Source organism: Myotis nattereri (genome assembly GCF_964212035.1).
Source record: "Myotis nattereri genome assembly, chromosome: 15".
Lineage (NCBI taxonomy): Eukaryota > Metazoa > Chordata > Mammalia > Chiroptera > Vespertilionidae > Myotis > Myotis nattereri.
In genome coordinates, this window is record NC_138090.1 from 44,987,253 (window position 1) to 45,129,654 (window position 142,402).

Sequence of the window (142,402 nt, forward strand, 5' to 3'; positions counted from 1 at the left end):
GGGGTGGGGTGCAGGGGAGCGGGGTGCCGTGAGGGGTGGGGAAGGCAGGAGCTGTTTCTGTGAGATGGAGGCCCCAGGGACAGGCCAGGATCTGCTCCTTCGTCACTGAGCAGGCAGGTGCTCAGGAAATGCTTGCAGCGGAAGCGGATTTAAGGCGCGTGGCCCGGAGTCTGCAGGGAGGGAAAGGGACTGCGGGGCGGGGTGAAGCGAACTCGGGCAGAGGATTTAGTTTTATTCTACATTTCTAACATTTTTCAAGTTACACGGCCCCATTATCTTACACACACAGAAACAAACAAAGACTCAGCAGTGCCTCTCGGCGCTCACTGAAGAACAAGACATCGGGACAGTGGGGATCCCCAGGGTCCCTCCCTGACCCCCTCTCCTTGCCTCTCCTCTCCCCTGAGAAAACCTCTCCCCTAAACATGGATTTCTATTGCTACAGACCCACATGCTTTCAATGTTTTAAATCAAGTCTTTCCCCTTTTACTTTTCTCTCTCTCCCTCTTTTCTCCCCCATAGACTCTCCCAGGGACCCCCACCCCAGGAAAGCATGTTAACCTCCTATATCTCTTTCCGTTATTTCCCAAATTATCCCATGTAGCTGTGTAGATAAATCCATATAGATGTATTGATATCAATATATATGTCTACATATATGCATATGTCATGACTATATTATATATACATCTGCCATAGCTATAGCATGTGACATATTTGTGTCATGTCTCTGTCATATAGGTGGACAGGGTGTTTGAACCTCTAAAATATCAGCCACAGCTCTGTGCCTCTTGCTGTTCTCAGCAGCACCTCTGGGAATCCCCCAGGTCACTTGATTCCCCCCGAATGGCGGCAGGCGTGGCTCCCATGGCCTGGCCCGGCTGTGCCAGCACCTATTCCGTCAGGTCCGCTGCGGGGTTCACGTTGCTTCCTTCCTTCCCTCCGCTGTGAGCGAGTCAGCAGCAGGTGCCCTGATGACGCAGTGTTCATTGTTATGGGCTACGGGTCAGAGGTTTCTAAGAGACTCTAGAAGCGTGGAAGATAGGGCCCTTTCATACATTTAAAGGAAAGTCTAAAATGTATAATGAACTGCGATCAAAAGTGACACAGATATTAGAAGTGAGAAATGGTGAGCTGGCCTGGCCGGTGTGGCTCAGGGCGTCATCTGTGTCTGGGGAAAGTTGCCAGTTTGATTCCGGGTCAGGGCACATGCCTGGGTTTCGGGCTCCACCATCTCTGGTGGGAGGCATGCAGGAGGCCGCCCGCTCGCACATCATATTTCTCTCCCCCTCTCCCTCCGTCTCTCTCTCTTAAAAAAATAAATTTAAAAAGTTAAATAAAGAGCCAAAACCGGTTTGGCTCAATGGATAGAGCGTCAGCCTGTGGACTGAAAGGTCCCAGGTTCGATTCCGGTCAAGGGCATGTACCTGGTTGCGGGCACATCCCCAGTAGGGAGTGTGCAGGAGGCAGCTGATTGATGTTTCTCTCCCATTGATGTTTCTAACTCTCTATCCCTCTCCCTTCCTCTCTGTAAAAAATCAATAAAATATATTTAAAAAAAAAAGTTAAATAAAGAAAGAAATAGTGGCCAAAACCGGTTTGGCTCAGTGGATAGAGCGTCGGCCTGCGGACTGAAGGGTCCCGGGTTCGATTCCGGTCAAGGGCATGTGCCTGGGTTGCGGGCACATTCCCAGTAGGAGATGTGCAGGAGGCAGCTGATCGATGTTTCTCTCTCATCGATGTTTCTAACTCTCTATCTCTCTCCCTTCTTCTCTGTAAAAAATCAATAAAATATATTTTTTTAAAAAAAGAAAGAAATAGTGAGTCGGGGTTCAAGGACCGGCTTCCCCTACCTTCCCCCCGACTCTCGTCATCTTTACCCAGGCCAGGGTCTCTGGACATCCCTTCTCCCCTGCAGACCCCATGGAGAAGTCAGTGCAATTACTTCAGTCCTTAAACGTTGTCGGTGGGAGGATGCTGGGTTGAAGGAACCCAGTGTAGTTCATTCATTAAGAGGTAAGGCCAGATTGGCCTTCGGTTCTCCTCCTCCTTCTTTAAATATTTTTATTGATTTCAGAGAGGAAGGGAGAGGGAGAGAGAGAAACATCAATGATGAGAGAGAATCATTGATCGGCTGCCTCCTGCCTGCTCCCCACCCCACCACTGGGGATCAGCCCGCAACCCAGGCATGTGCCCTCACCAGGAATCAAACCGTGACCTCCTGGTTCGTAGGTTGACACTCAACCACTGAGCCACGCCAGCTGGGCGAGTGCTCCTTCCTGAGCCCGACCTCCGCGCCTCTGCATGGGGCACCTGTTCCTCTCTGCGGGCTGAGCCTGACCTCCCAGCCTCCCCCTCGGCCTCCTTCCTTCAGGAAACAGCCCGGTCCTGTCTCCCTGGCCCTTCGCAGACAACAGCTCAGGGTTCTGGCCAGGGCTGCACATATTTTTAGAATGCCTATTTTTTCTAGAATACTAAACTCGTTGAAAAAAAATTGAAAAATTATCTAAAGGATATATTAAAACTCATTATTTTGAGTTAAAATGTTTTATTTATATCAAACAGAATTATCATTTTATTTTGGCATAAGTTAATTAAAAAGTATTTAGCATCATCCTTTGGTCAAGCAGATTGTAAAGCCTGAAAATCCTCTCATTTAAAAATATGATTGACGAGTTTGTTTCCATCAAAACTAGGGGCACTGTTTCCCTTTGGTTTCGGACACCAACATGCCTGGGCATGGGACTGGGCCTTATTTAAAATTTTGAGATTTTGTTCATTCAAATATCATGGATTTTTGCATTAATTTTTATTTTTAAAAAAGTACTCCATTAACATATTATTTATTGAGCTTTTGGTCCCCTTTAATTTTGCACCCAGGGCAGTGTCTCATTTGTTGGCCCCAGTCCTGGCCCCTGTTCTAATCAAACAGTGTCGCTGGGTGTGGAAGGGTCCCCACCTCACGCCTGGCCCACCCTCACGGCACTCCTCAGCAGGCCTTTGGTTCTCTCCCAGGTACCAGGGGAATAAATCCTTCTAGAACTCGCTCCCTCATCACGCTGCCCCAGCCACACCAGCCACCATGACTCTCCCAGACACCAGGCTCGGTTCCGCTTCGGGGCCTTGGCACTTCCATGCTGTCCGCCTGGACTGCTCTCCCCCTGAGGGCCACGTGGCTTCCTTCCTTCCTTCATGCAGCTCGCTCTCAAATAGAATGTCACCTTCTCAGATGGCTCCTCCCAGAACATTCTATCAAAAGTAATACAACTCCCTCCCCCGAATCATTTGGCTGTTTAGTGGCCTAAAGCAATGATTTATTATTTCTCAAAAGTCTGTGGGTTGGTTGGGCTCCACTGGATGGTTCTTCTGCTCCCAGGTAGCGTTGGCTGGGATCACTCTTGTGGCTGCAGTCAGCTGGAGCGCCACTGGGGCTGGAATGTTCTCGATGGCTTCAGGCTCATCTCCCTGTGGCCCGCCTCTCCATGGGCTCTCTCCAGCAGGGTAGCAGGACCTCTACATGGTAGCTCGAGGCTCTGAGGAGGAGAAAGTAGAAGCTGCCACCTCTTAAGGCCTGGGCTTGGAAGTCCCAGGATGTTACATTCTGCTGATTAAAGCAGTCGCAAGGCCAGCTCAGATGCAAGGGGAGAGGACAGACTCCTCCTCTCGATGGGGAGAGTGGCCGGTGCCCACAGAGATGGGAGAAATTGTCAGCGGCCATACTTACAGGCAATCTACACCCCCCCCTCCCGACTCTTGCTTTCTTGTTTTTCATTTTTCTTATCATTACTTGACACTATCTTATTTTTGTGTATTATCTTTATCTTTCAAAAATATGAGCTCCACGAGGACAAGGGCCACCCGTGTCTTACTCACCACGGTGTCTGTGCCCAGCGCGCAGAAGGCAGCCGATACGTCTCTCAGTGAGTGAGTGAGTGAGTGAATCCTGGGTGGGAATGTGCGGTTTCCCCAGGATTGTGGCGAATGGAGAGAAGGTGGAGGTCATAATGTGTGCATGTTCCTAGGGAAGTGCTCTGGGGTTTTTAATAGACACTGACAGAAAGGGCAGGGAGGCCGGGAGGGCTGGGAGTGGACAGAGAAACGGGAGGACGAGGCGGCAGAGGACAGGGACTGTCTTGGTCCCAGTTACATCTCCAGCCTCAGCCAGCATCGGGCCCAGCACACAGCAGGTGATCAAACAGTGCACTGAATGAATGGACTTTCTCCAAAAAGCCTTTGATGACTCCCCCGCCCCCAGGCCGCCTCCTCCCACCGAGTCAGGCATCCCCTGGGTCACCGTCAGGGGGAGGGCAAGGACTCAGGGTCACTGCAGGTGGCGAACATCCAGCTACAGCCCTTGGCACACGGCGCGCACCTGCTGCCTCCGCTGCCTTCCTGGGGGAGTGCTGGCTCCGTCCCTGCTGCGCGCCCGCCTGGCAGACTCCGTGGCCACTCGGAAGCACTTGCCCACGTCCCAGCAAGGGTTCAAGTCAGGAGGGGTCACCGCTGAGGGTGCCTCGCTGTCAGCCCGGCGGTCATGGCGAGGGCCTGCCTGGATGCGGTGACAGCGGCTTTTCATCGCCCCGTGGCCGCTCCCGACGGCACAGAGGACGTGCAGGGCGGGGAGCACAGAGTCCAGGGGACTCCGCAGCCACACTGTGTGGCTTCAGGAACAGCGCGGCCAGCTTCGTATTTGACAGACGATAAAGATCTGTGTGTTCGAAGTCGACCCAGCGCTCTCCCAGGGAGTGTGAGTAGGAAACGCTGTGCCGTAGCTCTGTGGGCGGCATTGTTTTCCCGGGAGCGGGGCAGCCACCGGTGCCTCTGACGAGAACGGCCCCTCTGAGCTGGTTACATGGGAACCTGTGGGACAAGCATGTCAAACTCACGGCTGGCGGGCCGCAGGCGTTTATTTGCGAGTTTGACATGCTTGTGAGAAATGGATGAATGAACGTGTTCATCTCACTTGTCTCCGCCTTCCTCTCTACTCCTGGGTTGTCTGTCTGTCTTGGGATGACACGGGGAAGAGCAGAGCTGTGTCCCAGTTAAGTGAGACCCCCCACCCATCTGACGGGCTCAGGGCGCCTGGCGCACGTGCGATAAGCGGGCACGCTGCCTCGGCCGGTGGTTGTGCCCAGGCCTGTCAGATGAGGGGCAAGCAGGACTCACATCTCTGGACCCGGTCAGGGCTGGGCTCAGGCGAGGTCTGAACGAATGTTTCGGGAACGACCAAGTAACTGAGGAAATTATTGGGCAAACAAGAGCTCTCTCGACTCAGGGTCTGCACACAGGCGGGCCCGTGGGCCTGGGCAGCAACTCCCTAGCACAGCGGTTCTCAGCCTTCCTAATGCCGCAACCCTTTCATACAGTTCCTCGTGTTTTGGTGACCCCCCAACCATAAAATTATTTTCGTTGCTGCTTCATAGCTGTAATTTTGCTGCTGTTATGAATCGTAATGTAAATATCTGATAGGCAGGATGTATTTTCATGGTTACAAATTGAACATAATGAAAGCATAGTGATTAATCACAAAAACAATATGTAATTATATATGTGTTTTCCGATGGTCTTAGGCGACCCCTGTGAGAGGTCGTTCGACCCCCAAAGGGGTCTCGACCCACAGGTTGAGAACCACTGCCCCAGCAGGCCACGCGGCTCACTCCTACTCATCCTCCAGCTCTCAGCTCAGGTGCCCTCTCCTCCAAGAAGGGGGAGGAAGGTAGTGGGGCCATGACCTCCAGGCTGGGTCACCACGCGCCTCCTTTGTGCTCCCACAGTCCTCGGGGGCCCCCCACTCCAGTCCTGCCTGCTGTGTCCTCACTGTCTGGAGACGGATCCGACTCCCGCACTGGACTCTGAGTCCCTGGGGGCAGGGCCCGGGCTGTCTTGGTCATTGTGCATCCCCCGCAGCCAGCCCAGGACTCGGCCTGGGCAGGTGCCGAATGTCGATGATGAAGAGGATGGAGGCTTGGCAGACGGGCAAGGGTGCAGCCTCTCTCTGGGAGAAGTGGCCCAGGCCCCGGAGCAGAATGAGTACAGCCGTTTTCACAGGGCACAGTGCGTGCTGCCAGCGTGTAACTGAGTCTGGGCTGCAGGTCTGCCTCTGCGGGAATGTCTGTGGTTTATGAGGCTCGTGTGTCTGTGTGTTTGTCTGACTTTTGCGTTTCTGTCGTGAGTCTGTAGTGGAGGGTCTTCCCCCTTGGGCCAGGTGTGCACCTCTGCGAATTTGGGGGGGGAGCCTTGGCCCGTGTGTCTGGGATTGTCTGAGAAGATTTTCAATCTGGCCTCTTGCGTTTGAGTCTGTGAGTCCGGGCTGCGGGCCTGCATCTCTCTCGCCTGTGCTCTAAGAATTCTGGACCCCGTGCTCCGCAGACCGCCCTTCCCCACCCGGTGCGGCCTCGAGCTGCTCTGTTCTCTCCCTGGGCCCCGGCCTTCTCCTCTGTCGTTTTCAGAGGCTCCTTTGCTGAACCAAACTTTGGAGCCAGGAAAATCCTTTGACTGGCAGGTGCCTCTGACTCCATCCCAGGACGTGGGGGTAGGAGAGACCCCGGGGCACTGGCCTGGGCAGAGGAGGCCGGGGGGCGAGGGGGAGACAGTGTGGAGACAGCTACAATAGGACTGAGGGTCGGGGGGGGGGGGCCTCAGCAGCTGTACACACGGGGGCTGCAGTTGAGGGGAGCTGGTGTCCCCCCAGGGGCCTGGGGTCCCCGACTGTTGGTCTCTATACCTTCAGCTCCTTCCCTGTGCATGTCGGCCCCACCTCTTTCCCCGTCTCAGGCTCCGGATCTTTCCACTCTTCCTGTAACTGGTGCCTCTGATGCTGTTTTGCTTTGGTTCTTTCTGGCCTGGTCTCTCGTCCATTGTAACTTCCTGCCTGATTCTCCCTTGCTTTTTCCCTTGGGGAGTCTTTCTTCCCACCCCACTTCCCCCTTTCTGGGGGGGCTTTGCCTCCCTCTCTTTTCTTTCACATCTCTCCCTACTTCCATCTCCTTCTTTGTCTCACTGATGCCATTTAAAGTGTTGTGAGGAGGGAGAGAGCAGAGTGGGGAAAGGCATCCGGGAGAATCAGGGAGAATCAGGGCTGAGCTGGGACTTGAAGGACAGGCTGGGGTGGGGAGAGGTAGGAGAGGATGTGAAAACTCAGGGAGGGAGGAGGCCAGCGTCGGGGAGCTGGATACCAGCTGCTGAACTGGGGTGTGGATGCTGCCCTGCTGACACCATGGGCCACGAGTCCTGGACAGGAACAGGCAGGGTTGCCGCAGGGACCACATGGGGGGGGGGTGTTTCTGAGCTGGCCTCTCCCCTGCACTTCCTGTCACCCCAGCAGTGCTGCTAAGCTAATCACTCCCTCCCCACAGGCGGGTGGGCGAATAGATGGTTCGGAGAAGGGAGAAGGAATGATTGTTTTGGGAACAGAGTCCCCAGATGGAGGAGAGACAGGGCGGGGTGCTGAGCAGGGCCAGGCCCTCAGACACTGGGACTTTGTCCTGGGCAGGATGGAGACCACGGACAGGTCTTGAAGAAATCTTGGTGTTAGAAAGACCTCTCTCTGGGTCCCCTATGGGGGACAGGGCCCAGTGTGACTGACCGTTGGCCCCATGCGTAGCTGGGGGGTGGGGTCCCTGCCCCATGTGGGACCCCACCCCCTGACATCACTGTCACATTATTGCACACGGGCTGGTTGACCAATAAGCTGCTGCTTGCTATTGTGGGTCCTAGCAACGGGGGCTGACCTGGGGCTGACAGGGGAGGAGACCCCGCCAGTGGGGAGAGTGAGAGGGGAGAAGGAGAGCCTCAGGGCAGGTGAGATCCCGGGCGGTTCTCCTACTGGGGCCTGTGGGTGCCGCTTCCCCTCCCAACTCCAACTCCCTGGGCCCCAGCGCCACCCCGGGGGCCTTGGGTCTGTCTGCCTCTGGCTGCTGGCTGTCCCAGGCTCCACACCCTGAGATGGGGGAGGGGGCAGGACGAGGGAAGAAGTGAACCTGGGGGTGGGGGTCAGACCTGGCAGGGACAATGCAGTAAGGACACGTGTCTGGGGTCGGGGGATGGCGGTGGGGACAGGGGCAGCCAGGGAGACAAGGGGGAGGCAAAGACGGCTGCCGGAGGCAGAGCTGCTCTTCAGAGGGGCAAGGAGCAGGGACCTGGTGTGAGTCCCGGTGGTGGCTTGAGCAGAGACATCGCTTGTCTGGCCTGAGCCTCGGTCCCTCTCCGTCTGATGGGGACAGTGACCGGAATGTGGTTGTCTCTCCCAAGGTTCTCTGAAGAGTCTTAGTCAGTGAGGAAGTGTATCTTAGAGGCGATGGACCCGAAGACAGTGTGACTGGGAAGAGGGAGGGCCAGGGAAGCTCCCAGGTGAGGAGGACGGGATCTGAGGCCACGTGAGGCTCCAGGGCGCGGGGGGACGTGGCCCGGCAAGGCCAGCCACACAGGGCTGGGCGTCCAATGAGGAGGGTCCCGGCGTCTGGGCTTCTTCCAGCAGCTGAACCCAAGGCTGTCCCCACAGTTAGCCTAGCCCAGGGGTCGGCAAACTCAGTCAGCAGAGCCAAATATCAACAGTACGACGCTCGAAATTTCTTTTGAGAGCCAAATTTTTTAAACTTAAACTATATAGGTAGGTTCGTTGTTATTAATTAGGGTACTCCTAAGGCTTCGGAAGAGCCACACTCAAGGGGCCAAAGAGCCGCATGTGGCTCGCGAGCCGCAGTTTGCCGACCGCAGGCCTAGAGATAGATGCCTAGGGCTCAGGAGCTGCACAGCAGCCCCGCGAGGCAGGCAGGGTCCCTTCGTTGGTGCAGATACAGCAGCTGAGGCTCAGAGCCACGCAGCTAGAAATATTAATAATGACGATAACACTGCTGCTGCTGCTAACACAGACCACCTGCTCTGTGCCAGGCGCCACTCTAAGTGCTTGGTATGACTGACTGGTGGAATTCTCAACCCCCCGAGGAGGTGGCGTCCTACAGATGAGGCAGAGGGTTACGTAACCTGCCCCAGGTCACTCAGGAGTCGGCGGCAGAGCCAGGATCCAATCCCGGGTGCGGGGTGCTTCGCCCTCACTCGGCGCCGCTTGCAGTGACGGCGGAGCCACTGTCTCTGTTTGGCACAGGAGCCGGGCTTAAGCCCTCTCCTTGGCAGGCCTGGCTACATAACTCACAGGCCCAGCATGAAAGAAAAATGCAGGGCTCCTAGTTCAAACAGGATTAAGACTTTCAATCAGCGCCAGCAGATCAGCATTCGGCCAAGAGCTGGGCCTCCTAAGTGCGGGGCTTATGTGACCGCACAGGTCACAGCTGCCCACGAAGCTGCCCCCTCCCTGGGTTACCCCCAGGACCCCTCAGCGCCTCAGGAGGCAGGCCAGCCATTGTGCCCGGGACCCCGAGAAGCCAACAGGGTCAGAGAGGTGCCTCATTTTGCCCCGGGGCGCACAGCAAGTTAGTGGCAGAGATGGGATGTGAACCTGGGCCTGCCGGACTCCAAGGGCCCTGATTCCTTTCCAAAATGTGCCCCGGGGAGTTTGGGAAGGAAAGGGCCATGGAGGGCCCCAGAGACGTCCTTCACATGCTCCGTCTCTCTCTCCCTGCCCCGCGCAAGGCCCAGAAGGCAAAAGGCTCCCTTCTCCCCCAGACGCCAACGACCTCTGGTCTGTGCCTGTCTCATCCCTGCGCCCTCTGAACTGGTCACCATGGCTACTTCCAAGTGCCCCGGGGAGGAGGAGACCACCATCCTCATGGCCAAAGAAGAGCTGGAGGCCCTGCGCACCGCCTTCGAGTCCGGCGACATCCCCCAGGCCGCCTCCCGCCTCCGGGAGCTGCTGGCCTCCTCGGAGAGCACCCGCCTGGAGGTGGGGGTCACAGGCGAGTCGGGCGCTGGCAAGTCGTCCCTCATCAACGCCCTCCGTGGCCTGGGGGCCGAGGACCCCGGCGCAGCGCTCACGGGCGTCGTGGAGACCACGATGCAGCCCTCATCCTACCCGCACCCGCAGTTTCCTGACGTGACCCTGTGGGACCTGCCCGGGGCCGGCTGTCCAGGCTGCCCCGCCGACAAGTACCTGAAGCAGGTGGACTTCGGCCGCTACGACTTCTTCCTGCTGGTCTCCCCCCGCCGCTGCGGGGCCGTGGAGGCCCGCCTGGCCTCCGAGATCCTGCGCCAGGGCAAGAAGTTCTACTTCGTGCGCACCAAGGTGGACGAGGACCTGGCGGCCACCCGCAGCCAGCGGCCCTCGGGCTTCAGCGAGTCCATGGTCCTCCAGGAGATCCGCGACCACTGCACCGAGCGGCTGCGCGCCGCGGGGGTGACCGACCCCCGCATCTTCCTCGTGTCCAACCTCTGGCCCGTCCGCTACGACTTCCCGCTGCTCCTGTCCACCTGGGAGCACGACCTGCCCGCCCACCGGCGCCACGCCGGCCTGCTGTCGCTGCCCGACATCTCGCTGGAGGCCCTGCAGAGGAAGAAGGACATGCTCCAGGAGCAGGTGCTCAAGACGGCCCTGGTGTCGGGCGTCATCCAGGCCCTGCCCGTGCCGGGGCTGGCGGCCGCCTACGACGACGCCCTGCTCATCCGCTCGCTGCGTGGCTACCACCGCAGCTTTGGCCTGGACGAAGACTCGCTGGCCAAGCTGGCCGAGCAGGTGGGCAAACAGGCCGGCGACCTGCGCTCGGTCATCCGCTCGCCGCTGGCCAACGAGGTCTCACCGGAGACCGTCCTGCGGCTCTACTCGCAGTCGTCCGACGGCGCCATGCGGGTGGCCCGGGCCTTTGAGAGGGGCATCCCCGTGTTCGGGACGCTGGTGGCCGGCGGCATCAGCTTTGGCACCGTCTACACCATGCTCCAGGGCTGCCTCAACGAGATGGCCGAGGACGCCCAGCGGGTGCGCATCAAGGCCCTGGAGGAGGAGGAGGAGTCGCAGCCCGAGGTCAGCTTGGACGCGGCCGGCGACAATGGCGTGGAGAAGTGCGGGGTCGGGGAGGCAGGAGGTGAGGAAGCCCCGCTGTCCACCCGCCGGAAGCTGGGCCTCCTCCTCAAGTACATTCTAGACAGCTGGAAGAAGCGTGACTTGGAAGAGAAGTGAACGTGCAGCCCCCGACCCCCGCCTCGCCCACAAACCCAACCTTAACAAAGCCAACCAACCAAACGCAAAGGCCAGTGTGGTGACTGGGGCTGCGCTGCTGGCGGGGGTGGGGCCGGCTCGGAGGGAGGCACAGGGCCGGCCATCTTGGTGGGGCAGGGTAAGACGGAAGCAGGGGGGCCCCGAGTGGAAGAGGGATTCACTCAACTGGGACAGGAATTGATCCTGCGGGGAGAGAAGTTCGAGGTATGGGTGGTGGGCCAAGGGCTCCTTGGTGGTCTCTCTCCCCGGTCCCGAACTGGCCAAGGGGGATTGGTGGGGTGACAGGGCAGCCCAGCCTGGGTGCAAGACAAAGCCAGCTGTCGACCTACGTGGGTGGCTGAGCGGGGATCAGTGCCCACTAAGGCACTTATTTTAGTTGCAATGCCATCTCCCTTTCTGAGAACCCCAGTGTCCTAAAGGCCCCCTCCGGAGGGGGGAGGGGCAGCCAATCCGAGCCCAGGATTGGCACAATGGTGCCTAGCAACCGGGTTAAGCAGAGGTGGGCAGATGGACAGCCTGGGCCTGTGAGTGATGGTGGGCCGGGTGGCCAGCAGAGGGCGCCACATGGCCCCTGGGCTGGCCTTGGTGCAGAGGTGGTGAGAGCGGGGCAGGCGGTTTCTCTGAGCATCAAAGGAGAGAGAATGGTCGTTCCAGAAAGATGGCGTGTGTCTGAGTGTGACTGTGTTGATAAGCATGCTGGTGTGCTGACTGGGAGGAATCCTGACGAGTCCCCATGATATGGATGCCATGTGTCTAAGGTAGAGAGTAGTTTGCTGAGACTGGGGGGTTGCCTGTCTGCATGGTGTGTGTGTGTGTGTGTGTGTGTGTGTGTGTGTGTGTGTGTGTGTGAATACTGGGATTGTGCTGAAAGGCTGTGGTCTGAATGACGGTGACTGTGTTGGGATCTGAAAGCTGCATGTGGCTGTGAGTGACAGAAAACGTGCACACACGTGGGTGAGCATCTCTTGCGTCTGGACCAGGCACCCAGTGAAACCAAACTCTTTGGCTGATTCAAGGATCACGATTAAAACTCAGGAACTCGCAGGCTGGGGTTGTGGATGGGTGGCTTGCCCGGGGCTTCTGTGGGCTTAGACCAGGGTCAGGTTTAGATGCAGAAACTCACAGGGGGCTCTGAGGCTGGGTGCAGGGAGCTGGCTCACTCCCAGGTGCTCACAAATACTCCCTGTAGATTTCCCAGGAGCTGGTGATGGTTCTTGCCTCCTTTGGGGGCCTCAAATGACCCCTAACCCTAGGAAACAGCTCCTGACTCAGAGGGTCCACTTTGACCTGGACGATTAAAGGGGGTGCTGATGCTCTTGGCTGAAGAGTGCTCTGCTTTGCAAATGGGTTCCTCTTTTCCCAGAGGCCTCCCATTCATTGGCTTTGCCGGGACTACTGGGGTTCACATGGGTCTTGCTGCACCAAAAAGGGTGTGTGGGATCACGGTAGGGAAATCCCAGATCCCAGATGTGTAAGACAGATACTCCTTTCCAAATCCATTCTCAGCGCACAGCCCACAGCTTATACCTGGGGCCCTTAGACACCACCCTAAACAGGACTCACTGGCCCCAGTGGCGGGGATGGAAAGGTGGGCATGAGTAGTGAGTGCTCTCTCCACATTGGGCCTAAGATTGAGATCGAAAGGGTCACTTTTGTCTCCAACTAGTCACCATGTCCCGGCCCTTCTGCCTTCATCTCTCCATTCCCCATCTCCCATCTAACCCCCTTAGGCCCTGTTCCAGCTCAGGTCTCACCTCTCCACCCAGTTCCTGCCCCAGCCCCTGCCTTGCCTCATCTCCCAGGCTCTAGACTCAGTCCCCATAGGCCACGGGACTCTAATGTCCACAGCAGACTTCCCTCTCCACTGCTCAAGCCCTTCCCATGGCTACCCACAGATAAAGATCAAGCTCAGCCTGACGTTCCAAGCCCCTCCCAAGCTGGCCCCTGCCTGAACCTCGGCAGCAGTAAGACCCCGGGCCTTCCTGAAACAGCCGAGCTGGGAGGCTCTGAGGAGTCATCTCTCCATTCCACAGGTGAGGAAGCTGACACCCACCCTCGCAGGTGTAGGAAATAAAGGCAGCGGAGGGGGCATGACTTGCTGAGTGTCACCTGACAAGTCCCTGGCGTGGCAGCGTCTAGACCAGTGATGGCGAACCTATGACACGCGAACTCATTTTTTTGGTTGATTTTTCTTTGTTAAATGGCATTTAAATATATAAAATAAATATCAAAAATATAAAGTCTTTGTTTTACTATGGTTGCAAATATCAAAAAATTTCTATATGTGACACGGCACCAGAGTTAAGTTAGGGTTTTTCAAAATGCTGACACGCCGAGCTCAAAAGGTTCGCCATCACTGGTCTAGACGCAGTCATGCAATTCCACGTCAGCGTGGGCAGCCCCTGTCCATCCCAGAGTGAGGACTCCAAGCCGAGAGGCAGATCCGGGTGTGCCTAAGGGCACTGTGGCTCCTGAGCAGATGAGCACTTAGAAGCCAGGCCGTGAGGCGGGCAATGTTTCCACAAATGCACCAGATCCCTTGGGTCTCTTTTCCTGGTGTTGGAACTGCAGCACCCGAAGAGGTCCTGGCACACAGGGGGTGCTGAATCACGGGGAAACACATAAGGGGAAAAAGCGCCAGTGGCGTGTCCCATGTCCTGGCTCTGGTATAAGCTGTAAGGCATTTTGCAAGGGACTTCTACCTCCCTGAGCGTGTTTCCTCCTCTGTAAAATGCGGACTTCATGAAATGAGGCCTATGGTTAGGACAGTGGCTGGACCAGAGTGAACATTAAATACACTATTAGCGATGATGAGGGTTCCAGCTCTTAATCACTGACGTATACTGAGCGCAGGGCCTGGTGCCCGGTTATTTAAGAACTGGAATTCTAGGACCAGAAGACCCAAGTCCCATTCCCACCCCGACACACTGGCTGGAGGCCTTGGGCAAGTGTGCTCTCCTCTCACTGCTGAATGTGGATCGTAAGGGGGTTGATCTCCTTTTTTTGGCTCTTGAGTAGTTTATGAAACCCTGCAGCAGGGCAGTGATGAATAAAGCACTTAGCACTGGGCCTATTAGCACCACGTCACACTCAGTACTATTACTGGGGGTGCCGCCAATGTCTTGGGCTTGCTGAGGGCTGGAGAGAAGAGAGGGCAACTCAGGGTGAACACACTCCCTTACCTGTCCTGCCAAAGGTCATCAAGTCCCAAAGACGTGGAACTGGGGGTCAGGCAGCCCATGGCAAACCAAATCTTCCAGTTCAACATCTCGGAGCTGTCAAAGGACACCGGGGCTCTGAAGGAGACCTTCGAGGCGGGGAACCTGCCAGCAGTGGCCGCCAAGTTGCAGGCCACACTCCACTCGCTGGAGGACGTCAGGCTGGACATCGGCGTTACAGGGGCAATAGGCTCAGGCAAGTCGACCTTTGTCAACGCCATCCGGGGGCTGGGAGATGAGGACCCCAAGTCGGCCGGCACGGGTGTGGTAGAAATGACCGTGGAGCCCACGCCATACCCGCACCCCAAGTACTTCAACATCATCATCTGGGACCTGCCAGGCATAGACGCGCCCACTTTCCAGGCTGACGAATACCTCCAGCGGGTGCTGGTGGACCGTTACGACTTCTTCATCATCATCACCCCAGACAGCTTCACCGCCCGCCACGCCCAGCTGGCCCGCGGGCTCCTGCAGCAGGGCAAGGGCTTCTACTTCGTCCGCTCCAAGGTGGACGTGGACCTCGCAGCCTCGCGCAGCCGCCGCCCCAGCACCTTCTCCGAGCCGAGGGTGCTCAGGCAGATCCGGGAGGACTGCTGGCAGCGGCTGGAAGGTGAGGTGCCCTCTCTGGGGGGCCCGGGGGTGGATGGATCCTTGGGGGATTGCCCCCCTCTTCCCCTTCATTTTCCAGCTGAGATTCAGTGGGAAACAGGTCACCTAAGGTCACACTTGGAGGCTGAACAAGGGCTCACAGTGCAATGCTGCCAGCTGTGCCGTGTGCTGGTCTCAGCCCACCAATACCCAACAAGGGGACGGACAAGCCCTCCCGGTTCTTGCGAAGGCGGATGCTTGCCCTTCAGCAACAGCCATCGGGAACATTGGAAGGGCACAGGTCTACTACTCACAGGGCTGGGAATCACACAGCAGACCTGGGACCGCACAGCGGGGTCGCAGAGGAACAAAGGCCTGGGTGCTGCTTTTACTGGGGTTGAGGGCAGGGGCCTAGGGTTCTGGTGTTACTCTACTGGTGAATTTAAACTGTAAGAGCAGGAATTTAAAGCTCAGGAAGAGAAAACAAGTAGCCCAAGTGGGGAGATATTGAAATCCACCAAGTTCTCTAACACAAAGGGGGCGGGGGGGCAGCTTGGTTCCTGGGGCTGGCCAGCCTGTTTATTCCAGACAGCCCTCTTTGAAATGGATGCCTCCTCAATCAAAGCTTAAGTCAGGCACTTACACTCCATTTCCTGAGTTGGCACTTCTCAGTCACAGGTGACAGAGACCCCATCACGTGCATTAAGGAAGAAAATAACATGTATTGGCTTGTGTGCTAGCTATCAAGCACGCAGTGCCAACGCCATGCACCCGTGCAGATGCTGGCACCTAACGTTCACTGCGGGCTCAGCACAGGCCACACACCATTTTCATGAACTCAGTTCACTACCTTAGGAAGTAGGTAAAATGATCACCTTATTTTACAGACCAGAGAGGTTTGGTAACTTGCTCAAGGCCACACAGGTAGCAAGGCTCCTATCTGAACTCAGGCAGCCTGGCTCCAGGGCCCACACTCCTAAGCCACAGGCTGTGCAGACTCCTGGCAAGTGCTTGAGCCCAGGTAGCGGTCAGGGCACCACGGCTGCTCTGGTGTGGAGAACACTGAACGGCGCTCTTGCCTCCTGCAGCGGAGGGCCTGCAGGACCCCAAGGTCTTCCTGCTGTCCATGTTTGAGCTGGGCAAGTACGACTTCGGCCTGCTGGAGGAATCGATGGTGACGGGAGTGGAGAGCCACAAGCAGCACGCACTCCTGGTGGCCCTGCCCAACCTCTCCGAGGCCATCCTAGAGAAGAAGGCGTCCTCGCTGCGGCAGCACATCTGGTTGGTGGCCACAGTGGCCTGTGGCATCAACTCAAGTCCTGTGCCAGGAGTACAGGATGTGGCGTGTGACCTCTACCGGCTCATCCACGCCCTAGAAGGCTACTACCACAGCTTCGGCCTGGACGAGGACTCCCTCGTGAGGCTGGCTGCGCAGACGGGCCAGCCCCTGCACAGATTACTGGAGGCGATACAGGGCCCGAAGGCCCCGGTCACCAAGGAGCTGGTGGTGGACATGCTGGGTCAGGCCTCCAGGGATGCCTCTGCTTTCACCCAGGAGCTCCTCAATGTGCCTGTCCTGGGCGCCCTGGCCACCTGCGGCATCTCCTTTGCCACTGTCTACCAGATGCTCCGCTTGTCCCTGGACGTGGCGGTCGAGGATGCCCACATGCTGATACAGACCTTCCGACACATCACTGAGAACAGGCTCTCAGAGAATTCCAACCAATAATCCCAGCCCCCAGCCCAGGCCAGCTGGAGGTGGAAGAAAGGGCTGGGAGGCACAGGCTCTGTCTGTCTCCAGGCTGGGTGGTGTGGGAAGAAAATCAAGGTCCGACTCTCCTGACTCAGTCCGTGTGCTGTCTTGTGTTCTTGTGCCCTGGGTCTTATGCCCTCTCGGGCCATTGCCCCCTCCCCGCTTCCCCACTCTGCAACCCCCATCAACCAGCAGTCCCCCTAGGAAGCAGGGGGAGGGGAGGGGCCATGGGACAAGAGCCCAGTTGTCTACCTGGAGAAGGCCGCTAGGAGTGCCTGTGCGGGTTGGGGTGGTGGGCAAAGGATGCAAACGCATTTCTGTAAGAGGGAGAGAATGTCATGGCTCTGACGGGCCCTAGGGAGCAGTAAGGGAGATCAGCAAGCGGCAAGGCCAGAGCCTGCTCTGGCTTCACACCTCCCAGACTTCAGCCCTCCCTTGAGGGCTGCAGAGTCCCCACTTCTGGCCAGACCTTGCCTGGCCTGAGTGCCTTCTTCACTGCCCCACACCCTTCGGCTGTGCTTTTTCTTGACTCCGGATTCCCACGACATGGACATCAGGACTCTCTGGGTCCGCCCGAGGGTAGGGGAAGGGAAGCCAGGGAGGCAAAGAAGTGGCCTGGGGCAGTGGGAGACATTTTAATAACAGGAACAAACCTGAGGGACCATTTTTTAAAGCGTAGATGAGGTTTATAGGGAAAGGAAACCACCATATTTAACCAACAGTAGGCATCACGTGCCAGGGTCAGGTCTGAGTATTTGAACGAGGGCAGAACTGGCTAACCCACGAGGAAGTGCTATATTTAACCAACTGCACCTACTGAGGCACATGCTCTGTTGTTAACCATGTGTTAAGCCAGGCATTGTACGCAGGCATTTCACCAAAGGCAGGCACTGCCTTCAAGTGGGAGCAGAAGACACAAGGGCAGCCAGTGAATTTTCCGCAACAGAGACGAGGCCTGATGGCGCCCAGGAAACAACCCTGCATCTAGGGGCTCCCCCTTAACTGAAACTGGTCTTCACCTACTCCCAGCAAGTCTGTGACCGATACTGAATGAGTCGCAGTAGGAAGTTCATTCAGGCCACAGTGGGTGACCGAGGATAATCTGCCCGCAGGGGCTGGGACCCAAACGTGCCCTGCTCCAGGCCAGCGTGCTGGGGAGAAAGGAGGAGCACCAGCATAAGCTTGCATGACTGTTTTTATTCACACCACCAGATCTGCTCCAGTAAAGAGCTCCCAAGACTGGGCCTCGCCTACAGGAAAGGGCTGGGAGTCCGGGAAGAGGGACCTGTTGCTCCTGTCCCTGCAGGGGGTCACGATGGAGCCCATGCTCCTTGGTGACCATTCAGCCTCCTCCCACCACCTATCCCTGTGGGGGACTAAGGGGGGGCTGCCTGTCCCAGGTTGCAGGCAGGATCTCAGTCATCCCTGAACAATGCTCCATCGAGGGCAAGGGGCCTGGCCCTGAACACCTCACGTCTCCGGGCGAGGAAGTCACGGCTCCTCATCCACTAGGCCTACCGGCCCTCTCCACCTTGCCAGAGGGTCAAGGACGTACATGCTCCGTTGCCATCCACTGAGGCCCAGAAAGGGGTTCCTGCATGACACCGCTCCCCTCGGTCTCAGGCCAGCAGACGGCTGTACTCTGCCAGGGCAGAGGACTTTTTCACCCCATCCCAGATCCGGGCAGCATAGTGGAACCTGTGAGAGGAGGCCAGCAGTCAGAGTAGCCCTGGCCGGGGCCCCACCCAGCCTTGGGCCCACATGTGACCTGTGATGTGGGCCGCCTCAACTGGGCTACAGGGAAGATGCCAACCCTGATTCCCTCACTGCCATGGTAAGCGAAGCTGCAGATGCGGGACCTGGACTAAAACCTCAGCCCCACCTCCGTGTCCAATCTTCCCTCCATCCTACTCAGGGCTGGCCTTTGTGGGAGCGGCTCTATCTCTGCCTCCCTCCAGGGCCTTGTGATGACCAGCTGCCTAACCCTTCTACCCCAAATTCTCCCTCCCGCCGGGCCCTGGTTCAGACCAATGGGAGGAGCAGAGCTCCGGCCCACCTCGTCCTGCCCCTTCCCACAGCCAAAGGCAAACAGACCCAGGGAACCACGACAGAGCTGCACCAAGCCAAACTATTGCTTTTTCTGGTTTGTTTCTCTTAGAAATTAGAGGAGGCAGACCTGCTGTGGGCTCTGGATATAAAAAGTCACATAAACTTGGGGCTGGGGAGGGGTGCAGGGTTCTGTGAAACCGGTGGCAGAGGAGGGAGAAAAAAGGGGGGTGGGGGACAATGAGATGGCATCTGGGGAAAGCTGGAAAATGCAGGCCTGTGGTTCCTGACGGCTTTCTAGTTTCTTCTCCTGTGAGGCTACTTTCTGCACTCAGGGCCTTAGAATGAATCTTCTTTAAGCTTACTGTCCTACTCTTCACATCAAATGACACCTAACCACAGGTGTGTGACCTTGCTATGTGACATTTCTCTTGAGCCTAAATTTCCCCACTAGTAAAATCGGTGATGAAACGTATACTCCAATGGTTAATTAGGAGGATATGAAATCACACGAAATAATCCTATCCTATATAATAAAAGGCTAATATGCAAATTGACCGAACAGCAGAATGACTGGTCGCTATGACACGCACTGACCACCAGGTGGCAGATGCTCAACGCAGGAGCTGCCCCCTGGTGGTCAGTGTGCTGCTCAGCCAGAAGCCAGGCTCATGGCTGGCAAGTGCAGTGGCGGTGGCAGAAGCCTCTCCCACCTCCACGGCAGCGCTAAGGATGTCCAACTGATGGCTTAGGCCCACTCCCTGGGAGTGGGCCTAAGTCATCAGTCGGACATCCCCCGCGGGCTCCCAGACTGCAAGAGGGTGCAGGCCAGACTGAGAACCCACCCCCCGCCGAGTGCACAAATCTCGTGCACTGGGCCTCGAGTGTGGAACATAAAATTTAAAGCAACAAATGAACAAACAAAACAAACCCACAGACACAGACAACAGTATGGGAGTGACCAGTGGGAAAGGGATGTGGTGGAAGATGGAGAAGGTAAAGGGGTCAAAATATCTGGTGACAGGAGACTAGACTTTGGGTGGTGAGCACACAATGCAAGATACAGTTGGTCAGAGTTAATCATAAGTGTATCATAAAATTGTCACTTAAAAACTTATATAATGCTATTAACCAATGTCACCCCATTAAGTTTAATAAAAAAAATAAACCTAACCCTAACACTCTTAACCTAATACTAACCATTTAACACTGACCTCAATCATTTAACTCTAAACCTAACATTAACCCTAACAGCCTAACCCTAATACTTACTCTAATCCTAAACCCTAAACTTTAAGCCTTAACCCTACACATAACCCCAAACCTAAACCCTAAATCAAGCATGTCAAACTCGAGGCCCAGGGCCCACATGTGGCCCACAATGAATATTTTTGCGGCCTAGCCAATGTAACAGTATGTAAGAAACGTGTGTTTTTTCTTAATATTTTTTATTGATTTTTTACAGAGAGGAAGGGAGAGGGATAGTTAGAAACATCGATGAGAGAGAAACATCGACCAGCTGCCTTCTGCACACCTCCTACTGGGGATGTGCCTGCAACCAAGGTACATGCCCTTGACCGGAATCGAACCTGGGACCTTTCAGTCCGCAGGCCGACGCTCTATCCACTGAGCCAAACCGGTTTGGCAAGAAACGTTTTAATAAAAAATTTTAACTTAATTTTTACAATATTCTGTTGTACATAATTATTAATACCTAACTACAACTTTCGCTAATGACTGGTTACTATAATCATGTTGCATTCATTTCCCTTATACGCCTTACGTGCAGGCGCACCATTTCTCTCCACCAACACTAGTAGCGAATATTTTAGCAGCCGATTGCCACGTCATTAGCCTTGGACTGACTTGTTTGGTGTGCACAACAGGAAATATTTTGCTTTTGGAGAACAAGAAAAATAGGTTTATTTGCGTTACGCTTATTTATTTGTGCAGTGATTCAGTGTCTGGTAAGTTAATGTTCAAGAAAAAATATTTTTATTAAGATGTTCTATTATTTTATGTTAACGATGACTCATTTATTTCAGCCCTTTGTATTCAGCATGTCTCTATCAAAATAAACCTATGTTTCTACGAAAATTGAAGCTTTTGTTTTTTTGCACCACATAAACTTACACCTTGTTTATTTGGCCCATGTTAGCCTTTGAGTTTGACATGCTTGCCCTAAATCCTCAACAATAACCCTACTGCTACTTCTAAACCTAACTCTAACCAAATCGCTAAACCTAATCTTAAACTCTGCCCTAAACCCTAACCCTGACCCTAACTTTAATTTTAACCATATAATTTTTTAAATAAAAATCACCACATGAAACAGCACATTGCCTGGCATGAAGAGGTGCCTATAAGATGGAAGTAATTATCAATGTTCCAGAAAAGGACACAACATGGAAAGAACTCTGAGAACATCCTCTGGGTGGGGGGCAATGGGGAGGGGAGGCGGTTCGGGCACCTCACACTGACCCCCGCCTCTGCCAAGAGCTCTTACCAGTTCTTCTCGGTGAGGATTGTGTGCGACAGCTGCGGCCGGGCCATGGACATCACTTGGCTCCGGAGTTTGCTCACCAAGGACTGGAAGCTGGGGTGGCCACGGTACCCCGGGAGTAGGGAGAAGAGTGGGCTGGAGCTGGGTCCTGCTAAGTGGAGGTAGAAGATAAGGGGCCAGTCAACCAGCATCCTGGGCTTCCAGGAGCTCCTGAGCTCAGCCCCAGCCCAGCTCTTCCTATTCGCCCCCCACTCTGAAACACGCTCCTGAAAAAGGGTCCAAGCACCACAGGGACAGGCCAGAGCCTCCACTCACACCAGGATGGGTTCCTGTCACCCCCAGGCCAGGGCAGACCGTGTCTCCCCCTAACCAAGGTAGACCCATGTCAGCCTCCAGACTAAGGAAGCACCGTCTCCCATGGCCGATTCCCTCGAGGGGGAACCGTACCCGCTCTTGGTGGGTTTTCACTCTCCGCTTCGCTGTCCATGAAGGGCATCAGGAACAAATTGACCTCAGAGTCCAGGAAGTCAGGGGGGAGCCCAGGGAAGACGTTGCACTGTAACATGGACAGAGTACCTGGAGGAGAGAACTTATGAGCCTGCAGGTCCCATGATGCCGGGGGGGCGGGGGGGGGGGGGCGGGGAGGAACATGTAAGATGGTCAGAGTCTGGGGATCTGGGCTGAGGCTGGACCAGGAGTTAGGAGCCACCTGCCAGGATGGGAGTGGCGGGGGACCTCACCCTTGTAGCGCAAGTGGGAGTGAGCCATGAGCTGGTCGATCATCAGGTGCATCTGCCGCAGCTTTCGCGGACAGAAGTCCTCTCGGCGAGCTTTGTTCTGTAGGAACACTGCGGGTGAAGGGGAGATGGGGCCCGTGAGGCTCGGCCACGTGCACTCCCCTTCCCAGCCCAAAGACCTGCCCTGACCCCCAAGGTCACTTGTAAATATTTATGTGAATGTCACTTCACTTTAGCACCAGGCCCTGGGCGATGCTGGGGACCCGAGGATGAGTCAGATGTGGTTTCTGCCAGCAGATGGAAAAGACAGAGAGGAGGATGGCCGCATGATTAGGAGTATTTCGGAAAGTGCACGAGGGCTTGGCAAGGCCGGAGAAGCAGGCAGACCCTGCCTGGGTGTCCTAAGTGGACGGGGTCTGCAGACAAGCAGGGCATCCACAGAGCAGAGCGAGGACCGCGCGCGGGCGGGGGAGCATGTGGGAGGCAGGCAGGGCCAGGGGGGGGCGGGGCCAGGGGCACTGGGGTCGCTCCGCACTCACTGCGCCCGTTTGTGTAGATGCCGGAGACCCAGAAACAGGCAGACGGGTCCTGTCCCCCAGGGTCTCCGTTCTGATCAAGGAGCCAGACCCAGACTCAGGGTCCTGCCCTCAGTGGCCAGGGTGGGACTGTGGCAGTGGGACCCTCAGAAAAACAAGTGGCTAATTCTTTCTTACGTCCCTCCTCCCAGCTCCCCCTTTCCCCCATGTCCCTGGTTTTGCCCCCTCTTTCTCCCCTGTACCCGCTCCTCTGGCCCCAGAAAGCTTCTCACCCAGGTGGGGGTAGTACTCAGTGCCTTCATCAGAGCCTGATGAGCTGCTGGACTCGTGGCTGGGGGACGGGGTGGAGGGCTTCACCATCTCCGCTGTCTGGAGGAACCTGGGGATTCGGGGTGAGAGGTTGGCTGAAGCTCCAGCACTGACACCCCATATCCCATGGCCTGGGGGATGTCGCATACACACCAGACTTCTCACACAATTTTACGGAATTCAGAAACAAACCCATGGATTTACATCAACTATACATTTCTTTAGTTTATGCTATTATATCTAAGAGCAGTTTAAGTTCACAGCAAAACTGTGCCCAGTCCCCAGCCTCCTTGCTATCAACATTTCCGTGAACCGACACCGACACGCCATCACCCCCCCAAGGCCACGGTTCGCATCAGGGATCACGCCCGGTGCGGTTTGCTCTTCGCCATCTAGCCACTGTGATCACAGAGTTCTTTTGCTGCCCCAGCCGTGCTCTGTGCTCCACCCAGTCATCTCTCCTTCCCCTCAGCCCCGACCCATGGATCTTTTCACCGTCTCCGTAGTTCTGCCTTTTGCAGAACGCCAATTAGTTGGGATCATACTGAATGGCACCTTCAGACTGGCTTCCTTTACTTACTAATACGCATTAGAAATTCCTCCGTCTTTTCACGGCCTGACAACTCATTTCTTTTTAGCCCTGAGTAATATTCCCCTGTCAGCATGTACCAGTTTACCTATCCACTCACCCATGGAAGGACATCTTGGTTGCCTCTAAAGTTGGACAGTTATGAATAAAACGGCTATAAATATCTGTGTGCAGGTTTTTGTGTGGACTTAAGTTTTCAGTTTATGCTACTTTTAGGTGTTTCCAAACATGTAAAAGTAAACACCATTAAGCTGTTATGAGGTAAGGAATGATGGGATATGATAAAATGATGGCCATTTTCCTCACACAGACACACACAAACACCATGGTCTCCACAATTTTAAGGGGTTCACCTACTCTGAGGCCACTGGTAAACTCCGGCTTAAACACAAGGCTTCCTACCTGCCAGCGCCTGAGCCCACAGTCCCACCAGAAAGTAAACTCCACAGGGCAGTCTGTTTAATGTTTTGTTCACACCTGATCCCCGGTGCCAAGAAGAGCGAATGGCATACGTAAATGCTCAATGTTATTTGTCATGTGAATGAATTCCAATCAACAACGGCGGTAGGAGCAGAGGTTTCATAATTAGGTTACTTAGATCTGGCCATAAAGCTGGCTCCCCAGCAAATCGTTTCTTACTTCTGACCAGACCCAAAGCTCCCCCAGCACCCAGGGTTACTACCACAAACAGAAAGCTCCCATTTAGCCCCAGCCGGGTTGCTCAGTCAGTTAGAAAGTTGTCCTGTCATGCCAGGGTTGTGGGTTCTACCCCGGGTCAGGGTATATACAAGAATCAATCAATGAACACATAAGAAAGCGGAAAAACAAATCCTTGTTTCTCTGTCTGTCTCTCTAAAATCAGTACATAAATTTAAAAAAACACACCGATTGCTCACTATGTACCAGGCACTATGCTGAATGCTTTAAATTCTTTTAACCCAGTCTGCATAAAAGCCTTGGCTATGGGGAGCTGTGGGAAAAGAAGCCACTTCCAATGGGAGCTGGGAGTCAAACCCCGGGCTGCCTGATTCTGGAGACATCTGCTTCCTTTAGCTCAGCTCTCCCTTCCCCAAAGCTCCCCTGCCTTCCTCTGCCCAGGCTCTGTGCCCAAGGCTGTTTGCCTCCCCTCAGCTACCTGCCGGGGGCCCAAGGCCAAGAAGAACCCTTGTGGCCCGAGGTTCTGAGCCAGCTTGGGGGGGGGGGGGCGGGGGGCGTTCCTGGAACTTCCAGCTGCTTGAGGCAGGACTCCTGTCAGGTCCTGACTCCCTCCCTTTTCCTGCCTGCAGGGTACCAGCAGATGGTACATATGCCTGCAGGAGATGGACAAGACTCTAAGGACCAGACAAGCCAGCTCCTTCTGCTATTTATTCAACAAATTTGTATTAAATATCTACCCTGTGCCAGGCACTGAGTGAGGCACTGGGGATTCTGTCCTAGGCATCCCTCCCTCCTCCTGACCCCTGTCAACCATGGAGCTTCCATTCTAACGGGAGAGACAGACCATGAAGAGATCTACAGTATCCTGTCGGGTGGAAAGGGCAATGGGGGGAGGGGCAGAGTGCTAAGTGAGGAGGTCAGGGAAGGCTGGAGGTTGACCTGAAGGCCATGAGACAGGGGTTCTTTTTTTTTCTTTCTTTATTGATTAAGGTGTTACATGTGTGTCCTTATCCCGCCATTGTCCCCCCCCCCAACTCCCCCCCCCCCACCGACGTCGTGCCCTCGCCCCGCTGGTGTCTGTGTCCACTGGTTAGGCCTATATGCATGCACACAAGTCCTTTGGTTGATCTCTCCCCCTTATCCTCACCCTCCCCTCCCCTCCCTTCCCTCTGAAGTTTGACAGTCTCATCAATGCTTCTCTAAGATCTGAGGGCAGAATGTTTCTGGCTGAGAGATGAGGAGTGAAGAGACTAAGATGCATGGCTGTAATGTAGGGGGAGAGGGAGGGAAAGTGGTGAGAGAGCCATTGAGGTGTCAGGAGCGTTAGGTGGTAGGGACCCACTCCAACTCCATTTACATTCTGAAAGGGTCCCTGCGGCTGCGGAGTGGAGCTTGGGAGACCTGGGCAGGTGGCTGGGACTCTGTGCCCTGTCTCATGGCCAGTCCCCACTCCTACCAGCCTCTCACCTGTATAGACTGAGGTCCGTGAACCAGTCCTGGACGACAATCACCACGTGGCAGACCGTGAAAAGGAAGGCAGCAATCTGGAGTGACTGAGGGAGGGTGGGAAGAGACAATAGAGTTGAAGGTCTCCTCTGCCCAGAGAGGGGACCCTGATCCCAGACTCAGCTGAGGGGCAGCAGGGTGTCTCAGAGCCTTTAGGCACCCACTGTGCGCCCAGACTGTGCTGGCACCTCTCTCATGGGCCATCCCTAAATTGGACAAAGTTGGAACAATCACCCCCATTTTCAGAGGAAGATAGTGAGGCTGAGGGGGAGGGGCAGGCAGTGACTCTTCTGAGGGGTAGCACCAGATCTGACTCTCAGTGTTGTCCTCTTCCTGCAGCTGGAGCTGGGGCTCTGATGAAGCAGAAATAAGGACAACCCATACGCAGTGCCCCCATCACAGATCTTGCAAGGAAGGGTGGGGCCTCATCCCTGGCCTAGCTTGGCCTCTCACCTGCATCTCAACATAGGTGTGGGGCAGGTTGTACTCTGGAGGCAGCTTGCGGTCGTTGTTGATGAGATGGTCCAAGATGGAGGGGCTCAGGATGGGCTGCAAGGGAGAGAAAAATGGGTCAGGGCAGGGACTGTGGGTCGGATCCTAAGGGTCATGGCTTCCTAAGTCCCACACGCTAAAGGCAGATCCATCGCCTTGCCTCTCTCAGGACAAAATAAGGTCAGAAACATAAGCGGGCAGCTTCTAAGCAGTACAGTGCTCGTCAGCAAGAGGCAAAAGGGAAGCTTCTGAGCAGGCTCTTTCCCCAACTCTTACAAATCACCACTGCTCTCAAGTGCCTCCCTCCCAAACAGGAGCGAAGTCCTGGTGCTAACAAATTTAACATCTACTTGAATGAGTCATGCTGCCCCAGGACCCTTTGTTGTTGTTTCAAATACTTTCAAAACTTTGTTAAATAATTCCTTAGGAAAAAAATTGTTAGTGTAGCCCTGGCTGGGTGGCTTAGTTGGCTGGAGCATCATCATCCTGTAGACCAAAAGGTTGCGGGTTTGATTCCTAGTCAAGGTACAGGAGGCAACCAACCGATGTTTCTCTCACATTGATGCTTCTCTCTTTTTCTCTTACTCTCTCTCTAAAAAAATCAATAAAACATATCCTTGGGTGAGGATTATAAAAAAACTTAGTGCGAGGATTTAAAAATTGTATCCGTGAGTATAAAAGAATTGGCGGTGCACACATGAAACTTTTCGTAAAGGAATATTTCATTAAAAAACTTTTAAGAGCTAAATTAGCTTGATAATCGATTGCCTTCTTCTTGCAGTGAATGGAATTAAGAAACAGGCTTTTCCAACTGCCCACTTTCTAAAACTCCCAGCACTGCAGTGTTCTGTTCTGTCTTATTTGTCCAACTTCCGTTCTGCCCCTGACCCAGCTTGCATACAGTTCCGTTCACTTCTGGGGCCCGATGGTCCTTGCATAGAGCCTGGCACACAGGTCTCAGGCCACACTGGTAGGTTTTCCACTCTCCATGTCACCACTGCCCAAAGTGAGCACCACCTATGGGACAGGGCTCCTCCCAGAAGCGCTCCAGGCAGGTGGGGAGGGGAACAGTACACAAGAACCAAACTGATCATTGCCCTATGAACCAGGAGATCAGTTTGATTCCCGGTCAGAGCACATGCTCGGGTTGCAGGCTTGATCCCCAGCGGGGGGTGTGCAGAAGGCAGCCGATCAATGATTCTTTCATCACTGATGTTTCTATCTCTCTCCCTCCTCTTCCTTACTCTCTGAAATCAATAAAAAATGAGTGGTTTTAAAAAAGGACCAAACTGATAAATCACATGCTGCGATTGGAGGAGTAATAGGCACTGGTGGGCTCTCCAAGGAGGGGAAGACTTCTGAGAGCAGGTAACATCCCAGTAAAATATTCAGGGAGGAGGCATTAGCCAAGCAAAATGGGGAGAGCAGGAAGAGTGCTCTAATGACAAAGGCAGTGAGGGTAAGAGCACCGAGTACCTACTTCATGTCAGGTGCACTTTACTTGTGTTAACTCACTGAAATCTCACAAAAACCCTGAGAGGTAGGCAATATTATGTTTCCCACAAAGGAAAAGAAAGCCTACAGGGTCTCTCCAAACTCCAAACACGGCAGTGTTCACAGACCATGGTGAGGCCTGTGGTGTGCGTGGCAGGGTTGGTGACTACGCCACAGAGGGAAGGCTAGAGGGTCTGGAGGAGGCAAGTCACATAGGCCCTGAATGCCAGGCTAAGGAACAGGGACTTGCTTAAGAGCAAGGGAGAAGGTAAGGAAAGCTGCCAGTTAAATGCATGACAGGTCGCTACTGAGGGTATTGATGAGCCTGGATGCTCGGCATGCGGCAGTTCCTGTGCCACACTCTGTGCCTGGATGGTTCCCCTGAATCCTTGCTACAGTCCTGAGGCTGAGCCTGCGTAGCATCCCTGCTTACAGATGAAGATGCTGATTGGGAGTGGGGAGAGGGGGTTGGTTACTTAAAGTCACCCAGCTGGGAAGACTTCAAGGCAGAATCTGGACAACTGATTCTAGGACCACACTTTTCACTGGTATGCTAGAAGAGTTTTCAGGCTACTCTGTACACATAAAGGGGAGAAGAGGGGGGCAAAACTGACAAGAGACTAAGGGCCAAAGAGACATAACTTGCCAAACACACAGAGCATGTCTTTGGCCTGGCTGGAACCACATGCAATCCAAACAGGGTGCTGGCTTAACATTACTCTGGGATGGAGCTGAAGGTGGCATGCAGCAGGGTGGGGCAAGTGGAGGTTGGCACCTGAGTGTCCAGGAAAACAATCCGCTCTTGGGTAATAAAGAAGTCGATTCCACTGGTCTGGTTGCCCCCGCGTTCCTTCATTTCAGCGCTCTGGGCCCGAAAAACATACGCCCTGTGGAGGAGCAGGTGGGGAGCACTGGAGTCTGGTTCTCAGCCTTTGACACTCCAGTGAAATCAGCATGTGGGACGTGGTTCCCTGCCTGCCCACAAAGCCTTCCACCCACCGCCCCTGCAGCCTGGGGGATGGAGGAGGGCTGTATTTTACACCACAAGACTCCACCCCCTCCCATAAGTAGATTTGTTCATTCATTCAACAAAGTTAATAGACTGTGGTGTTGAAGAGCAGGGACTAGGCCTGACTGCTTGGATTCAAATCCCAGCTCTGCCTTCCTTGGCTGTGTGGCTTTTCTTGGTTTCCTCATCTGTAAAATGGGGATAAGTCTCAAACCTCTTGGTCACTGTGGGCCTAATATAGTGCTAACAATATTAGCCTCACATACATTTGATACCCTGCCTCTCACAGGGTAACTGCCACCTCCCTGAGATGCTTAGTATGTCCTCTGACACAGAGCAGGTATCCTCCCACTTAACACTGGACTGCAGACCTCCTATGTGCCAGACACCAGGATGTAGCAGTGAACAAGAAAGACAAAGTCCCTGCTTCCGTGGAGCTTCTGGTCTAGCTCAGGATCAGCAGAGGTCAGGAACTGCAGGTGTTAGGAAGAAGAGGTGTGTACTGCTCCAAGTGGGAGTAAGTCTGTCTATGGAGGAAGGAAGGATTGCCCTAAGAGGCAAATGATGCTGCTGAGGGTACGAGAGGAAGCTATTTAAGCAACTTAATTAACTTAAAGGGGGAAGTGGATGGAGGATGGAAGACCAGTCCAGGCTGAAGGCATGGTCTGTGTAAGGATCAGAGCGGTGCGGTGAGGGCTCAGAGGACAACAGGGGTTGGGAGTGAGAAGAGGTACACAGGCCCTGGGGGGGCACGGAGGGGATCTGGGGCTTTGGCCCATGAACCTGGGGAAGCCCTGAAGAGATGTAGGTGGAGGGGTGACAGGGCTGGATTTGGGTTTTGGAAAGCGTCCCTTGCTGCTGTGTGGCGAGGGCTGCAGGGTGGGAAGAGCGGAAAACGACTGACAAGCCCGCACTCCGGGGCCTCCCTGTCTTTAACCTGATGTCCAACCCCCCTTCTTGTTCACCCTGCTCCAGCTGCGGGGCCTCCATGCCATGCTGCACACACGCCAGGCCCGCTCCCGCCCCAGAGGTTCGCGCTGCCATTCCTCCGGCTGGAATGCTTTCCCTCCTCCCAGTTTGCTTTTTCTCAAATGCCCCTTAGCGAAGCCTTCCCTGACCACCCGACGTAAGGCTGTAGCGTAGCCCTAGCACTGCCTCCCTGTGTCCTTTCCCACTTTGTCATCATCTTCTCCCATGCCCAATAATGTATTTATTTAGTGAGCTTACTATCTCCTCCACTACAGATGTAAGTCCCGCAAGGACAAACACATTAGTCAGTTCTGTTTACTCTGACATCCCCAGGACCCAGAACAGTGCCGGACACACAGTAAGCACTCCATAAATGCTCGCTGAATTGAACTAAAGCAGGGACACCAGTTAGGAAACGTCTTGGCACCCTCCAGGGGAGAGGTCAGTAGCTTGAACTAGGTAGGTGGGAGTGGAGGAGAAGCAGATGAATCCTAAAGGTCATTAGGAGGTCAAACTTATGAGACCTGATGACAAAAGTTGGTACCAAAGTCCACCTTGCCACAGGCTGACAGCGGTGGCCAACAGAATTCTGGCTCAGGAGTCTGAAATGAGAGTCACCAGGACACTGTTAGGTGGGGTTGAAGGCTGAGGTAGAGAGACTGTGAGAGCTGGAGCTGTTCCAGAGCAGAGCCCAGCTGAGCTGAAGTCATGAGTGAGTAGAGGGGATGGGGCGGTTGGGAGGCAGGGGAACCTCACAACTCTGGCTCTAGTGGGTATGTGCTCTCACAGCGATGGTCCTTAACCTCTTCTGGGTCTGCATCAGCCCCCCACCCAGATCCGGTAGAAACTATGGATCCTTTCCTGGGTGAAACCCCTGGCTGCAGATGGTGTAAAATTCTGCATTTGTTGTTAGGGTGTTTCTCATGGATCCCCTGATACCCATCTGTGGAGTGCAGGGTGATATCACCTGCTTTATTAAAAAAACAAAACTATTGTTTTGAGATAACCCAAGTGGCTACCACCCCTTCTCTTCCCCCATTTTGAGTCTTCCTACTCTTTAATCCCTGCCTTTCTCCCTTTCCTTCTCTGCCCTCAGTTTTGGACCCTAGTTCTTAAGCTCCTCCTCCACCGAGTCCTCTCCTGGGACTTCATCCTTTATCTTCACGATCACACCCCATCCTTACTCAAGAATGTAGGACTGAGGCTGGTCTAGAACCCATGCCTTCCATCCAGATCTCTCTCACATTCTACTTCCCAGGCCGAATCAGGCACATCTGTGAGCATTTGCTCTGTGCCAGGCTCTCGTTAGTGTTGGCCTTCCTGATCTTACTTCAAAAACCCACTTTACAGATGAGGAAGTGACATATGGGAGGTGAAGTGACCTGCCCAATAAGTTGGTGAGTAGCAGGGCTGAGACTGAGGTGGCCTCAATCCAAAGACAAATGAGTACACCATCCCAGTTCCTGCCTGGGCTCTGACCATTTTCCGGGGGCAGTTTAGGAAGGGAGGACCAGGATTGGTTACCTTGGAACTACACAAAAATTTAGTCTCGTCCCTCTTAGTCCTCATCTGATGAAGACATTGAGGCTAAGAGAGGGAAAGCAACTCTCAAAGATCTTGGTAACACCACTAGGAACACCCAGGCCTGCCCTCCCCGCTCAGGTGGGTGCCCACTCCCCTCCTGGCCCCCCCACACTCCTACCTGATGTCCCCTCACCTCTGGTCCTCCTCAGGAGTGTTGGCTGACAACAATGACATGACCATGGACTTGCCTGTCCCCTGGAGGCCCAGGACACCAACCACCAACACATCAGTCTGATCCAGCAGGTACTGTGGAAGATGCAGGAATACAGCCCTTATGAATCTGTCAGCTGCTAGAGTGGGAATGAGATGAAGGAGCCCCAGACTTCCATGGCTTGCCCACCTGTCTTATCAGGTATGAAGAAAAAGATTCTTGCCTCAATTGGGCAAAGGGCCTCTGTGTCTGCTGACTTTCACCACCAGGGGGCACAAGAGACATTACTCAAGGAAAAGGAATAAAATAGAGCAGGTCCTTAATGAGAAAGAAAAAAATAATTTCTCAGCAAGGGTCACTATCTGTGTGGAGTTTGTATGTTTTCTGCATGTCTGCATGGTTTTCTATGAGGACTCCGGTTTCCTCCCACACTCCAGGGGTGTGTACATTAGGTGAACTGGCATGTGAATGTGAGTGTGGGTGTGAGTGGCCCTTCTATGGCAGGGCTCCTGTCCGGGGTGGGTTCTCACCTTGAGCCTGAGCTGCAGGAATAGGCTCACCTGTGACCTTGAACTGGATGGAATAAGTGGGTTGGAAAATAAATATCTGACTTGTTTTTATTAATCTTTGGGTTCCTTAAGATTAATAAAAGCATTTATTTCAATGTTTAATATTAGAAGTGTTTTGGGTCTTTATTTAGAAATTTGGTGATGTTTCTGTGACCAGAAATATGCCATAGGAACTTAACTCTTGTTCATATCAAGTAGGCCGTGGTCGGCAAACTGTGGCTCGCAAGCCACATGCGGCTCTTTGGCCCCTTGAGTGTGGCTCTTCTTAAGCCTTAGGAGTACCCTAATTAAGTTAATAACAATGTACCTACCTATATAGTTTAAGTTTAAAAAATTTGGCTCTCAAAAGAAATTTCAATCGTTGTACTGTTGATATTTGGCTCTGTTGACTACTGAGTTTGCCGACCACTGGCCTAGGGTAAAATCGGTTTCATCATACGTCATTATGCTTAAAGTCGCAGTTTCCAAGACCCTATCAAGGATATTAAGTGAGGATTCACTGTATGTCCTCAACTGTGGCTGCTGCTCCTTAGAATTACCTGGAGAGCTTTTTTTTTTAAAGGCAGCTAATCCTCGGCCTAACTCTGAACACATGAAAGCAGCACATCTAGGGCTAGCCCTGTTCACTGACTACATGTGGCTATTTAAATTTAAATTAAACAAAATTTAAAAATCCAATTCCACAGCTGTACTAGCCACAAATTGTGACATGTGGATAAGTGCTCAATAGTCACATACAAGGATAATGGCTACCACACAAGATAACACAAATACAGAACATATTTACAATGCTAAAGAATAGGGCCTGGCCTGGCCGGTTTGGCTCAGTGGATAGAGCGTCGGCCTGCGGACTCAAAGGTCCCGGGTTCGATTCCAGCCAAGGGCATGTACCTTGGTTGCGGGCACATCCCCAGTGGGGAGTGTGCGGGAGGCAGCTGATTGATGTTTCTCTCTCATCGATGTTTCTGGCTCCCTATCCCTCTCCCTTCCTCTCTGTAGAAAATCAATAAAAAAATATATTTTAAAATAATCAATAAAATATATTAAAAAAAAAAAAAGAATAGGGCCTGAACATGGCTCCTTTTAATTTTTTTAGAGTGGAAGGGAGGAAGAGAGATAGAGAGAAACACTGATGTGAGAGAGACACATCGATTGGTTGCTTCCACATGACCCCCAATCAGGGCCGGGGATCGAGCCTGCAACTGAGGTATGTGCCCTTGACTGGAATTGAACCCAGGACCCTTCAGTCTGCAGGCCGACACTCTGTCCACTGAGCAAACCAGCTAGGACTGCCTCCTTAAACAAAACAGAACAAAACAAAAAAACACCAAACACTCCCCAGTTGATATCAGTGTGAGAGAGGACATGCAGACGCAGCGGAGCCAGGTAACAGGTGGGCCTGGCATGTTGTCCCAATAAGTCCAAGCTGCTGGGAAAGGTGGGGGCACACCAGGGTGAATTTGACTAGGAGCCTGATCTGACAGGTCTGGGATGGGGGGAGAGCAGCACAAGAGGCGAAATGAAGACTTGGAGACTGGAGGTAGGTAGGTCAGTCCAGGAATGGGAGGTCTGAACTAGAGCAGGGGCGATGAGATGGAGGGGGAACCTCTGGGGAGTGATACTCAAACCAGTTCACACTGGTACAACAAGTGCTTCCACCAGTTAGGAGGGAGACTGAAGCAGGGTCCAGGAAGCCATCCTGCTGTGGGAGGGCGCAGGAGACCCCAGGCATCTGGGTGGCAGTGGGAGCACCTCTTAGCCAACCAGTATGAAAGTAGTTCAGTACTTTACCAACAGTACAGCTGAGCTAGTGAAGCTACTGAAATTCAGCCCTGGCCAGTGAGAGCTTTCGGATCCATTTCCTCTCATGGCTGCAACTGCCTGAAAGCTTGTCTGGGGTAGCCCACCAAGAGGCTGGAGGTATGGGGTGACGGAGGCGAGGCTGTGGGACCTGGGAAAGCTCAAGCACGGAGAGACCCATTCCCCCAGTACCTCAATGGCACTGTCGCACCAATTCATCTGGTCATCCACCAACTTGATGCTGTGCTTCATGCGCTCTGGAGGCAGCAGTTTGGCCTGGCCCACGACGGCTGGAAACAAAGCAGGAGACAGAGGATGCAGTGAGGGTCTGTGTGAGGGGGTGCCAGCTCCCAACCAGATTCTCTTCAGTCCCAACTCACGGTCCATAACGGCTGGCGCGGCAGTGCCCATGCCCCGGTTCTGGATCTGGTACACAGGCTGTGTGGGTCTCTGCCCCTCCTTCTCCCCCTTGGGTAGCACGGGGGCTGCAGGGGGTGGTGGGGTGGTGCCCTCGGGGGCTGAGGCATTTGTTGCAGCCGCAGGCCCTTTGCCCTCCTCCCGTGGTTTCATGAGGACGATGGGCTTCTCAAGAGGGGCTGGGGCAGGTGGGGCAGCTGGGGCCGCTGGAGGCGGTGGCTGCTTTGACTATGAGTGAGGAGGTTCCAGTCAGTGGGAGAGATCCTTGACCCAATTACTCCCAGCCTCCCCCTCCCAAGGTTCTTCCCTGCTCACCCGCTCTGCTGGAGGTTTGGAGAGGATGATGGGGGTTTTCTGCATGATGGAGGCACTTGTCTCTTCGCTGCCATCCTGTGGTGAGGGAGGGCAGTTACTCCACTGGCTCTCCTAGATACTACTCTGAAAGCCTTTATGTGCCAGGTACTATTCTAAATGCTTTCATACATTAACTCCCTGAATCCTACCAACAATCCTGTGAGATACATACTATTATTTTTTTTAAATATTTAATTGATTTCAGAGAGGAAAGGAGAGGAAGAGACAGAAACATCAATGATGAGAATCATTGATCGGCTGCCTCCTGCACGCCCCACACTAGGGATTCCCGGCTTGTGCCCTGGCTGGGAATCAAACTTCCTGGTTTGTAGGCGAATGCTCAACCACTGAGCCACGCTGGTCTGGCAGATACATACTATTATTATCTCCACTTTACAAATAAGCAATTGAGGCAGACAGGTTAACTGGCTAGTCACACAGCCTTATAAGCAATGAAGGCAAAATTGAATCCAGGCAGTCTGACTCCAGAACCCATGCTGCCAACAGCTCTGTGCAGCTACCTCTGCTAGACGAGCCCCGGGATTAGGAGCAAGGACTCTGGAGTAGACAGATCTTGGTTCAAACCTAGCCCTGCCACTTGTGAGTTGTATGAAGAACCACCCTCACTGAGGCCTGTTTCCTCCTGGTGAGTCTATTATATAAGAGTCTGAAAGAAGACAGAATTCAACTGTCCATGTGGCACCTGACACATGGCAGGTGCTCACCACCTGAGAGTTGCTGTAGCACCTGCTATTCTGACCCTCTTCTCCTCAGCCCTACTCTTGTGCTGGCCAAGCCCATGGACTGATTCCCACATCTTGCCCTCTCTGTCCCTATTCTGACTCACCCCAATCTGCTTGAGAAAAGGGAGATGTGAGTTTGAGTCCTATTCTTTCTCTGGTTTCTTGATTAAACTCGGGAGAATCTTGACCCCTCACTGGGTCTGTTTCTTCTCCCACATATTGGATTACTTAAACTCCTTCAATGCTCTCTTCACTGGCCACTTGTGAAGAAAAAAACAAAAGGATGATATGCAAGTGCTCTGGAAAGACAGTTGCAAAAGAACTGTTGGAGGAAAGGCTGTGGGCTTCCAGGAGGCCAGGGAGCGTGAAAGGTGAGAAGGTTCAGGAAGGAGTAGATGATACGTGGGACTGAGGCTGTGAGGGTGGAGAGAAGATGATGGATAGGAGATATATTCAGGAGGCACATGTGCAGCACTGGTGCCTGACTGGCGAAGGGTTGGGAGGCAGGTGTCCAGGATGAGGCCCAATGGGTTGTCATTGATACTAGGAGGAGAAATGGTAGAAGATGCTGAGATCAGCAGGGGACATGAAGGTTGTGAGGAGTCCATTGGCCAGTTAGGAGGCTGTCAGGGCTCAGTAGTCAAGTCAGAGACAAAGCAAAGATTTGCGAGTTGTTTGTTCAGGATGTGAAGGTATAGGAAGATGGCATCATTCCCCAGGAAGATGTGTGTAGAAGAAAGACTGTGTTAGACCCAAGGGAAGACACTAGCTCCCTGTGAATAAATTATTCTTTTTTTAAAAATATTTTGTATTGATTTCAGAGAGGAAGGGAGTGGGAGAGAAACACCAATGATGAGAATCATTGATTGGCTGCCTCCTACATGCCCCCAACTGGGGACTGAGCCTACAACCCAGGCATGTGCTTGACCGGAATCGAACCTAGGACCCTTCAGTCCGCAGGTCGATGCTCTATCCACTGAGTCAAACCAGCAGTCTTCATCTTTTCAGTCTTATGACTCAAAAACTGGTCCCAATTGTTACCTTCTTCCACCTCACCAAACAGCTTTCAGAGGTGGGCAGGGCACTAGAGGAAAAACCCAGAGGGTATATTCTGCAGTAAGTCATCTAAGCACCGGAGAAGAGCAAGGAAGGGCCTGGGCCACAACAAGGCCGATTCCCAGTCCAGGACACTCTGCAGCAGGCAGATGGTGCTCTGCTTAAGGCTCAGCTGGATTTGGGTTTGAGTCCTGGCCCTAGAGCTTACTGACTATGACTTAGGGCAAGCCCCTTCCCCTCTGAGGCTCATCTTCCTCCTTAGTGAAAATCGCATTTATGGGTAGCTGTAGAGTTCAGGAAGACCTGAAGGATGCAACGCACTTTGCAGAGTGTCAATACACTGCACACTGTCCAACAGACAGAAACAGTTGTGTTGCTGTCTCCAACTCTCCAATGCCCATTTCATTCAGTGAAATCCAAAGTTGTTTCCATGGCCTTCCAGGTCCTACATGATCTGGTCCCAGTTACCTCTCTGACCTCATCCTCCTACCATCTTCCCTCCTTCATCCACCGCAGCCACACTGGCCTCCTGGCTTGAACACACCAGATATAGGCCTCAGGGTCTTTGATGCTCTTTCTATCTAGAATGCTCTTCACTCAGATGTGTTTTTTTTAAAAATATATATTTTTATTGATTTCAGAGAGGAAGAGAGAGATAGAAACATCAATAATGAGAGAAAATCACTGATCGACTGCCTCCTTCACGCCCCCTACTGGAGATCGAGCCTGCAACCCAGGCATGTGCCCTTGACCGGAACTGAACCTGGGACTCTTCAGTCTGTAGGCTGTGGCTCTATCCACTGAGCCAAACCGGTCAGGGCTTCACTCAGGTTTTTGTCAGTGCTTGTTTGGGTCTCTGCTCTTCAGAGAGGCCTTCTCTGACCACCTCATCTAAGACGGCTCCCTTTTCCACCTTCTACCTTTTTACTCCCTGAGGGCAGCAGGTTTTGTTCACAATATCCCCAGCATCTAGATTAGTGCCTGGCACATGGCAGGTGCTCCATAAACATCTGTGGAATGAGTGGATACAGAAATGCTGTCCTTGGGACTAGAAACTCACCCGTCTCTCTCTTTCCCATGGTGCAATGTAATCCCTCTCCCGACCACCAGGCCCAGAGAGATTCTGGGGGCCGCCGGGGACAGGCTCCTTCCACCGCCGCCGCCTCTCTATACCATAGGGCCCGGGCTGACTGTGCCCAGACTCAGACATGGTCGCCTACAGAGAAAAAGAGGTTGATTCCAAGGTGAGCCACTCCATTTGGTTCACCCTGGACCACAAGAAGACATTTCCTTTCCAGAGAGCTCTGTAACTGTGGCAGCGGTGCCAACTGGCTCCCAATATCACTTTTTCAAAAAAAAATAAAACCCTCGGTTCTGAGTGGGGTACATGACTATCCAGAACACACTGCTCAGCATAGTTCGTAGGTGTGTCCATGTGACTAAGTTCTTTCTGGTCAATGATAGGACAATGGAAGTGTGATGGCAGCTTTCAGAGACTTCCCTTCAGAGACACTGGGCCAGGCCTTTTGTGCCTTCCTCCTGCCGGCTGGAAGGCATGTGGAGGTGGAGGTGGAGGGGGTGGGGATGGGGGGAGTGGGGGGGCTCATACAGGCATCTTGGACTGTGAGGCAACTTAATGGAAGGAAGGCTGGTAGAACAAGATATAAGGTTCAGGGGTTCCATATTAACCTTGAATTGCCTACCTCAAGATTCAGTAAGAAAACAAATACACTTCTACTTGTAACCAAAACCATTCCCAACTATTAATCGCTTTGCCCCAACACATATATAATTCATAGAGGCGGGTCATATAAAAATGCTGTAAGGCATTTCCTCACAAATCAGCAGCATGACCCTCAGTGAGACAACTCCTCCTCCGATTAACCCTTATTGGCGTTTGGGGGGGAGGGGGGCTCCAACATTCAAGGCCTCTCTTCATCGGGTGTCCCTCAACATTTCAGTGTCGGGTACCTGCCATTCCTGGTGGCTCACCATCCATTACACTGCAAGGTCTCACCAGTGTTCATGTTATAAAATGTATGTAATCTGTGTGACCCACTCCCCACTTAAGTGTCTGTCTACACTACCTCGTCAATTCCCAGGTGTCTACACATCATTCTAGGGAAGTCTCTGAGCACTTGTCTGTGCGGTTACAGGGCTGTAAGACCAACTGCTATTGCTCATGGGTCAAGTTGGCAAACTGCAACCTAAGGACCAAATCGGCTCTGCCTTCTGTTTTTGTAAATAAAGCTTTATCGGAACACAGCCATCAGTTTACAAACTGTCTATGGCTGCCTTCTTGATTCAATGCCAGAGACAGAGAAAGTATGGCATGCACGTCTAAAGGAATTCCTCCCCAGCCCTTTACAGAAAAAGCTTGCTGACTCTTGCTTAGCGAGCTCTCAAGTGCCTGTGAAATCGTTCAGTGAGCGCCCTCCAATCCTGTCCCAGTGCAAGGGGACATTAACAGGTCCACGTGAGCCACTTTAAGCATCTGTTGACAGGATGCAGTACTTTTGCTCGCCAAGTAGGGACTTGCCTACCTACTCCCACTGTTCTGTGACCCCTTTCCCAGCCACAAACTGGACCGAAGACAGGAGGACAGGGCCTGCTTACAAATGTTTATGGAAATGATTCATTCAGGCATAAATGACTGTTTACAATGTCAGTGCGAGATTCCCTGCAGAACTTGGGACTCCCTCCTCCCGCCCTGGCAATTAGGCGTCTGCTCACTCATTATTCTGGCAACCTTCGCAGCGCTTAAGTGTCTGTGTTCAGCCTCCCTGGGGATTCTGTCCCTCACAGTGTTTACGTACCTACAGGCCCCTTCCCATGCAAAGAGGTGTCCATTTGCCTGTTATTCTGGAAACCTTCACAATATTTGAGTCTATTTAACAGCCCCCGTGGACAGTTACCCAGAATAAGGGTCCACCTACATGCAACTTGGAGACCTTCAATGTTGTTTCCAAACTCCTTTGGGGGATTCCCCCAAAATGTATAAAGCCCATCTATATATATTCTAGAGGCCTGGTGCACAAAAATTTGTGCAGGGGTGGGAATCCCTCAGCCCGGCCTGTGCCTTCTTGCAGTCTGGGACCCCTTGGGGGATGACCACCTGCTGGCTTAGGCCCGCTCCCTGGGGGATTGGGCCTAAGCTGGCAGTCAGACATCCCTCTGGCAGTCTGGGGAGCCCTCAGGGGATGTCCACTTGCCAGCGGCAAGCAGGCCTAAGCTGCAGTCGGTCATCCTTAGCGCTGCTGAGGAGGCAGGAGAGGCTCCCGCCACCACTGCTGTGCTGGCAGCCATCAGCCTGGCTTGTGGCTGAGCAGAGCTCCCCCTGTGGGAGCGCACTGACCACCAGGGGGCAGCTCCTGCATTGAGCATCTGCCCCCTGGTGGTCAGTGTGTGTCATAGTGACCAGTCATTCCCAGTCCTTCTGCTGTTAGAGTCAATTTGCATATTACCCTTTTATTATATAGGAGGATTATTATATAGGATATAAAAGCCCCCCTGGTGGTCAGTAGCTCCCACAGCCAACCTCCCCCGGTTCCTCCCTGTGGCCAGCTGCCCCAATTGCCCCCATCCCTCCCCCGACCAGCTGGGCCCGATCGCCCCCATCGCAGGCCAGGCCTAGGGACCCCACTTGTGCACGAATTCGTGCACCAGGCCTGTAGTCTTTAAGTGTCTATTGACAGGATTCCACTGTAACCTCCCAGAAACGGAGTCTAATTGCACATTTCTCCCGAGGGGGTCTCCTCAGTACCTATCCATCTCTGCCCACACCCCTTTTGGGGATCTCCCAGAATCGAAGTGTCTCCTTGAAAATTACTTGGGGAGACCCCCAGTTCCTCACTCCTTACCTATGCCCACCCTAAGGAAGCACTCGAGTCCACACACTTCTCCAGGGACACTCTCTGGCACATAAATATCTTTACAGGCCCCTGGGCAGGGGGCCGCCCCTAGAAGGGATGGGTCTTTATGCGGGAGCCTTCCCGCGTGCAGGCATGTTTACAGGCCTCCCGGGAGGAACCGGTGACGTGGACACAGTATCCGAAGGGATCCGGAGTGGCCTCCTGGTCCTCAGGGGTCTGTCTGCAGGGCCCCCCCGAACCCCACGCAACTTCACTTCCTCTTGGCACGTGACCGCTGGGGCCTTCGCGCGCTTTATCGCCAGCTTACAGGCCCTCTGGACTAGCATCGCCCGGAACCGAAGTTCCCAGTTACAGGTTAATGCCCGCCCCCGACCCACCCCACCTCGCCAGGCCGGAACCTAGTGTGCTGCTCGCGCTCAGTCCTCTAACCCGCAAAACCCGCGGGCGTCCGAGCGACAGTTTAACGGTCAGGAAGGGGGCGGGCCCTGCGGCGCCCCCCGCCGGGGCGCTGGCCTCGCGCGGGCGCGCAGGCCCCTTACCTAAGGCGGCTGCTGATTGGCTCGCAGGACGCGGCGCGCCCTCTCCGTGACCCGGGTGGGAGGGGAGGTTCCACCAGTAGCCACCCGCCTGTAAATGGCGTCTGAGGGGCCAGGAGCGTGGGCGAGGGAGTCAGAAAGCAGGCACCGGTTACTCCGGAACCGGCGTGAGCATCCCGGAAGCGGCACCCAAGGAAGACCGGCCTGAAGGAGGGAGAGGAGGAGGAGTTATCGCGAGGCCAATCTGAACTCAGGTCCCGCGAGCGCGCGCCCAGCGGAGCATGCGCTGTGGGAAGTGGTTGGCCTCAGCGCGCCTGCGGATTCCGGGAGGGCCGGCGGGAGGCGCGGCGGCTCCGTCTCCGTGCGCATGCGCATCGGTGGGGGCCGGAGTGGGTGCGCAGAAAAGAGGAAGAGAGGGCGGCTCCGGAGATTGAGGTTCGAGTCCCGCCTCCTCGGTGGTTTTGGCGGGATGCGGTGGGTGGGGCGGCCGGGAGGAATTTCAGTCCCCTGGGCGAAAAGTATGTGCTGAGACAGAAATGAGTCCGATCTGGCGTGTGCGCCGCAAGAGTGTGCTCCCATTCTGTGCAGGGAGACAGCTAGAGATTCACGGCACTTAGGCAAGGGTGCAGGACCGGTTGGACCTTGAAGGGAGGGCAAGGGCGTAAGGAACCCTGGGAGAAAGGCCCAGGCTGGCTTAGGCACGGAGTTCCCCCGAGATGGGAGGTGAGGCGACAGGGATGGGCAGGTCGGAACCGTAAGGGGATCCAGAGAGATGCGGAGTGCTGGGGACAGGACCCCTTATTAAATCCCACGGTGTCCTCGGATGTCAGAGGGATCCAGTAAGGGTTGAGAATTCAAAAGCCTAGCCCTGGCCGGTTTGGCTCAGTGGCTAGAGCGTCGGCCTGGGGACTGGAGGGTCCCGGGTTCGATTCCAGTCAAGGGCATGTATCTTGGTTGCGGGCACATCCCCAGTAGGGGGTGTGCAGGAGGCAGCTGATCGATGTGTCTCTCTCATGGATGTTTCTAACTCTCTATCCCTCTCCCTTCCTCTCTGTAAAAAATCAATAAAATACATTTAAAAGAAAAGGATGCCCTGGCCGGTTTGGCTCAGTGGATAGAGCATCGGCCTGCAGACTGAAAGGTCCCAGGTTCAACTCCGGTCGGGGGCATGTATCTTGGTTGCGGGCACATCCCCAGTGCAGGAGACAGCTGATCGATGTTTCTACCTCTCTATCCCTCTCCCTTCCTCTCTGGAAAAAAAAAAAAATCAATAAAATATAATTTAAAAGAAAAGGAAAATTCAGAAGCTGCAGGCAGAGCCCTGTGCGTGTGGAGAGCGCATGCCCAGTCCAAATTGGCCAGGGTGGTTGGTTCCCCAAGGGAATGAAAGGTTGTTCAAGAGAAGAAAGTGTGTATGGTATATTCATATTTAACATATATGATAGGTGAATGGGAGGAGATACCGTTTTTCATTTGAAATCTTACTTTTAAGAAACTTAAAATTATTCTTGAACGGGGAACACGTACATTCTGACAAAATCCAAGCAGCCAGTGGGGTACACAATAAAAGCAAGTCTTCTGCTCTGGTATTCCATTCCTAAAGCACGGTTCCCAGTTTCCATCAGGAGCTGTCGTTAGAGCAAAGCACTGTAGTTAAGAGCTTGAGCCTGGGTTCCCACATAAGGCTGCTGACCTTAGCCAAATCCCTGAACCTTCTCTGCCTTCTGTGTCCCCATCTCTAAAATGGAGGTGACAGCAGCTCGTACAATGTAATTGGCAGAGTTAAATGGGTGAAGGTGCCCCAAACAGTGCCTGGGGCATAGTTACACTACTACTGTATGCTTTCCTTATTTTGTGAAATATGATAATGGTAGTGATTGATTCTGAGTCAGCCTCTCCCCTCTGAGCCTCAGCCCTGCTGCCATTTTCTCAGCATTGGTGTCTGCTGGCACAGGCTGCCTGAAAACACCCGTCACCCAGACTGAGTTGAGAGTCCTGTTGTCTATGGATTCCTCAGGAGGCTGTGGGTGTTTAGGGGAGACACACATGACAGGCCACCTTCGTATTCTTTCTGTCAGTGTCCCCTTTTAGCATCCTCATCCAGTCATATCTGTTTTTCTTATCTGAATGTCTCAACCCCAGCTCACCCTCCATGCCACTTTCACACCTGGCAACCCTCAGAGGGGGATGTGACTTGAGGGAAATAAGGAGCCTGGCACTGACCATGGGCCCACTGTGTCCCAGGCTCTGTCTTATACACTAGTATATCACTACAACCTTTCCCCTCTCCCTTATTTAATAGATGCAGAAAATGGGTCTGAAAGAGAAGAAGGCCTTACTGAAGGACCAAAGCCAGGAAGCAGCAAGCTCGTCTTACGCTGGGCAAACCCAAGGTTTTCTTTCCCTGGCACTGGGCAGGCTGCCTAGTGGTGAGTCAGTCAAGTACCCAGAGAGTGCTTGTATTCCGAACTTTTGATCTTACAAACGTTTGCTCTAATTTATGTCCTTGTATATCTGATCACATGTACGTGATAAGTATTATCAGGAGAATATCTTTTGTTTGAAGTAGAATTGCTGGGTCAAAGGACAGGTGTTTGGGGAATTTTGAGAGTCATTGCCAAATTACCTGTTCACTTCTTAATTTCTCTGTTCATTTTATTCATTCATATATCGAATGAATTATGGGACTCTAGTCATCTGCTGGACATGGCTGTAGTTTGGAAATCCTATAGTGAATCGGACAGAGCACCTGACCTTTGGGAGCAGATAGTCTAGTGGGGTAGGTGATGTCAGGTAACAGATGCTTGGGAGAAAAGAAAACCAGGGTAAGGGAACTGAGATTGACAGGTGGTCAGGGAAGGCTGCTCCGAGGAGTGACTTTGGAGCAGAAGGTAAGGGAATGAGGCATATAAAGATGCTGAAGAGCAGGAAGTGGAAAGACCCGAGGAGGTGGAGTGGGCCTGGCTGTTTAAGGGTTGTCAGGGTGACCAGAGTGACGAGCAGAGCAAGGGGAAGATGGGTAGGATTGTTTAGGGATGGGGGTACAGAGAGAAACTGGATTACATAGAACCTTGCAGACCACTATCAGGGCTTTGGAATTAACTTCCAAGTGTACCAGAAAGCCAATGGAGGGCTGTGACAAGGACCAGTGTGTCGTGTATGTTTTGTAAAGATTTCTCTAGCAAACACTGAACATTAATAATGGTGGTTGCCTGTGGAGGTGAGGGTTACAGACAGATGTGGATCAAGGGCTATGAGGAAGACTTGTGAAGACTTTTATGTTCTTGAACCACGTGATTATTATCTATTTTTTAAAAGTTAAATAAAAATGCTGGTTGCTTTGAGGAGAATGGCCTACAGCTGGGCAGGGGTGGAAACAGGAGATGAGGAAGCTGATGTCCCTGCCTGGGCAAGAGATGATGGTGACTCAGGAAGAGGGTTGTGTGAGAGGAAGCATGAATCAGGGCTGACTTATAAGTTATCCTAAAGGTTTTGGAACTGGATGAAAAGTGATGCTTTTTATCAAGATGGGAAGTAGTCTTGATGGGAAATCGACAGCCTTTGAACTTCTTAACTTTGAGATGCACATTGGACAACAAATAAGTGGTCACAGTTTGGGAGAGAAACCAGGGTTTGTAGATTCAGAATTTTTGCTGACTTTTTAAGAACACACACAAAGGTATTATGATAAAGAACACCCACATACCCATCACTGAGTATTGACAGTCATCGACATTTTACTTGTCTTTTTTCTTCCATTTCCCCCTCCCACATAAAACCAAACTCTTTCCTGTAGTTTTTCTTTTAAAGCTCTTTATATAGAGATGATATTTAAAGCCCTGAGTTTTCCTGAAGCCATCGAGATTGAGGGGATAGAGAGACCAGGTCATCGGGCCTCCCACATTTGGGACAGGGAAAGGACCAGCATCCTAGAGAGGAAGCGGGAACATCAAAAGAGGTGATCGCCTGGTGTCAGGGGGACAGCGGGTTCCAAAGAGAAGGTGCTCCACTAGAGAGCAGAGATACAGGGCAGTAGCTGCAGGTGGATGTGGGTTCTACAATGAAAAAAAAACACAGCTTTTTATCCTTCCATCTAACTATGTTATGGAAACATCTCCATAGCGTAATACAGATTCTAGAAGACGTTTATAAGTACTTACTTTTCTTTTACTTTTTTTCAGTGAGGTGTAACTTAAATGTAAAGTGCATAAAGGCACAGACTTTAAGGGTATATAGGTCATTGAATTTTTTTATAAATATATGTACTCATTTAACCACTAACCTTTCCAAATACCCAGAAATTGCCCTGTGTGCATTTCCCTGCCCATTCCTCACTCCAGAAGCAACCACTGAGCTGATGCCAGTCACTCCAGATGAGTTGTGTCTGCTCTTGAACTTCATAGAAATGAAATCTTACAGCAGGTCTTCTGTGCGTCTGGCTTCTTTAGCTCTTTATGGCTGTGAAAGTCTTCCATGATGCATGTAATAGGATTTTGCTCCACCAGAACTGATTTCCTACTGATTTTCACGCTGGTTATTTTACAATATCTAAAGTAAAGACTGAATTTCAAATCCAGATGTTTTGCAGTTTGGTGAATACCTAGTGAACTTTAAGGATAATGGAGGCTCTAAAGTGCTTAAAGCTATAGTGGGATGCTTTTAAGGTGGGAGAAATCATGGCTTGTTCGGATGCTGATGGGAGTGATAGAGAAGAGACTTAGGAACCGGCTCCTCAAAAAGGGGACGGGATGCAACAGGGTGGAGAGAGGGGCTGGAATTGCAGTAGGGCCAGCTCATTCTGGTAAAAGAAAGGAAAGTCTTACTCTTTGACATCCCCTCCAAATTGTAAAAACCACTCCCGTGGTTTTTATATATTGGCAGCTATTCCACACAGCATAAAAGCTCAAAACAGGTCTTTGGACTTTCAATCTGATGTTGATGTATCTGGATGTTTATGGATCTGAATAAAGAACTGGACAAATACTGGTGATGGTTGTTCTAAGTGGGTGGGGCAAGAGGGAGAGGAGAACATTCTTTGCTTTAACTGGTGGGCAGTTAAGGCAAAGAATGTTTGGGAAGCAAGAGGAGCCGCATGGCAGAAGCAGGTGTGATACTGTGACTTACAATAAATATGTATTTGGTCTTTCTCCTGTTTCCCCGCACAGAACCCTTCAGACCCTTGGCATTTTCCAAGATGAGAGTGATAAAGGTGCCTTGTTATGTTAATAAGGTGACTTTTGGAGAGCCCCTATGTAACCTAAGGAGGGGGGCTGGTTGCCAGGAGACCCAACCATATGATTACAGTCTTGGGATTTTTAGTTCCACAATCCCTCCACCCCATCTCCTGGGAGGGAAGAGGGGCTAGAGGTCGAATCAATTGCTAAATGGCCAATGACTTAATCAACTAAGTAATGAAGCCTGCATAAAAAATCAAAAGGCGGGGTTAAGAGAGCTTCCGGTAGGTTGCTACGTGGAGATGCCAGGATAGGTGCAAGCTCGGAGTATGGAAGCTCCAAGCCCTCTCCCCTTACCTTGCCCTTTGCCTCTCTTCCATCCGGCATTCCTAGTTTACATCCTTTTATAATAAGCTGATGTTCTAGTAAGTAAAATGTTCCTATAAGCCACTCCAGCAAATTAATGGAATCCAAGGGAGCAGGTTCTTGGAACCTCTGATCTATAGCCAGTCAGAAGCACAGGTGACAACCTGGACTTGAAATTGGTGGCTGAAGTGGGGCCGGGGGGGTAGTCTTGTGGGACTAAGCCCTTATCCTATGGAATCTGACTCTATCTCCAAGTAGATAGTATCAGAATCCTATATAATAAAGAGCTAATATGCAAATGGTCATCACACCCTCACATAGTCATGCTGTAAAGGCTCAGACACTTGACACTGGGGAGAGAGGATTGGGACCAGCCAGGCACAAATGAGCTCACGAGAGAGGAATGGGGACCAGCCAGGCTGCAGCCTGGGAGAGGGACAAGCCACCTGGCCCACGGTCCTGGGCACCTGTGGCTGCAGCCAGCCCGGACAAAGCCAACCCAGGTCCTGGGTGCCTGCGGCCTGCCAGAGGGAGGGAAGCCCAGGTCCCGGGTGCAGGGCGAGGCAGAGGCAGTTAGGGGCAATCAGGCAGGCAGGCAGGCGAGTGGTTAGGAGCCAGTGGTTGGACATCCCCTGAGGGGTCCCGGATTGGAAAGTGTGCAGGCCGGGCTGAGGGATGCCCCCCCCCTCACCCCGTGCATGAATTTCATGCACTGGGCCTTTAGTAGTTTCATTTTGTCAATGTAAGAAATGTCCAGATCTGTGGAGAATGGGTGTGAGTTTATTTGAGCCAAACTGACCATAATTGCTGGGAAACAAAATCTCAATGGATTGAGAAAATGCTCCTGAGAATGGCAGTTTTGCAGTATATTTTATACAGTATAATCAAAGGAGGAGATGAAAGAAGGGTTACATGAAATTCATTGGTGGTAGATTAGGGAGGTGGGAAAAAGGAAGCAAAGCAAGGGGAAATTTCTGAGATTGGGTAAAGAGTAACCTGGAGAGACAAACACTTCCTTTGCAGGGGTGGGTACAAGATAGTTAACAGTTAACATTTACAGCTCGTAGAGAGGGCATTCAGGGAACGCATTGCATGAAGGGTTTCTGGCGCTCGTGGGTGTGTGTGTCCTGAGGGGTCTAGAAAAAGAGGGGTGATTTTGACATCCCAGAGGGATGTTATTGTAGATGCAAAAAGACAATAGACAGGCTCAGTTAAGGTAAAAATTGACCTTTGTCAAGGAAAATACTGGCTTGGGATATGACTGCCCTCCATGACTCACTTTTAGTTAGGAAGTTCTTATTTCAACCATCCTATGTGGTTATTTTTGGATGCCATGCAGGCCTCCTCAGAGCTTGTCTGGTTTAGGATATGACCCCTTTTCATCCACACTATTCAACAAAATCTCACTATGTTATTTATTCTTGTAAGACTCCCAGCTGGTGTCTGAGAATTGCTTGATGTGAGGAAACACCGTAAGTGGGAACTGGTTGCATAATAGTTAGCAGCCAGGAAGGGGGGATCTGAAGTGGGGGGCAGCATCTAAAGGGCCGCCCAGGCGAGGCCCGTGGATGTATTAACACAATGGAACACTATTCTGTAGTGCAAAAGAATGAGTGTACTGGGTGCATCTCACAGCCACTGGAGAACCCAAGAAGTAAATACCGACGGTGGAGGAAGGTGTTGGCTGGGACAGGAGAGCTTTTAAGGGGCTGGAAACTCCTAGCTTAATCTGAGTAATGGCTACTCTGGTGAGTGCATTTGTAAAAATTCATTGAGACTGCATTTAAAATGTGTGTAGTTTATGTAAAATGGATCTTAATAAAAGGAAAAGTGAGCTAGGCTTAGGAGCTTGAGCAAGAGAGGGCAGGGGGGAGCCATGGAAGGTTTTTGAGCAAGGGCAGGGCCCAGTCAGGTCTGGGTATTATTAGGAAGGTCTTCAGGGGTGAGGATGGGTCCATGGAAGGAGAGAGGCCAGAGCTTGGCCCCCACCTCAGCTCCTGACTGGTTCTCTGATCCTGGTAAGCGTCCACTCCTCTCTGGACCCTCTTTTTCCACCCAGTCCTCTCGTGGGAGTACAGGCAGAACAGAAGTAGGAGAGGGAAGTAGCCAAAAATTACCGAGACTGAGCCCCTCAAGGACAGAGCCTTCTGACTCATGTCGGCAGCCCCACCCGGTCAGGGCCTCCAGGAAGTGCTGGTTCTGTGAGAGGAGGGCAAGATCTGCCAGAAAGGGGGGGGGGGGGGGGTCAGGACCTGTACCCACAGAGGAGAATGGGAGTAGGTAGGTGGGGGAAGATCCCAGATAATGCAGAACTGGGATCTCTCAACTGTTCTTAAGTTTCTTAGTCATAAAGCCCCTTCTAAACCAGTCCCTCCCTCGCCTCAGTGGAAGCCAGCATGTGGTAGAAGGTGAGGGGCTTTGGGCCACATTAGAGATTTACTGTGCATATGAGGCCCTGCACGTGGCCTTGAAGGCACAATAGTGAACAAAAATGGAAACAGGGTGTGATGATCTGCATAGACCAGTTGGCTAAGCACTGGGGCTCTGGGGCCACGCTGCCGGGGTCAAATCCCAGCTCACCCCCCTCTTTGCTGTGGTTTTGAGCAGGTTCCTTCATCTCCGTTTTCTCATCTGTAAAACGGGACCAGCAGTACCCACTCTGCCTCCTTTTGTAGAGATTTGTAAGATGGGTTATACACAGGGCTTAACGTGGTGCTTGGTCCAATAAATATTGTGAACAGGTTCAGGAGGGCTTTCTGGAGGCGGGGACATCTAAGCCAAGGCCTAAAGGAGGAGTAGGAAGGAGTCTGCCAGCTGAAGGGGGCCGCGTAGGGGGATGAAGAAAGAGTGGTCCCAGACTAATGAGTTTGGCAGGTTACCAGGCGACACGGTAAGTAGGGCTTCCTGAGGGGAGGCTGCTGGAAGTGTCTTCAGAGGTTCCATCTAGTTCCTGTCTCCTTTGCCCCCCAGGCGGGTCGGTGGCGAGGACGGGCAGTGGGTGGTGCAGGCCCCAGTTTAGCAGGGCCGAGGGGTGAGGCTGGCTGCGGACTTGGAGGGAAATCCAAAGATAGCTCAGCAGAGGAGGATGACTCGCAGCCCCCACTTCCCCGCAACGCCAGGGAAGTGAGGATGAATCAGCCTCTCAAAGGGGAATGAAGCCACTGTAGGAAGTGAGACCTGGGTTCGAGGCCCGAGGCCACTCTGCCTCTGACTCATCTCCGCAGGGCACAGAGGGACAGGCTGCGTGTGAATCTGGACCCTGCAGCCCTGGTCTCAGCTTCAGGACTGGCCCCACTGAAACCTGTTTCTGTGTCTGTACAGTGGGGTGGGGTGGGATGGGGCAGTGGTCTTGGTGATTTATAAAAGGGGAGCACAGAGCTGGGCGCACAGTGGGATCTCCGGCAGTGCCAGCCCCCTCCCTTTTCCTGTCTGAGTCCTAGCAGATATGAAATGAGTGTAGGGGGGTGGGTTAGGGTTCCTGCTAGTCTCTGATGGGTGAGTTGTCATCTAGGTTCTAGTGAGGGGGAAAGGGCAGAAGAGAGAAAAGGGGCAGCCAAGCATTGTGTCTGAAAATCAACAGCAATAATAAAAGGACTGAATATCCCCTGTATTTGGTTCTCACGGAATTCCTGACCCTCTGTGCCATTCTGTTTGAACCACAGCTCCATGGGGGGTGGCCCCATTTACACGTGAGGTAAAATGTTCAGAGAGGTGGAACCATTTGCCCCCAGACACACAGCCAGTGGGTGGTGGCGCCAGGATCTGCCTGAATCCAAAGCCCTTGTCCTTAGTCTCAGATCTGGGTGGGGAGGTTGTTGAGGACCCCGCAGCCTACAGACCTGGGAGGGCACCTAGGAAAGGCCTGTTTTATAGATGGGGAAACTGAGGTTCAGGCAGGGCAGGGTAAGGGCCTTCCATTGGCTGAGCTGCCTGTGTGAAGTGTGGATATGTTTAGAAAGAAACAACAACGTCTGTCTTTGTTTAAAATTTATTACAAAGTATAAGAACAGAGACTGGTGAGCCCCTTCACCCCCTCCACCTCCGCTCCCACCGTATTCTCTGCAACTCTAGAAAAATAGTGTCCTCCTGCTCTCCCACCAGGGGGCGCCACCTCCCGCCTTGTCCCAGCTTCAGGCCTGGCTCCTTCAGCTCTGCCGACCAGCGGTCACTGAGGCTCCCCAGGATCCTGGACTCTGGGCCGCAGCCGTCCCCGCTCCCAGGCACCTCCACTGCTACAGAAGCTGGGGGTCAGCTGTAGCAGCACAGTGAGGATGTTTTGGTGGAGGGTACGTGGGGTAGTGGTGACCAATTTCCCATCTGGGGCCTCAGGGATGGGCCGCGGCCTCCCTCCTACAGCCAGTGTCGCCTCCAGCAGCTTCAGTGAGTCAACCCACCCCAAGGTGGGGCCCCTTGGGTCCTTGCACTTGAGGTGTTTTAGTCAGAGGGCTGGGTCAGGAGGGGAAGAGGGCATGTCCTTGACCCCAGTCCTGGGGAAAGTAGCCTGGCTCTTCCTCCGTGGGTCCTGGGGAGACAAAGGGAGACGGATGGACAGGCAGACCAGACACCAGAGGGGGAGCAAGAGCGGGGACACGGAGGTGGAGACGGACAGAAACCAGTGGGCAAAGAGGAAATAAGAGGGTGGGTGTACCCGGCACCACGAGATGAGGAGCTGCCGGCATTTGGACAGAGCCCGAGCACGTGCCCAGGGACAGGCACAGAGAGAGACAGACAGATTCCAAGCAGTAAAGGGGAGGGTATGGAGGGTCAGCACAGGGGAGAAGAAATGTCTCCTTCCTCCACTGCCATCCAGTCCCAAACTTGGCGTCCTTTCTTCCCAGCACAGCCAGTGGAAGGGAAAGGATGGCCTTGTCTCAGGCCATCCCCTGCCCCCTTCACCATCTGGGGTGCAGACCACAGACACCTTTCCTCCAGAATGCTCTCCTGCCCGCGCCCCAGCCTCCTTACCAGCTATGTGGCCTCCTGGCTGGGTTCCGGGAGCTGCTTCAGGGCAGTGCTAAGCAGCTCCGTCAGGGTGTCCAGCTTCCCTGCCAGGGTGTCGATGCGCTTTTCCAGGGCCTGATGTGAGCTGCTCAGACCCAGCTGCAGGTCACACAGGATCATGTGCATCTGGGCAGAGAGAGGGTCGGAGGTATCAGAGGGCTGAGGTGCAGCCTCCCTGTCCGGTGGGGAAGGCAGTGGAACCAACATGTGGTTACGGGCCCTCAACGTTTATCCTCAGTTGTAACAGGTTCAAAGTATTGACCTCTTCCACACCCCCGCTACTTGGCAAGATCCTACAAGTCACAGGGAGTGAGAATCCTGTCCCATATTTACAGCTGAGGAAACAGGCCTGGAGCAGTTCATTGACAGGCCCAAAGCAGCCCCTACAATAGGGCCTAGGATGTCGGAGGTACTCACTAATACTACTTGTGGGACTGATGAACGCCTGTCTTCAAAATCGCCCTTTCCCTGCCTTCTCAAACCAGGATTCACAGCTTCATCCTTAAGGGCATGTGAGCTTTCTATGAGAATTCTTTAACTCTGTGTCTTATGGCTCGATAACCTTAGGAAATTAGCGCCTGTCAGTTCTGGCAGATCTAGGCCACCACCTCCTCCCTGAGCCATGCAGCGTAGAGGCCTGTACCTGTGGCTGTGTTTACCATGGCAGGGGTGCCGAGGACCACTGTTTGAACTGTCACGGACTAATGAGGAAAAGCAAAGGCCACCGGATAAGCAAAAGACGCTGTGAGTCCAGCCAAGGGGTGTGACGTGCCCGCCCCGAGGTGGCGAGCTGAGCGGCTTGGCCAGGCAGGGGAGGCACCCCGGGTCCTGGCCCCCTCTTCACAGGAGCAGCAGAGATTGAGTTTCACTGAGACAGTCACCCTTCCCCACGCCCGTGTTGTGCGTTTGCATTTTATTGGTTTTGCCATGTGTGTTTGGGCTTGGTTTGTAAATTTGCTTTGGTTTTATTATTGTGTAAGAGTCAGAATTTGAAGGAATTTTATATCCGTTCACATGTAAGTAAGTTGACAATAAAAATAATTTAAAACCAAACACTGGAGTCCTTTGTGCCATTTTTTTTTTTTTAGGTTTAAAAGGGATCTCTCTGTATAATGCATGACTTTTAGAAACTCGGTGTTACATCATTCATTCATCCAACCACAAACCTTTATTGAGTGCCTGTGGGTGCCAGGCCCTGGCCAGGGTTCCTTCCCTATTCCGGGGCCAGATTTCTCTGCCCGTGGCCCCAGCCTCCCTCTCCGCTCCCACAGGATCCCGGTACCTTGGAGATGTCCACCATGGAGTTCACTTGTTCCCGGAGTTTTCGGTGTTTCAGCCGCACCTGGCGGAACCTGTGGGAAGAAGTAGGGGGTCAGTTTTCCCATCAGCCTGGTCCCCAGATGTGGCCCCAGCGCAGGGGAGGGATGAGGGGAGGAGACCCACGCATAATCAGTACAAAGAGGAAAAGTTGCTAGAGAGCTGAAGTGGGGGTCTGCACCCATGAGTCCACCTCCCTGGGAGAGACCCAGGTATGCAGATCCACAGACACCCCGAGATATGCAAAATCAGCCACCACAGACTCACAGAGTCACTATGAGGTCCAGGCTGATATCTGTTCCATCACACATGGGTGCATGCGGTTGTACACACACACACACACACACACACACACACACCAATCCCCTCCCCACATGTGGGTGAACATGGGTGGGGGCACACACACACACATACACAGACACACACAGCAGCCCTCACGTGTTGATAGCAGCCAGCAGCTTGCGCTGATGCCTGCGGGCAGCTCCAGAGTCCTTCCTGCGTGTATGTTTGTAGAACATCCAGGCCTCTTGTAGCACTCGGGCAGCTGACTCCTTCATCTGGGGGAGGGTGGCACAGTGTCAGTGCAGACAGACCCCTTGGCTCTGGGAAGAGGGGCTGGGAGCCTGGGTCTGAGGGAGGAGGGGCTGGAGCTTGGACTCCTGGGTCTGAGAGAGGAGAGGCTGGGGGCCTGGACGCCTGGGTCTGAGGGAGGAGGGGCTGGGGGCCTGGACTCCTGGGTCTGAGGGAGGAGGGGCTGGAGCCTGGACTCCTGGGTCTGAGGGAGGAGGGCTGGGGGCCTGGACTCCTGGGTCTGAGGAAGGAGGGGCTGGAGCCTGGGCTCCTGGGTCTGAGGGAGGAGGGGCTGGGGGCCTGGACTCCTGGGTCTGAGGGAGGAGGGGCTGGGGGCCTGGACTCCTGGGTCTGAGGGAGGAGGGGCTGGGGGCCTGGACTCCTGGGTCTGAGGGAGGAGGGGCTGGGGGCCTGGACTCCTGGGTCTGAGGGAGGAGGGCTGGGGGCCTGGACTCCTGGGTCTGAGGGAGGAGGGGCTGGAGCCTGGGCTCCTGGGTCTGAGGGAGGAGGGGCTGGGGGCCTGGACGCCTGGGTCTGAGGGAGGAGGGGCTGGGGGCCTGGGCTCCTGGGTCTGAGGGAGAAGGGGCTGGGGGCCTGGACGCCTGGGTCTGAGGGAGGAGGGGCTGGGGGCCTGGACTCCTGGGTCTGAGGGAGGAGGGGCTGGAGCCTGGACTCCTGGGTCTGAGGGAGGAGGGGCTGGGGGCCTGGACGCCTGGGTCTGAGGGAGGAGGGGCTGGGGGCCTGGACGCCTGGGTCTGAGGGAGGAGGGGCTGGAGCCTGGACTCCTGGGTCTGAGGGAGGAGGGAGGTGGGGTTGGGCCTCCTGTGTAGCCCGCCCTCACCTCTTTGGCGTACTGGATGTCCATCATGAAGTTGTGCACATGCTTCTCTGCCTTATTAAACTCCAGCTTCCGAGCCACCACCGCCACCAGCAGGGCTGTGCAGCAGACCCCCTGTGGGCACAGCAGGCACTGTGACACAGGGCTGTGGAGCTCTGTAGGCCAGCCCTGTTCCACCAGCTCTCCTTGCCCACCTCCGCGCCCCCCTCTCCCCCCCCCCCCCCCGCAACAACCACAGAAGGCAGGCCCGACCACCCCTAGTTGACAGACAAGCAAACAGCTACAAGGGGGGAGCGAGGATTAGAAATCACGGGTCTGAGATGAACTCCAGTATGTATTTACACCATCAAAATATTCTCTTTGGTGAAGGGTATGAATGGAGGAGGAGAGGAGAGCTGGGCTGGGCAAGGGGCAGACCTCAGGCTCCTGCGGGAACCATTCCTCCCTGCTGCTCACACCCAGTTGGCCATCAGGTCACTGGGGTGTCCCTCACCCTCCTCCCTGGGGATTCAACATGTCCTTCCTGGGACAGCATCAGGGCTGGGGACTGGCGGCTTGAGTCCCTGAGGAAAGGGGAGCCCGGTCTCTTGGGGAGGTGAAGGCCAAGGCATTGGGTGCTGGGTCCAGCGGGGTGGGGTGGGGGGATAAGGGTTGCATGGGGGGAACTGGATGCCTGGGTCTGTGAAGGGAAAGGGTGAATGTCTGGGTTCGGGCGTCATGGGGTGAGAGCCTCTGCCTCATCCTTGAGGGACTGGCGCTGGGGGTGGTGGCAGATGCCCGGGGCCATTATAACAGCCCCCCCTGCCCCTCCTTCCAGAGCATTTCCTATGTGCTGGGCACTGTTTGAGATCCTTTACATGTTTCAATTCATTTACTCTCCTCAGGAACCCGAGGAGTTCACTGGTGTAAGTGTCCTATTTATAGGCGAGGAGACCGAGGCCTGGAAGGGACTAGCTTATGGCTTACTTCCAGCTAGGAAGTGGCAGGAGCAGGATTTGGCCCCAGGCAGCCCGGCCCCCCAGGCATACTCTCCATGATTAGACTCTGTGGCCTCGATGGAGGCTGGGAGCTTGGATTCCTCTCCCAGAGCTGGGAAATGGGGCCTGAGTCCTAGATGACGAGGGGGCCACGGGGTGGGGCAGGATGCAGAGCCTTGATGGGGCTCAGGGCTGGATTCCTGGATTCTGGAAGGACATGGGGCTGGGAAGTTAGGGGCCTTGTGTTCCTGAGGAGGATGAGGGCTGGGATCTTAGGTTTCTGAGAGAGCAAGGGTTTGGGGGATGGATTCCTGTGTTTTAAAAGGAAATGGGGCTGGGGGTCTGTGTCCCAGAGAGGGACTGGGGCTGTTGGGGCCCAGACGCCCAGTTTCTTGAGGGTGGCCCTGACTGCCTGCGTTGGCTCCATGACTTCCTGGAGCCAGGGGATGAACAGTGTGGAATAGGGGAGGGTCCCTGAGAAGCCTGTACTCACCATGACTCCAGTGCAGAGGCAAACAATCTTGCCCCACATGGTGCCGGGCACCACGTCCCCATAGCCGATGGTCAGGAATGTGATGGGGATCAGCCACAGAGTGTCCGAAAGGTGGCCGGTGGCGTTAACAGCCTGCCTATGGAGAAGGATGGGTTAGTTCTGAAATTGCTCCCATGGTGTTTGACACCCTCCTTCCTAACACATACCCACAGTCCCAAGAAGCACCCAGAAAAAAAAGCCAGTCAGTTCTGGGCTTTGGAGAGCCTGGCCTTCTCGCTGCTGTGTGTGCGCTGGGCTGGATGCTCAACCTCTCTGGTCTCTGGGACTTGAACCTGGGTGCAGCCAATTCCAAAGCCTGCTTGGTGTCAGTGAGGCTACCAGGGCTGCTGCATTCGGAGTGTGTGGTTAAGGGGTTGAGCGGGGGCGGAAACCCAGCCCGAAGTCCACTTGTCAGACCCCGGCAGGGAGCTGCATCCACCCAGAGGAATGGGAGCCTAATTTCTACAGGATGCTGTCTGGCCTGGAGGCGGCCCTTTCGGGACTAAAAAGGTAGGTGGGACTCTACAGAGTCTTGGTGGGACTCTGCATTTCCCCCTCACTTCCTAGAAGGGGACATTTCTGTCCAGCTGTGGAAGGGATTTGAAAATCAGGACTTGGCCAACCCTGGCCCACAGGCACCTCCTGCATCAGGTCAGTAGGGAACGACATCTCAGACCCAGTGAACTAGTGCAGCCAAGTGCAGTCAAGCTGGAGGACCTCTGCCTTAGGACTTAGAAATGTGACTCCCTCCCCATCGTCCCGTATTTCAGATAAGAAACATGGTGGGAGGACCATTCCTTGACCCTGATCATGACCGATTCCCCAGCTGGGGAAACGGAGGTGAGGTCCTGCAAGGTGAAGTTTAAAATTACAAAGGATTAGAATTGCCAGGGAGACTTTAAAGAAGGTGCAATTTGTCAAAGGGGCCCATTTTACAGATGAGAAAACAAGCTCGGAAAGGAGAGATCTAAAGCCAGGTCTCCCACTCCCCAGCCCCCCTCAAGAATCCTGTGCCAGGTGGGCTTGAAACCAGAGGCTCTCAAACTTGAGCGGGCATCACAATCACTTGTTAAGACAAACTGCTTGGCCCCTCCTGTCAGAGGGTTTTAAATCTGGTTGGTCTGGATGGGGCCTGAGGATCTGGGTTTGCAACAAGTTCCCAGGTGATGCTGCTGGCCCTGGAACCACACTTTGAGAACCATGGTCTAAGGTTACCCCCAATGTGTGTGAGAGAGAGAGAGAGAGAGAGAGAAGGGGGGAGGGGAGAGAGAGACAGACTGAGGTCCTGAAAGGGCCCACGCTGTCCAGCAGGCAGCCTGGAATCGGGTACCAGTTCCCTCAGGGAATTCTCTTCCAGAGCAGCCCCCAGATAACCCACGTGGGCATCACGGGGGGCACCTACAGTGCATCTGTGCCAGTTGCTCCTAGGCAGACCAAGGCTTGGCCAGGCCCCAGCGCCTGGGCTTTGAGGGAACAGATGCCTGGAACCCGAGGCAGGAGAGGCTGGGAAGCAGGAAGGGAAGGGCTTCCTAGGGTCTGTGTGTGCCCGGGGAGACCGGAGGCCGCAGGTGGAGGCAGGGCTAGGGCTGGCCTGGACACATGCGGACAATAGCCTTCCGCGCTGCCTGGCCCCCGGGGACCCAACCTGCACCAGCGACAGGGCGCTGCTGCTGGAAGCGGCGTCTCCAGGGGCTCCTGGCACCGCCCCCTCCCCCACCCCCTCCCTCCACCCCCCGGCCCCCAGCACCCTCACCTCTCGGCCACCGACAGCACCCAGGCGGTGGTGAGCCAGAGGCCAAGCGTGAGGCAGAGCAGCAGGCGGCCGGGGTGCGTGTTCATGTAGAGCTTGGCCACGAACCAGTGGCGGAAGCGGACCTGGTTGAGGGCGCCGATGCTGCGGTAGGACGCGTTGAGCAGGACGCCGCTGCGCAGGAGCACGGCGCGGGGCACCAGGTAGAGGCGCAGCAGCATGGCCAGCGACAGCAGCGCCTCCCCCTGGCTCAGGAAGCCCGGCCAGGGCTGCGTCGCGCTGGGCAGCGGGCACGGCGGGCCCCGCACCGGCGCCGGGTGCAGCCCGCACACCGCCAGCTCCACCAGGATCTGCGCCGCCTGCCGCCCGGTGAGCGCCACGCGCCAGTCCCGGAGGCTGTTGTCCGTCATGAACAGCTGCGGGGAGGGTGCGAGCCGGGAAGGAGGGGGGGGGGGGGGGTCACATGAAGGTCAGGCGGCCGGACGCCAGCCTGGGCCTGGAGATAAGGGGGCCACGCCCGCCGGGCCGGGGAACCAGGCAGATAGCGCCGGGGCGTGGGGCTGCGGAGGGTGGGCGCGGAGCAGGGCCGCACTCGAGGAGGACTTGTCTCCCACTTCTCCCCTCCCTCCTAGGTCAGCCCCCTTCCAGAACGTTCGGCCAGGAACACCTAGTGGGGCTCCCAGGTGCCTGAGATTGTTCTGTGTATTGATGGGAACAACAGACAGACACCCTCCGCATCCGCGGAGCCGCCTCCTAGTCCTGTTTCTGGGACATGTGTATGGTGATCGTGGTGGGCATACCGTTAGCCACGACCACAGCTAACACCGAGGGGGCATTTGGACGTGCAGGTCACTGCGTACATGTTGTGACTCAGTGAACGCTCCCAGCACATGGGGTTGGAAGCGTTATTACCCTCATTTTATAGGTGTGGGAGCTGAGCCCCACGTCCCCCAGGTCGGCAGTGGCACCGCCAGGCTACAAACCCAGGGCACTTCACTGCTCAAATGACTGCTATGAGCGAGAACGTGTACTTTTTACCAAGCACCGTTTACACACCAGCCCTGCGAGGGACATTACCGCACATGGCCAGTAACCCCATTTCACATGGGGGAAGGGAGGAGGGAACAGGATCTGGGGGTGGGGATGCATCTGAGGGGGCCAGGGGTGGAGAGACATGACACTGGAGGGAGAGAGGGGTGGGAAGGGCTCCTGAGTCAGGGGGACATTGGCACAGAGGGGAGCTCTGGAGTGGGGAAGGGCCTGTGGGCACACACCCGGGGTCTCGGGTTGCTTGGGATTGGAATAGGTGGGGACTCAGGGGTGGAGGACGGCAATCTGAGAGGCTGGGCCTGGAGTGAGGCCGCCTGGGGGCAGAGTGGATAGAGGCCTGGGGGCAGGAGCTCAGCATCCATGAGTGGGGGGGGGGGGGGGGAACAGGGCTGCAGGTGGAGGAAGGGACGGGGCTGCTCCAGGAGGCCCTGTTGGTCTGTCTACGGTTCATCCCATCCCAGTGGGTGAGGGTGTGGACGCATCTCAGGGCAGAGGAACCTCATTACTCAGCCCAGGAGGAGGAGGAGGAGGATGGAAAGTGTGAGCTGACAGGGCGTGGTGGGGGCTGGCGGCAAAAGGAAGGGGTTGGGGCGGGGCCCACCCTACCTGGACCTCTTTGGCATGGAAGGCCAAGATGAAACAAAGGAGCAAGAAGGTGGAGATGCTGATGGTGCACTTAACCAGGAACAGGTAGAACGCCCACTGTTGGGAGAGAGAGAGAAAGGGGTGAGATCCCAGGTCTCTGCCCATCAGTCTCCTCTCCCTTCCTCCCAAACAGCCTTTTCTTCTCAATTCCCAATTTCCTAACAGTGGTCCGCAAACTGCGGCTCACGAGCCACATGAGGCTCTTTGGCCCCTTGAGTGTGGCTCTTCCACAAAATACCGACTTCTGCACATGGGCCACGAAGTTTCAATCGCACTGTACATGCACGCCTGCACGTGGTATTTTGTGGAAGAGCCACACTCAAGGGGCCAAAGAGCCGCATGTGGCTCGCGAGGTGCAGTTTGCCGACCACTGAATAGACAAAACAAGTACAGTGGGGCCTTGACTTACGAGTGTCCCGACTAACGAGTTTTTTGAAATACCAGCTGTCTCTCAGCCGATTTTTTGCATTGAGTTGATAGAGTAATTTGAGTTAATGAGCTCCTTAACTAGCTCGGTCTCCGAACGAATTAAACTCGTAAGTCAAGGCCCCACTGTATACAAGATGAGTGTGGAGGGGAGAGTTGGAAGGGGTCGACCTCAGCGAACGTACCTCAATCAGATTGAGGATGTTTTTAGCAAAGGCCAGCTTAGGAGTACCCTAATTATGTTAATAAAAATGTACCTACCTATATAGTTTAAGTTTAAAAAATCTGGCTCTCAAAAGAAATTTCAATCATTGTACTGTTGATATTTGGCTCTGTTGACTAATGAGTTTGCCGACCACTGTCCTAGACTCCTTTCCCCACAAGCCACAACCCAGTGCCTCCCGACATCTCAGTTCTGGGAAGTCTCAGAACCATCACCTGGTCCCCGTCCTTTCCAATTGGACAGCCCTGGCCGGTGCCTCCTCCTCAGCTCTTCTCCTAGGGCCCACATCCCTTAGGGGAGAACTTGAAATTCACATTCCTTCTTCATTCCCATCCACTTCCCCATCAAAAATAGTTCCTCAGCCTGGCCATGGTAACTCAGTGGCTGAGCATCCACCTATGATCCAGGAAGTCATGGTTCAATGCCTGGTCAGGGCACATGCCCGGGTTGTGGGCTTGATCCCCAGTAGGGGGTGTGCAGGAGGCAGCCAATCAATGATTCTCATTGATGTTTCTCTCTCTCCCTCTCCCTTCCTCTCCGGAAGGTGCAGAGTGGACAGAGGCCTGGGGGCAGGAACCCAGCACCCATGAGTGTGCAGGGGAGATGGGGCTGCAGGTGGAGGAAGGGATGGGGCTGCTCCAGGAGGCTCTGTTGGTCTGTGTTCCTCAGTGGTTGTGTGTATGTGGGGTGTGTGCCTGTGCAGCCCCAAATCACTAGAGAGCTGCTTGCCTCCCTCACCCCCAAAACCCAGAAGCAGACATTTGGCCTCTAAAGAATGCCCCCTCCCCTCCCCTCCCCTCCCCTTCCCGTTCCACCCAGCTGGTCTTGCCCTAGAAAGCAACTTCAAGTCCCACCCCGAGGCCCCATTCTCAAGGAGCCTAGAAACTATCACTCAATCCCCCAGGAATGAAGGACACCCTCCCCTGCCCTCACACGGGGGGCTGAGTCCCCGAGAGACTCGGAGAAAGACCCCCCCCCCCCGTGCCCTGTGTCCTGCATCTCCTCTCCCTGACCTAACGCCCTCTCTCCTGGCTCTACGCCCAGGGCAGATCTGGCCGGAAGCACATGGCCCCCAGAAACCACGGAGAAGGCTTTTCCCTCTTTGTGTGGCAATACCTTGGAGGAATCTAGAATTTCTGAGGGAAGGATTGAGAGGGGACTGGGACTGCTAGATTCCCTAGGAGGGGCTGGGGGGGGGTGACTTGTTTGGGGGGTGTTGTCAGGGGAATGAGACCACCTGGGCTCCCCCTGTTTTTACTGAGACACCTGTTTCTCCTAAGACACCTGTTTCTCCTAAGATGCTGCCAGCTCCCCTGGAGGGGGCAGGGCCCCCCTCTGTGCAGGGGAAGAGAGCCAGTTTCCTGCTCCTGGGGGCCTGCCCTCCCCCCCTCCCCCCAGCCTGAACAATGGTGCTGTTGTCTACAGCCCTCCCCCACCCCTTCATCCTTCTCTGGAACCTCATTCCCTGTCGCTTTCCTTAGTTTGTCCCAAACGCTGCCCAACTAGACGCAACCCCCCTCCCCACACCGCAGCTGCACTTCTGCGAGGTCCTGTCTACTCTTCCAATTCCCGGACACTCCCCTGCCCGCTCTGGGATCTCTGTCTTGCTGGCCTTCATTCTGGACCTGGGCCCCTGCCTCTCCGCCAGCCCCGCGCCCCTGGGGAGCAGGTGTCTGGGTCCCTGTGCAGTAGGGATTGAGCTGGAGGTGGGGAGGGGACATGGCCGCGCTGCAGGCAATCGGAGAAACGGGGCTGCGGACCCCGAGGATCACGGACTTCAACCCTCACCCCGCTTACAGATGGGAAAGAGGCTGAGGGAGCCTCACTGCTGGAGGCAGAAGCCTGGCAGGTGGAAAAGGAAAGGACGACATGAAAGAGAGGAGGTGGATGGAGGGGGTAGAAGTGACCCCCTTGTCCCTTCATATCTGCCAGGGTTCCCATGCCCTCACATCCCCTGCTGGGCGGGGTGCTGGAGCGGGGGAGCGGTGGGCCGGCCTGGCCATGCTTCCTGTTGGCATGGGCTTCAGCTGCCCCACCCCCTCTCTTCTTGGCCTCCTGGCCGGAGGAAACCAGTCTGCCCTGACCTTCCAGGGGGCTCCTGGTCACTGCAGAGCTGCCTGCCTCCCTCACCCCCAAATCCCAAGCTTGAGCCTCCATCCCCCAAGATTCCTCCTCAAATCAGTGCCCCCCCCCCGGACCAGCCCGATTCCACATCCCTTAATCCAGACTGGTCTCCAACCCCTCCTTTCCTGTTGGGCAAGTCTGTTCTGTCCTCAAGCCACTAATTCCGACCCGTGTCCTCCCTGTGCCCCTTCGCTGCCCCGCTGGCCACGGCTGGAATGTGCCGGGAGCCTGCTCAGACTTGTCGGGGCCCCACCTGTCCTTTCCCTTTCCATTCACTGTCCTCAGTCAGGTCCTTCCCCAAAAGATGCTCTCGGCCTCCTCCTTCAGACCGGGAGGCCAGGCCCTCCTCCCCTCCTCCCCTGGGACCCAGGAGGCCAGGCTACTAAACACCTACTTCTCCATTAGTTCTCAGATTAAACAGCATACAGATTCTGAGGAAGCTGGGCTTCTTAATGATAGAGAAGGGTTGGTGTGTGTGTGTGTGTGTGTGTGTGTGTGTGTGTGTGTGTGTGACCATTTCCCGCCCCCACCCCAGCCAGTTTCTTCTGGCTTCTACCCTGAGTGCTGAGGTTCTGGGTAAACGTTCAGGTTTAGATAAGGACCAAGGAGCCACCCGCCTATTGGGAGAAGCTAGTTTCTCTCCTCACCCTCCCTTCACCAAACCAAGGGTTACCGCTCCCCTAATCTGCTCGTGGGGGACTTGAGTATCTGATCAGCCCCTTCCCCCTGACTCCAGGGGTCCTGGACCTCCAGCTGTCTAATGGCAAGACCTTCAAAGACCGAGACACTGAGACCCACTTGTCCCTTCATTATGCAGAGAGGACCCCCAGTCGTTGCCTCCCTGGATCCCAAACTCCAGCCCCCAGTCCCCTCTGCCCTCAGACCAGGAGTCTCAGCCCCCAGCCCCTCCTCCCTCAGACCCAGGAGTCCAGGCCCCCAGCCCCTCCTCCCTCAGACCCAGGAGTCCAGGCCCCCAGCCCCTCCTCCCTCAGACCCAGAGTTCAGGCTCCAGCCCCTCCTCCCTCAGACCCAGGAGTCCAGGCCCCCAGCCCTCCTCCCTCAGACCCAGGAGTCCAGGCCCCCAGCCCCTCCTTTCTCAGACCCAGAGTTCAGGCTCCAGCCCCTCCTCCCTCTGACTCAGAGTCCAGGCCCCCCAACCCCTCCTCCCTCTGACCCCTCTGACCCAGGAGTTCCAGCCCCCAGGCCCCTCCTCCCTCTGACCAGGGAGTCTCGGCCCCCAGCCTCCGGTGGCCCAGAATGAGTTTCACTCACCGTGCACCCTCCGAACCACAGCATCTCCGCGTGTAGCACCATGAGCCCGATGCCAATTCCCGCCAGTGTCAGTGCCCAGCAGGCCAGCCACTTCTCCTGCTCCAGCAGGCGCTTTCTTCGCCGAAGGGCTCCCAGGCCAGGCACCAGCTCCCCGCCCATGGCCCCCTGGGTCTTGGGACTCAGCCAGCTTCCTGCCCAGGGTCCCCCACCTCGCAGCACACAAAGGGCAGCCACTGTGGCTTGCAGGTCTTCAGCCTGCTCCGCTCAGTTGCTCTGGGGCTCTCGCTTTGAGGCACAGGGAGCCGGTGCCCTCTGGGGGTGGTGTCTGCTGGGCAGGGCAGGGAGGGGCCGGGAGGCCCTTGGGCAGAGGGGAGGCTCCCCAACCCCGCTTCTCAGACTAAGGAGGGGCTGGAGTGTGTCTTGGGGCAGAGCAAGGAAGAATCGTGCATCCTCGTGGATGAAGGCACACTGACCCAATGGTCACACACAACGGCCTGCGCTGTGTAACACACACCTACGTCTGGCCACGCCCAGGCACCATGTGACACCAGCACACCCAGCGTGGTCAGAGACAGACCCGAACACACATGGCCACACAACACAACCTACACCAAGTGACTCACAACTCCCAACAAGTTCTGAAACCCACAGCCACACCCAGACACCACATACATGGTGTGACACACTCCGGCACTCAGCGAGGAGGCAGACAGCGCCCCATGGCACACACAGCCACCCAAATACTGTCTACACACCGGCACAAACACTACGATCAAAATGGGCACAACATTGCCTGACACTCCCAGCCACACCCAGGCACCACATACTGGATGCACACACATAAGCTACACAAGCACAACATAGAGCAAGTGTTCCACAAACACACAGATTGTGCTGACATAGCGGTGCCCAGACGCCACACACACATATCGGTGCTAACAGTGCACTCTCAGAGTCCCACGCGTGACATACCTGGGGAATGATATCCAACACGTGCAGACACACAGCACTTAGGGACACCCCATGGCGGTCCCCATCACCCAGCACGTGGAAAACTGCACACGGACACACGTCATGCACATGGCGACTCACACGGATGCTCGGAGGCTGGTTCGCAGCGCACACAGTGTGCCCCCGTACATGTGCCATTCTAGTGTGTAATCGGAGAGCAGTGTGAATGGACGCAGGCAGAGACCTACACTGTACAGCGACACACAGAATCCCTAACAGCACGAGCCCAAAGGAAGACATCGCAGAGGACACAACCCAGAATCGTGCCCCTGGGAAGGGGGCACAGGCTCCTGGCACCCCAGGGCCCAAATGCAATGTGGACAGAGGAAAACATGCACCACCGCCTCTGACGGACAAGCCACATCCAGGCACCGTGTACGGCAGCCACACACGGCCCTGCCCTCCATATACGGCACCACGCACGACCACACAAATGCAGCACGCACAGGGAAATGCGCAAAGACACAGCGACACTAAACACCTCCAACACCACACTGCCCCACACCACCTTCGACAAACACCACGTGTCCCATGACTCAGCAAAGGGGACCCACGGACACAGCTGATAGGCCTGCAACAACCCCGCACAGAACACCAGAGGACACCCTGCGGCACAATGCAATACACAGCCTCACAAACACAGCACACTCTGAGTGTGGGCACCCAGGCCGATACTGGCAGGGAAAGGAGAGGCCCCCAACAAGGACAGGCACCTCCACATAATACAAACGGTCACCTCACTGAATGGCCCCCGGCTTTACACATACAGCACCCAGAGAGACACACACCACACACTGACACACAGAATAATAGCACACACAGTGTAGGGTCTGACCACATCTGGGAGGCACAAATCAAAAGCCTCCTACAGCAACACACAGGGACACCCTGGCGCGGTGACACACTCACCTCGCACAGCGTCACACACTGATCTCCCGACACACCGGAGGCCCCAGGGACACCACGCTTGGGGGAGCACAGAGCCATAACCCCTCTCCTCCTTCGTGTCCTATGCCATGCGGAAACCTGGGCCCGCCAGCCACAGGGAAATGAGACATGCACAGACGTGCCTGGCAACACACTAACACAACCCACACAGACACACCCAGAGACACCAAACCACACACACAGACCCTCCCAGTGACAAAAACACAACCCGTGCCGGGGCCCTGCCCCGTGGCACACATGGCTTTCACTGGGTGAGACACACCCGGGCACACTCAGACGCCACACACACACACGTCTGCTCGGAGAAACCGCTGCCGCTGGGCACTCTGAGGGCTGAGCCTAAGTGCCCTGGCACCTGCCGCCCTTGGGCCTGGCACGGATCCCCGTGTGCCTCTCCCCTCCTGGTTCTCAGGGCCTCCCCTCCGACTCCTCTCTTCGTCTCTCCGGCTCTAGAAACCTCCGGGTTCATTTTTATTTCTGCCTCCTGTCTTCCTCTGTCTCTGTTTTTCTCTCCTTTTGTGCCTTTGTCTCTTTCTGCCTCTCTGTCCCTGCCTCCCTCAGCTCCGTGTCTCTGTGTGTCTCTTAGCATCTCTGTCACTGTCTGCATTTTCGTGTCCCTCTGCTTTCCTTTATTCGTGCTCCCTGTCACTGTCGCTCTGCCTCCACGTCCCTCTCTGTGTTTATCGGTGTCTGTGTCTGTGTTTGTCTGTTTCCATCTCTGTCTCCGCTCTTTTCGATCTCATTTTCTCTGTCTCTATCTCTTGCTGACTCTGGTCTCTCTGTCCATGTCCGTATCTCTGTTTCTCTCCCGGCCCTTTCCAGTTCCACCCCACGCCACTCAGGGGCCAAGGGCCAGAGACACAGAGACGGCCTGAGAGAGTCAGAGCCACGGACAGAGACCTCCGGCACCAGCCCCCCCACAGCTGTGCCTCAGGGCAGGCACCGGGGAAACTGGCACAGAGGGAGAGACACCCAGAGTCCTTAGTGGTGCAGCCAGGTGTGTGTGTGTGTGTGTGTGTGTGTGTGTGTGTGTGAGAGAGAGAGAGAGAGAGAGAGAGAGAGAGAGAGAGAGATTGAAAAGGAGGAGGGGAGGAGAAGAGGGAGAGAGAATGGATTACAAGCAAAGCAGAGATGGAGAGAGAAGAGACCCAGAGGTAAAGAGAAAGCAGAAACCAGAATCGAGACAGGAAGTTATTGCAGAGAGATTTTGTCTTCAAAGAGACCACGGCTGACACAAAAGGAGCCAAGGCTGGACGTGCCGGTGGGCAGCAATGGGCACACAGGGGGAAGGGCACCTGTCTCCAAATTGAAGTTCCAGGCTGTGGGGGTCAGTGCATAGGAAACGTGGCTTGAGCCGGCTCCCTCCAGTCCAGGGAGGGGCTGAGCTCGGCGGTGGGGGTGACTCAGGGCCCCAGAGCTTCCTGTGACTCAGCTTTGGTCTCAATCTGGAGGGGGTTGGAGGGGAGGAGGGGTCTCTGTAAAAGGGAGGAAGTAAGGAGCACCAGAGGGCCTCTGTGCCTAGGCTGGCCCCTAGGAGGGGACTGCGAGCTACTGCAGGGACTGAGGGGAGGAGCAGAGGGGGGGGTGTGGACTCTGGGGCCCAGACTCCTGAGTCTGAGAAAGGAGGGGGCTGGGGGCCCAGACTCCTGGTTCAGAGAAACCGGAATAACTGATTCCAAAGTCCCTGGGACTTTTTGCTGGCCTCGTCCCAGCAGCCCCACCTTCCTCCCAGCCCCATCTCCGGGTCTGGAACAGACCCAGGTGCCTTGGGGCCCAGCCGGAAGGGGCTCAGGACAAAGGGTTGTTTAACTGCTCAGGGAGTGAAGAAGAGGGTGTCTCAGGCGGAAAGGTCACTCGTCGCCCAGGGCTGGTGCAGGGAAAGGCGGGGCTGAGCCGGGGGTAAAACATCCTGAAAGTCAGGCCTGTGGCTGCAAATCCTCCAGGGCCGGCAGTCTTTTGGATTAAGGCAGTGGGTGGCTTCAGGGCATCGAGCTGCTGCCACCTAGTGGTGGACTTGGGAACTGCAGGAACTCTGCTGGTCTAGCCTAGTTTCCTGCCAACATACATTGAGCACCTACTGAGGCAGGTACTGCTCTAAGCATTGCGGGTAAGTAATAATAAAACAGACAAAATCCCTGCCCTCACGGAGCTCCCGAGCTAAGGAAGTCTGGTGGTTTTGTCAATCTCGCTCTCTTGCTCTGGCTTTCACTCTGGCTCTGTATTTGCTTCTTTTTCTCTGCGTATCTCCCTGGCCTTGCTTCTCAGTTTCTGGCTCTTGATCTTTGTCTGCAATGGCTTGTCTTTTCCTTCCTCCTTTTTTTCTTTCCCTCTGTTTTTTGTTTATTTTCTTCTTTGTATCTTTTTTTTGGTTAAATATATTTTATTGATTTTTTACAGAGAGGAAGGGAGAGGGATAGAGAGTTAGAAACATCGATGAAAGAGAAACATTGATCTACTGGGGATGTGCCCTCAACCCAGGTACATGCCCTTGACTGGAATCAAACCTGGGACCCTTCAGGTTGCAGGCTGACGCTCTATCCACTGAGCCAAACCAGTTAGGGCCTTTGTACCTTCTAAAAAATATATATTTTATTGATTTTTTACAGAGAGGAAGGTAGAGCAATAGAGAGTTAGAAACATTGATCAGCTGCCTCCTGCACATCTCCTACTGGGGATGTGCCTGCAACCCAGGTACATGCCCTTGACTGGAATTGAACCTGAGACCTTTCAGTCCGCAGGCCGATGCTCTATCCACTGAACAAAACCGGTTAGAGCTCTTCTTTGTATCTTTTTGTTCCCCACCAATTAACAATGATGTCTATTACTATGTTAAATTGGTTATCATAAGTATGTGTTAATATATAACTATGTATTAATTCTATATAATTATGTATTAATATATAACAATGTATTAACTATATATAATTATGTATTAATATATAATTATACATATATCAATCTGGGAGTCTAGAGACCTTGGTTCAAGCCTTGCTTGACATGGCCACCGACTTTCTTTTTCTGTGGGACATAATGCATATAATCCTGGTTTATTTCTTTATTTTTTAAAATATGTTTTTATTGACTTTGGAAAGAAAGAAAGGGAGACGGAAAGAGAGAGATAGAGATGAAGAGAGAGAGCGAAAAACATCAATGTGAGAGGGAAACATTGATCGGCTGCCTCCCACAGGCACCCCAACCAGGGGCTGAACCCACAACCTGGGCATATGCCCCAATCTGGAATCGAACCAGCAACTTTTAGGTGTAAGGGATAACACTAAACTAACCGAGCCATACTGGCCACAAACCTGAGCTCTGCTATTCCTAGCTGGGTGTCCTATGAGACCTCTAAAATGGGGGTGTTAATAGCAATGTCACAGGGTTGCTTGAGGATTAGGTGAGATGGACCATCTGAACCCTGGCCTATGTCGGGCACTCGTGGTACATTGCCTGCCCTCTCTGTTCTGGCGTGTGGCTTCTCTCACTGAGTGGTAGGCTCTCTGTCCTTTCTCCTTCAATCTGGCTGGCTTGTGACTTGCTCTCAGCCATAGAATATGGCAGAAATGATGCTGGGCTGGTTCCAGGTCCAGTTCTTAAGAGAACTCGATGCTGCTGCCTTTGTGCTCTTAGAACGCCAAGACTGCCATGCTGTGAGGAAGCCCAAGATAGTCACCTGGAGAGGCCGTGCAGAGAAGAATCGAGGCACCTGGCCAGAAGCCCCAGTCCAGCCCCAACTAAATGCTGCAGCTGCATGCGTGACCTCTCGAGAGACCAGCAAAAGTGCCCTTTAACCCTCAACATCATGAGAAATAATGAGAAAAAACACTTTTTATGTTAAGACACTGAATTTTGGGGTGGTTTGTTACACAATAACAATAAATGTTATACTCTTCTGCTCACTTTTATGTTTGGAGTTTTCCATAATAAAAGAATACATATGAATATATATACCCCCCAAAATGTATACACACTTCAACAGCTGATAGCTCAATTTTGAAAATGAAATGTATTTTAATAAACACTGCCTTTATAATTATTCAAAGTGTGCGTATACATTTTGGGGGAAACCCTATATAGGAATAGGTAATGGACTAGATCATAAAAACTGCCTTTATGAATTGCAGCTAGTTTCATTTGCATCTATCTTTTAAAAAAAAAAATATATATATATATATATATATATATATATATATATATATATACACACATATATATATACACACACACACTAGAGGCCCGGTGCATGAAATTTGTGCACTGGGGGTGAGGGTGTCCCTCAGCCCAGCCTGCACCCTCTCCAATCTGGGATCCCTCTCACAATCCGGGACTGCTGGCTCCCAACCGCTCGCCTGCCTGCCTGCCTAATTGCCCCTAACCGCTTCTGCCTGCCAGCCTGATCACCCCCTAACCACTCCCCTGCCGGCCTAATCGATGCTTAACTGCTCCCCTGCCGGCCCGATCGCTCCCAACTGCCCTCCCCTGCCGACCTGGTCACCCTTAACTTCCCTCCCCTGCTGGCCTGGTCACCCCTAACTTCCCTCCCCTGCAGGCCTGGTCACCCCTAACTGCCCTCCCCTGCTGGCCATCTTGTGACAGCCATCTTGTGACCACATGGGGGCGGCCATCTTATGTGAGGGTGTGACAGTCAATTTGCATCTTACCTCTTTATTATATAGGATTATATTTATTTCAGAGAGGAAGGGAGAGGTAGAGATAGAAACATCAATGATGAGAGAGAATCAATGATCGGCTGCCTCCTGCACACTCCACACTGGGGATCGAGCCTGTAACCTGGGCTTGTGCCCTCCTAGTTCGCAGCTGGACACTCAACCACTGAGCCACGCCGGCCGGGCTGCTTCTACCTTTTTGCTTCTGGGCCTTTCTTGACTCTTTCCACCACTGCTTGTTATTAACGCTTTCTCGCCTCCCTTTCCCGTTTTCTCGCAGTGTCTACTCCAACCCCCAGCAGCCACTTTCCCCTCCATTGATTTTGCTCCACGACATTGAGCTCCGTGCTGATCCTAAAATGTGCAGAGCTTTTTCCTGCCTCGGGGGCTTGTCGCCTGCTTTTCCCTCTGTCTGAGCACTTTTTGCCTCCAATCCAATCTCCTCATGGATCACCCCCACCCCCACCACACACACACACACACACACACACACACACACACACACTTCATCCAGCTCTCTGATCAAGATTGTCTCATCCTTGACCACCTCTTCACCGCTGGCGCCATAAATCGTCCTGTACCCTGTTTCATTTTTCCCGCTAGCCCGGCACTTCAGACAATCTAGACCAGCGGTTCTCAACCTGTGGGTCGCGACCCCTTTCGGGGGTCGAACGACCCTTTTACAGGGGTCGCCTAAGACCATCAGGAAACACATCTATAATTAGATATTGTTTTTGTGATTAATCACTATGCTTTAATTATGTTCAATTTGTACCAATGAAAATACATCCTGCATATGAGATATTTACATGACGATCCATAACAGTAGCAACATTACAGTTATGAAGCAGCAACGAAAATAATTTTATGGTTGGGGGTTACCACAACATGAGGAACTGTATGAAAGGGTCGCGGCATTAGGAAGGTTGAGAACCACTGATCTAGACGGTCCTGTTGGCTCATTTTCCTAGTTGGTTAGGACAGGGATCTTGCCTCCCAGCGTTCAGAGAACAGTGCTTGCACCTCAGAGACGCTTCATGAATGTTTGGTGAAGAAATGCTCTTGTTCAATGGCACTGACTGACTCTCCTTCGACGCTCCCCTCTCACCCTGTTCCACTCCGTCCTGGAGCGGGGAGGACGTCATTCCCGCCGCCCCCTGCCTTTTCTGCCCCTATTAACTGAGTTGCTGTCTGAGGTTCTGAGAGCAAATGCTACGGACCTGTCCTTGGTGCTGACCTGGGCTCCCACTTCCTTAAGCGGGGAGAGCAGAGGCACCTTGGGGAAGGGGCAAGGTGTTGTGTGATCCCAGTATATATCATCGGAATCACGGAGAGAAGGGAGACACCGGAATCCTGAAAGGAGGGAGCGCCTGGGTCACTGTTCAGCAGGTATTCGCTCTCTCTGTCTATCCTTTCTATTACAGAAACCTTCAAAATACAGGAGTGAACAGAGGCGTACAGCAAACCTCCACGCACCCCTGTAACAAGTACGAACATGCGGTTAATTGCATTTCATCTAGGCCCCACCCACTTCCTCACTTCCGCTACCATTTTAACGCAAACCCCAGACATGATATCATTTAATTACATGTTGCATTTTTAGGTTTGTTCCTTTCTGTTGAGATAGACTCACAAATTGTTACGTTCACAAATCTGAAGTGTGCACATCGACGCAGGCCTGCCTGTGCACGGAGCATCTCCACTCGCAGCAGGGTCTCTGGTGTCCTCTCCCAACTGATGACCCAGGTGGCCAGGAATCTGACCTCTAGCCCCAAAGATGAAACAGCCACACTACGGGGGCCCAAAGACCTGACCTCTGGCCTTGACTTTGCCTCTGGAATCTTTTCTTTTTGTATGTATGCGACATACCATTCATGCAGAAAGTGCATAAGATATCGAGGAACATTTTGGGCACATAATTATATAGTGAACCCCCATGAAATCACCACACTCACAGCCAGGGAGAATATTAGCACTGTATACACAGACCACGCCTTTGTGCAGAATCTTCCTGACCGCAAGCCCCTTCCCAACTTCCAGAGGATGCCCGAGGCCGGTCCATCCTTGCTGCTTGACACAGTGTCTGCATGGAAGAAACATCTGCACAGCATATGTTTCAAGGGACCTGGCGTATATGGCATACTGTTCTTAATATGTTTGCTCCCCTTCTTAGCGCTATGTGTTTTAACCAAGGTCACCTCTCCAAGAAAGGTTGTTTCCCCAGGTGGGGATGTTTCCCTGGAGTTAGGGATTAACAAGACTAAGGAAGGGAATAAATCAGTAAAACCCTTTAACTAAGTGCCAGGCGGGTAGTTAATCACTTTAACTACGAACAATCACGCTTAAGCTACATAATCTTTACTTAGGATAATCTCCTTCAGTTACTTCCTTGTAGCTTAACAGAACAATGGAGTAGTGATCTTGGAATGGAGATAACAAATGCCCTAACCTTTGGAATAGAATGGATAGGATTAAAATCAACTGGTATAAATACAGGTGTAACAAGACAACAGAACACAGAACCTGGCTAGAGAACCTGGCTAGGCTGCTGATCAACTGAACGCTGTCTCCGTGTCATTCCTTCTTCGCTGACTCCATCTACACCTTTGGGAACCCCTGGACCTGCTGGGGCAGGACCCCAACCAGAGGAAACCACTGTCCTCACTCACAAGGAACTCTACTCCTCCTAACCCACAGCGCGCCCCCCGCCCCACTCTGTGTGCTCAGTCCCTCCTTCTCCCCACAAGCCCTTCAACACTAAGTGGCCCCTGACCCTGGAGACCAAGAATGGGAGACCCCATCACCAACCTCTCGCTGGTCTCCCTGCCTCCCGTCTCACCCCCCCACCCCCCAGTCTGTCCCCTGCCTGGCCACAGGAGGAGCTGACCATCCCCTGGCTTTGAGCAGGCCTCTCCCCTGCCCTAAGCCCTGCCCTAGTCCCCCATTGGCTGCAGGGGAAAAGTCAGGAAATTCCATCTTCACCCCAGGGCCCTGCCACCCTCTGCACCCTCATCTTCCTTTCTCACACTTTACACACCGACCAAGCCTTGGTGCACACTGTCCTTCCTCCCTGGACTGCCCTTGCTCCTGCTCCTTTGCCGATTCCTACTTGTCATTTCGCTGTCTTTTCAGAGGTTCATTCCCATCGGCAGCCGTCCCTGGCCTTCCTCTTTGGAGCTCCCTTAGGCCCTCGGACTTCGTGCTTTGCCCGCCGTGAGTTTCCAGGTTTGTGACGTCTCTTTCTAGACCAGGACGCCAAGTTGGGTCTGACTCAGCACTGAGTCCCTGGCATCACCCCGCTCAGAAGGACAGGTTATACATGTTCGCTGGCGTCCCTCCCTGCGGCTCTGTCTCTTCCTGCCCCTGCTCTGTCCTGCTCTCTCTCTGCCATTTAACCAGGTTTCCTGAGACCTTGTCTTGGGCAGGCGCCTCTGCCTGGAATGCTGTTCTCCACTCTGTTAGCCTGGCGACCTCCTACTCATCCCTCAGGACCCAGAACCCATTTCATCCTCCATGAAGTCACCCCCGATGTCCCAATGCCCCAACCCTCCAGGCAGAGGTTTCTTCTCCACCTCCCAGCACGAGCACCCTCCTGTTTACGCCTGTTCTCTCTCAGGGCTGTGTCCGCCCGGGCTCCAGTCTCTGTCCCCATCAGACCTAGCATTCCTCACAGGTAGGGCTCTCCACATCACCCAGAGCAGAAGAATGAATTGCAAGTGTTTGCTGACTCTCTCGTGAGATGACTTCTGCCTCTGTCTCTCTATTTGCATGAGCTGGTCCCTCTGTCTGGAATGCCAGTCCCTTTTCTTTCCACATGATGTGCCTTAAGACCTGTCACTGGTTTCTCCTCCCTCTGGCCCCAGCCCCAATGTGTCCCTTCCCCAACACTAGTCCCTCTTGTCCCCGCACATCCCTCCACCGTAGGCCTGTGGCTGTCTGAGCAAGGACCTGCCTCTCCCATCAGACTGGGACTCACCTCCGTGGCCCCAGTGCCCGGGAACACAGGAGGCTCTCAGTGAAGGCTGGACACCAATGCGGATAAATCCACGTTTGGTCAGGCTGGTCCCCTACTACCCTCAGCTGCATTTCAGAGACCATGTCTGTAGCGGCCGCTGTGGGTAAATGGGAGCTTGGAGGTGAAGGGCTACCTCCCCAGGGCCGCAGTGGCTTCTCCTCCACTGTGTTGCACACAGCGTGACTTTTGACCAGGGAACCCATCACAAAGCGAATGAAGTGTGGCTGTGGGCTCATGCCATGGGTCTCACTGCTCTCACCTCCTAGCCCATTGCCTAGAAGGAGCTTGCCTGGTAAAACAGTGAACGACTCAGTTACTGTTGCCAATACCCTCAAAGGACGGGGTTCTGCCTCGCAGGATGTGGCATGTGCTCCAGGGGCTGGCTCCCCTGTCACCCGAACACATGGGTCTGGGTGTCCTGGGGTGGCAGGGCTCCCGTCACGATTCCACCTAAGCCCCCGTGCAGAATTTTTGCCTCCCAGCCCCTCGGCTTTGAGCTGCTGGCTGGGAGGTCCTGGTGCCCAAGGGAGGAGTGCGTCCACCAGAGGACACGGCAATGGTTCCCCTGAACTGGAAGGTGAGGCTGCCACCTGGCCATGTGGGCCCCGCACGCCACGGAGCCAGCAGGCAAGGAAGAGGGTTCCTCTCGTCGCTGAATGACTGACGCCAATTACCAAGGGGGCGATTGGGTCACCGCTGCACAGCGGGCAGGAAGGCCACGTCTGGGACCCAGTTTAAACAGAATCAGATTCAACATGTCTAATACCCCACTGTTTTTTAATGTTTTTATTGATTGAAAATGTTATTTTATTTTATTGATTTTTGAGAGAGAGAGAGGGAGAGAGAGAGAGAGATTGGCTGCCTCCTGCACACCCTTTACTGGAGACCAAGCCTAAAACCCAGGCATGTGCCCTGACCGGGGAATTGAATCAGTGACCTCTTGGTGCATGGGATGTTGCTCAACCCACTGAGCCACACGGGCCAGGGCCAACACCCCTCCCCTCCCCCACCCCCCGTTGTTTCTCACTCCTTTCCATCTGCTCTTCTCTTTGCTAAATAGCATCACTGGTTACCCTATTCCTCGGGCCAGAACCTTGGCGTTGTCTTATCTTTTCTTCCCCTCACACCCCTCCACCAATATATCAAGTTCTGTCAGTTCCACCAACAAATCTACCCCATTCCCACCCCTCTCACTACCCCTGTGGCCTCTTGCATCATCACATGCCTGGACTGGTACAGCAGCCACTCGTCGGTTTCTGCTTCTGTTCTTGCCATAGGGATCTCTTTACAATGTAAAGCATGTGCACAGGAGGACATGCTGAAGGACTCCATTCATATGAAGTACAAAAATGGGCAACCTTCGCCTATGACAGAAGTCAGAGCAATGGCTACCTGCGGGGTAGGAAAGTGCCAGGAGGGGCTAGGAGAGAGGGGCTAGGAGGGAGGCTTTGGGGGTGGGGACAGGAAATGTCCTATATCTTGATCCGGGTGGAGGTTACTCAGATGTATGCACACAGAAACATTGCACTTTATGTATTTACTGTGTTTTATTCCTTGATGAAAAAGTTATATGTAATTATAATATATAAATATTATATATACTGTATAATATCCATAATATAATATGTATTTACATTATGTATATGTAATATATACACATATTATATAGTTATATATAATCCTATATAATAAAAGCCTAATATGCAAATTGACCAAACGATCGAACAACTGGTGAAATGACTGGTCGCTATGATGTGCACTGACCACCAGGGGGCAGACGCTCAACACAGGAGCTGCCCCCAGCTTGAGCCAGAGCCCAGCAAGCAGGCAGTGCCAGGCCAGCCAAGGCAGGTGCCAGCAGGCCCCCCCCCCTCCCCGATCATCCCACAGATCAGCTCTGGTTGCCGGCCAGTCATAGGGAACCCTACCCATGCATGAATTTCGTGCATTGGGCCTCTAGTTATATATATTGTCATGGTGGTCCCCCGATATAGTAAATCCTCCAATGGATTCTGTATCAGTCTTGGATCAATCAGAAGAACAGAACTAGATGCAGATATATATATATATGTGTGTGTGTGTGTGTGTGTGTGTGTGTGTGTGTGTGTGTGTGTATGTGTATATCCTAGAGGCTTGATACATGAAATCCGTGCAAGAGTAGGCCTTCCTTCCCCTGGCTGCTGGCGCTGGCTTCCCTTGGGCACCTGGGACCCGGCTTCCCTCACAGAGGGAGGCCCCGCCTGCTGGGGTCCAACCCCAGCAGGTCCAGGGGTCCCCAAAGGTGTGGATGGAGTCGGCGAAGAAGGAATGACATGGAGACAGCGTTCAGTTGATCAGCAGCCTAGCCAGGATCTCCAGTCAAGTTCTGGTCTGGATCTCCAGCGAAGTTCTGGTTAGGATCTCAGCCAAGTTCTGTGTCCATGTTCTCTTGCTAGGTTCTCCAGCCAGGTTCAGTCACTAGGTTCTAGTGAGGTTCTCTTGCCATGTTCTATCCAGGTTCTGTAGCCAGGTTCTGTCTCTAGGATCTTCAGCCAGGTTCTCTCCCTAGGTTCTGTCTCTAGGTTCTGTGGCCAGTTTCTGTCCAGGATCTTTTGCCATGTTCTCTCCAGCGAAGTTCTTCTGTCTCTAGGTTCTGTGTAGGTTCTGTGTCTAGGTTCTGTGTCCTGTTGTCTTGTTACATCTGTATTTATACCGGTTGATTCCAATCCTATCAATCTCTATTCCAAAGGTTAGGGCATTTCTTAACTCCATTCCAGAGAGTAAAGATTATGTAGCTTAAGCATGACTGTTCATAGTTAAAGTGATTAATTACCCGCCTGGCACTTAGTTAAGGGGTTTTATTCCCTCCCTAACTTCAGGGGAAAATCCCTACCTGGGGAAACAACCCTTCTCAGAGAGGTGACCTTGGTTAAAACACATAGTGCCAAGAAGGTGAGCAAACATATTAAGAACAGTATGCCATATATGCCAGGTCCCTTGAAACAGCAAGGATGGACTGGCTCCCGGCACCCGCCCACCCACCAAAGCCTGCTGGTTGGTGGCCTGGGCCTCCCTGTGCAGGCCAATCATGGGGCGATGGCCGGGCCCCTGAACCAATCACATCGCACCCTCCTTGGCTGGCTTGGCGCCAGTGGGTGTCATAGCATGGTTCCGGATGGTCATTCTGCTGTTTGGCCGTTCGGTTGATTTGCATATTACGCTTTTATTATATAGGATATAATAAGATTTAATGCAAGGCACTGGCTTATGTGATTGTGGGGCTGGCCAGACAAGTTCAAAATTCATAGGGCAGGCCGTCTGGAAGGTAGGCTGGCATTCTCGGGCATGGGCTGAAGTTGCTGTCCGTAGGCAGATTTCTTTTCCAGGAAACCTTACGTCCTGTTACTGGACTGAATGAGGCCCAGCCAGATGATATAGGATAATCTCCCATATTCAAAGCCAACTGATCACAGACTTTAATCACATCTACAAAATGCCTTTGCAGCAACACTGAGATTAGCGTTTGGATGACTAGCAGACTGTCGCCTAGCCACGGTGACAATCAGACTGGCCTCCCCAGCTTCGAACCACACTTGCAATGACATCCAAGTCAGCTTCCCCATTAGAAAGGTCAGGTCCCTGACGGTCGGGACGTTTGCCCGTTTTGTTCAGTGCCGTATGCCCAGCAAACGGAACCGTGCCTGGCACACAGGAGGTGCTCAGTAAATGTGATGTTGGATGAGTAATGACACCAGCTTCCCCTTCTATGTCAGATGTGGAGACATCTGGAATCCTTCTCCTCTTGACCTCGCAGGAGTGTGGCAGTGTTTCTGAGATGCCCTTTGCCCCATAAGGCTGCCTCTTGAGGGACAGTGAGAAGGTGTGGGGATCCATCCTTGCTTCTGCCGCTTACACCGAAATCGCTGTGCCTTGGGCAACGTGTCTGCAAAATGGGGGTGCAACTCCCCTTCTTGTTTGCCTCACTGGGTCATCGGGAGGTTCAAGTGGGGGAAAGGATGTGAAAGGACCTTGAAAAGCACGAGCACAAGAGGATGAAGTTCCTGTGCTCGTGCGAGTGTCCTGCACACCCTGGGCTCCGTCCTGCCTGGATCTTTGTCCAGGCACCTAGAATGCCCTCCCTTCTATTCTTTTTGCCAACGCCTTTTATCCTGTAGGAGTTTGACTAAGTTTTACTTCCTCCAGGACATCCTCCCGATCTCCACCAGGTTGGATACTTTTGCCTAAAATTCAGCTTTGCCTCAAGTGTGTTTCTGTCAAATGAATCAACACCCATGTGCTTGGGAGGTGGGGTTGCCTAGTGGTTCATGAGGCCGGGAGTCACGCTCCTGACTGTGCACGAGCTACATGAGCGTAAGCAAGTGCTTCCACCTCATTTGCTCACCTGTCACGTGGGGCTTGCGACAATAGCCCACCTGTGCTGGCTGACAGTTGTATCCCAGGCACTCCACGCTCAGCTCGTTAAATGCCGACCACAACCATAACCTACTGTGAAGCAGGTTCTGTCATCATCGTAGGTTTTATTTTCACTTCTGTCTTACAGGTGAGGAAACACAGGTGCAGAGAGTAACTTGCCCAAATTCCCCACAGGCTAGGTAGAGCTGGGACTCGAACCCATTCGGCCTGGCTCCAGAGCCTGGGCTCCAGACTTTTATGATAACTGCCTCTCAAGTCTCTCATGATGATAATAAAGACATCATCATATCTGCCTTCTGGAGCGGCCCTAGGCTCCGGGCTGGGCAGGGGGGCGGTTGGGGAGAGCACAGTGAATGGGGTAATGGGGTGCTGGGCCTCGCTGGTGCTCAGCACATAATATCTATTGTCAGATTTGCTCTTCATGCAGTGCAGGATGTGGCTGTGTGTCCCCACCCTGGGATGCTGGGGACCTCACCCCATTTCTGCCAGGCCTGCTGAGCAGGTGAGGGTGGGGCAGCATAGGGAAGTGGGAGGGAGAGAGACAGGAATGAAACTATATATTTACGTCATTTCCCACATTACAGGGGCTGAAGCAGTGTGTGTGTGTGTGTGGGGGGGCATGCCCTGCCCCCAGCATCCTGCTCATGAAGAGGCCAGAGGGGCTGTCTATGGGGAGAGGCAGAGGGGTCCTCCCAGGGTGCCCACCAGCAGAGGAATTATGAGGAGCAGAGCCAGGAAGTGCGGTGCCAGGGGAGGCGCGGTGGCCGAAGCGATGGTGAAGGGCTGGGTCACGGAGCCCCCATTGCACAGGGGCCCCTCACAGCAGAAGCCCTGGAGGTCGATGTCTGTCCAGGGGCTGGTGGTGCCCAAGATGGTGCAGGAGGGCCGGTGGCAGGTTCTGATGTACACAGGGACTGAGAAATTGTCTGGGGGAGACGGGGGGGGGGGGGGGGGGCGGGGAAATGGCAGTGAGGAGGAGTCAGAACTGAGCCAGGGCCACAAGTGCGTCCACAAACTTATTCCCAGTCTCCCTCCTTAGACCGGGCCACGCCTCCCTCCTCAGACCAGGGCCACGCCTCCCTCCTCAGGCCAGGGCCACGCCTCCCTCCTCAGGCCAGGGCCACGCCTCCCTCCTCAGGCCAGGGCCACGCCTCCCTCCTTAGACCAGGGCCACGCCTCCCTCTTTAGGCCAGGGCCACGCCTCCCTCCTCAGGCCAGGGCCACGCCTCCCTCCTCAGGCCAGGGCCACGCCTCCCTCCTTAGGCCAGGGCCACGCCTCCCTCCTCAGACCGGGCCACGCCTCCCTCCTCAGACCAGGCCACGCCTCCCTCCTCAGACCGGGCCACGCCTCCCTCCTCAGACCGGGCCTCGCCTCCCTCCTTAGACCGGGCCACGCCTCCCTCCTCAGACCAGGGCCACGCCTCCCTCCTTAGACCGGGCCACGCCTCCCTCCACCAGGCGCCTTCTCCCTCCGAGGGGAGCCACAGCTCTTCCTTAGGGCCCTGTCTGCCCGTCTGGCTGCGGGAGCCTCTACCCTCCGGCCTGCCCTGCCTCCAGCGCCCTACCCGCCCAGCCTCTCACCAACGCTCATTTCGCCATTGCCCTGGAAGCAGACGCTCTGGTCCTGGTGGCACTGGACCCGTCGGGACTTCCTCGGGGTGCAGTCCTCCGGGCGGGTGCCCACGCAGGCGTAGCACTCGGTGCCGCTGAGCGTGGGCGGGTTGGGCGCTGGAAGAGAGCGTGCACACGCCCTTGGGTGATGGTTCCCCCGCGGTCGTGCGGGTCGCGCACCGCACCAGGGCGCCCGCCTCGCCAGATGTGGAGGCTGGAGAGCGAGGGAGCCTGCAGGAGGCGCCCGCGGGGCCCCGCCCCGCCCCGGCCCCGCCCCGCCCCCGCCCGTCCTCGCTCACCTGGGCTCAGGTTGGGGATGGTGTCGTGGCTCATGAGCTCAGCGTTGCACCAGTCGGTCTGGCAGCCGCGAATCACCGAGTAGTCGGGCGGCAGCGCGTCCTCGCTGGACTGCATCTCGCCCTCGGATGGGCCGGTCCAGCAGCCCTTCTGCACCAGGGTCACGGAGGAGCGGTACCCTGCGGGCGGGAGGGGTGGGCCCGGTGCGCCGCTTCTTCCCTGCCTTCCTCCCCTCTCCATCCTCTTCCTCTCCCTCCGCTTCCCACCTGTCCCCCTCCAGCCTCAAGTCTCCCCCTCCGCTCCTCCCTCTCACCTTCCTTCTCCTACCCTTCCATCCCCGCCTCCCTCCCGGTCAAACTCCACTTACCCGGCCGCCTCCTCCCCTAACCCTTCCCCTCTCCTGTCCTCACCAACCCTCTCCTCCCCGGGTCTGCTCTCCCTGCCCTCCGCTTCCTTCCCGTCCCTCTCCTCCCACCTCCTCCTTCTGGTTCCCTGTGGCCTCCTCCTCCTTCCCCCACCGACGCCCTCATCCAGGCTTCTCATCTCTTCCCTTTCCTCCACCTCCCACTCCTTCCTGATCTTGCCCCTTCCACACAATTCCTCCAACCCTTCGGCTCCTCCCCTCCCTCCCTAATCTCTCACCCTTGTCCTGGCCCCCCACCCACCTCTTTCTCTTCTGCACACCCTTCTTTTTTTTTGCCACTTCCTTGCCCCTCACCAGTGTCCAGCGACAAGACAGCCTCAGAGCATCCATAGGGACAGGAGACGTTGGCGAGTTTCATGGCACTGAGGTCAAAGGGCCCGAAGTAGACGTGTTGAAAGCTGTAGCATTGCAGGGCCTGGGACACTGAGGGGAGGAGCAGGGGTGGGTGAGAGGCGCAGGCCGGGGATGCCTGTCCCGGGCACTCGGGACTCCACCCTGCACCTGACCGCCACACCTCAGGCCGTTCTCTGAGGGGAGACAGGCTCTGCTGTCACCACTGGTCATGGCTGTTCTACCCAGAACCAGACTAAAGGCCTGAGACAGCACCTGCCAGTCCAGTTCTCACCCCCCACCCCCAGGCTGTTCCAGGTCTGGACTCTCCGGGGAACCTTGCTAAGACTTAAATAGGAGGAGATGATTCACTCCTGCTCTGCCTGTCCCTCTCCCAGCTGCACTCGTGATGTTCAGTTGCACGTAAAGGCCACGGATGGAGAGCAGATGCACCAGCCCAGCAGCAGGATGGGTGACCTTGAACGACACATCCACAGCCAGCCCCAGGATACGCACACAGAACCCTTAACCACTAACACAAACGCAAAGGAACAAGACTGACAGGCCCTTGCAAACCTCACCGACGGGCACAGAGTATCCTGAAGGCATCCATTCACCCGCAAAACAACAACCCAGGCCAAGGCATAACACCTCACACACGCAAAATCCTACTCACACACAGAAAGACGTGTGGCTATGGAACCAATAACCCCACACAGAAACCTGGGAGCACAGGAAGTCACACATAAGTAGAGACCACAATTACGTGGAGTCAGAGGTACATGAAAAAGATCCACGAAAATGTACACTTTAAAGTCATAGGTACAAGACACATGGAGTCATGAGACAGAGAGAGGTACACAGAGCGACACACACACGTACACAGAGAAAAAAATGCAGGCCTGCCGATCGCATAAATACAAAGAGAGACATGGATGCACAAAATTATACATTAAAAAGTGAAGTAAGAGATATACATACCGTAAATGCATTTGTTCAAACACCCAGGCATCAAACCCTGACGCAGAAGAACACACACAAGCACAGAGACCCACGGGACATGGCGACACACTGACACACACACTGCCTGCCGCCCGTGGACGGGCACACCCACATCAGCTGTGCAGACAGAGCCTCCTGCCCACCGCTCCAACTCCTTGTCTTTGTAGCCACTTCAGTCCCTGTTCTTACCCAAATTAGGGGAAGGGGTTGCCTGAGAATGAGGCCAAGGTTCCCTGACAGTTTTGTAAAGAGCACCCACGGCTCCCTGGAGTGCCCTGGAGTGGGGTCATGGGCAAGGAGGATGAGAAAGGCTGAAGTGGCAGGAAGACAGATGGAGAAAATGACTGAGAGGGGGAGAGAAATGAAGAGAACACAGTCTCCAGGCCTCTCCATGACCAAGACCCAGGAGTCCAGACCTCCAGCCCCCTCCTCCCTCAGACCCAGGAGTCCAGGCCCCAGCCCCTCCTCCCTCAGACCCAGGAGTCCAGACCGCAGCCCCTCCTCCCTCAGACCCAGGAGTCCAGACCCCAGCCCCTCCTCCCTCAGATCCAGGAGTCCAGGCCCCAGCCCCTTCCTCCTCCCTCAGACCCAGGAGTCCAGACCCCAGCCCCTCCTCCCTCAGACCCAGAAGTCCAGGAGCCCACCAGGCCCTTCTTGTCAGTGGACTCAGCAGTCTGGCTACCTGTCAGGCAGAGAACAGACCCATAGAGGCAGAGCAGGATGGCTCTGGGGGCTCCCATTGCCAGGTCGTGGAGCTCAGTGGAGACACCGTGGACAGCTCCTCCTGCTCTGATTTCTGCTGGGCTGGTTCTCCCTGCCTTGCTCCAGGCATCCCAGCTCCCCGGCCTGGCAGGATTCCTCCACCCCCGCCCTCCCTCTCTAGGGCTGGTCTCCTCCTAGACATTCATGGTGGGGCCACGATGACTCCTGGGCACTCTTTTCCTGGGGGTGTGGACTCTGGGGGATGTACAAATTGAAGGGGAGGGGGAGAGGAAGAGGGAGAGAGAGAGGGAGAAGGAGAGGGAGAGACCCAGAGTCACACATGGGATGTAGAAAGACAATGTGGACAGATGTAAAGGTAAACGAGGGATGACACCCTGACGAACAGGACATGCCCACAGAAGGCATTTAATAAATGTTTATTAGATTATTAAATGCATGAATTTTGAAAACTGGATGAGATAGAGACACAGGCAGACAACCAGAGGGACACTCTGTCCCCCAAGGACACAGACAGACCCATGTGACATCAGACATAGGGCCGATGGGGACATGCAGGTGGGTGTCCCTGCAGGCAGTTGGAGATGGGGCCCCTTCTCCCCGTTTGGAGGAGCTGCCTGCATGCTTCACATCCACTCTCTGTGCTGTGCAGGGCGGGCACCAGGCACGTGCAGAGACCTAGGGTCACTTGGCCCACGGATGGATGGGACAGAGCTGACATAATGGCGGTGACCAGGACAGCCTTACCCGTCCCCTGAGCTTGACTACATTTTACACAGGTTTCTTCCTATGTACAGGCCCCCGACCTTCCTTAGTGCATTTACTTCAGAAAACTTGTCATGTCAAATTCTTTGTCTGTCCCTTTGAAATGTAGGTAAATCTTCTCCCAGCTTCTTTTTTTCAAAATTTAAATTCTATATTATTTAAAGTATTACACAAGTCTCCTTTTTCCCCATTGACCTCATCTTGGCCACCCCCATCCCCAGCACACGCCCTTACCCCTCACCCCTCACCCCCACTGTGTCCATTGGTTATGCTCATATGCATGCATACAAGTCCTTTGGTTGATCTCTTACCTTCTCACCCCACCTTCCCCCGCCTTCCTTCATAGGTTGGACAATCTGTTCGATGCTTCTATGACTCTGGTTCTATTTTTGTTTATCAGTTTATGTTGTTCATTATATTCCACAAATGAGTGAGATCATGTGATATTTATCTTTCTCTAACTGGCTTATTTCACTTAGCATAATGCTCTCCAGGTCCATCCATGCTGTTGCAAATGGTAAGAGTTCCTTCTTTTTTATAGCGGCGTACTATTCTATTGTGTAGATGTACCACAGTTTTCTAATCCACTCATCTGCTGATGGGCACTTAGGCAGTTTCCAAATCTTAGCTATGGTGAATTGTGCTATGAACATAGGGGTGCATATATCCTTTCTGATTGGTGTTTCTATTTTCTTGGGATACATTCCTAGTTCTCCCAGCCTCTTGCCAGTTTTATACCCAGGAGTGCCTGTCTCAGGAACCTGGGAGCCACCCCTTTGAAATGTCCTCATCAAGGAAGATAGCAGCCCTGTCTCCCAGCTCCATGGGAGGGCAGGAGCTGAACGTGAATAAGTGACAATTAGCAAGCACAGGTGCCTAATGACAGAGACAAACATCTGACTCAGGAATGATGCAGCGTGCTGGACACGTCCCATGGACCAAGCTCCCTCTGCTCATCCTCTAGCAACTTCCCTTCCAGGACTGGAAACCCTTCCCACCTTTTGTTTCCATGGATTGAGCTCAGTCTCTCACCCTGATTGCCATGTCTTAAATAAAGTCTCCTGGGCCTGTTTAACTTTGTTTGGGGAAAGTTTTCTTTGACAGGGGACCCCAGGAATTATGGACACTCACCAGGGCTCTGGATGCTCACAGGCATAGCCTCCCGCACTCCCATCTTGCCAAAACCCCACCCCTCCCATTAGGCACCACTTCCCCCAAACTGTTTTGCATCCAAATTATTATTCCTGTTTCTCCTGTCCCTGCCCCAGGCTCTCTGTCCGGGGCTGGCCACACCGGTGCGGATGGAGCCAAGGCCCCTGGGAGTGGAGGCTGCCCCAGGAAGGAGGCTGGGTTCTCAGAAGCCCTAGTGGAGCTTTGGAGGTGTCCACAGTGGTTCCTGATCCACAGGTTGAGGCTGGAAGGGTCGGCAGAGCAGCTCATTCTTGGGTGTGAGTGTGTGTGTGTGTGTGTGTGTGTGTGAGTGAGTGAGTGTGTGTGTGTGTGTGTGTGTGTATGTGTCCGTGTGTGTGGCTGGGCATGTGTGATCTTCAATCTGGTAACCTCCAGATGTTTCAGAGGCTGTGAGATGTCAGGTAGAAAGCTCCCCATGGCAGGTAATCAAATGGAGACCCAGTGATCTAGTCTAAGATGTGCAGGGTCCTGGCATCGACAGAGGGCCATACAACAGTAGCTCCCAGCTCCCTATGAACCCAGAGTTGTTGCTGGTTTTTTTGGTAGACACTTTTTAGTAATTAAACTTTTTTTAAAAATATATTTTATTGATTTTTTACAGAGAGAAAGGGAGAGGGATAGAGAGCTAGAAACATCGATGAGAGAGAAACATGGATCAGCTGCCTCCTGCACACTCCCCACTGGGGATGTGCCCGCAACCAAGATACATGCCCTTGACTGGAATCGAACCTGGGACCGTTCAGTCTGCAGGCCGACGCTCTATCCACTGAGCCAAACCGGTCAGGGCAGTAATTAAACTTTAAAAAAATATATTTTTTATTGATTTCAGAGAGGAAGGGAGAGATAGGAACACCAGTGATGAGAGAGAACCATTGATTGGCTGCTTCACAACCCACATGGGGAACTGAGCCTGCAACCCAGGCATGTGCCCTGACCGGGAATCGAACCGTGACCTCCAGGTTCTTAGGTTGATGCTCAGCCACTGACCCACGCTAAACTTTAGAAATTAATGAAGAGATTGGGGGAAAGTGAGGATGTTTTGTCATAGCCATTAAGGTGCTTTTTAAAAGGCTTTTTACTGTAGCTACGTTCAAGCACACAGAAACACACAGGAAATAGCATACTTCCACGTGGACTCATCTTGTGTTATTCTGTCCCCCTTTGGCGCTCATGAGGGCACTGAATTGGGTTCCTGCATTATTTTGCTCAAAATATTACTTTCACTTAAAACATCATTTAAAAGTAGGAGATTTTCACCTTGGCTGGGTAGCCCAGATAGTGTCGTCCCATATGCCAAGGTCGCGGGCTTGATCCCGTCAGGGCACATACAAGAATCAACCAATTACCGAAACCAGTTTGGATCAGTGGCTAGAGCGTCGGCCTGCGGACTGAAGGGTCCCAGGTTCGATTCCGGTCAAGGGCATGTACCTGGGTTGTGGGCACTTCCCCAGTGGGGGATGTGCAGGAGGCAGCTGATCGATGTTTCTCTCTCATCGATGTTTCTAACTCTCTCTCTCCCTTCTCTCTGTAAAAAATCAATAAAATATATTTTTTAAAAAGAATCAACCAATTATGCATAAATATGGAACAAATCTCTCTCTCTCTCCCTCTCTCTCTCTCTCCCTCTCTCTCTCTCTCTCTCTCTCTCAATAAATGAAAAAATTTTAAGAAGTAGATGATTTTTCAAAGTGTAAATTTGGCTTATGTTCTAAGATGCAAATCTTTACGAATGCCATGAACAGTTTCTTAAAGGGTGTTGCTGCAACCTCAAATGAATTCTTAGCTAACTTTCTCTTTGCACATTGAACAGTTTCAACTTTATTTTTGAAAGATGTCTTTTCAGTATATTCCAACATTTATTAGGAGCTGAAGAGTAGGTGCAGAGCTTGAATGATATGCAAACATTGAGTGGCATGGAAAGAAATTTTGGCCGCATTCATCATTATCCAGTTTAACGAGCGTGCAGACCAAGGGTTTGCTCCTCCAGGAAGAGTGAAGGAAGCAAGTTAGGAGGTTTTGCCTGGAGTCTCATCCCCAGAACCAACCGCCTATTGGAGCAGGTCTGGCTGTCCTCAACTGCCTGGTGTTGAGTGTCCAAACGGGTCTGTTTGAATGCCTTAGAATTCTCTCAAGGATCGTCTGTCGTATTCCAGAAGCTTCCACTTTTATGAATACCTCACCTCTCAAATGATTTCCCCCCAAGATTTAGTTTGTGTAATCAGGTTCCTAAATGTGTACATCATCTGTCTCCAGTTACACCACCTACTGGACAAATCCCCAAAGTTTACACATAGGAATAGGTGCAACCTTGAAATCTGTCTACCTAGCAATTCTTGTTAACTGACCTTTACCTACAAACAGGCTTTGTGCACAAATAATTGAGAAACACTTAGCATTCCTTACCTTATTTGAAATAAGTCCATTCATTAATCAAACATGCAATATTGTAATGAGTTGTGTTTTTTATTTTATGTGACCGCCTAGATGATGCCTGACGTTCATTGCTGCCAATCTTTATGTTCTGCCTAAATGTTCTCCCACACTTACCATAATGGTGGACTTTTCTTCTGGAACTCTGGTCACTGCCCTGCCAAAACAGAAGTGTGTATATCATGCACAAGTATTTTCTTTTGTTATTTCATATAAACCCTGCCTTTTTCAGATCAGATCTTAAGTTTTTTTACAGTTCAGTAGTGTTAAGTATATTCCTATTGTGCAACCAATCTCTAGAACTTTTTCATCCTGCAAAACTGAAATTGCAGATCTGTTGAAAAACAACTTCTCATACTCCCTCCCCCCAGCCCCTGGCAACTATCCTAGAGACCTAAGTGGAATTATACAGTATTTATCTTTTTATGACTGGCTCATTTCATTTAGCATAATGTCTTCAAAGTTCGTCCATGTTGTAGCATGTGCCAAAATTTCCTTCCTTTTAAAGGTTGGATAATATTCCATTGAATGGATATACCACATTTTGTTTGTCCATGCATCCATTAATGTAACATGCATTGCTCTCACTTCTTGGCTATTGTGAATAATGTGCAGTGAACATGGGTGTAAAAATGTCTGTTCAGGGCTTTGCTTTTTCAGATCCTAACTTTGCTAATATTTGCTAAGATAATGATAACATTGCACACTATTGAAGATGTGTCTCTTACCTTCTTATTTTCAAACTAGGGGCCCGGTGCATGAAATTCGTGCACTGGGGGGGGGGTGTCCACTCAGCCCAGCCTACACCCTCTCCAATCCGGTATCCCTCTCACAATCCTGGACCGCTGGCTCCTAATTGCTCACCTGCCTGCCTGCCTGGTCACCCCTAACTGCCTCTGCATGCTGTCCTGGTCGCTCCTAAATGCCCCTCCCCCACTGGCCTGGTCACCCCTTACTGCCCCCCCCCCTGCTGGCCTGGTTGCCCCCAACTGCCCCCCTCTGCCGACCTGGTTGCCCCCAACTGCCACCCCATCAGCCTAGTCACCCCTCACTGCCCCCCCTGCCAGCCTAATCGCCCCCAACTACTCCCCCGCAGGCCTGGTTGCCCCACGCAGCCTGCTGTTCAGTCGTTTGGTTGTCCCTCACTAACCCCCCTGCCAGCCTGGTCGTAGGCAGCCATGTTGTGAGGGCATGTGGGTTAATTTGCATATCACCTCTTTATTATATGGGGTATGTGATCAAAGCTGCCAATCTGTGTGTGGCTCATTGGGAGGCAAGGCCGACATGGACATTAGTGCTCAGGATTGTGGGAGGAAAGAGAAGGAAGCAGGACTGGGCAGAGGGAGAATGTGGGCTGTGATTCGGTCCCAAAAGGGCCCAGTCCACCCCAGGGGGAGCTCTCGCCTGAGGGTCTGCCGCTGAGGCAGTGCCCAACAGGGTCCAGATGAGAGAAGCACATCCTTCATTTCTGAACAGATCTTGGTGGCAAACCACAGCACCCACTGCACCAGGGGTGGGCAAACTTTTTGACTCGAGGGCCACAATGGGTTCTTAAACTCGACTGGAGGGCCGGAACAAAAGCATGGATGGAGTGTTTGTGTGAACTAATATAAATTCAAAGTAAACATCATTACATAAAAGGGTATGGTCTTTTTTTTTTTTTTAGTTTTATTCATTTTAAATGGGCCGTAGTTTGCCCACGGCTGTCCTAGCTGGTGAAATACAGTTACCCAAATCTGATAATTTATTCCCCAGGTGGGAGAATTTGGTGAAACATTTCTGTCTATCATTATAGGCTTTTGGAAGTTCAATGTTTTTATTTAAAGTGAATCATTTTGAGAGTTTAAATTTGAGTCAAATATCCAAATCTTCAAAATTTAAGAGTTTAACTTTAAGAGTCTAATATTCAAATCAGATAGCGGGGTAACTAGATTGGCAAAAAGCATGTTTAGCCCTGGCCAGTGCGGCTCAGTTGGTTGGGCGTGGTCCCATGTACCAAAGGGTTGCCAGTTTGATTTCGGTCAGGGAATGCCCAGGTTTCCATCTCCATCTCCGCTGGGGGGCGTGCAGGAAGGAAGCAGATTGATGTTTCGCACATCAATGTTTCTCTCTCTCTTCCTCTTTCTCTAAAAATCAATAAAAAATATATTAAGCATATTTAATGAAAGGCTTCTTCATTTATCTCTCTCTCAGTCATTTCTTGAAAATGTTTCCTGGTGGCTTACATGGAAGTGGGAGGTAAATTCAAGCCAATCATTAACACATCTGGATTCATCTACGTGACAGCTGTGGAAAGTCCTCCCCCACCTTATTTTCCTCAAAAGCTTATTCAATTATCTAGTTATTTTTATTTATTTATAAATATATTTTATTGATTTTTTACAGAGAGAGAGAGTTAGAAACATCGATGAGAGAGAAACATCCATCAGCTGCCTCCTGCACATCTCCTCCTGGGGATGTGCCCGCAACCCAGGTACATACATGCCCTTGACCGGAATCGAACCTGGGACCTTTCAGTCCACAGGCCGATGCTCTATCCACTGAGCCAAACCGGTTTCAGCTATCTAGTTAGTTTTATAATAGTTTTTCATTTTCTGATCCTAATGATCTATCCTTCTTGGTAAATGTAAAATAGACTGGATGTTTTATTTTAGAATTTTAACATCTTAAAATAATATGTAGGTAAGTCATTACATTTTAATTTAATTTTTTAAACATTTAAAAAGCATTTTTATTGATTTTAGAGAGGGAGGGAGGAGAGAAACATTGATGAGAGCAAGACATCTTCAGGCTGCCTCCTGCACACCCACTCCTGGGAATTGAAAGCCCAAAAACCCTGGCATGTATCCTGACCAGAAGTGGAACTGGTGACCTCTTGGTAAATGGGCTGACACTCAATCAACTGAGCCACACCAGCCAGGCAATAGTTAATTTTTATACTGCTGGAAAAATTTAAAGCAACAATAAACAACTACTATAAAATATAATTAACAGGCTATTGTGTAATACTCTCTAATTTCCCCCCACCCCCGCTCTCTGTGAGTTACTAATGGTAACAGTATATTAGTTATTACACAGCGATGTGTGCCAAGTGAGAGGACAAGTGAATTTAAGTTTAGAATTCACTAGGTCTGGTCTGTTTCAGTAAATAACTAGCAGAAAATATGAACTGCAATATGAAACATTGAATGCAGCCAGTGCACAGATATCAATTGGGATTAAAAAAAAGAAAAGAAAAGAAAAGAAAAACGATGCTCTGTGTCAGGTGGAAGAGCAGGTCCTTGTTTAGAAGCACCGGCCATTTTATTTAATTATTATTATTATTATTATTATTATTATTAATCCCTACCTGAGGATATGCTTATTGATTTTAGAGAGAAGGGAATGGATAGAGAGAATGAGAGAGAGAGAGAGAGAGAGAGAGAGAGAGAGAGAGAGAGAGAGAGGTGAGAGAGAACACTGATTGGTTTCCTTCCGTCCAGACCACCTAGGTATGTGCTCTGACCAGAAATCGAACCCGAAACCTTTCGGTATAAAGGACAACGCTCCAACCAAATGAGCGCACAGCCAGCGAGAAGCACAGGCTATTTTAGATGACATGCGATCAACAATGTGTTCCCGTTTTCAAACTGAATTCTCCTTGGTCAGTGGAAGAGGAACGGTAGCTACCAACCCTATGGAAGTAGGGCACTTTACTGCCATCTGCTGGAACACGTTGCAATAAACTAGAAATCCCTGCAGTCAGCAAACAAGTAACACACTACACACAAATATATATTTTTTTAATTGTTTCCAAAATAATAGAAATGCCTGTGATGTGACTGGCACCTCCTTAGAAACAGTGCTCTTGTGCAGCGCCCAGCACGAACAACTGTGCATGGTGGTGGCTGTGGGAAGCCTCACACAGATATGGGGGGAGGATTGGCTCATGACGAAGAGTAAGGCAGAGGCTTCTAGGAAGAGGCCCAGAGCCAGGAGCAGCAGAACCTGGGAGTTAGGAATGGGTTTTGGGACCATCGTGCCTGGGGTAAGGGCTGGAAAATCAGGGCAGGTGTTTTTGGAAGGTCATCAAATGTGGGCCAGGAGAGCCCTTCACTCATCTGCGGGGCGCTGCATTCACCGTGTCCTTAGAGAAGCCCCCCTCCTCCCTGAGCTTCCTCTGCACCTCGTGGGTGTGAGGGAGGCAGGAGCCGTGCGCTCTGGGAGCCCTGCCCTTTTTGACCAGCCAGGTTTCTGAGAACTAGAGACTGGGGTCTCCAGGATGGGCCAGGATGGGGAGTGCAGGGATCATGTGCTATCACTGTAGGAGCAGAGATGGCTGAACTTCAGGGGTCTTGGCCGTGTTCTGGCCACAGTGGTGTAGCCTCTGCACCGGTGGGCTGAGGGACTCTGAGATCTCAGCTAAATGCCGGGAAGAACATTCAGGAGGGTCTCTCCTGACACATAACCCACAACCTCTTGAATACGCTGAGTTCCTTCTACATCCCAAACTTCTGTCTTTTCCAAGGATTTCCATTGCCTGCCCCTTCTCAACCCTCCCATCTCTCTCACATTTGCATCCTAGACTTCTCTCTCTTCTCTCCCCTACCCCCATCCCAGGCACATCCTTTCCACCCTACTTCTCTTTTCCTTCTAGAACCATTTCTCCCACCCTCTCTTCCATACCCATCCATTTTCTTCCATCTCTTTCTCTTTGCTTCCCCCAACTTCCAACTCTTTCCAAGCTGTCCTTACAGTTCCCCTCACATTCCCTTAGCCTCTCTTCCTCTGCCCCCTCGTGTCCTAACCCTTCTTTCCCGGGTCCATTCCACTCCCCCATCTACCTCAGGTTGCCAGATCAAACATAAGATGCTAATTTAAATACAAATTTCTGGTAAAGAATAGATAGTTTGTACTATAAGTATGTCTCAAATACTTATAAAATTAAAGTTTGTATTAAGTCACTTGTGTTTTTATTTTGCTCAATCTGGCAACTCTACTCCTGTCTCTCCCCTACCTCCCTGCCCACATTCACTCCACCGAGTCTGGTCTTCTTAGAGATTCTGAAACCCTTAGGCAGGCAGTCCAGTGCCCCCCCCCCCCCCCATCCAACTTAGCTCCTCACCGCCACTCTGGGCCTCCTCACAACCCAGTAGAGCAGTGATGGCGAACCTTTTGAGCTCAGCGTGTCAGCATTTTGAAAAACCCTAACTTAACTCTGGTGCCGTGTCACATATAGAAATTTTTTTATCTTTGCAACCATAGGAAAACAAAGACTTATATTTTTGATATTTATTTTATATATTTAAATGCCAATTAACAAAGAAAAATCAACCAAAAAAATGAGTTCGCGTGTCACCTGACTCGCGTGTCATAGGTTCGCCATCACTGCAGTAGAGCGTTATCAGCAGGCCATGCAGGGAACTTACAGGACATGCACAGCTCTATAAGTCAGTGTTACTTTTGATAGGCACCTGAGCACATTCATTGTTATATGTTTTATTTCATTGATTTATGTGTTTATCCTTAGGTCTTTATCACCCTGACTTCGTTACTGTAGCTTTTGAATAAGCCTTGAAATAGAGTGGAATAGTCCTCCTCCTTTTCCTTCAAGATCATCATGGCTGTTCTAGGTCCTTGCCACATAAATTTTGAAATCAACTTGTCAACTTCTACTTTAAAAAGTCTGCTGGGATTTTTATTGGGATTTTGTTGAATCAATAGGTACATTTGGAGAGAATTGACAGGCTAGCAGTATGTTATAGCTCTCCATTTATATATGCCATTGAGTTTTCAAAGTCAATTGTTTATAGCACTTACTGTAGGCCCTGCATATCTCCCATTATATTTATTTAATTTTTAATCCTCACCTGATGATATGTTTATTGATTTTTAGAGAGAGAGGGAGAGAGAGAGAAACATCAATTGGTTGCCTCCTGCACGCCCTGACCAGGGATCAGACCAGTGATCTGTTGGTGTATGGGATGACGCTCCAACCAACTGAGCCACACCAGCCAGGGCCCATTACATTTATTTTTAAATACTTTAGTTCAAATCACTAAATGGCATTGCTTCAAAGTTTCATTCCACAATTGTTTGCTAATTTATAGAAATATAATTGGTTGTTAAACATTGACCTCTTATAAACACTAAAGTTTTTGGAAGTCAAGGGGAATCATAATACAACAGATGTAGTAAAAAGTTAACATTTGCCCGACTGGCGTGGCTCTGTGGCTGAGCATTGACCTATGAACCAGGAGGTCATGGTTTGATTCCCGGTTGGGGCACGTGCCCGGGTTGCAGGCTTGATCTCCAGTGCAGGAGGTGGTCAATTAATGATTCTCTCTTATCATTGATGCTTCTATCTTTCTCTCCCTCTCCCTTCCTCTCTGAAATCAATAAAAATATATTTAAAAAAATAAAATAAAATAGTCCTGAGTACAGGAGCCTGTGCCCATATGGAGTCAGGGTGCACCACCCTCCCAGCACATCGATGTCTTCACCAACTCAGAAGCTCACCAAACCCCACCATTCCTGGAGGCTTCACTAGGTAAGCATGGCTGAGTAAGTCTTTGGCCAATGGTGATTGAATTCAATCTCCAGCCCCTTTCCTCTCTCTGGAAGTTTGGGGAAGGGAATGGGGCTGAAAGTGCTAACCCTCCAGTTACCTGAACAGTTTTTCTGGCGAAGACCAGCCTCCATCCTGAAGCTATCTAGGCCCATTGCTACCCACAGAGAGTTATCTTATTAGCATAAAAAGACAGCAAATTCCAAGCTGAGTTTTAGGAGCACCGTGCCAGGAACCAGGGACAAAAACCAAATATGTATATATTTTTTTATTGTATCACAAATAGTTTGGCATTAATTCTATCAGAAATATAAAGCTATTAACAAAGCTAAAAATTACAATGGGCAAAGAGTTTCCTTCCAGTCATTAAGTAAAACATGAGCAAAAAGATCCTATGAAGAAAATCATTTTTAAAAAAAAGAAAATCGCCGAAACCGGTTTGGCTCAGTGGATAGAGCGTCGGCCTGCGGACTGAAAGGTCCCAGGTTCGATTCCGGTCAAGGGCATGTACCTGGGTTGTGGGCACATCCCCAGTAGGAGATGTGCAGGAGGCAGCTGATCGATGTTTCTAACTCTCTATCTCTCTCCCTTCCTCTCTGTAAAAAATCAATAAAATATATTAAAAAAAAAAATAAAATAAAATAAAATAAAAAAAGAAAATCATTTGATTGAGACAAACAACACCTGCAGGTTTTAAAGTTCACATAGGTGTATCTTTTTTTTTTTTAATATATTTTATTGATTTTTTACAGAGAGGAAGGGAGAGAGATAGAGAGTTAGAAACATCGATGAGAGAGAAACATCGATCAGCCGCCTCCTGCACATCTCCCACTGGAGATGTGCCCGCAACCCAGGCACATGCCCTTGACCAGAATCGAACCCGGGACCTCTCAGTCCGCAGACCGACGCTCTATCCACTGAGCCAAACCAGTTTGGCGAGGCGTATCTTTTTAATACAATTGGACATTTCACCATAAGATTTCCTATGAATAACCCAATTCTGGTAGGTGAATTCTACAGATGGAATGAGGAATGTATGCAAACAGAGCAAAGTGCGGTACACAGGATACTTAATAAATGTGGCCGTAGCCTGGCTGGTGTGGCTCCGTTGGTTGGACATCCCTCTGTGCACTGAATGGTTGCTGGTCTGATTCCCCATCAGAGCACATGTCTGGGTTTTGGGTTCATTCCCGTGGGCGGGGGGGGTGGGGGGGAAGCGGGGTGCAGGAGGCAGCCAACCAATGTTTCACTCTCACATTGATTTTTTTTCTCTCACTCCCCCTCCATTCCTCTCTCTTTCAAAATCAATAAAATATTTTTTAAAATAAAAATAAATGTAGCTATACCTACTCCTTCTTCATTGACTATCCAACTAAAATGTCATTTCGAATATATAATCCTTGCAAAATGCCTAACAAAATCCTTAATAGATGGCATATAATTTAAAAAAAATTTAACATTATTAATCCATATCTTTTTTTCTTTTTGAAAAATATATTTTTATTGATTTCAGATAGGAAGGGAGAGGGAGAGATAGAAACATCAATGATGAGAATCATTGATTGGCTGCCTCCTGCATGCCCCCTACTGGGGATTGAGCCTGCAACCCAGGCATGTGCCTTGACTGAAATCAAACCCGGGATCCTTCAGTCCACAGGCCAATGCTCTATCCACTGAGCCAAACTGGCTAGGGCTTAATCCATATCTTTGAGTACTGCTTAACATTATGTCATATCCATTTTAATTAGCCATATAATATTCCATTACATGGATATAATACATGTATGACCATTCAGTCTTGGGTCATAGTTATATACCACAAAACTACACTATCCAGCTCTAGCTGATTTGGCTCAGTAGAGAGAGGGTCGGCCTGCAGACTAAAGGGTCCTGGGTTCGATTCCAGCCAAGGGCACATGCCTGGGTTGTGGGCTCGGTCCCCAGTAGGGGGCGTGCAGGAGGCAGCCAATCAATGATTCTCTCTCATCATGGATGTTTCTATCCCTCTCTCCCTCTCCCTTCCTCTCTGAAATGTAGCTTATATATATATAAACGACACTATCCATACTCCCCCTAAAGGATAAACAGCCAATCGTCTTGTTACATTTGTACATCACATGCCGGTCATAGTCTCGCTAGCACGCAGACTGCCATAAGCATACACTAAGCCCTTGTCATATGCACAGACACACACAACACAATGGCAGATGACAAGGGGACACATCTCTGCTATGATACTCACAACATGCACTCAATGTGTATAACACACAGACCGTCCACTCCCGATCTGTGGAGTCACACACATGTTCATATGCATGCAGTAGTTGTTCCATACAGTCACAAAGACATACTCTGGACCTGTTATGTACAGGTACTCACTTACACACAGCTGTCAACATAATTCCAGAGACAGACATATGCCCTGACTAGTCAGATGCTCAAGACACACACACACACACACACACACACACACACACACACACACACGTGTCTCTCTCCAATTTGAGGCACATGCCAGTCCTGTCTTGCAGGCCTACACTCCATCCACCAAGCCAAACCAGCTAGAACATTCATCTTATTTTCTTAGCCCAGTCATGTTTCACCTTTCCTGCCCCTGAGCTGCTGGATCAAAACTGCCATTCTGTCATCAAAGAAGGAGATGGCTGTTGGGCGGGACACCTCCAGTGTCTGCCACACTGGGCAAAATATTCTTTACACGTAAAGAAAAAATAAAGACAATTGAAGACTTGCTCAACAATTATGTCAACCACTTCAACTGTCCAAGAAAACTCACAGGGGAGGAGATCCAGCCTATTTCAATGACATTGAAGTCAGAACTAAGTTTTCATGAAGGAGAGATGAGGTGAACACCTGGCAGTAATGCTCCTAAACCTTTGACCCTCTTTCAGTTCCTCTCAAAGTCTCCAGGCTCCTTCCCCTCGGGGGGACTTCACAAGCCAGGAATTCCCTCATCCCTGTCTTTGCCCAAGGATTCATTCTCAATCTTTCAAGCTGCAGCTTAATAATTAACCTCTCCTACAGTCTTCCCTATATCCATATCTTAATCATGATCACCCATCACTGGTTCCCCAAAACCCCTCTTCTTTTTCTTTTTATCACTCATCACATTGTATACTTTTAAGTTTTTTATATACAAACTAGAGGCCCAGTGCACGAAATTCATGCAAAAGTAGGCCTTCCTTCCCCCAGCTGCCGGCACCAGCTTCCCTCTGGCACCCCAGACCCGGGCTGGCTTCTCTCCAGCTGCCCACAGGCACCCGGGACCCGGGCTGGCTTCCCTCTGGCCCCAGCTTCGTCCTGAAGGATGTCCAGTCTAATAAGCATATTGCCCTTTTATTATTATAGATTATTCTATGTCTGTGTCCCCTGGTCAAACAAAATGTTCATTGGACCAAGAATTTTGACTCTTAGATTGTTCATTGATAGCAGGGGTCAGAAAACCATGGCCCACTGGCTAAATCTGGTCCACTGACTGTTTTGTAAGGCGAATGAGCTAAAAGTAAGAATGGTTTTTACATTTTTAAGTGGTTGACAAAAGAAAGATGAACATTCACTGTCCATAAAGTTTTACTGGAATACAGCTACACTGGAATGTTTACATACTGTCTGTGGCTGCTGGTCCATTGCAATGGCAGAGGTGAGTAGTTGCAACAGAGACCCTGTCTAAAATACTTATTATCTGGCCATTTTCAGGGAAAGTGTGCCAACTTATGCTCTATATTGACTACAGAGACCAATGCCTAGCAGATGATGAAATCTAGTGGTCCAAGTTGGGTGTGTCACTAAGGCATCAGACATGTACTTAAAGAGCTGGACTTTTAAAAAGGAATCACTTTCTCCCAACAATGGCAAAACAAGAGGCCCCTGTGGGGCTAATATGCAAACAGAATCCTGAAAAGTCAAATTTGCCTCAGTTCATCAGGCAGGGAATCTAGACTGGTGCAATCACAGGGGTGAGGTGAGTAGCTTGTGGAGTCAGAAGGAGAGAAGGTGGCAGATGAAATGTCAGCACAGGCATGTGGGAGCGAGCTGCTGATGCTGTGCTTCCCCGGGTTCTGCACACGAGGCATGCAAGTCACCTCTGCTCCACTCGAGACATGTCATGTCACAGGGACGTTTCTCTACAAAGTACATTGGTCTCTCTGGATTTTTCTCATCAAGGGCTAGTCATTGCTCATGTTATTATTATTAATTATTATTACTACTAGAGGCCCAGTGCACAAAATTCGTGTGGGGCGGCGGGGGGGGTATGTTCCTCAGCCAGGCCTGCACCCTCTCACAATCCAGGACCCCTCTGGGGATGTCCAATTGCCAGTTTAGGCCTTCAGGGATTCCTGCAGGATTGGGCCTAAACCGGCAGTCGGACATCCCTCTCGCAATCTGGGACCACTGGCTCCTAACTGCTCACCTGCCTGCCTGATCGCCACTAACCACTCTGCCTGCCTGCTTCATCACCCCTAACTGCTTGCCTGCCTGCCTCATCACCCCTAACCACTCGCCTGCCTGCCTCATCGCCCCTAACCGCCTTTGCCTCAACCCCCGCTACTATGGCTTAGTCTGGAAGAATGTCCCGAAGGTCGTTTGACTGTCCAGTCTAATTAGCATATTATGCTTCTATTATTATAGATTTTTAACCTGGGCCAACAGTTTCTCAGGGATATTCTGATATTTTGTTTTCCCTGCAGACACTGTCATTGCTACCAGTGACATTATAATGGCTGCTCTGGTAGGAAATGGGATCGTGGTTTCCCCAAACTATAACTTGATTTGGGGCTTTCTCACACCCACAGGCATGAACCTTGGCTACGACAGGCTCACCATCCAGGTATCAGAGTTCTACTTGGTGAGTATGATTTTTTTCTCCTCTTAGGAAGTGTCAGGAAAAGTAACTTTTGGTATTGGAGCTTTATCTTAAAATCCTAGTACGCTTTCTTACTTGGGGAAGGGGAGGTGTGCCATATTAAATCTGAAGCTTATAGAGAAATCTGTGACCCTCATTATTTTTGTGTATTTAGTCATCCTCTTTCCCCTTCTTTTTCTTTTTGCTCTTGGCTTCCTGAGACCTCCTGTTCATCATTTCTCACTATTAGACTTGCCAGAATTCTATTCCTTTCCCTTCTAACCTCTTAAATATTTCCTTTAAAGTTGGGGACCACAGCACCTCTATTTTAAGAACATTATAGTCCTAACTGGTTTGGCTCAGTGGATAGAGCATCGGCCTGCAGACTCAAGGGTCCCAAGCTCGATTCCAGTCAAGGGCATGTGCCTTGGATGCGAGCACATCCCCAGTGGGGGGCGTGCGGGAGGCAGCTGATTGATGTTTCTCTCTCGTCGATGTTTCTGACTCGCTGTCCCTCTCCCTTACTCTCTGTGAAAAATCAATAAAATATATATTTTTTAAAAAAGAATATTATAAGGAATAAATAAAATCATATACATGTCTGGTTTTCAGCATGGACATAGAGAACGTGGGTTCATTTTTTTATTGTTTTATCTGTGGTCAAGATTGGCTTTGGAAAAACATTCATAAACAGCTATCCCTTTGGATGAGGTGAGGAGAAGGCATAGCCCTCTTTTCCTCAGGTTCTTCTAAGACCACAGGAAGGAGATGTAATTGTTGACTCTGAGTCTCTTTTTTTTTTTTTTTTTTTTTTTTTTTTTTAAACACATTTTATTGATTTTTTACAGAGAGGAAGGGAGAGAGATAGAGAGTTAGAAATATCGATGAGAGAGAAACATCGATTAGCTGCCTCCTGCACATCTCCTACTGGGGATGTGCCTGCAACCCAGGTACATGCCCTTGACCGGAATCGAACCCGGGACCTTTCAGTCCGCAGGCCGACGCTCTATCCACTGAGCCAAACCGGTTTTGGCTGACTCTGAGTCTCTTAAGGTGAGACATATTCCTTAATTTATTTCCCAGAATCAATAATGGATATAAAGACACCCATTGACCAGAGCTGAGCCTGAGTCATAAAATGGGCCATGGTGCCCTGGCTGGTTTGGCTCAGTGGATAGAGCATCAGCCTGCAGACCAAAGGGTCCCGGGTTAGATTCCGGTCAAAGGCATGTACCTCAGTTGCAGGCTCTTCCCCGGCCCGGGCTCTGGTCAGGGCTCCTGCAGGAGGCAACCAATCAATGTGTTTCTCTCACATCGATGTTTCTGTCTGTCTTTCCCTCTCTCTTCCATTCTCTTTAAAACTCAATGGAAAAACACCCTCGGGTGAGGATTAACAAAAACAAACAAACAAAAAATAAATAAATAAAGGTGATTAAATGTTTTTTAAAAAGGGGGGGCAATGGCATTAAGACAGGAAATCCTGATTTAGGGCCCTAATTCTGGAAGGTTCCCTCTCAGATGCCCAGGTCTGACCCACCCTGCCCTTGGTGCTGGAGAGGAAATGAAACACACCAGTGAACAGATATGCCATGCCAGGGCAGGGCCCAGCAAAGAGCCATTGAATATAGGGTTATTTTTAACATTGGGAACCACATGAAGGCTGCCACCTTGCTTTCGCCCCACCTGGCTGAGGCCCAATTCCTAAAGAAAGGAAAAGCTGAATTAATAACCTTCCTTGCTTTGGGACTTCCTTTTCTGCCCCAGTATCTGACTTCCTGCTATTTCCCCTTTAATGACTGACTCATTTCTCCTTTCTCACTCTTATTTTTGGGCACTTTTTTTGATAAAGGAAACCTGGCTCCAAAATACCTGTATGTCTATGTTCTGACTCCACATTGTAGTTCTCATGGTCTCTTGCCCGGTGGTCTCTCTCCGTACTGTACTTGTTTCTAAGGATTGATGCTACTTCACCATAACGCACGTAGCTCTGTGGGCTGACCACAGAGTCTGCCTTGGGGCCCAGGACTCTGAACTCCTGGAAGGCAGAGTGAAGTGGGGGAACTCCGAGAGCCTGGCTGGTGCGTCCATTCCCCAGCTGCTGTGAGTGTTGGCTGCTCAAGCTTCACACCTGCCCCATCTCAGGGGACCTGCCCTTTGATGAGGAGCAGCCTCCCCTCCAAGGTTACCTGAATGGCCAGGGGCCAATGATACACTGAAGCGGGGTCTGTAAGCCAGCCTGTTGTCTCAGTGAGGTGCTAACTCCGTGTGTGCACCTGCCTCTCCCCACGCCCCCGCCCATTGGGGTCAGGCCAAGACCACATCGTTGCTTAGCCTCCTTCCCCTGCCCTACCTGCCCCCTCCCCCCGATTCACTCCTCTCTCCTGAGAGCGCTCCCAAAATAAAGCACTTTGACAGCTTCTCCATCTCAGGCTCTGCTCCAGGAGAAGTGACCTAAAACGCTGGGAGTCATAGTTCACATTGGACTTGAGGCTCAACAGAAAAGGCATAAGACCCTACATCTAAACTCCTGAGACCTGATATTCCTGTCATCAAAGACATCCCTGGGATAGAGGGTGGGGTCTCTTCAGCACTACGTGTGTGGGGCTGGAAACAGGAAGTGGAGGCCTTCCCACTGTGCCATTATGCCTAATCTCTTGGAAATGCATTTAGATCCCCAATTGAGAAGGACACCAGGTCTACCTGCCTGCTTGCCTCCTCCTTCCCTCCCCTTCCTTCCTCCCTCCTTTCCTCCTCCTTTTTGTTACCATAACTGTAGTTAAAATGGAATTGAAGTTTTTTTTCAATTACTATTTACATTCGATATTATTTTGTGTTAATGTCAGGTGTACAGCACAGTGGTTACTCAATCATATACCTTACAAAGTGTATCCCCTAAAATGGATTTTAAGGTGGCATCGCTAATCTGGGATTCCCTCTCCCATTAAATACCTCAGCTACATCCTCAGAATCACAAAGGGCATGTACTATACACACCCACGAAGAAAGGTGAGGTGTCTGCTGACTTCTGAGATTCTGGGGTGAGAATCTGTAGATGAGATGCTGTTTAATTCCTCATTTCTGAGAAGACTGTGTTAGGTGTAACATAGGAGTTGGGAGTAAGAGATTTGGGGCACCATGCTTGGAATCAAAGGCTCCTTCATTACTGTGGTGTGATTTTAAAGTGATTTATTACATTTTTATCATCTGAAAATGGGTGATAATTAATATTAATTTAAAAAACATTAAGTTAAAACACATAAAGTACTATACTTATTTTTTGTTTCATTTTCCTTTATTTTTCTTAAAGCCCCTAAGGCTTCCAGGAAGCATCAGAGAAACAGAAGTGCCATTTCTGTACATAAAGTACTATACTTAGATCGGTGCTTTTCTCCTTTTTACATCTTTGACACAAATGATAAGTCGGTGACACCTTCCCAACACCCTGACTCCCAGAGTCTATGCTTAACATAACACATTTATTCATTTGCTCAGTGCAGCAAAACATTTAAAATAGCTTCAGAATTGCTCCATCCATTTTGACCTCTTTTTCTCTACTAAAAAACATCCAGGATTTGATTTCAGTTAATGTGTAGTTATCCATGCTGGGGGGTATATATTCAAATATTGTGTTCATATTTTTTTCTTTCTTCACTCTGGTTTTGATAGTCATTGAAATACAATTGGGGCCCTAACTGGTTTGGCTCAGTGGATAGAGCATCGGCCTGCAGACTGAAGGGTCCCAGGTTCAATTCCAGTCAAGGGCATGTACCTTGGTTGCGGGCACGTCCCAAGTAGGGGCTGTGCAGGAGGCAGCTGATGGATGTTTCTAACTCTCTATCCTGCTCCCTTCCTCTCTGTAAAAAATCAATAAAATATATTTTTAAAAAAAGAAAAGAAATACAATTGGTAAACTGCAGCGGGAAGGCCGGGGAGGGTTGGGGGGCAGGAGGGAGGGGGGTAAGAGATCAACTGAAGGACTTGTATGCATGCATAGAAGCATAACCAATGGACATAAGACACTGGGGGGTAGGGGAGGCTAGGGGACTGTCAAGGGCGGGGGGGGGGAAGGATACATATGTAATACCCTTTGTAATACTTTAAGCAATAAAAAAAAAAGAAATACAATTGGGTTCATTTCTTCCAGTTTTAGTCTTTTTTTTATCCCTTCTTATACTTGGAAATTTTATTTTATTCTTGTAACATGTAGAATATAAATGTGGTTCAAAAGAATAAAAGTTATATAAAATCCTATTACCTGAGAAGTTTTTAACTTAGTCTGTGAACATCTATTTTCCATCCCTGACTGGCAATCTCTCTTGTGGAAAGGTCACAGCAAGGCTCTCTGTGCCCTTGTTGAGTGTAAGGAGAGAAGGGGATAGCTACAGGCTGGAAAGCCCGGGTTCCACAAAACAGTATGGAGCACGCTATTTACTGCCACTCCTCTATAAAACTCCCCTAGTCAGGGACTCCACTTTATATACTAAAGAAAAAATTAAGAAGTGCAATTGCCAGTTATAAATACGGGGATGTAAAGTATAGCATAGGAAATATAGTCAATAATCCTATCCTATCTAATAAAAGAGAAACATGGTAATTAGCGTACATCCACTACCCTTCCCATTGGCTAATCAGCAAGATATGCAAATTAACTGCCAGCCAAGATGGCGGACGGCAGCCAGGCAGCTTGAAGCTAACATAGGGCTTGCTTGCTTCAGTGATGAAGGAAACCAATGTTCCCCGCCTGCCTGCCGGCCTCTGAGCTTGCAGTTTGAAACATTTTTACAAATATAGAAGCTAAACAAAACCCCAGAAACCTGCTTTCAGCCCACTGGGATCTCAGAGCTGGAGTTGATACAGTGTTTCAATTATAGAACCCAAACAAACCAGATACCTGCTTTCAACAGCAGAGGCCTCAGAGCTGGAGCCAGAGCTAAAGCTGGCCCAGAATAAAAAAGAAAAAGAAAAAAAGGAGCGGTTGAGAGCTTCAGTCACCCACCAGCCTGAAAACAGCCCTCAGCCCCTCACCCAGACTGGCCAGGCACCCCAGTGGGGACCCCCACCCTGAAGGGTGTGTGACCAGCTGCAAACAGCCATCATCCCCTCACCCAGGATGGCCAGGCATCCCAGTGGGGACCCCCACCCTGATCCAGGTCACCCTTCAGGGCAAACCAGCTGGCCCCCACCCGTGCACCAGGCCTCTATCCTATATAGTAAAAGGGTAATATGCCTCCCAGAACCAGGATCAGCGGAGCCGCGAGGCCTCCGGCACTGGGATCAGTGTGACAGGGGGCAGCGCCCAAACCCCCTGATTGCCCTGCGGCTCTGTGTGTGACAGGGGGCAGGGCCACAACCTCCCTATCAGCCCTGCTCTGTTCGTGACAGAAAAAAGCGCCCCAACCCCCTGATCAGCCCTGCTCTGTGCCTGATGGGGGGTGCTCCCCAACCCCCTGATCACCCTGCGGCTCTGTGTATGACAGGGTGTGGCGCCCAACCCCCTGATCGGCCCTGCTCTGTGTGTGACAGGGTGCGGCACCCCAACCCCCCCCCGCCCCCCACGGGCCCTGCTCTTTGTGTGACGGGGTAGAGCCATAACCTCCTCATCGGCCCTGCCCTGAGTGTGAGAGTGGTGGCGCCCCAAGCCCCCCTCCATGGGCCCTGCTCTGTGTGTGATGGGGTAGAGCCATGACCTCCCCATCGGCCCTACCCTGAGTGTGACAGTGGCGGTGCCCCAACCCCCTGATCCTCCCTGCTCTGTGTGTGACAGGGGGCGGTGCCCCAACTCCCCTATTGGCCCTACTCTGTGAGTGACATGGGGGAGCTCCTCAACCCCCTGATCGGCCCTGCTCTGTGCATGACAGGGGGGAGCTCCCCAACCCCCTGATCGACCCTGCTCTGTGCGTGACAGGGTACGGAGCCCCAACCCCCCTGATGGGCCCTGCTCTGTGCGTGACAGGGGGTGGCGCCGCAACCTCCCCATCGGCCCTGCCCTGATGTGACAGGGGGTGGTGCCCCAACCCCCCAATCGGCCCTACCCTGAGCGTGACTGAGGGTGGCATCACAACCTCCCAATCTGTCCTGCTCTGTGCATGACAGGGGGTGGCGCCCCAACTCCCCAATCGGCCCTGCTCTGAGCCCGACCAGGGGCTGCACCTAGGGATTGGGCCTGCCCTCTGCCACCCGGGAGCAGGCCTAAGCCAGCAGGTCGTTATCTCCTGAGGGGTACCAGACTGCGAGAGGGCACAGGCCTGGCTGAGGGACCCTCCTCCCCCGCTAGTGCACAAATTTTTGTGCACCGGGCCTCTAGTCCTATATAATAAAAGGCTAATATGCAAATCGACCGAATAGTGGAAAAACAGCTCACTATGATGCACACTGACCATCAGGGGGCAGATGCTCAAAGCAGGAGCTGCCCCCCTGGTGGTCAGTGTGCTCCCACAGGGGGAGCTCCGTTCAGCTAGAAGCCGGGCTCATGGCTGGCGAGTGCAGTGGCAGTGGTGGGAGCCTCTCCCGCCTCCGTGGCAGCGTTAAGGATGTTCGACTGCCGGTTTAGGCCCACTCCCCCAAGGGCTCCCAACTACAAGAGGATGCAGGCCAGACTGAGGGACATCCCCCGAGTGCACAAATTTCGTGCACCGGGCCTCTAGTACTAGTATAATAAAAGCCTAATGTTCTAAGTGTCCAGTCTTCCAGTCGGCTGTTCAACCAAAGCGTAATATGCTAATGATATGCTAAGGCTGCTCAACCGCTCGCTATGATGTGCACTGACCACAGGGGGCAGATGCTTTGACCGGTAGGTTAGCTTGCTGCTGGGGTCCGGCTGATCGGGACTGAGCGAGACGAGACGGTCCGGACACACCCTGGAGCCCTCCCAGGTCCCTCCCCAGCTGGCCAACCTCCCTCGTCCCTCCCTGGCCCTGATTGTGCACTGGTGGGGTCCCTCAGCCTGGCCTGTGCCCTCTCGCAATCAGGGACCCCTTGAGGGATGTCAGAGAGCCAGTTTCAGCCCGATTCCGCAGGCCAGGCCGAGGGACCCCACTGGTGCACGAATTTGTACACTGGGCCTCTAGTATTGTAATAACTATAAATGGTGCCAGATGGGTACTAGACTTATGGAGGGGAATCACTCATACGTTATATAAATGTCTAACCAATGTGCTGTACACCTGAAACTAATATAAAATATTTTTAAAATATAAAATAATATTGAATGTCAACTGTAATTAACAAATAAAAGAAGAAAATAATATTGTAATAACTACAGGCAGTTCTTGGGTTACGTGGGACTCGACAAACGTCATTTTTGTGGTTACGTCATCATCTCCCATTTATTTATAAAAAAAAAAGTTCCATCATTTCAACGTATGTACATATGTGCTTTATGTTTTTTATTATTTATTTACCACAAGTAAAGGTCAGGAATTGTTATATTTCTTTTAAATTTTTTTTACTGTTTCACATCATTACTGCTGTGTATGTGCTCCATGCGAGTGACGTAGGTGCTTATGTAGGTGGGTTCCAACTTACGGCAAAAATCGCATTATGTCGTGCCGTAGGAACAGATCTCCGATGTAACCTGACGACCTACTGTATTAGTGGTACTAGATGGGTATTAGACTTAACAGATGATCACTTCATAAGGTATATAAACCTAATCACTACGTTGTACACCTGAAACTTATATTGTATGTCAATAAAATTTTTTAAAAATCAAAGACCCAATTGAGTAGAAATATATACCATGCTCATATAGTGGAAGGCTAAACATAGTAAGTTGTCAGTTTTAACCTCTCCACCCAAATACTAAAGAAGCAGAATTTGGTGGGGAGACTTTTTTAGAATCTGCCATCCTGGGATTTGGTGGGGGGGGAAAGAGGAGTGTGTCTGGGGTGAGCTGGTCATCCTCATCTGTTTCCATCATTTTCTCAGTGCAGCAAGGCTCTTCATCTTCTTGGATAACCACTTCAACTGTCATGTCACCTGGGATATGGTGATCTAGTGCTATGGATATTGAGCCAGTAAATATCCACTAAATAGAATTAGGGAAGTAGCAAGTGTAGAATATTAGAACTCTTTCTCCAAAATTATCCTCTTTCCTCTGCTCTCATCAACAAACATGCACATAATATCCTCTTTGGATGCTTAAAGCCCATTTATATCTCTAGTAATATTCTTTTACCATTATCAAGTTGTTCCGTTTTTCCCTTTTGTCTTGACCATATTTACAGATTTTAGTCTCCTTTATATGTCTTTTATATTCTCATCAAGCGCTTTAAGGCCCCATTCTTTGATACAGATCAGCTAATAACCAGCAGGCATTGCACGTTGAAGATGCATTTAGAGGGGCACCCATGACAATGTGGAGTAAGGAGCTCCTTTCCTTCATAAAATTGGTGAGGATACAGGTAAAGATGGACAGAATCAGTGCTTTGCAGAACTCTAGGAATTAAAGGCTTTCAGCAATCTGGAGAGTGTCTGTTTGAGAAAGAGCAGAATCTTGGTAAGAACAGTGAGTTTTGTGGCATCTTAACTTTCCCTGTTCTACTTCTCTCCCTCCCAAGCTCCACAGTAGCCTTGAAACCAGCAGCCCTCACTATCATGGTGAAAACCATCAGTCTAGCAGCCAATGGAGGGAGCACAGTGGGGTCGAAGCTCCTTAAAATCCCGTTCCCAGAGACTGTTATTCTCTGACCTGGCTAGCACGTCACTGGAAGACCCCAGTCGCAGAGGCTGTCTTTATCTGACCTGACTCAGCTCGTCCAGTGTAAAACAGCATTGGCTGGAAACAGTCAGTAGCAATTGTAATACCATACATGGAAAATTCTCGAGAATACACCATATGTTAAGACAATAAAATGAGCCTCAGCAAAATTTAGAGGGTTGAAATCATATAATGTTCTCTGATTACAATGGAATAAAATTAGAAATAAGTAACAGAAGGAAATTTGGGAAACTCAAAAATGTGTGTAAGTTAAGCACACTCTCCACCCCCCCACCCCACCCCCACCCCCGTAAGTGCAGCACCTGTAGTTTGGTGCCAAATGTGTCATTTCAAATCAGTGACTCAACTACCAATTTATAGAAGACAGGTATATTAAATTATGTCAGAATATCATCAGCAAAATCCAGATTGTGAGAAATTCTACTAGGGAAACAATGTAATTTCTTCATCAAATAATTGTTTAGAAATGAAGAAATGGAGTGAGAACCTATAGATTGAAATAGACTTAAGTATCAAATCTACCAATTATAATGTGTGGAACTTATTTTAATTCTGATTTGAACAAACTGTAAAAAAATAACTCTTATGAGACACCAGAAATTTGAAAGCTACTGAATTATTTTAAAAATTTCCCATTGATTTTTTAAAGAGAGTGGAAGGGAGGGAGGAAGGGAGGGGGAGAGACAGAGAGAAACATCAGTGGTAAAGAGACACCAATTGGCCATTTCCCCCACACACCCCGACTGGAAATCGAACTCTTGACCCTTCATCTTCTAATACGTTTACATGTAAATAACAGATGTATTTCACACTTTTAAAAGACTTTAACATTGTTTATTTATCAGTTTCCCCTCTGTACATACATTTACAAGCTCCAACACTCCCCTTGGGTAGAAGAATGTTAAAAATCTGGTATACACATCTCACATCTTTCTCCATGTTCATACAATTATATATATACAGTTGGCTTCGATTCCTATTTTTAAAAATTTAAATTTTACTATAAATAAATATTTATAACTAATAAGAAATATATTTTAAAAGTACACAATTGTGTAAATACATGAATTAATTTTAAATCCTTTTGCAAACTCATCTCTCTTTCCTCCTTCCCGAAGATACCACATTTCTGAGTTTTATTTACCATACCTTTGCTTTTCATGATGTAACACTTATACACAAAATATCATTTTGCATCTTTAAAATTTTGTGAATGGAATCATACTGCATGTATATTTCTATGACTCTTTGCTCATTATATTTGTTAGGTTCAGTAATTTTTACTGCTGTGTGTTATTCCACTATATAGGTATGCCACACTATTTATCCACCCTGCCTTTTTTTAAAAATATATTTTATTCATTTTTTACAGGGAGGAGGGGAGAGGGATAGAGAGTTAGAAACATCGATCAGCTGCCTCCTGCACACTCCCCACTGGGGATGTGACCGCAACCAAGGTACATGCCCTTGACCGGAATCGAACCCGGGACCCTTCAGTCCGTAGGCCCACGCTCTATCCACTGAGCCAAACCGGTCAGGGCTCCACCCTACCTTTGATGGGCATGTTTCATTTCCAGATTTCTTTGTTACTGCAATGATGTTAAGTGAAAGCAATGTCATTGAATTTGATGACAAAGTGTTTTAATGAAGTTTAGCTCTGATGAAGCCAGTTGGGGTGAAGCTAGAGACTTCTGGAAGAGAAACAAAAAAGGTCAGAAAAAAAATTCCATTTACCCCCCACAAACATTTAGGACTTTCTTCTGAAATTGTAATAGAAGAAAAAAGGAACTTTATCTTCTTCCCTAATACTGCATCCACGAACCGTTCTCTATTTTCATCTGCCATTTCAGGTCAGAAAAATAGTTAAAAGAAACTACAGATTTTAGTTTCAAAACTACCAACTGCAACAAAGAATTCAGATCCCACCTAGGAAATGGAAGCTTGGTTTTGTATACTTAGAATATAAGAAGTGCAATGATCACTTTTGGAAATAAGACAAGTAGTTTTCCAAAAGACTGACTATGTAATCTCAAACACGTTCCTTGCCTTGCCTAACCTGTAACCTAGGACATCTGATTCCCTAATTCTGGGATCTGATCTAATCTACCTGCCTCTACATGTGGGAACTTAAACTAGGGCTCCCCAAGTTATCTGCACTAGTCCCCTTAACATCACAGAAGAGTGGGAGCCTGTCTCAGGCTGGATTTCTTTTTAAAATATATTTTTATTGATTCCAGAGAGGAAGGGAGAGAGAGAGAAAGCAATGATGAGAGAAAATCATTTATCCGCTGCCTCCTGCACGCCTCCTACTGGGTATGTGCCCTTGATCGGCTGCCTCCTGCACGCCCCCTACTGGGTATGTGCCCTTGACGGGAATGGAACCTGGGACCCTTTAGTCCACAGACCAACACTCTAGCCACTGAGCCAAACTGGCTAGGGCTCTTTTTCTTTCTTTCTTTCTTTTTTTAAATTTAAATTCCTTTTTGTTTAAAGTATTACATATGTCTCCTCCCCCCCCCCCCCATTGACCTCTCCCCAGCCGGTCCCACTCCCCATTTTTTTTTTCTTTTTAAAAGTTATGCTGAGTCCTAGTTGGTTTGGCTCAATGGATAGAGCATCAACCCGCAGACTGAAGGGTCCTGGTTTTGATTCCGGTCAAGGGCACAGACATCAATGTTTCTCTGTATTTCCTCCTCCCTTCCATTATCTCTAAGAATCAATGGAAAAAATATCCTATGGTGAGGACTAACAAAACACACAGAAAAACCCATAAAAAAGTTATGCTGATTTGCATTCTTCCCCATAAAACATCTTTGATTCATTATAAAATATCCAAATTTTTGGCAGATAAGTTGTAAATCTTTTTATGCATCTTAAATTTGATGCTCCAAAAAGACATAATAAATAACACTATTTTATCGGTAAGGAAACTGTGCATTATTACCACTTATTATTATCAAAATGCATTAACAATTTCCCAGGCATATATAAGTAGTTGCTGGTAGTCAGATAAACGAACACATATCAAGTTAGACAACACTGTACTGTTTCTCAGTCCCAGCTGGACAGCGATCCACTTTCATAATCACCATGGTATGCGCACAGAAGAAATTTTAAAAAAAATCTCACAAATATTACTCATCTCCAGTTACTGATATTAATAGGACCACACAATGTGACAGACCTCCTCACATCTCTCAGTCCTACAGAGAACTTCGCATAAATCCCCATGGTCACAACATCCGTTCACGACCACTAACGGCTGCTTTCCAACGGTGGCATAAATCGCTAACAAAAACTGCCTTACCCCTAAGGAAATACAGATTCACAATGGCAGAAACTGTACCATGAGTATAAATAACTCCACGCAGGGTCCCAGACAACGAGTGGGACCCACAAATTCACCCAAAACAAACAAGACGAGCCATCCGTTCAAACGCCACACCTCCTCCAGTCTCTGGTACCCAAGTAAGCTCGTGGCCCGCTTTACCTGGGATGCCCCGCTCACCGAGGGCTAAGTCCCTGGCCATCCTGCACTCCCATTTTTGCCTTCGCTGAGAACCTTTTAATTCACCCTCAGCCTCACCAAAGACGCCAGAGCCGCCAGGCTCGCCCAAGCCGGGAACGGCTCCCTACGGCAAAGGCTAGCTCTCCCGGTGGGCGTCGGAAAAGCGCCTCTTGACAGCTGCGCCGAGTTGCATCCTGGGAGCCTTCTGGAGGACCCCGTTTCCGGGACTTCGCCAGCTGGGGACTACGTTTCCCAGAAGTCTCCGGGCACAGGCCGGTTCAGGAAGAGTCAAGGGTGCCTGTGGAGAGCGTTTGGGACAGCAGGGCTCCCATAAGCTTCTGGGCCCAAACTAGCCTCGGTCTCTGGGTTCCTTTCCGTTGTCCCCGAGTTCTTGGCCTCTGCGCGGCGAGTTGGTCGCGTGCCCGACAGTCGTTAGCGCCGGCCGAGGGTGGGGGGCTCAACAGACTTCACGGAAGCGGGACTGGAACGGGCAGCGACGGTTGGGTGACGCCGGGAGGCGGTTGAGGTGAGGCGGCCCCTCGGGCACCGGGCCAGTTGTGTCGGGAGCCACAAGGCTGAGTGAGAAGGACGGCGCGGGATAGGCGGCGATACAGGGCGCGGCCTGTCTCGGTAACAGGGTGATGGGGTGCGGGGCCTTTCTTTGGAGGTGCGGTGCGCTTTGGCTGTGGGCTCTCAGTTCCCTCCGGAGTCAAGCATGGCGAACTCCAAGGCTACACGGGCCAAACAAGTTGTAAGTGTATGTGGGCCGCAGAAAAACAAAAGCTCCAGTGTTCATAGGACGTAGGTGTATTTCGATAGAGACATGCTGAACATAAAGGGCTGAAATAAATGAGTCATCGTTAACATAAAGTAATAGAACATCTTAATAAAAATTAATACTTTTTCTTGAACATTCACTTACCAGACACCGAATCACTGCACACATTAAGCGAGTAAACCTATTTTTCTTGTTCTTTGAAAGCAAAATGTTTTCTGTTGCGCACACCAAACAAGTCAGTATAAGACGAATGACGTGGCCATCGGCTGCTGAAATATTCACAGCTAGTGTTGGTGGAGAGAAATGGCGCGCCTGTGTGTAAGGCACGTAAGGAAAAGGAAAATGAATGCAACACGGTTGTAGTAATCAGTCGTTAGTGAATGTTGTGGTTTGTTATTCATAACTAGAGGCCCGGTGCACAAAATTTGTGCAGGGGGTGCGGTACCCTCGGCCCAGCCTGCACCCTCTGCAATCCGGGACCCCTCAGGGGATGTCCGACTGCCAGTTTAGGCCCGATCCCAGGGAATGGGCCTAAACCAGTAGTCGGACATCCCGCTCACAATCCTGGACCACTGGCTCCTAATCGCTCACCTGCCTGCCTGCCTGGTCACCCCTAACTGCCGCCCCCCTCCGCCGGCCTGATCGCCCCTCACGCCTAACTGCCCCCCCTGCCGGTCTGGTTGCTCCCAACTGCCCCCCACACTGGCCTAGTTGCTCCCCTTGTCAGCCTAATCGCCCCCAACTGCCCCCCCCCACCGGCCTGGTTGCTCCCAACTGCCCCCCCTACTGCCTAATCGCCCCTCACTGCCCCTCCCCCGCTGGCCTGGTTGCCCCCAACTGCCCCCCTCTGCTGGTCTGGTCGCCCCACGCAGCCTGCTGTTCAGTCATTTGGTTGTCCCTCACTTATCCCCCTGCCAGCCTGGTCGTAGGCAGCCATCTTGTGAGGGCGTGAGGGTTAATTTTCATATTACCTCTTTATTATGTAGGATTATATATAACAGGATATTGTAAAAATTAAGTTATGAAATTTTTATTAAAACGTTTCTTACATACTGTTATATTGGCTGGGCCACAAAAATATTCATTGTGGGCTCCGTGCAGTCCGCAGGCCGTGAGTTTGACATGCCTGGTCTAGACTCTCAGGTCCTGAAAAGTTAAATGACCCCAAGGAAAGAAGCCCTGCACTAAGCCCCAGCCTGAACGTGTCAAGCAGGAAGTAGACTTGGGATGAGTACTTCACATCTGGAGGTGTCCTCGTGACAGGCTCCCAGGAAGACATGGGGGGAGGGGTGTCCCAGGTAGGGTTCCTAGAGGAGGCACCCCTCGTTGGCCCTTGGGGGCCAGCTACATGCTCCCGAGCCTCAGTTCCCAAGAATTGCTGTCAACTCAGATAGAGTCCAGCCTCCCTTTAAATTCGACTTGCTTATATGTGGATGAAAGCAGATGTGGCCCTAGGGGTGTTTTGGCTCTGTTCTCCATTTTTAATTTAACTCTGTCTGCTCCAAGAAATGCTGGTGTCAAATGATTCCTCTTCCCTCCCACTGCTGTCAGGTTTCTAAGAAGGACCCTGAGGAGGAGGAAAGAACAGTTGGATATCTGGGAATTGAAGTTCAGGTGAGTTTGTGTTTCTTTTATAGTCATACAATTACTTTTGCTTTTAGATCATGAGAATATTTGCTTTCCTTGGCCTGAAATATCTTGACTAGTAAGGTCTCTCATGGGTCTTCCTTCTGGCAAGGGACCCACCACGCTGGTGCACCCCCCTTCCCAGGGGTCCCATATTGTCCTTTTCTTCAGCTAATGGCCATCTGTTGACATGGTGAATTGTTCAAATCCTTCAGTGCATTCTCCCTTTCTAAGTGTTCTGATGGCACTGAAATACACCTCGTGGAGCCCTAGCTGGTTTTGCTCAGTGGACACAGTGTGGGCCCTCAGACTGAAGGGTCCTAGGTTCGATTCCAGTCAACGGCTCGTACCTCGGCTGCAGACTTGATCCCCAGCCCTATCGGGGCACATGTGAGAAGCAACCAATTAATGTGTCTCTCTCACATTGATGTTTTTCTCTCTCTGTCTCTCTCCCTCTCCCTTCCACTCTCTCCAAAAATCAATGGGAAAGTATCCTCAGGTGAGGATTAACAAAAAAAAGAAAGGAACAAACAAAAAAGAAATATACCTCATGGAGATAACTGTTAGAGCTTTATTTGAGCTTATGATTACTTGGAGAGGTTAGTATTCAGGTAGATAAACCATTTTTTATCTTTTCCACAGTCATGATTTCCAAAGCTCAAGGCAAGGGAAGAGGGAATTGTTAGTTTCAGTTAATAAATTCCAATGGTTGTGCCCGGCCAGTGTGGCTCAGTGGTTGTGGATTGACCTATGAACCAGGAGGTCACAGTTCGAATCCCTGTCAGGCACATGCCCAGGTTGTGGGCTTGATCCCCAGCAGGGGTTGTGCAGGAGGCAGCCTATCAATGTTTCTCTCTCATCATCGATATTTCTCTCTCTCTCTTCCTTTCCCTTCCTCTCTGAAATCAATAAAAATATATTTTTAAAAAAATTTCCACTGCCTTTAGGAGCAGTGATGTGCTTTGAGCTTTGAGCATAGGGCTTCGCAGTGTGCACCAACAGAGCAGAGACTTTCAGATAATCTTTTAGTAGAAATCTGTAACATTGCTAAGCATAAATTGTTTCAGGTCCAACTTTTCTTTTTTAATATATATGTTATTGATTTTTTACAGAGAGGAAGGGAGAGGGACAGAGAGTTAGGAACATCGATGAGAGAGAAACATCAATCGCTGCCTCCTGCACAACCCCTACTGGGGATGTGCCTGCAGCCCAAGGTACATGCCCTTGACCCAAATTGAACCTGGGACCCTTCAGTCCTCAGGCCGACGCTCTGTCCACTAAGCCAAACCGATTAGGGCTCAGGTCCAACTTTGGGTAGGTTGTGAGAGGCAGGCAGTACTGTATGTGGTTAAGAGTAAGGCTCTGGATCTAGAGCACGTGGATTCACATCGTGGCTCTGCTGTTGTAGCTGCGTGAGCCTAGACAAATGATTCTGGCTCTGTGTGCCACGTTGACAAAATCAGGACAAAAAAATACCTACCTTATGGGGTTGTAATGATGTGAGATGAGCTAATATGTGTCAAGCACCTTAGAACAGTGCCTGCCCCGTGATACCGGCTTGGTAAATATGAAGAGCTGCTGTTATGTGGTGATTCTGGATCTTTCCCAATCAACTCCTTATAGATCAACATATGACGAGAAATATGAAGATGATTGTGTTGGATACTTACAAGTTTAAAAATGTGACCAGATGCTCAAATGGTAAGGTAATAGGAGGAGGAAAGAGGTCTTTACCGCAGGTCTTATTCCAGATGACCACAGTTTGAAATTGAGACATAATTTTGGCAAATATTTGTAAATTTTGAAAGTGGGCACAATGTCTATAACTTAATGAAGTTATCCAGCGCACATGACTTAAAAAATTTCTAGCTCCATTGGCCTGGAATAAAAAGGTATGAGAACTAGGAAGGAACTTGTAGAAAATTAGTGTCCAGTGATAATGGAAACAGGTAAATTTCAGTATTTCCTGTGGAAAAATAATATTCACCTAATAAAAATTATGTTTATAAAGAATCAAAAGAAGCAAAAATGTAAATGATATTAAGCAAAAGTTATAGCTATGAACAAAAGTACTCAAGAATATTAGGAGCGCTATGTGAATTCCATTAGAAAAGACAGGATTTTGAAAGACGTTTTTCAAGGATCGTATCCAAAATGTTGTTTTCATCATTCATTCAGTGAAGAAGTTAGGTGTAGCCACACTTGTCCAGCATCTACTTTGTACCAAACACGTATGTTTTTGTTGTCTTTCTGCTTATGTGTATATATTTTCTTCCTCAGACTTTGAAGGTGACTTACATAATTCGTGTTCATTGACCGGAGAATCTTGACAGTGAAAGTGTCTCATTGTAGTGATGAGCTACAGCCCCGGGATGTTCAAGAGCAGGTAGGTGTAATTTGTTTCAGGCCCACTGATTTTCAGTGTTGGGCTTTTTGTTTAGTTTTCTTAATGACTGCAATATTTTACATTTGATTATGGAATTAATACAAGTTTGTGACAAAACAATTTATTAATCCAGGAAACATATAGAGAATGAGGTAAAAATTGCATCCTCCTACTCATTCTTAGTATTCCAGTGTGTGTATTTTGCTCGTTTGTTTTCCTACAAGCCTGTGTGTCTGGTTTTGTTTCTGCAGAATAAAGTCACATTATGGTGATATAATTGATTTGAAGACTCTCTAGCTTTTAGTTGGAAATGAAATAAAAGAGGAGTAAAAAGTGTAACAGGTGGTTGCACTGAAGATTAAGTAAGAAAAATCATATAAAATGGTTTACAATAATTGCTTAAAATTCATTTTAGCCATTAAATAACCCCCAGACATGGCTTTTATTTTCATCTTTATTTAATCTTGAGTATGTAGAAAGAGGAGGGAAGTGCCGTGATTCTTTCTTTATTTGAAAATTTTCAAGTATTTACAGCTTTTAGGAATAGTATAGAAATGCTATTTAGAAATTGATTACCAGAGCAATGAAGATGAATTTAAAGGTTACTTCCACAGAGAATAGCAATAATCTCTAATGTCTTACAAAAATCTATTTTACAAATATTTCCAGGACAGGTATTAATACCAGGAGGTAAAATAAGGAGGTTATAGTTTTAAATATTCAAATAAGCCACCAATTTGCACAGAACAACCCGATTAAGCCTCTGGTTAATGTTCCCAGATTGACACCTCATTGGGTCATATTTTCTGAGCTAGCTTTGCAGTACCTAATTTGTCTCTTCATCTGCAGCTTCTGGAAGGAGGGAGTATTTTTTTCTGTATCTTTTTAAGAGCCTGCTTTGCTCATATTGTTATTTAGGAAGAATAGCAGGCTTAGGGCTGGGCTGTGTGATTTAGAAATTGTAAGAAAGCAGGCCTGAGATTTTATCATGAGAAAAATTACAAGAATGGTATTAACTTTCTTGCATTAACTTTCTCACATTATTACAATGTAATAAGGGATAAGTAATCTTTTTCATTTTCACTAGTAATGGCTAAAACTTATATTAAGCAATGATCGTACACCATTTTATGTGGTCTTTCTTATTTAATCTTCAATGCAACCATCCGTGGTAGACACTTTTTACCCCTCTTTTATTGAATTTCTCAACAGAGGTGTTGAGAAATTGGTAACCATCAAGTTCAAGTTTGACATCAGAGTCTTTATCTTAATTTCACATACACTTCACACCTTATGTATCTTTTAATAAACCTGCTTGCCTCACTAAGAAATTGACTGTGTATGTCTTTCTTCATCAATTAATGTGGCCCATTACCTTCACAACTGTGAAGGTAGAATGGGCCATAATTTATTAAGCCTTTTGCCCAGTATTACATAGTTTCTAATTCTTGGTTAGCATAAATGATTTTTGGTTGAATATTCTTATGTATATATCTGGTTATTTCCCTAGCTATTTAAGGATACATTTCTAACTGGAATTTTGGGTAAAAATGTGTCCCAAATGTAAGACCCTGAGATAGTAGTACTTAAGCGGTAATATAATGACTAAAAGACACAGTTGTTACCTTTAGGATAAGAAAAACAAAATATGTTTAGTAATAAGTAGGGCAGTCAGCAACAAAGGCCAATATGCAATTCAGATAACTTATCTTAGGAACTCATAGTAAGGTAATTGTAAGCAATACTGTTAAGTTATACCAACTTTGTGGAGGCAAATGGAATATAGCCTGTGAGTTTCATACTGTATAGTTTTTATTCTGCTAATATTAGTTGCAAAGTAAGGCTATAGGATCAGGTGATTCAGCATTTTCCTGGAGGGTATCATGTCTAAAAAGACAAGTTCAGACACAAAATAAGTCCATTTATCAGAAGACATGAAAAGTAGGATCAAGACCTCTCAATATACCCTTGAGATTTCTTTGGGAATTTCAACCATTTTTTCTAGGGAAAGAAATCATATAGTTAGTATAATGCATGCCCGTCGTTACAATAATTATGCAGAATATCTAAACCAAAAGGTCATTATGGTCATACTACATTATTATATACTAGTGGCCCGGTGCATGAAATTTGTGCAGGGGAGGGGGGGTCCCTCAGCCTGGCCTGCACCCTCTCCAATCTGGGACCCCCTCAGGGGATGTCCAACTTCTGGTTCGGGTATTGGGCCTAAACCGGCAGTCAGACATCCCTCTCACAATCCAGGACCGCTGGCTCATAACCACTCACCTGCCTGCCTGCCTGGTCACCCCTAACCACTCTGCCTGTCGGCCTGCTTGCCCCCAACTGCCCTCCCCCCACCGGCCTGATTGCCCCCAACTGCCCCCCCCACCAGCATGCTCACACCCAACTGTCCCCCCTGCTGGCCTGATCGCCCCCAACTGCCACCCCTGCCGGCCTGCTCACCCCCAACTGGCCCCCCTGCCAGCCTGATCACCCCCAACTGCCCTCCCCTCCTGGCCTGATTGCCCCTAACTGCCTCTGCCTCGGCCCCACCACCATGGCTTCGTCCAGAAGGACATCCCGAAGGTCTCCCAGAAGGTTTCCTGGTCTAATTAGCATATTACCCTTTTATTAGTATAGATAGCTATATAACTTTCCAAACAGTTTTTCATCTATTGATGTCTGACCATCAGTCTTTCTGTTTTGATATATACATATTTAAAAATGTAGTTATACTATGTACATCATGTAACCTATTTTTTTCTATTGATAATTGATCTTGATTATTTTCCCCAACTTAGCATAATTTCAAAGTGTTCCATTGCATGGATGTCCTGAATGCATTAAGTTATATTTTGGGGTGCAGGCAATTACCTGAGCAATTGTTTGTATGTCCTGCCTGCTCCTATGTCTTGACCAATTTTCTAAAGTCCTAAGCCCATGAAGAATGTTTTGGTCTTGGACCATGTGGGAATGGAAGGTGGGAGATCTGATCTGGGGAGGACTGAGTGGTCCAATTTCAGGGTCATAGCAGCACCCCCAGAATTGGGCTGTGAAGGAAACCTTTCTGCTGAAGGACCTGGGGATTTTAGGTGAGAGTTTAGATTCCACGTATGTGTGTGGGGTGTGGATTCATTTGAGTCATGATGGGATCAGTTAAGCACACCTGGTCTCAAGCTTCCTTTTCCTTCCTCAGCTCTGGCTTTTCTGGACTCTGTGCTTCACCAATAGAGGAACCCCATGGAGCGCTAATTAGTTCTTGCAATTACGGAACCATGACTGATGTAAGTTGGTACTTCTCTCTGCTTGGAATACAGTGATTTTTAGTTTATGCGAATCTTTTCCTTAGTTATACTAAAGCCTTCTACCTAACAGACCCCATCCCTGAACCCGCCTCTCAGTTCCTCCTATTCCAGTGAAGGAAGGCACCAAATACCCGACGCCCTCCCGAGGTGCCTTTCCCGTCAGTCATCACGCTCACTCAGCATCTCCTGCATGCTCAGCCTTCTGTCAGGAACAGTAAAGGATAGAGTCTTGTGGGAAGTACTTGAGCTTCTGTCAAAGAATAGCTCTTTTACTTGAATAAAAGGAAAAACCAATAGTAGATGGATTTTATCTATCAAAGCACAGATGGGATTTATATAAGAGAAGGATGAAAAAGGAGAGAATGAAAGACTGTAGACATTTTGGAAACGACAGTTTTCCCTTTTCTGCTAAGATGCTGATTGGCAGGAGCGAGGAAAGAAGCCAGTCAGGATGCTGTTCCCTTGACAGCTGGACGGCCACCAAGAAGACAGTTTCGGGGACACGTCCTCTGGAAGAGCTTTGGTGTGTCCCTGTGGCATGTCCTCGGCAGGCTGTCTCGGGTGGTGCCCTTTGTTATCACCTCCACCTTCGTGCCACCAGGCCTGCACCATTTCCCTTATCAGAATCTCTCATTCCCTTGTCAAGTCTGTGTATGATGAGTTAGTGAGGAGGGTCCCCGTGGACCACACAGGAGCGCTTGGAACTTCTTCACAGACCTGAGTTTTCCAGAAGGTTCAGGTGGGATTTGGGATTTCTTGGTTTCAGCCTAAGTTATGTGCAATCATATGCTTTGCAAGGCTTTCAGGATTAGAGCGGGGAGTGAGTGGTTCTTTCCAGGGATTCCCTAATTGATGAACACCAGTATCCAAGTCCATTTTGTCATTGACCAGGACATGCAGGTCTTGGGCAACATCTGTTAGGCACAGTATCCTCCAGCTTGGGAATAAGGAAGGTGTTAATCGATGGGCGGTTAATGATAACAAGATGAGCCAGCCCCTCAGGTGTGGCTCAGAGGTTGAGTGCCAACCTGTGAACCAGGAGGCCACCATTGGATTCCTGGTCAGGGCACATGCCTGGGTTGCGGGCTCAGTCCCCAGTAGGGGGCTTGCAGAAAACAGCTGATCAATGATTCTCTGTCATCATTGATGTTTCTATCTCTCCCTCTCCCTTGCTCTATGAAATCCATAAAAATACATTTAAAAAAAATATTTCCCAAAGAAAAGATGATCCAGATTTTTAAGTATGATTCCAAGAATTAAGAAAATCTTTAAAAATTTTGTTTAACCTAAATATGTAAACATAATAGTTATTAATCTCATATATCCAAATGATGAACTGAAATAGCTAATAACCCATTTTATGTATTCATCATAATAAGAAACAATTCTTTTGATGAAATCTAACAGAATGATTTACTTGAGGCTTAATGATAATTTTTAATGGAAATCATATTTCTGAAATAGAGACTTTAGAGTGTGTTTTTTGGGGGAAAAATTTCATGTCCATATTCTTTAAAGGGAAAAGATGGTATAGCAGTTCACATTTACAAAGAATTTATGAGGCAGGCACATAGCAGGGTATGTGTATGTATACCCATAAGCCTCCCTTTCTCCCCTCCACTATTTTTCTTGAATAGAAGAGAAACTGGGATTTTTAAATATATTATCAGACAGGTCTCGAGAACTGAGTTATCTCACAGTATCCTGGAAGTTTTTTCTGCTCTACCAGGATGCTTCTAGAACAGCGGTTCTCAGCCTGTGGGTCACGCCGCCTTTGGCTGTCGAACGACCCTTTCACAGGGGTCCCCTAAGACCATTCTGCATATCAGATATTTACATTACGATTCATAACAGTAGCAACATTACAGTGATGAAGTAGCAACGAAAATAATTTTATGGTTGGGTCACAACATGAGGAACTGTATTTAAAGGGCCACAAGGTTGAGAATCACAGTTCTAGAACATGTAGACATACTGCCTTAGTCATAATAATTTCCTTACTTTTTCCTACCTGTGTGTATCACAAGCTTCAAGCTTCCTTTATTGTCATATTTTTCTCTTCTTGCAGTTTATCCTTCACAATCTTTTTTTTCCCTCTTGGAAATATTTTCTTAAGTTATTTAATTTCATAAGTAACGTGTGGGTTTTTGGTTTTAGGGGTTGGTGACTTTCAGTGATGTGGCCATCCACTTCTCCCAGGAAGAGTGGGAGTGCCTGAGCCCTGCTCAGAGGGACTTATACATGGATGTGATGTTGGAGAACTACAGTAACTTGATTTCACTGGGTAAGGTCATCCGCCTAAAATAATCCAGAATCTCCTCTCTGCAACATCAGCTTTCTTCACTGGGAATCACAGGGCTGTCTTTGAAGAAACCAGATGAATTTCTTTTCCTGTTCTCAAAGGAGTGGTTGATATTTGTTGGGTTAGATGGGTTCATTGAGCACCTTGATCTTCCCACCCCTCACTGAGCTTCACCCCTTCCTCTGACCCTTCCTGCAATGAATGGCCTCTCTTTAATGACCAAGGGGCTGGAATTGTGTGATGGGGCATTTATTTCATAACCATTGTCAGAAAAACCAGGTTTCATACTGTGTTTAACTTCAACATTTCTATAAATGAGCTGTGTCCTTGCTACTACAAGTGTGGTTCTTTTGTTTGAGGAACCATAAGAAGACCAGAGCAAAGTAGTGAAGGAGAGAGTATCAGTAATTAGTGAGGAAGACAAGCAAGGCCCAGAAGATATGCAGTTTCGTTAGTTTGGGGAAGGCGGGGCGAGGATGTAGATTGTTTTCTTAGGGATTGGAAGCCATGACTTGGTTTCCATGGGGTTTTAACTTGCTTATTGTTAAGTGTTACACAAAGAAGCAACATGAGCTTCTTCTGGGGCTGGTTAGAAATGCAGCTTGTCAGGTCCTGCCCCAGACCTGCAGGACAGAATCTGCATTTACAAGATCCCTCAGTGATTTTTACGCACCTTAAAGAAGCACTGCTCTTTGTTCTTTCCTGACCCACATGGAGGTCGTACAGCTAGGAACAGGGTCCTGATACACTCTGGCTTTCAAAAGAGCCTCTTCGCTTTAGCTAGGGCTGGTTTGAATGACCAGAATTCATTTCTTACTAAGCAAATGCATTTCTTTACTTACAACAAAGTTAGAGTAAAAAGTTACAATCTGAGCTAACTCCTAAAAATGTCTCATGAAACTTCTTGTTTTCCTCTCAGCAAAGTAACAACAATAACAATAATATTAACAGTTAACACTGTACTTACTATAAACTTGGGCCAGGGTCCTCAAACTTTTTTAACAGGGGGCCAGTTCACTGTCCCTCAGACCGTTGGAGGGCCGGACTATAGTTTAAAAAAAACTATGAACAAATTTCTATGCACACTGCACATATCTTACTTTGAAGTAAAAAAACAAAACGGGAACAAATACAATATTTGTATTTGCATGTGGCCCGCGGGCCGTAGTTTGAGGACCCCTGATACTAGGCTTTATTGTAAGTAGAACACATATATTAACTTACTTAACTTTCACAATGTCCCCATGAGGTAGGTACTGTTTTATTTTTAATATGTTTTTATTGATTTTTTAGAGAGAGAGGAAAGGAGAGGGAGAGAGAGAGAGAGAGAGAGAGAGAGAGAGAGAGAGAGAGAGAAACATCGATGTGAAAGAAACATCAATTGATTGCCTCCTGTACACACCCCAACAGGGATCAAATCTGAAACCTGGGCATGTGTCCTGACCAGGAATCAAACTGACGACCTTTCGGTGCATGAGACGACACTCAACCAATTGAGCCACACCAGCCAGAGCACAGGTGGGTACTATTTCTATCTGAGGCACATATAGTTTAAGTGACTTTCTAAGGTCACACAGCTGGTGGGAGACGTGGCAGCAATTGAACATAGGAAGTCTGGCTCCAGGGACTGTATTCTGTTTGTTCTAGGGATGGAGCCTGGAGGAATCTCAAACAAGATCATTTTCCTATCTATGTGATGTCATGGTCTTTATTCCCATCATCCTTCTCTTTTTTGAGGTCTTTATCAACATTATTTTTACCTTTACTTTATTGACAGTTAGCCAAATATTTTAGCTTAGAGTAGGCATATGTGAGGACATTATTAGAGCAAGAAGGAGAGTCCTGGATGGTTGTGAGGGGAGGGCCGAGAAGTTTTAACCCAGGAAGGCAAAGACAGGAAGGAGGGAACCAACATTGCAGGAAACAACCTCACAGGCCGCAGAAGAGGAGAAGCAGGAATATCCGGGGTGATGTTTGGAAAGGTCCCTATGAAGGACCAAGGCCTGTAGAGTGAAGGCCCATCACCGGGGAGCAAATTGAAGTCTTAGTTTGAGCTACCAAAGGAACTTCATCTTGATCTCATTCCCACCCTCCTTGTTTTCTTCTCATATTTCCCTTCGATTTCAGTGAGGAGGGTGTGCTTATTGCTTCCAGCATAACCATGTTGCTTATATGTTGAATTCATCACCTTTCTAGCTCTTTTGTATTTGTGAGTAAATATATGCATTCATTCATAAAGTCTGCAAATTTTTTGTTTGTTTGTTTTGTTAATCTTCACCCAAGGATATTTTTTCCATTGATTGTTAGAGTAGAGGGGAGGGAAAAGGAGAGAGAGAGAGAGAGAGAGAGAGAGAGAGAGAGAGAGAGAGAGAGAGAGAGAGAGAGAGAGAGAAACATCGATGTGACAGAGATACACTGATTAGTTGCCTCCTGCATGTTCCTGGACTGGGGCCGGGGATTGAATCTGCAACCCAAGTACATGCTCTTGACCAAGAATAGAACCCACAACCCTTTTTTGCACAGGCCATCACTAAACACTGAGGCACACCAGCCAGGGCTGCAAATATTTTGAGTGCCTACTCCCAGCCAGGCATTGCACCCTCATGGACAAGATTGATAACTACCCATTCTCATGCAATTTATGTAGTCAGGGAGAAATAAGTAAATAAATAAATACATGCATAAATACAATCTTATAACATGTTTTTTCAGGAAAGGTAAACGACAGAAGAGAACAGAAAATGATGGGAATTCATAAGGCTAATTCAGATACTGTGGCTAGAAAAAGTTTTCTTGAATAGACACATGAAGCCTGGGATCAAATTATATGACTATATGGGGGAGGACTATACCAATCACAGTCAACGGCAATGCAAAGGCCCTGTGGTTGGAAAGGAACTTTATTGGAGGGCCTGTAAGGCCAGAGCAGAATTAGCAGGGGAGCGTGTACTAAGAAATTAGGAGATAGGCAAGGGTCAGATAATACAGTTTTGTCATTGTTTTAGGAATTTGAGTTGTTTAGTCTTTCACTCTGAAATAGTTCCTGTGTCTTTCCCTGACTTGAATCCCTTGCTGCTTCTGAAGATTACAGGCCAATTGTTTTGTCTAGTGCTCCTCAGTGTGGGTTTGTCTGCTTTTTCCTCACGATTAGATTTAGGTTATGCATTTTTGGCAGAAATATCACAGAATTGATGCTGCATTCTCCTTGCATCCTGTCGTGTAGTGCAAATGATTTGGCGTTACTGCTGATGCTTCCTCTGAGCAGTTGATTAAGGTTGTATCTGCCGGCTTCCTTCATGTAAAGTTAATCTTTGTTCCTTTAATGAGTATTTTGTGGGAAGGAACTTTGAGACTATTAAATATTGTATTCCCCTTCAAACTTCCTTTTATTTATATATTGGATTTCTAGTCAATGGGTTGTAATATGCTCTTCCCATTATTTATTTTAAAGCTCAAAATATTTGAGCTTGTTCCAGATTTGACCACTGGGAACCCTGTCATGCGGCTTCTGTGTCCTCTGGTATATCTCCATCACTCTAAACACTTCCTTATTTCTGACAAAAGCACATTTCAGGCTTATCTTGTACTTTTCCTGTTTCAGCTTTAATATCAACCACTTTCTACATGGGACAACCAAGAAATTTTAACCCAGGAAGGCAAAGACAGGAGGGAACCAACATGTTAGTCCAGAGTGGTATTTAGCAGCCAAAATCTGGGTACTAGGTTTGCTCATTGCTACTGAGGGATGGCTGCTCCCAGGCCCCCTTGGACAGAACTAGAGAACATACTTATATACCACATATATACATATACATGCACACACATTTACTTCTATATATCAAAAATCTTGAGTTCACACAGATATCTCCAATTCCAATTCAACACTACAGGTTTCATTTCAACTTACTTTCCGCATTTCTAACTACCTTCTCTAACAGTGATAAACCTGGCTTCCTTTATCTTTAATATATTTACTTACTTGATCAAACTCTCTGTATGTAACCAGCCTTCCATTACCACCACCACCTTAATCCTGTGATTGCTGTTCTCATCCCACTTGGGCTATGGCAGCCCATGCCAGGTCACACACAGACACTTGTCCTTCTCCTGCTTGCATTCTGACTTTCTACATGGGACAATCCTTTTTATATTGGATTTTTGGCAGAAATATCACAGAATTGATGGTACATTGACATTCAGTACCCTACTCTGAGTTTTATTTTTTTATTACATCTTGACCCTTGAGTGTGCATTAAGAAAATATTTTGTGTGATAAAATAGGAAGTATTTGTTAAGCTTCTCTGTTGCATACCAAAGTATGATGGTGGCCTTGAGGAAAACCACTTGTGCAGTTGTTTGAATTGTGAGTTAAACTTGCCATTTTTTATGGAGCACCATTTTTTTTCTTGAAAGACTGACTAACTCTATGGTTATCCAGACTTAGATAGTTGTTAAAATTTTCTTGCAAGTGAGCCTGTCATTTCAAGAACAACTATTTGTTGCCAATAATAGAATTCAAACTTTCAAGTAAAAATTAGAATTGTATGAAACTTATGTCCACCATTTTGAGCTTTATAGCTTTTCAGTACTTATTTTTTTCCTAATGAGATAGGTGGTAATATTACCATATGATTGTTTTGATAGTGTATAATGAAATATATCAAATTCTCAAACATCTGCACAGTGCAGTGAACCACTATTTTTCGAATGACCAATGTATGATATTGCAAAATTATGCATGGATTAAAGGTCATTCAAAGTGTAATGGATTTTAATGTAACATTATGAAAAATTCCTGGGTATAGTTGCATATTCCACATTGTAGTTAACTTTTAAGGAACTACCACTTCTCAAGTTTTACTGTAATATCAAAGAAACACATCCACAATGATCTGAACAGGCTTATAAAATACTAGAGGCCTGGTGCACAAAATTTGTGCATGGGGAGCAGGGGGAAAGGGGTGTCCCTCAGCCCAGCCTGCACCCTCTCGCAATCCAGGACCCCTCAGGTAGGGTCCCTAGGCCTGGCCAGCAATCAGGGCCTATTGGAGCTTTCCTTCCTGCCGGCAGCTAGCCCCTCCCCAACTGCTGCCACTGCTTGCCATCTGTGCAGCACTTACCCCCTTCCCCCACCACCAGTCACCTCCCTCAAGAGTGACAGGTGTGGGGTGCGATCGCGTGGCTGGCCTGGGCCTCCCTCTGCAGGGCGATCGCTGGCCCGCCCCGCACACCCACCACAGTGTCACTGGCTGGTGGCCTGGGCCTTCTTCTACTGGGCAATCATGGGGCGATGGCAGGGGCCCCTGACCAATTGCATCACACCCGCCTTGGCTAGTCTGGCACCAGTGTGTGTCATAGCATTGTCAGCGGAAGGTTGTCCAAACGGCCATTCTGCTGTTCGGTCATTTGGTCGATTTGCATATTATGCTTTTATTATAGATTATTCCATTTTACAACTGCGTATCTGTGGAAGATTGGATTCTTCATATACTTCAACCAAAATAGCATTGCCACAGATTAAATGCCAAAGCAGATATGAGAATCCAGTTGTTTTATTTTGGAAAATATAATTATTTTTCATAAAATCTATTAACATTCAATGATTTATTGTAAAGACATAACCCATATAAACAAAAGTGCTTTTGGGTTCTCAATGATTTTTTAAAAAAACATCCAACAAGAAGTTGAACCTATATTCATTTATAAACTCTGTTAAGCCTTACAAAAAACATTTAAGTACCAAGTAATTATAATGCAAGCCCTTAGCTGGCAATTCAAACTTAATTGAACTATTTGTTGATGCTAACTTGTACAAAACTGCGTTCCAAGCCTGGAGCTGAGCTGGGACTGGGTGATAACTTTCATTAGTTTCAGTTTATTTCTTGTTTCTAGATTTTAAACATCTTTCTTTGCTCTAAACTTCCCACATGACCACTGATGGCTAACCTCTTTTAGTGTATCAGGATTTGAGCTGGGTGGTTGTATTACAGCTGTAGTTAGTTGTGTTTCACGTCTTGTTTGGAAATCCAGTAGAGTCTTGGAACTTAATAACTGCTCAAATTGCAAGATTTTGTCTGCTTTCTAGCTCAACACCAACCACTCAGAAAAATTCCTATGAGGGAGAATTATCTGCCTTAATGAAGTTGTTTTTAAATGTGAAGATTTTCTGGAATCCAGTTAATCATGCCAGCCTATACAGTCATTAAAAGTTCGGCTGGAATCACACCTGTGCACAGAGGGCTTGACTGATGCTAGGGATTTTAAGGGATCCATCTACACAGGAAGAGGGACTTGTTAAAGTGAGTTTTGTCGAATTCTCCAGAAAACTGTCAAATCAGAACATTAAGATTACTGGAACTGAAAAATCAAATTTGAATTTGATGAGAAGAGACTTGATGCTTAGGAGTTTAGTAAATCTAATCCAATTCACTTATGGGTATTATTTTCAATTCATCTTTTTTTTTTTACTATAGAGGGCATTTTTCTGGTAGAAGAAATAAAATGTGTGGTTTTCCTGTTTTCTTTCAGATTTGGAGTCAACATATGAGACTGAAAATAACTTTTCAGGAAAGAACATTTCTGAAATAAGTTTTTCCCAATGGGCAGTAAAGGAAAGAAGTAAAACCCTTGATCTTGAGGCATCCATTTCCGAAAATAATTGGAAGTGCAAAAGCAAATTTGATGAACTTCAGGAACATCAAGAGGAATACTTCAGTCAAATGATAATCAGCTATGAAAAGCCCACTTACCAAAAAAGTAAATCTCTTATTGCACATCAAAGACTTAATCCAGAGAAACCCGACATTTGTAAGGAATGTGGGAAGACTTGTAGTCATGGTTCAAAACTTGTTCAACAGGAAAGAACTCATACAGCTGAAAAACACTTTGAATGTAAAGAATGTGGTAAGGACTTTTTTAGTGCCTATCAACTCACTGTGCATCAGAGATTTCATACTGGTGAGAAACCCTACAAATGTAAGGAATGTGGGAAGACTTTTAGTTGGGGATCAAGTCTTGTTAAACATGAGAGAATCCACAGTGGTGAGAAGCCCTATGAATGTAAAGAATGTGGAAAGGCCTTTAGTCGTGGCTACCACCTTACTCAACATCAGAAAATTCACATTGGTGTGAAATCTTATGAATGTAAGGAATGTGGAAAGGCCTTTTTTTGGGCCTCTAGCCTTGCTAAACACGAGATAATTCATTCAGGTGAGAAACCTTATAAATGTGAAGAATGTGGGAAAGCATTCAGTCGTGGCTATCAACTTACGCAGCATCAGAAAATCCATACTGGTAAGAAACCTTATGAATGCAAAGTATGTGGAAAGGCTTTCTGTTGGGGTTATCAACTTACTCGACATCAAATATTTCATACTGGCAAGAAACCCTACGAATGTAAGGAATGTGGGAAGAGCTTTAATTGTGGTTCAAGTCTTGTTCAACATGAGAGAATTCATACAGGTGAGAAACCCTATGAATGTAAAGATTGCGGAAAGGCTTTTAGTCGTGGCTATCACCTTGCTCAACATCAAAAAATTCATACTGGTGAGAAACCTTTTGAATGTAAGGAATGTGGGAAAGCCTTTAGTTGGGGTTCAAGCCTTGTTAAACATGAGAGAGCCCATACTGGTGAGAAATCCTATAAATGTAAAGACTGTGGGAAAGTCTTTGGTAGTTTGTATCAACTTGCTCGACATCAGATACTTCATACTGGAGAGAAACCCTATGAATGTAAGGAATGTGGGAAAACCTTTCATTGTGGTTCAAGTCTTGCTCAACATGAGAGAATTCATACTGATGAGAAACCCTATGCATGTAAAGAATGTGGAAAGGCCTTTAGTCGTGGCTACCACCTTACTCAACATCAGAAAATTCACATTGGTGTGAAATCTTATGAATGTAAGGAATGTGGAAAGGCCTTTTTTTGGGCCTCAAGCCTTGCTAAACACGAGATAATTCATTCAGGTGAGAAAACTTATAAATGTGAAGAATGTGGGAAAGCATTCAGTCGTGGCTATCAACTTACGCAGCATCAGAAAATCCATACTGGTAAGAAACCTTATGAATGTAAAGTATGTGGAAAGGCTTTCTGTTGGGGTTATCAACTTACTCGACATCAGATATTTCATACTGGCAAGAAACCCTATGAATGTAAGGAATGTGGGAAGAGCTTTAATTGTGGTTCAAGTCTTGTTCAACATGAGAGAATTCATACAGGTGAGAAACCCTATGAATGTAAAGATTGCGGAAAGGCTTTTAGTCGTGGCTATCACCTTACTAAACATCAGAAAACTCATACTGGTGAGAAACCTTTTAAATGTAACAAATGTGAGAAGACCTTCAGTTGGAGTTCAAGCCTTGTTAAACATGAGAGAGCCCATACTGGTGAGAAATCCTATGAATGTAAAGAATGTGGGCAGGCCTTTGGTAGTGGGTATCAACTTAGTGTTCATCAGACATTTCATACTAGTGAGAAACCTTATAATGTAAGGAATTTAGGGATATTTACTCATGGCTCGGACCTTGTTCAACATGATAGAAATTATAGTAATGATAAACCCCATGAATATGAAGAATGGGGAAGTTTTTATATGGTCAACTTATTCAATTGAAACAATAGCTACTGGAGAAGAAATGTGAAAACATTTTTGTGTGTGTGATAACTTAAACAGAGAAATCTTATTCTAGAGAAAACTTATGAATGTGAGGAATGTGCAAAAGCCTTACCTGTATGTGGAAAATTTGGTTGATATTAGGAAATTTATACTAGTAAGAAATATTTTAAATATAAGGAATATGAAAAGGCCTTTAGACTTCTGCATAATCTTATTGAACATCAATGTATATTGATTTGAAACTATTTAAATGAAAGGAATGTATCTTTATTCATGACATAGAGTCTAATAAGCATTGGAGGATTTATACTTATAAGAAACACTTTAAGAAATGAGGGAAGAACAGAAATTTAATTCAGTTCTTGCTCTGCACATCAGAGAATTAATACTGCTGTGAAATCTTATGATTGTAAGGAATGCAGAAAGGTTTATACACCGAGTGGCCAGGTTATTATGACCACCCCATCAGTACAATGAAGTGAATTAGTTATGCAAATAATAATAATAAACCTTGAGAGTATTTGCTTAGGAAGTTTTCAATATTCAGTATTTTTGGAAGTGTCAATGAAGTACTGATGAAGTGGTCATAATAATCTGGCTGGTCATAATTGGCCACTCAGTGTAGATGTGATAAGCACCTTCGAATACGTCAGAGAACTCATCCACATGAGAAACCCTTAGATTAGAATGCAGGAACACCTTTAGACAAGTGCTACTCAAACTTGTCTAGAGACTAGTACTAGTCCACAAAATTGTTACCTGTGCATCATAAGATAAATGCAGAAAATGAGAGTAACTGTTTGGAAACATTTATAGCAATTTGATATTGCCATAACATCATTGCATTTTACAAAAGTACCAATTAGCCCATGAATGATTGGAAATTAAAAACAAAAGTTTGCCCTTATCCAGAAATAATTGAGACAACATTCATACTTTTATAAATGTGACACAAGTTACGATATGATTAATTGGAACAAGAAATCCCTCACTTGTCACCTGATTAGCAGATTAGTCATGCTATAGGAAGATTTGGCTAATCTGGGAATCACAACTTCCTTATGCCCATAAAAGCATAGAGAATTTACACCAAGTATGTTCATTTAGTAAATGTATAGAAGGCTTCTAACAGTACTCAGTCTTCGTTAGATTTTATTTTGAATAATAAATATCCATTATTTATGAAATTATTTCTGTGATGTAACACAGATAGGAAGCCCCTTATCCATGGCACAAACCATACTGATTGTCATCACCATTCCACCTCTCACGCCCTTTGGGTTGTTGGACAAAATGTTTATCCCTTTTGGGGATCATCTTTAAAATGCTGGTGATGGTAACTATTTAATAGTACTTTTGTAAAGAGTGGATAGATTTATATGCATCAAATCCTTGGAAGAGTATCTGGTATGTAGCCTATGCTCAATGCATATCAGCTGTTGTTGTTATCCTCCTCATTAGTATTACTGCTAGTGAATTATTGGGAGAGGAATGCTCATTGGCATAATGAATTTAGGAAAGCTTTTCATAACCACTTATGAATTTGAGTTTCAGGTAGTTCATTCTGGATAAAATTCAGTAAAACAAAACCTGAGAGGATTTTTATTCAAAATTTATCCCTTAAGCTTCATAAAACATTAAGACTGAAAATAAATGTGGATTTAGCAAGTGTTAAGCTGGGAATATACTTGAAGAACCAGGGAGAGGTGTGAAACAATTTGCCTGAAATGAATTCCAACAGACAGGTAGGCAATAATTATAATTCCTTGTTCACATTTCAAGATAAGTTAGAGATTACAAAGGAAAAAAAATGGCCCATTTGAGAATTCTTTCCCAAAATCTTACAACAATTTTCAGACAAGTTTAAAGAATAGTATAATGAATATACTCTTCTCTACCTAGAATCAATAATTGTTAACATTTGGCCATATTTGCCTTTCTCTCTGAATATATGTGTATGTATATTCATGTAGCATTTGACTTATATATAAGTCATGATAGTTCATTCCTGAACACATTAGCATGTACCCTTTTAGATTAAGAACAATCTTATTTTAATACTGTGGTTATACAAGAAAATTATCAATAATTCTGTAATACTAGTATTCTATTTCATATTTCCCAGTGCTCCCAATAATTTATCCTATTGCTATTTATTTTCTTTTTAAAAAATATATATGTTCTTATTGATTTTTAGAGAGGGGGAAAAGGAGAGAGAGATAGAAACATCAATGTGAGAGGAACATCAATTGGTTACCTCCTGCAGCCCCCTACTGGGATGGAGCCCACAACTTGGGCATTACCCTGACCGGGAATTGATCTGGTGACCTTTTGGTGCATGGGTCGACGCCTGGTGCACTGAGCCACACCGCTGGGCACTATTTACTTTCTAACCAGCATCTTCTTTGTATTCATGCATTGTATTTGGTTGTCATGTCTCTAGATTTTAGTCTTGAACAGACAGGAAAGCTGTTTTATAGAATGAGTACATTCTAGACTTGTTTCTTTCCCCATTAGGAAATAGTGCATTAAGAAAAAAATTGAATCGCAAGACTAAAGTCTCACATTGAAAAATGACCAGGATAAATTTTAGGTTAATCTACAGATAGACCCATAATGGTCAAATATTGACTGTGTAAAAGTTGTTGAATAAATTATAGCTGCTTGTGGAAGGACAATTTGGAGATTTTCTTTTCTTTTTCTTTCTTTTTTTAACCATAACTGACATAGTAAGTTCTGAAGATCTAAATATCACAGCTGATGAGCACAAAGGGACTGAAAGCTGAAAAATAAGCAGCTGGGAGTGTACTGATGTTCACCAGTCATGTAAAGTGATAAGACGAGAGAGAATAAAAGGGAACAAATTAGCTCACCAGAACCAGGACAGTATGATACTGGTCTTTGAGGAGGCACATGTTATGACTCAATGATGTGGTCAATGGGTGTTTTTATATCTTATTAGTTCTGGGAAATAAAATCAATTAAATTCCTTTACTGTGGTCTAAGATGAATCTGAAGAGGATTTATGCCTTTTCTCCACACTGCCCAAAGGAATAGCTCTTTTTTTAAAATATATTTTTTAATTACAGGTGACTTACAATATTGTATTAGCTTTAGGTGTACAACTCAGTAATTATATAACTTACTAAGTGGTCACCCTGATAACTCTAGTACATATATGACATGATCATGTCATATATACATACTTACTACAATAATAGAGGCCTGATGCATGAAAATTTGTGCAAGAATAGGCCTTCCTTCCCCTGGCTGCTGGCACCAGCTTCCCTCCGGCACTTGGGACCCAGGCTTCCCTCCTCTGGCTGCCGGCAGGCACCTGGCACCTGTGCTGGCTTCCCCCGGGCCACCCACAGGCACCCGGGACCCCAGCTGGCTTCCCCCGGATCGCCCACAGGCCCAGGTAACCAGGACCCGGGCTGGCTTCCCCCAGGCCACCTACAGGCACCTGGCACCTGGGCTGGCTTCCCCCCAGCCCCGGCTTTGTCAGGAAGGACGTCTGGTCTAATTAGCATGTTACCCTTTTATTATAGATTATTGACTACTAGAGTAGTCTGTCCTTTTGCCGCCGCTGGGTGCATGAAATTCGTGCACGGGTGTGGTCCCTAGGCCTGGCCTGCAATTGAAATGTGAGCATCTGGAGTGGAAGGGCAGGTCTCAGCTGACCTCTGGGCCCTGAGCAGCCTCCTGCGTGTCCCCTCCGCCTAAGTCACAGCGCCTGCGTCCCCACACAGAGATGCAGTGAGTGTGGCTGGACACCGTGGGCTGGGGCGCAGCATGGGCCTCTGGGCTGCCCAGCGGCACCACACGGAAGCTGGACAGACAGCGCACTCTCTCCCAGTTGGTCTCACAGACTGGTTCCTGTGTGAACCCACAGGGAGCCCAACTGGCCCTTGCCATCCAGGCGGCTGTGGCCTGGCTCACCGGGAAGAGGCTGCATGGGTGCAGGGCGGGCTCCCCACAGGTGCCTGGAACCTGAGTGTGGGGGCTTCCTCAGCATGTGAGCCCTGGTGTCCCAGGGAAGGGTAGCAGGGAGAGTAAGAGCGAGCTCGGTGGACATTCCACATTCTCATGGCACCTCTGTCCCCATCACTACCGCCCTCCAGGTAGCCGGCAAGAGGTCACAGCCCCCACCTGGTGCCACAGGAGACTGGTCGCCTCCACCTCCCCCAGATCCCTGTCCCAGCCCAGGTCCCAAGCCCTAATCAGGTGATCTGGGCCTGCCGGCTGCTGGTCACCATCTGCAGGGGCGATTGGTCGGGGATTGGCCACCCGCTTGGCTCCCTCAGCTCCGCTCCCCACCTCCGCCACTGGTTGCCATCTGCAGGGCGATGAGCGGGGTGATTGGGCCCCCACTCGCACCCACCTTGGCCTGGCACCGCCTGCTTACCTGCTCCACCAACCCACCACGGTCTTGCTCTTGTCAGGGCCCATTGGGGCCAGCAGCACCTCCACTGCCACCCACTGCCAGCATCATGTCATCGACACCCACCATGTTCCGCGCCACCCCCTGGTGGTCAGTGCACGTCATAGCAAACGGTCAAACTCCTGGTCTAACAATTTGCGTATTAGTCTTTTATTATATAGGATATTTCCTATGCTGTACACTACATCCCTTGACTATTCTTAGTAGTTCTTCGTCCCTTCATCTTTTCACTTACTCCTCCAACCCCACTCATCTGGCAACCATTAAGATTTCCTCTTATGAGTATTTCTGTTTTGTTTGTTAGTTTATTCTGTTTTTTAGATTCTACATATAAGTAAATCATATGGCATTTGTCTTTCTTTGACTTATTTCAATCAACACATTACCTTCTAGATCCACCGTATTGCTGTAGATGGCAAGATTTTATTTTTTTTATGGCTGAGTCATATTTCATTGTATATATGCAATAGTTCTTTATCATTTGTCTATTGATGGACACTTAGATTACTTCCATATCTTGGCTACTGTAAATAATGCTGCAATGAACATATGGAAGTATATGTCTTTCTGATTTAGTGTTTTGGGTTTCTTTAAGATAAATACCCATGCCCTAGCTGGTTTGACTCAGTGGATAGAGCATCAGCCTGCAGACTGAAGGGTCACAGGTTCAGTTCCAGTAAGGGCACATGCCCAGGTTCGGGCTCGATCCCCAGTAGGGGGTGTGCAGGAGGCAGCTGATCAGTGATTCTCTCTCATCATTGATGTTTCTATCTCTCCCTCTCTCTGAAATCAATAAAAATATATTAAAAAATAAATACCCAGAAGTGAAATGGCTGGGTCCTTCTTTGTCTCTTGTTACATAGCCTTTGTTTAAAAGTCTTTTTTGTCTGGTATAAGTACTGCTACCTAGCTTTTGGTTTGTTTCCATTTTCATAAAATACTAGAGGCCCAGTGCATGAAATTCATGCACAGGGGGTGGGGGGGGTCCCTCAGCCCGACCTGCACCCTGTCCATTCTGGGACCCCTGCGGGATTGAGCTTAAACCAGCAGTCAGACATCCCTCTTGCAATCTGGGACCGCTGGCTCCTAACTGCCCTCCCCTGCTGGCCTGTTTGCCCCTAACTGCTCTCCTCTGCTGGCCTGGTCGCCCCTAACCACCTCTGCCTCGGCCCCTGCCACCATGGCTTTATCCAGAAAGACATCTGGAAGGGTGTCTAGATGTCTGGTCTAATTAGCATATTACCCTCTTATTAGTATAGATATTTTCTGTTCCTTTAATATCAGTCTGTGTCTTTCGATCTGAAGTGTAGACAGCATGTATAAGGGTCTCTTGTTATCCATTCAACCTCCATATGTCTTTTGATTGAAGCATTTAACCTATTTCCATTTAAAGTAATTGTTGATAGAAGAGTATTTATTGCTATTTCATTAATCATGTGTTTTTTGTCATTGTTCTTAATCCTCACCCAAGGATATTTTTCTGTTGATTTTTAGAGGAAGTGAAAAGGAGAGGGAGAGAGACAAAGAAACACTGATGTGAGAGAGAGACATCAGTTAGTTGTATCATGCACACACTCTGACCAGGACCAGGGATTGAGCCTGCAACCAAGGTATGTGCCCTTGTCCGGAATTGAACCCAGAACCCTTCAGTTCGAGAGCTCATGCTCTATCCACTGAGCCAAACCAGCTAGGGCTTCTTCATGTTTTTTATCTTTTCTTCTTCTTCTTAAAGAAGACTCTTTGCCCTAGCCAGTTTGCTTCAGTGGCTAGAGCGTCAGCCTGAAGTCCTAGGTTTGATTCCGGTCAAGGGCACGTACCACATGCAGGAGGCAGCCAATTTATGTGTTTCTCTCCCATCAATATTTCTCTCTGTCTTTCCCTCTCTCTAAAATCAATGGAAAAAATATTCTTGGGTGAGGATTAAAAAACACACAGACCCTTTAACATTTCTTGTATTACTGGTTTGGTGGTGGTGAACACCTTTAGCTTTTTATTTTCTGGGAAGCTATCTGTCCTTCAACTCTGAATGATAGCTTTGCTTGGTAGAATAATCTAGGTTATAAATCCTTGCTTTTCATCACTTTGAATATTTCTTGCCAATCCCTTCCGGCTTGCAAAGTGTCTGTTGAGAAATCAACTGACAGTGTTACGGGAGCTCCCTTGTAAAAAAAGAACTGCTTTCATATTGCTGCTTTTAAGATTCTCTTTTGTAAATCCACACCTGAGAATATTTTTTCATTAATTTTTTTTAGAGAGAGTGGAAAGGAGGGGGAGAGACACACAAAGAGAAACCTCAATGTCTCATATCAATTGCTTGCCTCCTGCACACAACCTGACCAGGACCAGGGATCGAGCCTGCAACCCGGGTATGTGCCCTTGACTAGAATCGAACTGGGACGCTTCAGTCCGCAGGCCAATGCTCTATCCATTGAGCCATACCAGCTAGGGCAACAATAAAGATTTTTTAAAATAAAAGAATTTGTGGCGGCCTTGGCTCATGTTTTTCAGTGGTGATAGCATTGGCCTGTGAAAGGAAAGGTCATGGGTTCGATTCCAGGTCAGAGGTTGTGGACTCCATCTCCAGTGGGGGAGTGCAGGAGGCAACCAATCAATGATTCTCATCATTGATGTTTCTCTCTCTCCTTCTCCCTTCCTCTCGAATCAAAAATACATTTAAATATATATATACATAATGTTGATTTTTTACAGAGAGGAAGGGAGAGGGATAGAGAGTTAGAAACATCAATGAGAGAGAAGCATTGATCAGCTGCCTCCTGCACACCCCCTACAGGGGATGTGCCCGCAGCCAAGGTACATGCCCTTGACTGGAATCGAACCTGGGACCCTTCAGTCCGCAGGCCAACGCTCTATCCACTGAGCCAAACCGGTTAGGGCAATTTAATACTTTTTAAGAAAAGAAAATTGCAGCTGGTGGGAAGCTCGGCCCTAAAGAAGATTCTGGGATGTGTAGTCCAGATGCCTCCTGTGATGGGAGGACTTCCGCTCTTGGAAAGAGCAGACATGTTCCTTAGGGAGGTTTAATACAGTGTTACGCATGTATGGAGGCATTTGGGTTACCGGAGGGCGAGGTTATGAACCCAGCTTCTTTCCGGGAATTTGAATCAGGCCGCCCTAGCGCCCCCGGGGGCGGGGCAGCAGCTCCGGTTCCCCCAGTGATGCTGGGAAATGTAGTCCGTGAGCTCCGCGAAGTCGGAGGCACTTCCGCTGCAGAAGGCCGAGCTCGCGGCCTCGGTTTCTCGGGGAGGTGAGTGAGCCCGGGATCCCGCAGCCTCCTTCAGCTTTTCTGATCTACTCCCAGGATCAGCCGCCGGCCCTCGGTCACAGGCAGGAAAAGCTGCGGTCGGAGGCCGAGAGCGGGTTTGAGGGGCGGGGCTGCCGCTTGCCTTCCCCTGGGCCGGGCCCCTGCTTTGGGGGCGTTTCGCGAGTTCCCGCGTTAGGGGAGGACCGGGATCCCGCAGGGGTGAGTGTCTCCCTGGCTGCCCCGCCTTTCCCCACCCCTTCCACACTCTCAAACATTGGATGAGAACTGTAATCTCTCGCGGCCTCAGTTTCCCTTCGATATCGTACGAGCCTTATAAATTTGTTTTGCGAATTAATGGCATAGTGCAAGTGAAATGTTTTGAACAGCTCAGGCGTCTGTCTGGCAAGGTGTTGCTGTTAATATTAATATTGCAATGATCAGAAAAATAGAGCCCGGAACCCGGGCAAGAACCTGTGACCTCCTGATTCATAGGTTGTCACTCAACCACATAGCCACGCTGGCTGGTCTATTAATCTCATATTGAAATGGAGAATTGGGCACAGACAATTGAATGAATGACCTGGAGGCACAGCCAGCAGGGGAAAGAGCCAAGATCAAACCTCAGCAGCTGGGCTTGAAACGTAGCTCTAGGGCTCTGTGCACAGTAACTGGGCAAGTTACTACTAACTTCTCTGTCTCTCCATTTTCTTACCTGTCAAGTAGGGGCAATACCAATAGCTGCCTCCTGAAGTTCTTGTGAAGATTAAGTGAGAGCTAATATGTAAAGTGTTTGAAATAGTGCCTGGCACGTAGTGAATCCTCCGTGTATTACAGACTAGCTGTTGTCCTTTGTCTATCACAGATGAGTATTCAGCATGAAAGATGTAGCAAATCAATGAAAAGGCAAAAAGATGTTTGAAGGTATTCTTTTCTCCCCCACCTTCTGCTCTGATACTTCAATTCAGTAATACAGTGGGACAAAAATCAAAAGCTTCTGTAATAACCATTGTTTAAACCTAAAACTAATTTGCTGTCTTTTGAACTTAGGGAGTCCCTGGGTGATGATTATGCGATCTCTGCAGCCTTTAAAAGGTGTTCGTCTGCACTATCCAATCTAGTAGCCATTAGCCACCTGTGGCTATTGAGCACTGGAATGGTGGCTAGTGCTAATTAAGGCACACAACGGATTTTAAAGACTTAGTATGAAAACAGAATGTAAACTATCTCAATTTTTATATTGATTATAAGTTGAAATGGTAATACTTTAGATATATTGGGTTAAGTAAAATGTATTGTTAAAATTAGGCTGACTTCTTTTTATCGAATTTATTGAATTTGTTGGTTAATAAAATTATATAGGTTTCAGGTGTACAATTCTATAGTACATCATCTGTATATTGTACTGTGTTCACCACCCTAAGTCAATGTGTCTACTAGAAACATTTAGTTATATATTTAAATATATTTTTATTGATTTCAGAGAGGAAGGGAAAGGAGAGAGAGATAGAAACATCAATGATGAGAATCATTGATCGGCTGCCTCCTACATGCTCCCTACTGGGCATTGAGCCTGAAACCTTGACCAGAATCAAACCCAGCACCCTTCGGTCTACAGGCCGACACACTATCCGCTGAACCAAACAAGCTAGGGCCTGTAAATGACAGCTCCTTTAATTTTTATTGGGAGTATTTTGTGAATGGCCCAGGTTGCCTTGTGGGTAAAATTAGGGGGTTAGAGTTGATTTTGGCACTCCCTCTGATCCTAACAAACCTTGATTCTAATCCTGCTTGTTAGGATCAGAGGGAAATAAAAGTTTGTAATGTGTGTTTCCCTTCGTTAATTTTATTGTCTTTGGGCAATAGGGCAGGCTGTTGGGGTCAGAAGAAAAGTTGGAGGTGAAGAGGTCAAAGTCTCTCTGCGAGTATCTAGAGCAGTGATGGCGAACCTATGACACGTGTGTCAGAGGTGACACACGAACTCATTTTTTTGGTTGATTTTTCTTTGTTAAATAGCATTTAAATATATAAAATAAATATCAAAAATATAAGTCTTTGTTTTACTATGGTTACAAATATCAAAAAATTTCTACGTGTGACACGGCACTAGAGTTAAGTTAGGGTTTTTCAAAACGCTGACACGCCGAGCTCAAAAGGTTCGCCATCACTGATAGAGGGCTGGTTTTGATTGATTTTACTCCAGGTGTGATCCAGACATCAGCAGCAGCAACATCACCTGGGCTAGTTTTAGAACTGTAGATTCTGAGTCCCCATCCTTGACCTTCAGGTTTAGAATTGTTGGGGGTGAGACTGTGGGCAGCTGTATCTTCATGGGTCTCCAGGCACATGGGCCATTATAATTTGAGAAGTATTGGTAGAAAGGACAGACTTTTCACTTTTCACAAAAATATTGGCTGTTTCCCTCTGGCCAAATTACACCTTCAGATGTCAGATATCAGGATGGCTCTTTCCCCCCAGGGTGAGGTCTCTGCTGAAATGGCAGAGAAGCGTTCCATGACAAAAACTTATTCCGTAACAGCCCCTCCTTACCCCTCCCAGCCAGCCTTATTGTTCTTCAAAGCACCTCTCCCTGCATTGTTGGATTTTTATTATCCTGGTACCCCATTATACTATCAGCTCCAGGAGATCAAGGTCTTTGCCTGCTTTGAATTTTGAAGGAAATGATTCTTTAGTTTTAGACGTTATTTCAAACATTTACAATTTTCACTTTAAATGCAAAATAACTGATAAAAAGGAAAAAAAAAACATTGCAAAACATATCATACTAATAACCCTTTGCTGCATAACAGACACCAGCCTTTGGTATTTTCTTCAGGTAATTAGGTAAGAAACAAAAACAAACATCTTAAGACTGTTATTTCTCTCCAGAAGAAACAAAGTTGAGGTATTCTATTTAACAGATGTGTGATCTCCAGCCAAACGTGGTTCCTCCATGAATGAATAGCCTTGCTCTATGCTGTTGCAGTCCTTTCCTTCTAAAGCAGATCTTCGTTGGAGCCCATGTTCATAAAACTGGCGATGTTCGTAAATACGGAACGCTACACGAATTTGAGTGTCGCCCTTGGGCAGGGGCCATGCTGATCCTCTCTGTAATATTTCGATTTTTTTTCCTTTTTTATTATTAGTTAAGGTATTACAAATGTGTCCTCATCCCCCCCATTAACCCCCAACCTCCCCCTGTAATATTTCGATTTTAATTTATGTGGAGCCTCCTCTGAAGGCTCCACTGACAGGAACCATTTATGAGACTGGTTTTATGTTACTTGCTTCTCTTTTTTTCTATTTCCTTTTTTTTAATATATGTGCAAATATATATATTATTTTTTATTATTTTTAAAATATATATTCTATTGATTTCAGAGAGGAAGGTAGAAGGATAGAGGGATAAAAACATCAATGATGAGAGTGAACCATCGACTGGCCGCCTCCTGCACACCCCACACTGGGGATCGAGCCCACAACCTAGGCAAGTGCCCTGACTGGGAATCGAACTGCCACCTCCCGGTTCATAGGTCGACGCTCAACCACTGAGCCACGCCAGCCGGGCATGTGTTACTTGCTTTTCTGCTGCTACTAGTAAGGTGCCCTGAAAGTGTTCGCTGAGCTTCCTGCCTACCACTTGATTCTTACCACAATCCTATGCGATAGGCACTGTTAATCCCTCCGTTTTACAGAAGAGAGGATTAAGGCATGAAGATATTGATAATTGCTCAAGATTTCACAGCTATTAAGTAGCAGTGTCATTTGGCCCCAGAGACTACTCCCTTAACCTGTGTCCTCTACCCTCAGTGTCCACTCCCCCAGAACTAAAATCGTCCCCTGAGGGCTGCATGAACTTGCATTAGGGCCTCCGTCTGTGGTTGGGCAGGTGGCTCACTCTGCGGGGGCTCTTGGCTGAAGGTGTCTGGAACACAGTCTGCACTCTGCTCATCTGAGCCAGGGCACCAGGCCCAGTGGGTGTGTGTTCACAGGGTGGGTGAGGGGTTCACATAATGCAGTCATAGGGGTTAGTGACACCCTTGGCCAGAATCTAATGCTTTTTTTTCCTTCTTCCCCCTTGTGCCTTCCCAAGACTCAGCCCTTCCCGAGCAGGAGGACAAAATGGCCAAGTTCAAGGTGAGTTGGGCTTGCCTGTCTAGGTTTTAAATTGTCATCTCTTTCTCAATGACTAGACACATCTTGTTTCTTTTTCTCGGAAGGATTAAAGAGAACAGTAGGCATTCAGGGCCCTTGTATGTGTCAGATGATCACTGCTTTTTATTTTAGTGTAGGTTAATTTCTACTAGAGAGAGAGAGAAACATTGATGTGAGAGAGGAACGTCGACGGGTTGCCTCCATACGTGCCCTGACCGGGGATTGAAACCGCAACCTAGGTATGTGCCCTGACTGAAAATCGAACCCTCAACCTTTTGGTGTATGGGATGACACTGTAACCCACTGAGCCACTTGGCCAGGACTCATCCAACTGATGCAAAAAGACTCCTAAATTTTACTTGGATAAAGACAGAGAGACAAGGGAAAAAAATTCCCCAGTCAGAGACTTAGCCCTTTGTGTGTGGTGCCTGGTTATGCTGGTGGGTAGAAAACACCTCAGATAGCCCTCACTGGTTTGGCTCAGTGGATAGAGTGTCGGCCTGTGGACGGAAGGGTCCCAGGTTCGATTCCATTCAAGGGCATGTACCTTGGTTGCGGGCACATCCCCAGTAGGGGGTGTGTAGGAGGCAGCTGATCGATGTTTCTCTCTCATTGATGTTTCTAACTCTCTATCCCTCTCTCCTCTCTGTAAAATATCAATAAAATATATTTTAAAAAAAAAGAAAAAAGAAAACACCTCAAATACTGCCTCTCCCTGCTCACTCTTCAGTGGCCCCATCTTCTCTATGATTTCTGTTGCACCTGGATGTGCTGCAGTCCAGTGACGAACACAGTTTCCATATAAAAAATTAAGACAAAACTGTGTACCAGTGATTCTTAATCAGGGGCAATGTTGCCTCCAGTGGACACCTGGACACATTTTGGTGTCATAACTTGAGGACGGCTCCTGGTATCTCGCGTGTAGAAGGTAAGGATTCTGCTAACCATCCTACAATGCACAGGACAGCCCCACAATGAAGAGTTATCTGGCCAAATACATCAGTAGAGTCAAGGATGAAAAATCAGGCTGTACTCAAAGCTATACCATACTAATAGTAAAATGTGGGTGGCAATATTAATAAGCCATACGATAAAGAAACAAAACTTAAAATCTCCAGTAGAAATTTTACAGTCATAAGATAAAAAATCCCAATCAGAGTCTGAGCAAAGGTACTAAAGAAAAAGTAAAAATGACCAGTAAATATATCAGAATATGATG

At 49.8% G+C, this 142,402-nt stretch overlaps 5 protein-coding genes across 7 annotated transcripts; 2 read left to right on the top strand and 3 right to left on the bottom strand.

Annotated features, from left to right (window-relative positions):
* Positions 1 to 9,679: 9,679 nt before the first annotated feature.
* Positions 9,680 to 11,065, top strand: IRGC (immunity related GTPase cinema; the record flags this gene model as incomplete). The annotated part of the gene is made up of 1 exon (XM_081106992.1): positions 9,680 to 11,065. The coding sequence occupies one exon, from the start codon at positions 9,680 to 9,682 to the stop codon at positions 11,063 to 11,065; it is 1,386 nt and encodes a 461-aa protein (XP_080963118.1).
* Positions 11,066 to 14,343: 3,278 nt separating this feature from the next.
* On the top strand, positions 14,344 to 16,639 carry LOC308530622 (interferon-inducible GTPase 5-like; the record flags this gene model as incomplete). The annotated part of the gene is made up of 2 exons (XM_081107331.1): positions 14,344 to 14,932; positions 15,999 to 16,639. 2 exons carry the CDS (start codon positions 14,344 to 14,346, stop codon positions 16,637 to 16,639), a joined length of 1,230 nt encoding a protein of 409 aa, XP_080963457.1.
* Positions 16,640 to 17,845: 1,206 nt separating this feature from the next.
* SMG9 (SMG9 nonsense mediated mRNA decay factor) lies at positions 17,846 to 40,798 on the bottom strand (the record flags this gene model as incomplete). Of its 3 annotated transcripts, none has more annotated exons than XM_081106993.1 (14): positions 17,846 to 18,361; positions 21,216 to 21,363; positions 21,660 to 21,788; positions 21,953 to 22,060; positions 22,758 to 22,864; positions 25,508 to 25,593; positions 26,000 to 26,095; positions 28,308 to 28,419; positions 31,228 to 31,340; positions 33,807 to 33,904; positions 33,995 to 34,259; positions 34,347 to 34,421; positions 37,245 to 37,400; positions 40,596 to 40,798. In XM_081106993.1, the coding sequence occupies 13 exons, from the start codon at positions 37,392 to 37,394 to the stop codon at positions 18,283 to 18,285; spliced, it is 1,566 nt and encodes a 521-aa protein (XP_080963119.1). In that variant the 3' UTR covers positions 17,846 to 18,282. The 3 variants fall into 3 exon arrangements, with proteins under 3 accessions (XP_080963119.1, XP_080963120.1, XP_080963121.1); XM_081106994.1 differs by having other exon boundaries at positions 21,216 to 21,360; positions 40,596 to 40,771; XM_081106995.1 differs by lacking the exons at positions 28,308 to 28,419; positions 31,228 to 31,340; positions 40,596 to 40,798 and having other exon boundaries at positions 37,245 to 37,394.
* A 9,307-nt stretch (positions 40,799 to 50,105) lies between these two features.
* KCNN4 (potassium calcium-activated channel subfamily N member 4) lies at positions 50,106 to 63,797 on the bottom strand. The gene is made up of 9 exons (XM_081108531.1): positions 62,858 to 63,797; positions 58,774 to 58,869; positions 57,121 to 57,533; positions 55,329 to 55,464; positions 53,862 to 53,972; positions 52,889 to 53,007; positions 52,416 to 52,485; positions 51,098 to 51,259; positions 50,106 to 50,654 (listed from the first exon to the last, which is right to left on the bottom strand). The coding sequence occupies exons 1-8, from the start codon at positions 63,014 to 63,016 to the stop codon at positions 51,101 to 51,103; spliced, it is 1,263 nt and encodes a 420-aa protein (XP_080964657.1). The 5' UTR covers positions 63,017 to 63,797; the 3' UTR covers positions 50,106 to 50,654; positions 51,098 to 51,100.
* Positions 63,798 to 77,994: 14,197 nt separating this feature from the next.
* On the bottom strand, positions 77,995 to 80,658 carry LYPD5 (LY6/PLAUR domain containing 5). The gene is made up of 4 exons (XM_081108158.1): positions 80,535 to 80,658; positions 79,819 to 79,995; positions 79,490 to 79,636; positions 77,995 to 78,834 (listed from the first exon to the last, which is right to left on the bottom strand). Exons 1-4 carry the CDS (start codon positions 80,596 to 80,598, stop codon positions 78,575 to 78,577), a joined length of 648 nt encoding a protein of 215 aa, XP_080964284.1. The 5' UTR covers positions 80,599 to 80,658; the 3' UTR covers positions 77,995 to 78,574.
* Between the last annotated feature and the right edge of the window lie 61,744 nt (positions 80,659 to 142,402).

Coding starts and splice junctions, on each gene's coding strand:
- KCNN4 (XM_081108531.1), bottom strand. CDS start 63,016: ATGGGCGGGGAGCTGGTGCCTGGCCTGGGAGCCCTTCGGCGAAGAAAG. Junction 52,486..52,888: donor CTGCTGGCTGCTATCAACAC/GTGAGGGCTGCT, acceptor TTCTTCCCACAG/GTTCCGCCAGGTGCGGCTGA. Junction 51,260..52,415: donor CCATGGTGGACATCTCCAAG/GTACCGGGATCC, acceptor CTCTCTGCCCAG/ATGCACATGATCCTGTGTGA.
- LYPD5 (XM_081108158.1), bottom strand. CDS start 80,598: ATGAAACTCGCCAACGTCTCCTGTCCCTATGGATGCTCTGAGGCTGTC. Junction 79,637..79,818: donor CATCCCCAACCTGAGCCCAG/GTGAGCGAGGAC, acceptor GCTCTCTTCCAG/CGCCCAACCCGCCCACGCTC. Junction 78,835..79,489: donor CAATGGCGAAATGAGCGTTG/GTGAGAGGCTGG, acceptor CGTCTCCCCCAG/ACAATTTCTCAGTCCCTGTG.